Raw genomic sequence first — 144,179 nt, forward strand, 5'->3', positions numbered from 1 at the left:
TGCGCATGTCGTCAGCACGGCCAAGAAGTGTCTGTCGGTGCCTTGGTGGGGGAGGGAAGGGGCGGTTGGGCCTGGGGCGTGCGGGCGGGGTGGGGGGCGGTGGGTCCGCCTGGCTTCTCACTTGCAGTGCTGTTCGACTAGTTAGTGCCCCGGGGGAGGGGGGATGCGCTCTTCTTGTTGGTGTCGCGCTGTTTGGGACGGAACTAGCGTGGCCTTGCAGCCGCCCTTCTGCCTACGGGACTCGGGGGGGGGGGTGTTGGGAGGTGTTGGCATTTCTTCGCCCTGCTTCCTGGTGCCTTCCGCTCTCCTTGTTTCACGGTTACATGTCCCCCTGCCCCGTCAGCCTCCTTCCTGCCGTGTGTGTCCCGTGGCTTGGCTACCCTACCGGGGGCCGGTGCTCTGGCTTTCTCGGGGGGAGGGTGTGGCGCGCTCGGGCGGTGTGGGCGCTTGGTGAGTTTGGGCAGGTGGGGGCCTGATTACTGTGGTTTGGGGCCACTCGATCTGTGTGGCTGCCCGACGCTGTTTTTCCCTCGAGGTGAGTGAATTTTCCTCTCGCTCCCCCCGCCCCCCTTTCCTTCTCCCTGCTCCGGGGTCCTCGGAGGTCGGGTGCTGCCTAGCGTGGGTGTGGGGTGGATTGAGGGGGCCGGGACCAAGCGGGGGCCTGCTCGTGGGAAGGATGTGGATGGTGGGCCTGGGCTTGTGGGGGGGGTGGCGGGGGGCGTCTTTTCTGGACCATGCATGTTCAGGTATCGATGAGCCGTGTCAACTAGGGTCTCTGCTTCTTTGTACCGCGGCTAGGGGCATTTTTTCCGCATCGCGGATTAGGAGCTGCACAATTGTCCGGGTGGGCACCCCGCAGAGCTGGTCAACAGGCATCGGTCGTAATGCATGGTCGGGCTCGCATGAGGAGGAGCTGGTGTTTCCTTCGGGGGTGCGGGGCAGGGATTCCGGCCGGACCCTCGGGCTATTGGTGGCCGTGGCTCCGGTGGATGGGGGTTGTGCCTGGCATGCCTGTGTCGCGCTGGCTGGGTGCGCCTTGGTTCGGTTCTACACGCTTTCTTTTAATACTTAACAGTTAGGGGCATGAATTTCATACGTTCACCGGTTTTTATTTATTTATTTATTTAATTTTCTCATGTTGTTAACCCTTCGAAAAATATAAGACAGCTTTGAAATTGCAGCTGATCACTGGGGTGTCTAAAATGACAATTTGTTATCTAAATGTATTGAGAGCTGTAAATCACCCCTACAACCAGCACAGTCCATTCTGCACTGGGATGTGTCGGTGTGCTAAGGAAGTCCTTTAGGCGCTAGAGTGTTTGAAAACAGATATGGTGTCATGCCTACAAATTATTTAATGTAAAGACACAACGAACTCGTATTTAAATCGGAGAGAAGTCTATCAACTTTGATTGAGTTTTCAGAAGGCCCGCAATTAATCCGGCACAACAGAAACGCGAGGCTACGTATGGCGCATGCGTGTCCACTTAATGGGCAGTGACTGTGTCTCTTTTAGCAGAGCGCTCGCCTTCGGCCTGGAAGACCCGGGTTCGAGTAAGCGGGAAATGCAAATCGTGTACTATGAAATTTTGTGTCCAGGACCACTCAGTGTGTCTCGGGACGTGTCAAGTTTCATATAGATCGATTGCTGATGTTCAGGCACAAAAATATGTTTAACATCCAATCGAAATGAAATGGGCTGTATATTGTTTGTTTTATAAGCCCATTGTATGGAGGATTAAATATGAGCTCTCCTTTTTAACCATGAAACATACATGAATGAAAGCAATGTTGTACACTCGAATGACCCTCTTCCAGAATTGAGTTTCACCCTAAGTGTAGTGTTGGACTTTACTATTACCGCACAGCAGCGGGAGTCACTGCAGTCTGAGTTAGTGCAATCTGCCTGCACAACGCTGTCCTTCCCGAGGGTGACACTGGATCTCACCACAGCTTGTTTGTGAGCTGTTTGCACCTTAAAATCCAAGAATTGTACCTTTATGACCATGGGCGGAGGCTGTAGGCACACATTGAAAAGAATCGCGATCGTACCAATGAAAGCGAGCAGAAATTTGTGGCCATGCCTACTTTATAGGCCCCCACCCCGTGTTTTCAACCCTATTAAGCTTGGGTTGTACACAGGACATCAAAGCCATTTAGATAGGGTTTCCCAGAGCACTGAGGAACCTGATCCCCCTCCGAGGAACCTACAGTTCAGGGACACAGTTCAGTTTGGAAGAAAGGGTCCAAGAGTCTTTGTCTTTAGCCACAATCATCCCTGGCGGTAATCCACTATAGGTGAAATGATCCGGTGGCGCAGCAGACCACTCGGAGACGCCGGTGAGGGGAGGCTACCACCTGGAATACAAAGCATCACATGCTTTATATGGCTGCATGCCTCAGCCATGTTTGTGTACATTTATTACAGGGAAGAAGAGGGTGAATTTCCAGACAGGAAGGGCAGCAGCCTACGTGTGTATGGTGTGTAGACTGAGTCTTAGTATTGGGGCTAGGGCGACATGGGTCTAGGGCCCGCAGCCGTGTTGTGATATTGCTAGGCTGCTGGATGCTATAGGCGTTCATCCTATCCGGTGCTGATCAGGCACCTCTCCTGTGGCAGCCTCGGGCTGCACTGGCGGGCCAATGTTCTGTGGCATGGCAACACCGGTGTCAGGTGGGCCACTGCTGCGCATACAGGGGTTGCTGATGATCATTGGGGTGTGAAGAGACTTCAAAGTACAATTAGAGGTAAAGTACTGCAAGACATGGCAGACACTCAAACACAAGAACTAACGTTACGTAGGCATTGGTGGCACTTGTGCAAGTACCGGAAGCAAACACAAGGCAAGAGTTAGCAAACAAGGTCTTACAAGAGGAATGTGTGCTTGTTACAGGAGGAGGTGTTTATGAGGAGAATAGTAAGGAGACGGGTTATGTGACTCCACACACCCCTAAGTGCAAGGGTCATTAGCAGACTTAGCTTGTGGATAGTTGACTTAGTTTCAAGACACTACACTTCTGCAGCAGGCGCTGGAGGTACGCAAGTATGTCCCCCAACAAACTCCTTATGGGTATGTATTGTGGGCTAAATAGTTCTCGTAACGGACAAACAGGCTTGGCCTCGATGGCGTGGGAGGGCTTTGATGGCCCTGTCTTATTGTAGAGAATGCATACTGCTATATGGAGGGGGGGCAGGGCCGCTAATGGATGTTTTATGTCTCAAATGCAGGAAGCACGCTGGAGAACCGCCCTACTCACATGTGGGTCCACCTTAACTGGTGTCGGGAATGTCCCGGTTGTGGGGCACACAGGTTACACCTCATGGAAGTGTTACATTCGTAATCAACAGGTGAATCTGAGCTTAGTAGGTAGCCCCTGTGCAATAAATGTTTGTTTTCTCTTGTATAACATTGGAGGAGCCTGGGCAATTGAAGAATCGTTATGTATGCAGTGGTGCAACTCGTGCAAGTACCGGAACCAAACAGAATGTGAGAGGTAGCAAACTGTGCATTGCCAGTGATTGGTGAAGGGTGCATGCTACAAAGGAGGACCAAACTCAGTTAGAGGGCTAATACTGCAATAATGGGCAGACTTTCAATCCACTTAAACACGTTGGGTAGACTTCCTGAGTCAAGGAGAATAGTATTTCTTTAATGAAAGGTCTTCCTTCAAGACAATAGAGAGGACCCCTATTCGTTTTCTAAGTGTGCAGGTAATGCGGGCAAATTACTTCGCGTAACTCATACCAGGCATGGCATGAGTAGCTTGTGGGGCATTGATGGCCCTGTCATATTGCAGGGAATGCAGATTGATAGATGGGGGGGGAGCTTTTAATGAATGTTTTCTGTATCATATGCAGTAACCGTGCTGGAGAACCGCCCTACCAACATGGGGGGCCACCCGAATTATCAACAGGTATAAGGATCATAGCACACTGGGGGCAGTGTGCTAGGGTCTGGGATTCCCATGTTCTCCCCAGTTGTCATTACTATCCGCGGTGTGGGCATCGCGCGGGTTTCACTCATGAGTAATACATTGGTAGTTAACAGGGAGCCGGGGCATATTAGGTGGCCCCTGTGCAGTATTGGGAGGTTCTCTCTTACTGTTGAGTCTGGACAATTTGTTATTTTACGGTGCAATAATTGGGGCGTTCTCTCTGGATGCAGTGGCAGAGCAAGGGCAAATCATGCATTTCCAGCGATAATTAATTGGAAATGTGTTTTCACTTATACAACTGGTTGATTTGGGCATAGCATGCATCCCTAGTGCAATAAGGAATTGTGTTCATTAGTCCAGCAACGGGTGCGCAACTAAGGGGCGCTGATCCTGGCGATCGAGAAGCAATGATTCACTGGTCGTCGCTGGTTGGGGGGTTTTCATGGATGTGTTCTTTCTTCCAGAAACGCACAGGTTTCACGCTAGAAGGGTCAGACCACGCCTAGCGGGCTGGCATGCCAGGACTTTGAGATGATACTGGGGAAGAATACACTGGGGCCAGTGTGTGGGGGCCTGGGTCAGAACGTCCAGGATTGGAGTGTAACAATTTTCTAATTCAGGACTATCGGAACAAATACACAGGCACCACCTTGAGAAGGACAACAATGTCCTGACTTCTGGTAGGGGAGAATTGAAGCAGTGTTAAGTGCAGGGGTTTGCGCAAATTACCAGGACATCCATACAAGTCAGCCCCAGTTGTGCTCAATTACCTTATGCAACTACTGGCCTCCGCGCATGGGGATCCTCAAGGGTAAACGGACAGAAGACTGGTTTGGTAATCATTAGGGGGGCCACGGGTCATTGGGTAAGCACAACTAGGGCCCGCCCAAAGTCTAGATGAGGGCGGACAACGGCCTTCTGCCCAGGGCATCATTTTAGCCTTATGGGGACCGGGTTAGCTTCTTCTGACACACTGCGAGTTATATTCAGATAGGTCATTTCTGTTGGGTAATGATCCGGATTTAGAGAGCTCTTTAGGGTAAGGCGGGCGCAGCAGGGACCTGGGATCACCAGATCAGGCTTGCTCCTGGGTTTGGCAAGTTCTGTATGGGTCAATGGGCGCTGCACCATGAGTAAAGGCATAGTACAGCATCTATTTCACTGGTTCAGTAGGGAACCATCATTAGCTGCAGCGGCTGCGCAAAGGGGTAACAGTGTTGTTCTGTTTAGTTCGCCTAGGGATAGGGCGGGCAAGGTCAGAAGCTTGGCGGCCGGAAACTGGAAGAAATTGACGGCCGCGTAGGTGCAATGCAACCTCAGCAGTCAAGCATGCAAATCTTCTGCAGAACCCTGGTTAATGAAATATATGTCGGTTATGGGCTAAACATAATATCTGCCTTCCTGGAAAAAGGGGTGTGACTTAGTTATTTTCAGGATTGGGCGATTTTGTCTTTAAGGGCAGAAATGGAGGGGACAGGGTTCCATTTCAGACAACCCCAGAATGCAGTTTGCAGGCATAGTTGAGAGGTTCAGGGACTTTACTCATAGGTTTACTCCTTTTCCCTGATCGAAATGGATTGAATGTGACCTGTCGCTTCAGTTAGGCAAAGCATTACGATGAGAGGTCAGCTAACAGTAGGGTCGGCTTTGTAGGAGTGAGCCCGCTGGCTGGCCCTTTATAGGTGGGATATTAACCCCGGTATGTCTAAGTTAAGGTTTGAGAGGCCAGAAGCCAGACAGGGGACACAATTTCACAGGCAGTAGAACGGCTGACCAGATAGGGGCTTTTGGTTGCTGATGAGCACAGCTGTCCAGAGTGGAAAGGACTGGGGGGGATGGAGCACGAAGAAGGCCATCTCCAGAGCACAGTTTGCAGTTGGTTGAGAAGTTCAGGGACATTACTGTTACAGTTCTCAGCCCGGAGGAGCGGCAGAACTGATAGGGAGTTTGTTTGCTGGATAGCCTTGCTGTCCAGAGGATTAGTGGACATGTCCTTGCTTGAGCCAAGGGAGGCCTGGGAATGCACAGTCTGTAGGTCACTAGATCTATGGGCGACGAGGATATGGTGGATAGTGTCGCCCGACATACATTGGAGTACCTTGTAGCAAAGGGGATTTGGTTTCATAAGACATGGTTCGCTACATACTAAATGCACTGGGTGCTTTTATGAAGGTGGTGTGCATTTATCCAAAGTAGGGATGGCGAACTTTCTGCCTGATATAGCGGAAGCACTGGTAGCAGCGGGTTGTAACTAAGAGGTAGCTAGTATGTGGGGGGACTCTGGGACGGCGGCTGCCTTACCCAGAGCCATGGCGGAGTTACAGGGTGATCCAATGCAGGAAGGTACAGAAGGGTACCCTCTACAGGAGCACCGGAAGGGTGCGAGAGCAAATTATCCCCAGGGAGATCCACGCTGGGGTGGATCCTGGAGGAGGGACGGGGCCCCGTTAGTCCTTTGGGCGGTTGTAGACTTGAGCAACCGGGGGTTGCCAACACCGCTTAGCCCCCCGGAGAGAGGGGAGAGGTTAGACCTTCCCCCAAAACTGACAACGCCCCGCGGTTAACACCACGGGGGGTTATGGCTCATCAGGTGGGCGGGTCGCGAGAGGCGGCCTGAACCTGGACCGCCTGTAAGATAACCCAACATGTGGGCATAATGTACATGCTAATAAAGCTGCAACAACTTTCTCCAACAAATCATAGTGTGGTGTCTGTTATTTGGGAAAGTTGGAGGAGGAGCGGTCCTGGGTATGGGCCGATATTGGCACTATGACTGGCTGCCCCGGGACACCAAAGGTGGCCACCTACGAGGGCGGCCACCCTTAGTGCCAGAGGATGGCACAGACCCATGAGCGGTCTAGTGTTGGGGGGACCACATGGTCCCCCCTGTGATGTCACTTCCTTCGGCCGGGGGGAGGGGCAAGATAAGCTATATGTTCCGGGGGAGAGGGTCAAGCGCCCTCTTTGTTCCTGAACGCGGTGGCGAGCTGACCCTCTCTCCCCCTTCCTCGTGGACTTCGGGCGGTCGCTGCCCGTGCGCTTTTGCCGCCCTTCCGCTTACCCTGCTTTCGGGCAGTCAGGGGGGCTTGTTACTACTAATATTACTGTCTTTTGGGTTGCAGGCAGAGTTACAGGGCGATCCAATGCAGGAAGGTACAGAAGGGTACCCTCTACAGGAGCACCGGAAGGGTGCAACAGCAAATTATCGACAGGGAGATCCACGCTGGGGTGGATCCTGGAGGAGTGACGGCGCCCCGTTAGTCCTTCGGGTGGTTGTAGACCTGAGCAACCGGGGGTTGCCAACAATGCTCAGCCCCCCGAAGAGCGAGGGGCGTGAGTAAGGGGCGGAATAGAGGTCCGCCGAGGGGAGGCGATAGACCTTCCCCCAAAACTGACAACGCCCCGCGGTTAACACCACGGGGGTTATGGCTCATCAGGTGGGCGGGTCGCGAGAGGCGGCCTGACCCTGGACCGCCTGTAAGATAACCCAACATGTTGGCATAATGTACATGCTAATAAAGCTGCAACAACTTTCTCCAACAAATCATAGTGTGGTGTCTGTTATTTGGGAAAGTTGGAGGAGGAGCGGTCCGGGGTATGGGCCGATATTGGCACTATAACATGGGGGATTATGGGCTTTAAATGACAGTTAAATACATTTGCACTCTGTTCTAATGTTTCCTGTTGAGCAAAAGGGAAACTACTAGTTTTTAAATGGGGGATTATGAGTTGTAAATGGATGTTACATATTCCAAGTACAGTATTTCACTGATTTCTCTTGGCATTATGGGCACAGCAATTTTCTACATGGTGGATGATGGGTGTTAAATGGCTGTTGCATGTACCTGCCACTGGATTTTCATGATTCGTCTAAGGAAACAGTAGTTGGCTATGCTGAGCATGGTGGATTATCAGCTTGAACAGACTGTTAAATCATTTTGTGAATATGGTCAAATGATTCCTTTTCGCAAAATGGCAATAACTTTTTTAAATACATGTGAGTTTATGGGTGCCAAATGGCTAATACATAGCCAGGGCGTGGTGTTTTAATAATTCCTTTGTGGATAATGGGCATAACAATTTTCTACATGGGGAATGATGGGTGGGAACTAGCTGTTACAGGTGCCTGACACTATTTTGTCATGATTCCTATATGATAATAGTATAATAGTAATAGAAAACCTCTGTTTAAGAGAATGTGGGTGTTAAAGAGGAGCAGTTAAATGCAATTACGGCTGTACTCGAATGGTTCCGTTTAGGAAAGTGGGAATAGATATAGTGTGTGCTGCTGCTCCTTTTATTATGACCAGAGGAGACTTTTTCCAATCCCTGCTGCTTGGTAGTTACATAGGTGCGTTCAGATTGCCCTTGTGCAAGTTCTCGGCCCGCAGAGTGACAAAGAAACATCAAAGTAGCTTTGAATAGTTTCCACGTGGGTCCTAATAAACTAATAGAGGCATTGTCCTCTGCTAAGTGTATGAAAGGAAGATCCTGAGAGGAATACAGCACCCCCCAATCACCCCCCTCCACCTCCAGCTGGCTCCATACACAATAATAAATTCAAAATGTATAATGGACTCGAGCAATTAGGGCGAAGTAAGCAGACAGACAAGGCATTAGTTATCTCTTGAGGAGTAATGTCTTTTTCCAACACACTAAATTCTTCAGGTAGAGATGGAGGAGAGGGTAGGCCTGAAAAGAAAGTTTTTAAGTTCAAATCAGTGGGAAAGGTGTCATCGGGATAAAGATTATAGTAGTCATGGAAAACCTCAGCAATGTCCTTATCCGATGATACTAGTTTATTCGTGGATTCATTAAGAATAGGGCCAATAGTCTTACATTCAGATTTAATCTTTAAATAGTTAGCTCACATTTTCCCCGCTTTGTTTTGCCCACCATGATATTTAGATTTAATTTTAAGTAAAATATGACATGCATCAGTTGTTGCTAATTTGTTAAGCTCAGATTTAGCCTTAATTAAATCATGAAAGGCAACAGAGGAACGGGAGGTAAAATATGTATGTTCTAGGCTTTTGAGTTGTCGTAGTTGATCTTCATATTTCTTTCTGTTGGACTTCTTCTTCTTCGATACAAAGGAGATGGTAAAGGCACAAAAAGCAGCCTTAAAAGCATCCCAATTATTAGGAATAGAGGTATCTGATGGATCATTAAGACTAAAAAATTCATTAATATAAGAGGAAGCCTCTTTGAGAAAGACTGTGTCATTCAACAAAAAGGTATTAAGTTTCCACCGGCTAAATTGAGGGGAAATATGTGTAAGATCTAAAACAGCATAAACAGGTGCATGATCCGATATGAAAATAGCACCAATTTCGGATTGTTGGACAGGGGGAGCAAAGATTTACTGGCCAGAATATAATCAATTCTTGAGCGAATATGATGTACATTAGAAAAAAAAGTGAATTCAGTTAAGTCAGGATTACAAGTCTTCCAGACATCATATAATGGACGAGAGGCAATGGTCGACTGAAAAGCTTTGCGAGATTTGTCAGGTTGAAATTTACATTTGGATAATCTGTCAGAAAAGGGATCTAACTATTGGTTGAAGTCACCAGCTACAATGATATTGGGACAATCAATGGAAGAAAGGAGGACTTTAATATCATTCCAGAATTTAGGACCATAAATATTCAATAGAACCAACGTTTTATTTTGTATCACAATCTTTGCCATTTCCCATCATCCATCAGAATCACATTGTGAGGATAACATTTGTACTGCTAAAGCTTTATGGAACAGTAATAATAATAATAATAATAATAATAATAATAATAATAATCCACATTTGTAAAGCGCACAATCACCCGTAAGGGTCTCTAGGCGCTGGGGGTCGTCGGGAAGATTAAGCGAGCTATTGCCCAGAGTCACATGGTGCTGGGCTAACCTGCCGCCGGAGCCGGGGATCGAACCCTGACCCCCAGATTCCAGCGTCAGTCGCCCTGGCCGCGCCGCCACACCTCTCCCTGTATAACAACACCTCCTTTTTTGTGGACAGCAGGAGAAAAAACAACTTGGCCCACCCATTGCCTTTTTAGTTTAAAAGATTCATCATCAGTACAATGAGTTTCTTGAAGAAAATAAATTTGAGAATTAAGTTTTGATAAATGAGACAGTACCTTTTGTCGCTTGATAGGATTCCCAAGACCACGTACATTCCACGTAACAACTTTACACATAATGAAGGTAGGGGAAGGTAGAACATAGTTGGAGATGACACATCTCAAGGGTACAACTGTAAGAGAAAACACACCACAGACAAAAATTACATATGAGACATACAACAAAAAATGAAACTACAAAAAGACCTATATTACCAAGATGTAATAACACAAGAATGGAAAAAGATGATATGGTGTAGTAAGAAATAAATAGAAAATGAAAGAGTAGAGATACAAAAAGAAGAGAGAAAAGAGAGAGAATAAGGAAGGAAAGATAAGCACAAAAATCAAAGCAAAGCAGCCAAATCTGTAAGAAAAGAAGAAAACAATGACAAGGAAGCATAGTGACGCGAGGCAAGGCGGGTCACATACAGATAACCAGAATACAAAGAAAGATAAAGCTATAATAGAAAGGACAGCATAGAAAAAAGAAAAGATAAACAAATAAAATCAGAGGATGTAAATATTAATAACAGTGTAAAAAGTAAGAAAGAAAGCAAGTAATTTAGAAAGACATGGAATCATTTAGAAATGGACAAAGAAGCAAAAGTAATACAAAAAGAAAAGATGATCAAGCTCTAGTATCCATCCCGGTTGAAGAAAATGGCTGAAGAAAAAGTTTAAGTTTTCCAGGGTCGTCAAATGATCCGGAACGTCCATTATGAGTAATCTTAGAGAGGCAAGGATGCAGGATGCCATATTTGATGTTTAAATGTCTCATTTGAGGACGTAGAGCAAGGAATTCTTTCCGGCGAGCATTAGTCGCATTGGAGATGTCCTGAGAAATGAAGATGTTATTTCCATACCAGATAAGACGACGTTTGAGTTTAACGGCCTTTAAAACAGTCATAAGTTCAGTAAATTCCCAAAAAAGCATAATGATGCCACGAGGTTTAGCAGGATTGGAATTAGGGCGACCCAGACGATGAGCTCTTTGTATGTTGAGGGGTGAACCAGAAGTTGGAAGATTGAGAAGATCTGGGAGAAATTTTTGAAGGAACAGAACCATATCAGGGCCTTCAACATTATCCGGCAGTCCGTATAAGCGTAAGTTGTTGCGACTATTACGATTTTCCAAATCCTCAGTGTGGAGTTTCAATTTATGAAGTTCCAGTTCGAGTGAATGAATTTTGGTAGACAAATCTTATAGGTCACTGACACGTTGCTCCAGGTCGAATACCTTACTTTCCATGACAATCCATCTGTCCTCTATTTGTTTCAATTTTTCATTTGTGGCAGTCATGAATGGCTGAAGGCCCTGCACCTCCTCTAAAATAGAGTCTAACACAGGATTCTGGGAGGAGAGAATAGGTGACGGGGCACATTTTTCTGCCATTTAGATTTAATGCCTGTAAGAGAGGACTTAGTAGAATGAGAGTCACTCGCCATTGCAGCAAATACAAGGATAACTGTAGAGTAGTGACAGTTTGCGCGCCAAATATGTGCTTCAGGAAAAATACTAGTGAAGAAAGGACTGTACTTTGACCTCCGTTGGTGATAATAACTGACAGCCTGTTGCAAAAATATATGAGTGGAAGTATGAGCTCAGCGGCCAAAAATGGCAGCCGCCCACCTCCCTCGAAACATAACAGAAAGCCAGGCTATTAGAAGACAAAAGCAGGTCCAAAATAAATTATAAATAGTGAAAAACGTGTTTCACCAGGAACACCAAGTGAAAATTGGTAAAAATACGTGACCTGAAGCACTTCACAGGAAAGAGTAAATCACAGGAATGAGCGCACAGTCACTGTAAGGACTTACTACAGCAAATGCTGGTAAATTGCAATTAAATTAAGTGGTAGGAAAAAAAGAAACCACTATGAGGCACATATCTGAGGGGTTTGTAAGAGAAAGATATGTAAAAAATGGCATCCAGGCATATGAAGGGATGTATGCGGTCAAACATCCATTTCCCCGCTGAAAATTGAAAGGTAACATCCATTAAATAGTAAAAACGCCCAGAAAAGCATTAGTTAATAATAAACTGCCAGCAGAAGGGGCCTCATTGTAACAGTAGGTGAAAGACAATTACCGGCTGGAAAAACGCAAGTATGACGGCCCAAAATGGCGGCCGCTCGCGTCGTGAGGGGAAATCAGCGGAGCTGGATACGCGATGTTTAGGGCATGAAAGCGTGTAAAAGGGCTGCCCAAATGCTCACATCATGGTCCGGAAAGGATGCCCATTGTTGTACGAAGGTCAGGAAGCAAAAAGACGGCTTTACAGATAAAAGAGTCCCGCCATCGAGCGGAGCTCAAACAGGAGCCGCCATCTTGCATCGGCGCCGAAGCCACGGCCCCCAATTTGTAATGTTTTAAGTAAAAACACACTCCTAAAAGGTCAAAGCGCCAACTACAGATATGTAGTCGTGCAGGACAGGGTCTAAGTCAAAAAATTTGACAGACGACAATGGAGCCTAGTTTGGATACGATATGTAGATTCAGTCCAGTCAGTTTTTACCTTCAGACTTTAGGAATTTCTCCGAAAAATTTTCTGAGAAGGTAAAGTTCAGTGGGGCAAGGCTGCAGGAGGTGACCGCAGAGGAAGCAATATCATTGGCTAGCCTTTGGTCGAAGTCGGAGTGAGGATTTCTACATTAGGACTTCTTGTCAAAAATAGAAGTCAACAATCTCTAGGGGGACGAGTCAAAGGGCTCTAGCAAAAGACAGTGACAGGAGGATGGAAGCCTCTTTGGCTCGGGACCTCTGAAAAGGATTTTCTGCTGTGGAGAGGAACGTAGCAGGAGAACCGGCAATTCACCTCGGCCGGATAGGTGAGCAAATTGGTCCTGGCCTTCTCCTGGTCTCAGAGCAGTTTTTGGCCAAACATGTTTTAAGTCCTCAGTTTTGGGAATTAGACATCTGGGCAACTTTAGCACCACAACCAAGGATCCAAGATAGGCGGTACACTTCTTGGCTCATTCAGGCTGTGTCCAGGTGCAGGTTGGAGTTGGGGGCCACCGTTTGTGTTCCTGTAGCCTCTGAATAGGAAGCCAGCAGACTAGTCCTTAAGGTCACTCTGGTAGCCCTTGGTTCAAGTAAAGATGCAGGGCTCAACAGCAGGGTTGGCCTTTAAGTCTTCAAGACAGGCTCTAGGCAGCAGAGCAGTCATTTCAGGTACAGCAAAACTGTCTTTCAGAGTGCACAGCAGCAGGCAGTCCTCTGAGAGTCCAGCAGGTCAAGGAGTCAAATGAATAGTGGGTCTGAAGGTCCTATTTGTATGCCCTGCTGCCATTCCTCTGGAAGGTGAAAGAAGCTTCAAAAAGGGATTTTTGAAGTGCATGGAATTTCCTGACTCTTCTGCCCGGGCTCCAAGCTTGGTGTAGTGACAAGGTGGAGGCATTAGGCCCTTTGTGTGAAGGCAAAGCGCACCCTATTCAGTTCGAAGTACGGCTATGCTTCGCTCTGCCCCCATCCTGCCACCAGATAGCCGATTGAGAAACAACTAATCCATCTATTATGTGACTGTTTGGGAGGAATTCACAGAGTCTAACTGTCAGTTACATTCAGTCATTTGACCTAAGATAGGCCGCAGGCTCAAAATAGCTAAGGGGAGGAAAATTCCAACTTTCCAAAGACAACGGAAGATTTCATATCAAGACCTTTTTTCATCTAATAAGCCTTGATTACGTAGGAACGCTATATGTCGTACAACACGAGATTGCTGTATTTCAAATGCTATATTATGGACTCAGTTACATCATTTTGAGTTTCGTTTAAATGTTCATATTTTCATCATTTGTTTATGTTAAGTAGTTTTTCTCAAAATTATTGGTGAAATTACACAACGTGGCGGTGTCGGCATCTTGGTGTGAGAGTACTGTTTGTGGCGGTGAATGTGAAGTTAGTTGGGTTTAGTGGGGGTGAGGGATGTAATGGTTGATAGATGAGAAGATGAGGCCGGTACATGGGGGTTCTGGTTTAGATGGAGGTGCGGATCGTGTTGTGAATGAGATTCGGGAGGGTGTGGTTGTTTCGGTTTAGTCAAGGGCATTATGGGTGTTGTAGTATCTAGAAAGGATTTTTGAATGGATGAGGCGGTTGGATGGGAATTGAAGACACGTGGGTGTGAGCGCTGGCTTTTTAACCGTATGTGTGTGAGAGTGACTGTTTGAGCAGATTGAGTAAACGGGTGAAGAGGTTATCGGCTGAATGCAGAGCACAGGCTTGTGTGTATAAGGAGAGAAGGGAGTATTGATTAGTAGCATTGATTATTGTTTTAAGTTGCAGTGGGTGGGCATTTGAAGTTTAAGAGGGGAGAGCACACATTTCGTGAGAAATTCACATTGAGACTGGTAGGAGTGTATATTTTTTAGCAGTTTTATGGGGATTTTGTTTTTGATTAAATGGTATATTTAATTTGCGCAATTGGTATATCTACTCTCGTATTTTTTCCGAAACCCCTGACGAAGAGCCTTCGGCTCGAAATGCATTGGGTAGCATTGATATGGCCTACGTGATGTTTATTAACTGACGTGCCATTGTTTAAAAGCCTGTATTAGTAATCAGCTGCATTTGCAAATGTGCAATAAACATCTATTTGCAATCTCGCTGTCTCCGCGGCATTGCTATGAAAATATGGATTAAAACAAGGAATAAAAAGTCAAGTTTTGGTGAACTAAGGTTTACAACGATGTATTGAAAGCGAAATGGTCCCATTCAAAGCAGTGCGCTAACATGGTGCGTTCGTAACGTGCCTTTCGAGTTTTTCAAGTTGAAACAGTGACCGGAGATGGGTCACTGTGTGATGCGCATGCAAGTCAAGATATGTCTGAAGAAGTGGTTGACATTCAAGGGAAGGAGTGCAATCCAATTTAACTCTATTGTTGCTCACAATTTTTTCGTCCCAACGAAGGGTGCACACCAAGGTACATGATCATAATTGAGATTCGAACACTTGAGACAAGGGAAGATTTCATATCAAGACCGTTTTTCATCTAATGAGCCTTGATTACGTATGAATGCTATATTGCTGTATTTTAATTGCTGTATTATAGACTCAGTTACATCATTTTGAGTTTTGTTTCAATGTTCATATTTTCATCATTTGTTTATGTTAAGCAGTTTTTCTCAAAATTATTGGTGAAATTACATGACGTGGCGGTGTGGGCATCTTGGTGTGAGAGTACTGTTTGTAGGGGTGAATGTGAAGTTAGTTGGGCTTAGTGGGGGTGAGGGATGTAATGGTTGATAGATGAGAAGATGAGGCCATACTTGGGGGTTCAGGTTTAGATGGAGGTGCGGATCGTGTTGTTAATGAGATTCGGGAGGGTGTGGTTGTTTCGGTTTAGGAAAGGGCATTATGGGTGTTGTAGTATCTAGAAAGGATTTTTGAATGGATCAGGTGGTTGGATGATAATTGAAGACACATGGGTGTGAGCGCTGGCTTTTTAACGGTGTGTGTGTGAGAGTGACTGTTTGAGCAGATTGAATGAACGGGTAAAGAGGTTATCGGCTGAATGCAGAGCACGGCTTGTGTGTATAAGGTGAGAAGGGAGCATTGATTAGAAGCGTTGATTATTGTTTTAAGTTGCAGTAGGTGGGCATTTGAAGTTTAAGAGGGGAGAGCACACATTTCATGAGAAATTCACATTGAGACTGGTAGGATTGTATATTTTTTAGCAGTTGTATGGGGATTTTGTTTTTGATTAAATGGTATATTTAATTTGTGCAATTGGTATATCTACTCTTGTTATATTTATTCAGAAACACCTGACGAAGTGCCTTCAGCTCGAAATGCATTGGGTAGCATTGATATGGCCTACGCTGATGTTTATTACCTGACGTGGCGTTGTTTAAAAGCCTGGATTGGTATACAGCTGCATTTGAAAATGTGCAATAAACATCTATTTGGAATCTCGCAGTCTCCGCGGCATTGCTATGAAAATATGGATTAAAACAAGGAATAAAAAGTCAAGTTTTGATGAACTAAGGTTTACAACAATGTATTGAAAGGGAAAAGGTCCCATTCAAAGCAGTGCGCTAACATGGTGCATTCGTAACGTGCCTTTCAAGTTTTTCAATTTTCCAAAGATGGCATTTTCAAAAATCTAATAACAAATATGACTTTACCATTAAAGAGGCCTTTTCATTACAATTTCATAAATAATAAATTAGCACTTCTTAAATGCAATAAGGCAACCCAGTGTTATCCTATAAGACAGGTAGGCCTTACAGCAGTGAAAAACAAATTTAGGAGTTTTTCACTGCCAGGACATGTAAAACCTAAAAGTATATGTCCAAACTTTTAGTTTCACAGCACCCTGCCCTACGGGCTCCATATGGCCTACCTTCAGGATAGCTTATATGTAACATAAGGGGAGTCTAAAACTTAACACGAGGGTTTTAATGGCAAGTGTACATGGCAGATTAAAACTGCATTCAGGTTGCAGTGGCAGGACTGGAACATGTTTTAGGGTGCTACTTCAGTGGGTGGCATGTTAAGTGCTGCAAACCCACTGGTAACATTTAATTAACAGACCCTGTGCTTATGATATACCACTCTATAAGGGACCTATAGGTAAATTAAATATGTTAATTGGGTATAAACCAATTTAACCATACTTTAGGGGAGTGAGCTCAAGAACTTCAGCGCTGGTTATCTGTGGTAAAGTGCACAGACAACTAAGTCCTACAAACACGCAAAAAGTGGAGGGAAAAAGGCAAAACGTTTGGGGGTGAGCCTGCAAAGAGGGCCAGGTACATCAAATGGAAATTATCTTACTCATTTGTTGGTGTGGTTTTGTTTTAACATGTCCCTCCCTAACCTAATTCTTTTAGAGTAAGAGGTGTGGTGCCGTGTCTAGGGCAACTGACTCCGGAATCTGGGGATCACGGTTCGATCCCCGACACCGGTGGCAGAGTAGCCCAGCACCATGTGACTCTGGGCAATAGCTTGCTTAATCTTCCCAACGGCCCCCAGTGCCTAGAGACCCTTACGGGTGATTGTTCACTTTGCAAATGTGGATTATTATTATTATTAATATTATTTCCCTAAACTACATTCATGTTGTAGTAATTTCCCCATTTTTTAATCACTCTACTTTGTCACTCCCACATTTAGTATTAAAACCTTCCTACCACTGGGTCAGAGATCTCAATATAGAAAACATGCCAGAGGTGGTTACGAAGCTCCCCAGTCAGAGCTTTGTGACTTTGGAGTATGTTGAGAAATAAAAATTAGGTACTCCAGAATTACTGAATATGAGTATTTGCTTGTTTTAAGAAAATAGGTATCTGCATCTTGTCAAAATAGATTGTGTGTATTTTATTAGCCACTAAATTGTACAGTGGGAGGCATGCTCCCTCTGGTATAGCTGTGTGATTTGCAGGATCCTGTCAGACCCCTGCAACAGGTGTTTACTTAACTGACCTTTCTTAACAGCTTTTTGAATAATATAGTGCACCAATTGCAATTGTCGTAGACACCCACAGTTAAACCTTGAGTACTCTGTGTACATAACACAGAGTAACCACTGTAACATTTCCACTTATAGCTATAGTTGTGAGATTGTGTGTAAGAGAGGTGCAGACATTTATTGCACCAAATGAGGTAGAAGAGGGGAGTAACTTGTACCAATTTATTAAACATGTAGATGATGGTTTATAGAAATAGACTCTATAGTAAAATTGGACCCTCTAGATGTCTAAGCAAACCAAACAATTATGCAGAATTGCTTGGGCAACAGTCCATTTCTACTAGAGAAAGAGCTGTGATGATAGCATGAGGAGGAAGTCCAGATATAATTTGCATCCGAGTGACCAGTCAAACTAACATAGAAAGTATGTGTATTGATAAAACCAAAGCTCTCCCTGTTGTTTAAAGGAACTAGTAGACAAACAATCAATAGTTTAAATGGTCAGTGGAAAATAAAAGATACTTAGGTATCAACTTTTACCCAGAACGACATAGGCACCAGAGGAGATATCTTAAAAAAATGTTACACCACTTTAAAAATGAGCCAAATAAAGTTAGTAATGACAAGGAAAAATACATACATGTTTTTGGAACATTCTGGAGTTGAAGGTAAAATATCAAATTTTTAACATTCTAGACACCCTTTCCTTTTAAATCATCTAACCGATAGTTTAATAGATTACTATTCTGATAGGCCGGTCTTGTGTTAAGAATGAAGGTGCTAAGAATTTTAATGTCAACACATGTGGGTTACATGTTGTTAGAAATGGGGGTCTCTAGTTGGGCTAGGCAGGCACCTTTGTCCAAGTAGGGACCCTTCTTCCTAGTCAGGGCAAGGGAGTTACTTCCCTAAAATAACCGCTTCTCAACACTTTAGTAGCTTGGCACAAGCAGTCAGGCTTATCTCAGAGGCAGTGTGTAAGGCATTTGTGAACACATATAGTAATCCAATGAAAACACTACAAATTGACAACACACCAGTTTAGGGGAATAAGTAATCTTTATCTAAACCAAAAAGACAAAAATCCACAAAACACTTTAATAGCCTTAAAAATAGGTTATTCACATAAAGTAAGTTTGTTGCAACAAATAACTCCACCTGGCTGGGGTGGGTTTCTTCCACATACAGTCCTCCTCCTTGGGACTCTGCACACTCCCACCTGGTGTGGTACCCCCTTACAGAATTGTCAGGGCACCTGTGGCAGGTATCCTGCACAATTCGCCCAGTAGTTCAGGGGTTCTCTCCTGCAAATGGGATCCCAGCCTAGGGGCTCTACCTTAGACTGGGCAGGGGTGAGGCTGCCCTCTCTATACACCCCTACTGGGGTCCTGCACCCTCCCACCTGGAGCAGTGCCCCCCAAAAGACAAACAAATAGGGACACTGTTAGCAGTCGGCCCTTCCTCCAGATCAGGGGGGACACCCTGAAACTGGCCCTCCAATCCTGGGTCTGTACCTTTAGGCTGGACCTGTTCCTGGCACCCCAGGACTTCTGAGGCAGTACACCAAACTCACCCCACCAAGGGAAACACACTCCTGTGTTGTTGTGAAAAAGTCTGCCTGGTGCAGGTCTCCAGCCTCCTGTCCACCTAACAGAGCATTTAGACCACCCAACCAGGGTCAATCATGGAGTTCTCTGACCTCAGAGCTGGCAACCCTTGATCCACTGGTCATTCCACTGGGGACCCCCTTCAACTCTCTCTCTGGACTCATGCCCTCTCCCAACTGGAGAGGTGCTGCCAGACACCAGAGCTGGTAGAATGCTAGTCACAGCAGTCTCCCCCTCTCCACTGACACCCTGGGGTACCCCTCAGGGGATTGCCTCTTGGTACAGGCCAGGCCCCTCTCCTGGTGTTCCCTCATGGAACCAACCAGGCCATGAGACTGGGTTTCAGGCACCACAAGACACAGCTGACTTCTACCGCTTCTCCTCTGAGACAGGACATGGGATCCTATACCCCTCCCATTACTCTGGGACCTACCAGGGCCCCCAAACCTTCCCATACCTCTCTTGGTTGGAGAATGCCTGAGCCACCTCCTTCAGGATCAACCCCAGATTCTTCTTCAGACCCTCTAGAATCCACCAAAAGGTCTGCCTCCAGTGCAAGTTCCCTGGGATCAGAGAACTCACACTCTACCAGGTGTTGGCATAGTTCTGGAAAACAGGGACTTAAAATATGCTCTCCATCAATTGAACACACAGGCTCACACAGGTGTTAACCAAGCTACATTTGCCTCACCAGCCAGTACCTTGCAAAAGTACCCCACATCACTCTCCTGAGACTGGCAAGACAGTGTCCGACTGTCTCTTTCACTCAACCCAGACTCTTCTGGGTGGTCTCTAAACTCACTTACCAGGGCTTCTTCCATGAGGGAACCCCTCTCCCTGCACCTCTCTTCTAGAGTCAGTAGAGTGCCTCTCCCACCACTAGATATATGATCCCCTGTGCCAGTTCCCCAATCCACTTCAAGGACACTGCGCACCACTGGAGCTACCTCATATACCTGAACCCCCTGGTGTATGTTAACCCCCTCCTTCAGGTCAGGCGCCACATCTCTGGGTGTGTGTACATCTTCCTCAGCACTAGAGAACACGTTCTTGCTGTCACTATCTGAGCTGAACTCCACCTCTAGCCCAGCCAAGCTCACTTCCTGAGCTTCACACATTTCTTTTCCAGCTAAGGCTCACTCTATCTCTTCGCACTCCCTGTCTAGCTGCCTCAGCTTCCGGTCATGAGCACAAATCTGATTCCTTTACTCACGAGCCAATCTTTACCAAAATGTTTCCTCCTCAGGGTCACTGTCCTCTTAGTATTCTGGGTGGGGATCCTCCCCCTCAGATCCCTCCTCAGAGTCATCTGATAGTGTTGCCTCCCAGCGTAGCACCTCATAGCTACACAGGGCTGCCTTAAGATCCTGCCCTGTTGATCTCCTCTTCACAGGTAGTCCCCTCTCCTTTTAAAAGACTTTTGGTTCTGTAGTGTAGTTCCTATCTTCCCAATAGGCTCTGCGCATTGGAATAATACCTACAGCAGTAAAGGCCTAGGCCAGACGTTAACTAGGTCTACTACTGTCGATACTAGACTTAAGTTTTGGGTTTGCCAGCGTAGCTCAGAGTTCGCTAGAAACTTTCTCGAATGTTCAGGAAAGAATTAACTCCCCTGATTAGACAAGAAGGGATTTAGTTTCTGACAACCATAGAACATGACAACTTTGCTCTCCCCTAATCAAGAGTGTATCTCCAGAGTCGTGTGAGCACAAGGCAATTATTTTACTCAGTCAGTACGTGCATTCTTAGTCTCATCAGATTGTAGAGAAAAGGAAGAGACGGGCGTGTTCAATAAAAAGGTGTTATTTATTGATCAGTCTCTTTTCTCGTACAAGAGAAATGGATCGATATTATTGCAATACTTATAGTTAAGTAAAGTGCATACATTAAAAGCAATAGTATAAAATAATACTGTAAAAACATTGATATGGTTTCTGAGCCATATGATGTTTAAAATGATTAAAATATATTTACATACACATATACATTTGACTAAACGTACTCAACTGGTGTTTCTAAATACGCCTACCCCGTGTACCTGACCTAAGTCTAATGCGTGGGCGGGAATAGAAAGTTACAGTTTAAGTTAAGTTTGTTTTTGCCAAGTGAATAACTAAATAATTCTCTGTGAGGGGTTATTCAGTTCTGTACCTGGAAGTTAGGATGAATGAGGAATGGTATCTCTTTCTCTGGTCTCGATATTCCAGGCTGCCTGCGAGGGCTGCCCGAAAGCGCCGGTGCTGGGTCTCTCGGTAGGAGATAGCAGCGCGTCTCTCAGCGCGTCAGGAAGGCGGGGCTGCTGCCAGCGGGGTCTGCTCTGCTTCTGGGCTTCGGCAAGTATGGCTGCTCCGTCTCGTCACCACGCGTGTGTTTGCATAGGGCAAGATCGGCAATATTTATACCTTAAAGGTGCCGAGATTGACGTAAGGATGGACATAGATACGTCAATAAAGATGTCATACGACTTGCTCGTTAGCACATTCTTTTACTGAAGTTCTCTGTGAAATCAAAACAATGGCCGCACGGACATAGATACGTCAATAAAGATGTCATACGACTTGCTCGTTAGCACATTCTTTTACTGAAGTTCTCTGTGAAATCAAAACAATGGCCGCACGAATTTTCCAGGTTGTCATAGGTTTGATTTGTTATGAGAACGTCGTATGCCTTATCAGGGGCTGGAGGAATGTCGCTTGTCTAATTTGATCTCAAGCGTTATGACCTAATCAGATAACACGTTCCTGTGCCGTATTGTGACTGCGTCAGATAACGGTATCTGCATCATGGGGGTTTTCTGCCTCATGGGCTGACTGTTAGTTAACTTGATAGTTAGTTTAACCAGAATAGGGTCAGGAATAGGGGGATCGATTCAGAACCTATAGGAATACATGACACCCACTCCACGCTAACTATGGTCATATTTACTAATCTATGCATAGTATAACATAGTACAACATACTATAGAGTATAGTGTATACCTCACCACCCCAAAATACATAAATGCATTTTGAAATTTTCAAATATACTGAAAAATTGCAGTCATATATATTGTATGCACTTAAGCTATGAATTAAACGCTAAAGTAAACACGCATTTGTAGACACTATTGCTTATTTGGTATATGAGAAATACACATGAAATGGCTCTTAATATGGCTATACAGAAAGAAAGTTCGAGACCATTTCATCACATAATAAAATATTTGTGAACATACCAGCGGGCAACTAAAGTTTATAAAGTATCTAAAAATAGAAATCTTAGTTCTCTAGGAATAGTTTCTTACTTTAAGCAGAAGATAAGTGTCCCGAAAATTTTGTAAAAAATAATTTGGGGCTGCTAAAAAATTGCTGTCCGTGAACTGGTGGGAAAAATTGTTCATGTGACTTTATTTTTAAAGTTGAAGGCCGAATTCAGGGAACGCCGTGTGCGAGCTTGCTCAAAAGTCTCTATTTCTGTTCTGGAGAGAACATCATATCATTAAGGCTTTCGAAAAAACTGTCAACAGCTTCATGGGAAAGTTCCACTAAGTCGGAAATAGGTGTAACCATGCATTCGTGCGCATGATTGTCTCCATTGACATTCTGATTCGCATTGCTGACAGAAGGTCGTACCTGATTAATGCTGCTTTCATCTTGAACTTCACTACTCTTCAATCGTAGTGGTGAAGATTCCACGAATGCCGTCATCAGGATTGGCAGCCTTTGAGGGCAGCACAAAGCGTGAACCTTGGTAGGAACCAACAATGTATCTGCATCCACTGGCGCATCCGATTGTAGCGTCAGACAGGTGTCTAACACGCATTCTTCTCCGCATAGCAGACATCTCAATACAGGTAAAACACATCTTTGCCACATTGGTCGAAATGATAGAAACCAAGTCATGTTCAGGTCTCTAAGCCGGGAGAGTCCCAGGATTTTTGATATCCGGTCCCGGTATCCAATGGCTAGGATTGTATCTTCCATTGTCGCGAGAGTTTGATCTGTGACATGGGTTGCCATAACGAAAAATAAGGACTAAGAATAGGATTCCTGCAATTAGTCCCAGGATCAAGGGAAGTCTGCCAAAAATCGAATGGACGAAATCTGGAAAAATACCCAGTATGGCTTTGAATGGTGTTAATGCCATCGAAAATACTGTCTTAAATACTTTTGAGACTCCACTGGTATCAGAAATATTTAAGATTTCGCTCAGGATTTCCGCGAAATGTACGGGGGAATTAGTCGATAATAATGTATGTATCTCTGCAGTCGTCCTTGCGACTTGAAGATCATACGTTTCTTTTGTTGACGTGAGCCTTGTAGGCGTCTGAAGAAGCACTGTTTTCATTCTGCTTAAAGTATCTATTCGAATAGAAGTAATTTTCAGACTGGGCCATGCCCTTGCCTCCCTGTCTGGAAAGGAGCTGGGGAACAAAGAACGTCCACAGCACTTGACCTTCGCAGTCGTAGTGACTAGATAAGGAGTCCCGGGCATAAGACTACAACATTTGCGGTCTACAATAAGAATGTAACTCCCATTATAGAGTCTTTGAAAGAATGGTTCTATTTCAGTTGCAGGTGCGCCTTGCTGGTGACATGAAAGGTTGTATGAATTCCCTTCACAGGCTCCATGCAAACTAATTCCGTTACACAGAAGCGTGCCGCTTAGTGACATAGCACAATTGTTGCCACTAAGAAACACTTTCTGTCCTTTATTACTGACACATGCATGTGAATAGGGCAGGTTCCAAGTTGTTTTAAGGTACCCCTTTCCCAATTTCTCGTACATGCCAGCCTGTATATATTTTTGGCAGTATTGAAACCTGAAGGTTGAGATTGGAATATTTATGATTCCGTGGATTATCCATTCACTGACAGGTCGTTCTGACATTGTCATTGGTAATCTTTCTAGTTTTTCAATGCTCAAGATTGTATAATCAGCACCCTTTTGCGCCATACCGATTTGTCTATCAGTAAGGTTAAAGATTTGGAATAGTGACGTTGTGTTGATTAAACGCCAAGGCACGTAGCCTGAACGCAGATTTTGTAACGTCCAGCCTAGCTGTACAATAGAACGCAATTGTGACTGACCATGTTGTAATAACAGTAAGTCTTGCGATAATATATCGATTGCTGAAGACACAATGCTGTCCAATGAAAAAATTCTGGCGGACAGAGTCATTAACCCATTGTCCACTACAGAAAGTGATTTTTCCAAATTAATACGGTCAATTTCCCGTATTCTTTCTGCTGTTTCAATTTGATTAACCTTCCAGGCCTCATTGTATGCTGCATATACAGAGGCTGCTATGAAACGCTTTTGACGCTGTTTGCGTGGTCCCATTATGAAATCACGCAAGTCAGCACCATCAGTAAGTAAAGTTAGGTGTTGCTTAATTTCAGGCAGTGTGGAAGTTTGTAGCCACTGAAGGCATAATTTGCCCACACTGTAGGTTGTTATTATCCCTGGGTGATGTCTTTGAGGATATCTAGGGTCTGGCCTGGTCATTTTGAACCCCTGTGTTTTATTCAGGAATCTGTCTTGACAGTTATTTGTATCTGTGGGCCAGATTAACCATTGTTTCCAATCAGGACGTGTTCTGTTTTGGTTTAATATATGGTTTACGTCTATCTCTTCATCCGTATCAGAGCTATTGCTAAACATTGTTGGCTTTGGAATAGACGGTTTATTTAAATCTTTGATTTTGGCTAGGCCAAGACAGGTGGTTTGTTGAACAGTGTCATTTAAAAATATCATTTGTTCTGGGATCATGCAAGCTCTAAACAAAGCATCTAAACCCTGTACTTGCCATTCTTTTGTACCCCAAACACTTTTCAAATCAACATTTTTGTCCCAATAATCAAATCCAAAAGTATTCATTTCTTCGAAGAACGAATCTGAATATATCAACTTTGTGTTGGTTATCATGGTTTTCATCCCTGTCTTGTTTGACAATTTAAAATAAAATGTTTCAGCATTACTTGTGTTAAAACCTGAAAAATATGAATATTTGTCGTAAACGGTTCTTGAGCTCCCTTTTGGAGGTGTTGCACAATGTTCCCATTGATTATAATTTAAAACATTTCTAGGTTGTGCAGATTTATGTAAAAAATGGTTACCATAGTGGTTATAGCAATACATACTATCATAATTTGTAGAACCCTGCAAATAATCATGTTTGGTAAATTTAGCAGACATTACTAAGTCAGACATCATGTTATTAATGCTTTCGAAGTCCCAATCATCAGCAAATGAGTTTGGTTTTGCAAAGTCACTCAAGGAGATCTTGATTTGGTGTGGATATTTCAGGATCTCGACCGGACCATAAAATCATAGTCAGTGTTGTCCCAGGCTACCCCACCAGGTATAGGATTGGCTGTGAAGTTGGCTGAAGAAAGTTCTCTTTTCTCGACGTGTGAAGATGTGTGTGGTTTGAGGACCAAGTTGATGTTCTGACTTGCTGTGTCCATTTTAGCATATTTTCCCTCAATGAAGCGTCCCAAAGTTAATACCATGATGAGCCAAAGTATGAGGATAAATGCACCAAAACCCACCCAAAATTCAATCCATGGAGAAATCAGATATGTTTCTTTCAGTTGGTTCAAAAGTTCCTTAGCTTTGTCTTTAAAGGATTTTGATGATGGCTGTGTCTTTGATTCACTGAGGCTTTCAGAGGAATCATCGAAGTTGATGAAGTAGCCGGATGCAGTTCTGTCAATTGTTCCAATTGGTTCAGGATTTTTGTTTCTTGAATTGTCACTTGGTACTTCATTATAGATTGGTGTGTCTCTGCTAAATGTTTTTATTTGGGTTTTCAGAGGTCTGAGTTCTATTGCATTGTTGCATAGTCCTTGTTGTTCTTCTGTAGGCGTTTCGAATGTGATGAGCCTCTTTGTTAGGACCTCTGTACTGGTAGCAAACCTTGGTGTTCTGCTACTTATTGGGAGTCCACTTGGCCTACTGTTTGTTATCGGCCACATGTTGTGGTTTTACCAGGTCGATGGATACAACTCGGTTCTCCTTTTTACCAGCAAGTGGCGGTAGTACAACTGATCTTGTCTCGTTGACAGACAAGACAGGAACTGCTTTTCTGTAAGAAGGCCCAAATTCCTTCTTTACCGCGATCTTCTCCCTGACTAGATCCCCGACTTTTGGAATCCAGACAGGTCTTGCTGGGACAGGTGGTGATTCTTCAGTGGTTGTTGGCTGTTGTTTCAACTGTATGTTGCTCAGGTCTTTTCTTGTTTTGTTTAAGTCCTGCAAAATAGCCAAACGGTCTTTGACATCAAAGCTTTTTTCTTTAACCACTGAAGTCTGACTGTCGAGGTCAGAGATAATCATTCTAGTTCCAAATAATAATTCGTACGGACTGAATCCCTTCAGAGAATTTCTTGGCAAGTTATTTAGACTACGTTGGACACTTATTAGATGTTTGACCCACCCAGCTCCCGAACCTAATACCTTTGCCGTTATCGATTGCTTTATGTCACGGTTTTTTCTTTCAACAATTCCGTTCCCCTCAGGGTGAAATGGACAAGAGTACCGCAATTGCACGCCCATGCTGACCATGGCCTCCTTATAAGCCCGAGAGCTAAAAGCAGGACCATTGTCCGAATGCAGCATGCCAATTGCGTATGTGCCGATAAAGACTCGCAAATCTTTTATAACAGTTCTGGCGTCAGCCGTTTGCTGGGGCCACATCCATATAAATCTCGTGCATGAGTCCACTGCAACCAAGATATATTTATAGTTACCATCCCTTTGCAAGGGACCGCAGTGGTCTAGATAAACACAGGCTAATGGTTTATCCGAGATTAGAAGGGGCGTCTGCGCTGGACGTCTCACCGTTGATACTTTCATTTTTTGACATATTTCACATGCTAGAACATAGTTCCTTGTTTGTCTTCTCATTTGTGGCCACCAGTATCTCTGTTTTAATAATGATATTGTGGCTGAGACGCCAGCATGAATAGAAGCAAGCCCTTCGTGTGCCGCTATTATTAGTCCTAACCTATGTTCCATGTTTGGAATTGCCCTGTCCCCCACTCCAGGGATTCGAGCAAAAGGAACATTGTTTGCATCAGTTATGTATGAGTATTTTACTGGAAAGCCTTTAGGGAGTGGTTCTATCGAATCCTTTTCTGAAGCGCTGACAGCTTGTAATATTTCGCTGTCTATTTTTGTTTTTGACCGGGTGACGGCAGCTACGGAAGCCGTTTGCACAGCTGCCTTCGCGGCCTCATCAGCCAATGAATTCCCTGCAACGTGAACGCCATCACGTTGATGACTCAGTGTATGTATCACGTGAGTCTTTGGTAGTTCTTTTTGTAAAAGAGCTACTTGTTCCCAGAGCATTTTATGCTTGATTGTTCCACCTATCGCATCCTTGAAACCGTTCTGAAGCCAGATCTGCAAGTATTCATTATAAGACTGAACGCAATAATACGAATCGCACACTATGAGTGTGGGGAATTCTCGATCGGTATTTTCAAGCGCCATCTTGAATGCTAGTAGTTCAGCTCGCTGAGCTGTACAATCTCCTAGGGATTGTGTTTTAGTGAGGGTTGGTTTAAATTTCCCTTCGTGACAACGACCTTTAACAATCGCGCACGCAGCACTGTAAGCTTGTTTACCCCCTACTGCGGGTTGTGCTGATCCGTCTGTATATATTATACAGCCGTAGTGATCTAGAGGCAGAATTTCGGTTGGCGGAGGACATTCAAATTCATATTGGAGAAATTCTTGTGTTTTTAAGTAAGGATCAAATTCGTACACCACGTCTGTTGCAGCAAGAGAGTTAGCCCATTGTATCCATCTTGGATGGAGTGCTTTAGCATTTGGAATGCTTGCCTTTGTTACCGCCTCTAAGGCTGGTATTGGTGTCACGATTACTATTCGTTTACCTTGTGCCAGGGCTCGTTCTTTTGCTATAGCTGTCTGTGTTGCTGTAAGAATTTTTTCCGTTGGGCTAAATTTCATTTCAGCCTTAGTGTACAAGTGTGATTTGAATGCAATTGGTACCTTTTCTCCCTCATTAGAGGTCAGGTATGTGAATCCGCATCTCCCTGGGATGACTCGAATCACAAGATTGCGTGTGTTATCACGTGTTTCTAATTTTGTTTTAATTAGCATGTCTGTTTGTAAGGATCTCAAAATTTCTGTGTGTGTTTGAGTCCAATTGGATCTTTTAAAGTCTGGTTTAATTAGATCATAAAGGGGTTTGACCCTTTCTGCTTAATTTGCAATGTATGTTCTTCCGAAATTTAAGAAGCCTAGAATTGACTGTAGGTTTTTTAGTGTTTTAGGAGCTTGGATTACGGCACATTTCTCTAGGAAATTGTCAGCCAGGCTTTTGCCTTCACTTGATAACTCATATCCTAAGAATAGGACTGTCAGATGGGCAATTCTGGATTTTTTAAAGTTGAATTTGTAACCCTCTGCTGCGAACCCAAGTATTATGGTGTTCACTCTTTTTAAGTGAGTATCCAAGTCATCGTCTGTTAAGTAAATGTCATCGACATAAGATAATGCTTCATCATCATATAGTTGTAGTAATTCTGTTACTCTCGCTGAGAATACCCCCGGGCTGTTCTTGTACCCCTGGGCTAACCGACAGAATTGTTTTTGAGTGCCATTTACTGAGAATGCAGTTAAATATCTGCTCTCTGGTGCTATGTTTTGACAAAAGAATCCATTGGAGATGTCCAAGGTTGTTTTGTATTTTTTGCGCACTATGTTATTCATTAGTGCAGCACTGTGTGAGTTTTGCACTGCAAAGGTTTTGCAACATGTGTTAAGGTGTCGGTAATCCAAAACTAGACAATATGAATTGTCTGGTTTGGAGACCGGAAACAAAGGATTGTTCATTTGTGAGGTGCAAGTTTCAATCACCCCCTGGTATTCTAGCTGATCTAGTATTTCATTTACCTGTTTTTTAGCTTCTTGCTTAATTGGGTACTGCCTTTGTGCAGTAGGTTGTGATTTTAACTGGATTTTGTGAGGAGGAGAATCCTCATCCCATCCTACATGATTTTTATATAAAGAAGGTGCTAAGGCCACTGCCCACTTTCTAGCAAGTGTGTATTTTTTATGAATCTGGATTTGATTCGAGAAGGCAGGCATAATTACTTCTTCGCCATGAGGGCACTCCCTGACAAACTCTGGTGGCCAGTCTTTTTCAGCTAGAAGGATGTCATAACCCTTGGAGAGGTTATCCCAAAATAGTCCCCTTATTTTCCTAGTCTTATCTCCCTCTATACGTAATGTTATCTCGTATATCTTGTGGGGTTTGCTAACTCTGGTGTCTGCAGTTTCCACTTGAAGATATTCATTCGTGTCCACTGTCTCCAGATGATTCATAAGGACTTTGCGAGCTATGCTCACTTCTGCTGCGCTGTCTAGCATTGTCTGAGCCCACTCTCCGTTTTTCAGTTGTGTCCTCAGTATTCTCGGCATTGTTAACTACCTTGATACTGGCTACCTTCTTTTTTGGAAATTGTAATTTCTTTTTTTGTTGAGCAGGTTCCTTGTCTTTGGACTTGGCGTGCTCTTCTCTTTGTTCTGATCGTCCTCTTCTTTCCGATTTCTGCGAGGAAGTCTGAAAAGATTGAGAGGGACGCGTATCAATGTCTTGATATCTATCAGGTTTTTTAATATTATCCCTATTTCTAAGGTTATATCTTTTCCCAGAGGGGTCACTCTGGGGTGACCTGTGTCTCTGGTTCGGAGATTTCTCCCTTCGCCTAGGAGACCTTCCTCGGGACTGGAATTTCTTTTCTTTTGGATTGGATTGTTTGTTTCCATCCCAGTTCTTTTTTGGTGAATTATTATTAAAAAATATTTTTTCTGGACTTTCAGTCAGTTGCGGTTTTACTGGTATTCCACCTAAACTATCTCTACCTAGTTCTTCATAAGATTTTTCTATGATTCTGGCAATTTCAGCTGGTTGGTCTGCTATATCTGTCTCTTTTAACCTCTGGCGGATCGCCACGTTTGCTGCTTCACCTTTTATATTGGCTAATAATATAGCCGAGACCTGCTTGAAGTCTTTCAGTAATTTCATACCAAGAGTTAAAGCTGGTTCTGGACCGTATTCATCTTGAATTTGTTTTAGCACATCTGGTATTACCGAAATGGATGGAACACCGTGCGTTTTTGTGTAGATTGAAGCAAAGACTGTACCCCAAGTGTCACAGTCCTCTATGTGTGGTGCGATTCCCATTGGGAGACATATAGTCAGAATCCTGTGTTTTTCTAGCGGGGTGGTGTCAGGAAACACCGCCTCTATTTGGGTGATTTTCTGTGCCAACCAGAATGGTATCTGTTCCCGTTTAGCCGGAACTTTACCTAGGCAGGATTGGATGTTCTGTGGTGTGATTTTATTTGTGTTCCCCTGGTGAGGGGTCAGCTGTGGAAGTTTAATCGCTGGCTGAATTGTTGAAGTCCGCATTACATACTGGACTAATTGTCTATGAATTTTTAGTAATTGTTTTAGCTGTATTAACAGCTCTCCTGTAGACATTCCTTCGATGTCTGGGTGTGGTGTGTATCCGGCTAAGACCGGCCACGTTGCTCCTGGTCTACCTAAAGGACCGAGCCTGGTGATGTGATTATTATGTATTAGGGCGCCATCAAATAAGAGCAAATGCTCTTGGAATTTGAGTGGTACTTCCACCTCCTCGAAAGGAGTGTAAATGTCGGGTGGAACCTCTATTTTGTAATAGTGGAAGTACTTTGTTACAGCATTTGCTGCTGGAAAATGTATCCATGTATAGTATACCTCTGTCTGCCGATATTCGTGTGCCTCAATTAAGAATATGACTGTGCCACCTCTAGGTGTCAGTCCATTTTCTATAAGTTTTAAGGTTATAGATTTCCTTTTGGTGACCGGGATGAGTATTATATCCCCGTCCGCATCTAGTGCTGCAGTATCAGCTGCTACTATTTCAGCTGCTAATCTAACTGCCTCTCTTTCGTCATCACTTTCTGACATTTTACTGTTAGAAAGGTTATTCTTTTTGTTTGCAGATCAGGTTTCTTATGGAAACAGAGATTAGATGCACAATATTTTGGAACAGTGTATCCTTCAACGTTGACTAAACCAAGAACCTTACATAGGAGTTCCCTCCTGCGAGGTTTTGGAGGATATCACCTTTCACCCACTCCAGACGTCTTTGGAGTATTTGGGAAAAGGGGTCTGAGTGAGAAAGCACGACTGAGTTACTCTAAATGTCTTACGTTAGTTTTATCGCCCTTTCCAAACACGTTGGGCGCCATGTAGTGTAGTTCCTATCTTCCCAATAGGCTCTGCGCATTGGAATAATACCTACAGCAGTAAAGGCCTAGGCCAGACGTTAACTAGGTCTACTACTGTCGATACTAGACTTAAGTTTTGGGTTTGCCAGCGTAGCTCAGAGTTCGCTAGAAACTTTCTCGAATGTTCAGGAAAGAATTAACTCCCCTGATTAGACGAGAAGGGATTTAGTTTTTGACAACCATAGAACATGACAACTTTGCTCTCCCCTAATCAAGAGTGTATCTCCAGAGTCGTGTGAGCACAAGGCAATTATTTTACTCAGTCAGTACGTGCATTCTTAGTCTCATCAGATTGTAGAGAAAAGGAAGAGACGGGCGTGTTCAATAAAAAGGTGTTATTTATTGATCAGTCTCTTTTCTCGTACAAGAGAAATGGATCGATATTATTGCAATACTTATAGTTAAGTAAAGTGCATACATTAAAAGCAATAGTATAAAATAATACTGTAAAAACATTGATATGGTTTCTGAGCCATATGATGTTTAAAATGATTAAAATATATTTACATACACATATACATTTGACTAAACGTACTCAACTGGTCTTTCTAAATACGCCTACCCCGTGTACCTGACCTAAGTCTAATGCGTGGGTGGGAATAGAAAGTTACAGTTTAAGTTAAGTTTGTTTTTGCCAAGTGAATAACTAAAGAATTCTCTGTGAGGGGTTATTCAGTTCTGTACCTGGAAGTTAGGATGAATGAGGAATGGTATCTCTTTCTCTGGTCTCGATATTCCAGGCTGCCTGCGAGGGCTGCCCGAAAGCGCCGGTGCTGGGTCTCTCGGTAGGAGATAGCAGCGCGTCTCTCAGCGCGTCAGGAAGGCGGGGCTGCTGCCAGCGGGGTCTGCTCTGCTTCTGGGCTTCGGCAAGTATGGCTGCTCCGTCTCGTCACCACGCGTGTGTTTGCATAGGGCAAGATCGGCAATATTTATACCTTAAAGGTGCCGAGATTGACGTAAGGATGGACATAGATACGTCAATAAAGATGTCATACGACTTGCTCGTTAGCACATACTTTTACTGAAGTTCTCTGTGAAATCAAAACAATGGCCGCACGGATTTTCCAGGTTGTCATAGGTTTGATTTGTTATGAGAACGTCGTATGCCTTATCAGGGGCTGGAGGAATGTCGCTTGTCTAATTAGATCTCAAGCGTTATGACCTAATCAGATAACACGTTCCTGTGCCGTAGTGTGACTGCGTCAGATAACGGTATCTGCATCATGGGGGTTTTCTGCCTCATGGGCTGACTGTTAGTTAACTTGATAGTTAGTTTAACCAGAATAGGGGGATCGATTCAGAACCTATAGGAATACATGACAGTTCCCTCATCCTGTTGATGCACAGGTGGCAAAAGTTGATTTCCATTTTCACAAGGCCACACAGGTGCAACAACTAACCAGAGCTCCAACAACCAAATTCTGAAAGGAAACAGGGAAAACAAATAGTATGTGGTTGCGTAATGGCCTGCACTATACTTTTAGTGCACACAAATCACTGTATGTTGGGCGCAAATGCAAATCCAGATCCTCACCGCTGACCACAAATGTTAGAAATGGAGTCTCTAGTTGGGGGAGGTAGGTATCTTTGTCCAAGTAGGGACCCTTCATCCTAGTCAAGGCAAGGGAGTTACACTCCTAAAATAACCCCTGCTCACCCCCTTGGTTGCTTGGCACGAGCAGTCAGGCTTATCTCAGAGGCAGTGTGTTAAGCTCTACTTCATGGCGCTCGGAGATCTTACTCAAGCAGGGGACAGAGCACACAGCAAAGTCCTTTGTTTTTACAACATTTTAAATTTAGCAAGTGGTCATTTGTGCAGATCCTTCAAGGGTTTCTTACAGTAACTAAGAGTTGGAGCGCACAAATATTGAAATTGAGTTGAAAAAAACATCCACTTGTGCCAACATTTTCACCTGTAACTTGGCTTGTCTAGCTATGGCAGATCTTTGAAAGCAATATACTGTTATGTCCATTGTACCCTTTTGGTTGTGGTGATATATAGGAGTTGTAGGTTCACCAAGATCCTGAGGTACCCAGAGCCAATAACTGAGCTGTGCTTTGCAATTGGTTTTCATTGTGTACCGGGTATATAGCAATTAATTTGGTAAAATATAAAGAGTGAAAAATAGGTATCAAGGACACTTATGGGAAAGAAAAATAGATTTTAGAAGCAGTAGTTATTTGCGGATCTCCAAAAGTGTGGGTACGGATACTACCATGTGAATTAGAGGACATTTTCCAAAATGACGTTGTCTTACATCTAGAGGGCAGAAATGCCTAGAAAGTCAATTGATAATAACACGTATTCTACAATTCCGTGTTCCCTGAAGTTTCTTGATAAAAATGGTACCTCACTTTTGTGGGTAGGCCTATTGTCTGTGACAAAAAATGACCCAGAATGCAACGTGGACACATCACATTTTATCACAGAAAACGGACCCTTTTTTCGCAATGTGCCTAGCTGAGGGTCATGGACACAAGCTCATCCAGAATCTATAGAAACCTAGCAAACCTGTACATTTTTGAAAACTATACACCCAGGGAATCCAGAATGTGGTGACTTGTGTGGCTCTCACCAGGTTCTGTTACCCACAATTCCTTGCAAACGTCCCAAAACATAACGTAGACACATCACATTTTTCCACGGAAAACTGACCCTTTTTTCACAATATGCCTAGCTGTAGATTATGGACCTAGCTCAGCCAGAATCCAGGGAAACCTTGCAAACCTGTACATGTTTGAAAACTAGACATCCAGGTGAATCTAGGATGAGGGGATTTGTGTGGCTCGCACCCGGGTCTGTGACCCAGAATCCTTTGCAAACCTCAAACTGTGTAAAAAAATATTTTCCTCACATTTCTGTGAAGGAAAGTTCTGGAGTCTGCAGGGAGCCACAAACATCCACCCATACAACATTCCTCCACATCTCCCAATAAAAAGGGAACCTCATTTGTGTGGGCAGGCCTAGTGCCTGTGACAGGATGAGGCCCAAAACACAACGTGGGCACATCACATTTTCCCACTCAAAACTGGCCCTTATTTCGCAATGTGCATAGCTGTGGATTTAGGACCCTTGCTCATCCGCACCTGATGAAACTTAGCAAAGTTGTGCATCTTTGAAAACTATACATCCGGGTTGAATATAGGGTATGGAGACCTATGTGGCTTTCACCAAGTTCTGTTACCCAGAATCCCTCGAAAACCTTAAACCTTGTCAAACATAACACATTTCCCTCCCAGTTTTGTGATGGAAAATTCTGGAATCTGCAGGGAGCCACAAACTACCACCCACCCAGCTTTCCCTCAAGTCTCCTGATAAAAATTGTACCTCCCCAGTACTGGTGGTAGGGAAGGGTCCAAAACGTATTGTGGAAATATCAAACTTATCTATCACCAAACAACCTGGTTTTTTAATGGGGGTCACCCGCGTTTGGTCGACATCTAAGGAAACCTACCTAACCCAGACGTTTGTGAAAACTAGACACCAGAGGGAGTCTAGGGAGGTATGGTTTGCATGGATCCCCCAACGGTTTCCTACTCAGAATCCCCAGCAAACCTCAAATTTTGCTGATAATGTCTAATTTTTCTCACATTTCTGTGTGGGAAAGTTATGGGATCATCAGGCTGACACAAAGTTCCTACCACCCAGCGTTCCTCCAGGTCTAACAATAAAAATGGTAACTCAATTGTTTGGGTGGGCCAAGTACCCGTGGCAGTAAAGGGCCCAAAACATATTGTGGAGACATCAAAATTACCTAGCACAGAGTGACATGGTTTTGCAAGTGGGGGCACCTGCGATTTTGGTCCCAGGCTCTGCGGCCATTAGGGAAACCTAACTAACACAGACATGTCTGAAAACTAGACACCAGGGGGAGTCCAGGGAGGTATGGATTGCATGGTTCCCCCAGAATTTTCCTACCAAAATCCCCTGTAAACCTCAAAATTAGCTAAAGAAATCTAATTTTCCTCATATTTTTGTGTGAGAAAGTTGTGGCTTCACTGGGCTGACACAAATTTCCTACCACCTGGGGTTCCTCCAGGTCTCCCAAAAAAATGGTGCCCAACTTGTGTTGGTAAGCCAAGTGCCCGCTGCAGGTTAGGGCCCAAAACGTATTATGGAGACATCAAAATTACCCATTTGTTTATTTTTATTTATTAATTTATTTATTTAAAAAGTTTTATATAGCGCTGGCTAGACCCGAACGTATCAGAGCGCTTTACGTAAGGTTCCACATATTAGCAAAATTACATCAGTTACATATTACCAATGATACCAATAAAAACATTTAGGGAGCATACAGGAAAAGGAAAATGGAGTGGGAAGGGTAAGGGGGTAGGAGAACAACGGAGAGAAGAAGGCAAGGTCTGCCTAAGGTCTGGCTGGAGTGAGAAGGGTAAGGGGTAGGGTATAGATACAACGGAGAGACGAAGGGGAAAGTCTGCCCAAGGTCCGGCTGGGTAGGTGACGGCTGAGGGGGAATCCGCAGCTCATCTCCTCTAAACCTATCAGGTAGCTCCACCGGACATCGGTCAAATAGTCGAGGGAAAGTTCAAAAAGTACATGTCCCGTGATCACCAGCTCACTGAAATCCATGTCATCCTCATCTGTGGAATACTCTTCAGTGCTTTTTATTTTTCCTCTAGAAGATGGGGGCTCCCCCAACTGCAGTGACCGCCTCACTGGCACAAACTCTTCACTTCACTGTTAAACATCACTGCCTTCTTTGGTGAATTTAAAGTAGAGGACAAGGGAACTATCACAGAGTCTGTGCTTGAACAAACAGGATTGATTATTTTGGGTTTATCCCTTGCCAACGCCTTGTTTCTAGGTCTTACGGCATGTACTTTTCATCAACCCACTTGGTAGTTTGAGCTGCTCCGCCCTCGAGATCCGACGTGCGGCCTTTCACAGTGTCCAGTCTGGTGTCATGACTATCAATTCTCGCTTCCAATCCATTGAGGCGCTGGTCGAGCAAATCGAGTCTGGTATCCAATGTCTTAAACCCAAATCGTGGCTCCAATAATAAGGCAGAGTTGTCTGGGGGTGCAGTGCCACTGGTAGCTCCAGCGGTAGCCTCTGCAGCCATCGCTGCGGTTTTTCGGCTGTCTGTTTTCGTAAGGACTTCGAAAGGGCAATTGTTTCGGCTTAGCATTTTTTCGCACCATTCCCAACAATCGCCAGGGTCTTCAATCAGCCCAGTTGCGCTATGGGGATCCTCTTCCCAGACATGCTCCCACACCATCCGTCTCCCACAGGAGGCAGTCCCAGAATGGCCGACTGAGCTTCTCAATGTTTGTGATCGTGGACTAGGGAGATGGCCGCTGTGTTGGCTGCATGTGCCACATCAAGCGCTATCCAACCCTACTGGACTCCAACTTGCACTATGCCATGCTTCTCCCCTCCTATGGTAATGCTCTATACATTTATCTGCTACACCAGTGGAATATGGGGGCACTCACCAGGTAACTGTAGCTGTGCACGGTAGTTCTTAGAGTGTTTGGTGTTGCTCTGAAATAGAAGCTCCTCAGGCTCAGTGCTCCGGTTAGCCACGCATGAGGAACGACACTGCGAGGGACCAATTGGCATCATCCTTGGGGACCTGAACTTCCACCTCGAGAACAACAAAGCCAACTCCGCCACCCTGATCGATAACTTTGCCAATCTCGGCCTCAGACAACTTGTCACCACATCCACCCACGCAGCCGGACACACGCTGGACCCCATCTTTTCCACCAGCGCCCATGTAGCCTTCAACCACACCACCGAACTCCACTGGACCGACTACCGCTGCATCCACTTCACTTTCAAGAAAACAACAACACACCACCACACCCAACAGCTGCCCCACCGCTGCTGGAGCAAAATCACCAAGGACCAGCTGACCACCACCCTCACCCAGAACCCACCCACTGACACCACCGAACCAGAAACCGTCACCGACAACCTGCGACATTGATTAATGACTGCGCCAACAGCCTCGCCCTGCTCAAGAAACCCTCCAACAGCCACGCCAGCAAGAGAGCCACCTGGTTCACCAATGAGCTCCTTACCTCCAAACGCACATGTCGGAAACTGGAAAATAATTGGCTCCACAAACGTACACCAGACAGCCACACAGCCCACAAAGACGCCACCCGCCGACACCACCACCTCATCAGGCTACCCAAGAGATCCTCCTTCAAAGACCGCCTGGACAACAACGCACACAACAGCAAAGAGCTCTTCAGCATCGGGAAAGAACTCTCCAACCCAAGCGTCAACACCAACGACATCCCGCCCTCACAAGAACTGTGAGACTCTCTGGTAACCTTCTTCCACCGCAAGATCGCTGACATCCACAACAGCTTCAATACCACGACCGGCCAGACACTCCAGACCCCACCATCCCTACGAACATCCCCCGCACCAAACGCCTGCTGGCCGCCTGGACCAACGTCACCGACGAGGAGACCCGCAAAGTAATGAATTCTCAGGATCACCCTCAGACCCTGCCCACACCACGTGTTCAACAAAGCAGACGCAGCCATCGCACCCCAGCTACGGAGGGCCATCAACACCTCTTTCGAGACAACGATATTCCCGGACAGCTGGAAACACGCCAAAATCAACGCCATCTCAAGAAGCCCAAAGCGGACCTCAAAGACCTCAAGAACTTCCGGCCCATCTCCCTGCTCCCGTTCCCGGCGAAGGTCATCGAGAAAGTCATCAACATATAACTGGCCCACCACCTTGAGGACAACAACATCCTAGAGCCATCCCAGTCCGTATTCAGGTGGAACAACAGCACCGAGACAGCCCTCATCGCCGCCACAGATGACATCAGACACCAACTGGACGACGGCGAAACAGCTGCCCTCATCCTCCTGGACCTGTCAGCCGCCTTCGACACGGTCTGCCACCGCACACTAAAGACCCACCTTCAAGAAGCAGGAATCCAAGAAAAGGCCCTCGACTGGACCACATCCTTCCTCGCCGGCAGGACCCAGAGCGTCCACCTCCCACCCTTCCGATCCGAAACCACCGAAATCATCTGCGGCGTACCCCAGGGCTCATCCCTCAGCCCAACGCTGTTCAACATCTACATGGCCCCTCTCGCACAACTGGCCCACCAGCATGACCTCAACATCATCTCCTACGCTGACTACACCCAGCTCATCCTCTCCCTCACCAAGGACCCGCACGCCTCCAAAACCAACCTTCATGAAGGAATGAAAGCCGTCGCTGACTGGATGAGGAGCAGCTGCCTGAAGCTGAACTCGGACAAAACGGAGGTCCTCATCCTCTGACCCACCCCCTCAGCATGGGACGACTCGTGGTTGCCGAACACGCTGGGAACAACAGACACCCACCGACCACGCATGCAACCTAGGGTTCATCCTCGACTCCTCCCTCTCCATGGTGAAGCAGGTCAGCGCCGTCATCTCCTCCTGCTACAACACCCTCCGCATGCTCCGCTGGGTCTACAAGTGGATCCCAACCAAAACCAGAAGGACGGTAACACAGGCCCTCGTCAGCAGTAGGCTGGACTACGGCAACGCACTCTACACAGGAATCCCAGCCAAACACCTGCGCCGACTACAACGCATACAAAACGCCTTCGCACGACTGATCCTCAATGTCCCCCACCACAGCCATATCACCCCCCACCTGAGAGACCTACACTGGCTCCCCGTCGACAAGAGGATTATATTCAAGTTCCTCACCCATGCACACAAAGCACTCCACAAAGCAGGACCAGCCTACCTGAACAGCAGACTCAGCTTCTATGCCCCCACCCGCCAACTCCGCTCCGCCAGCCTCGCCCTCGCCGCCGTCCCCCACATCCAACGATCGACCTCCTGTCAGCAGATCCTTCTCCTACCTCGCCGCCAAGACCTGGAACACCCTCCCCACTCACCTTCGGCTGACCCAAGACCTACTCACCTTCAGAAGACTCCTCAAGACCTGGCTCTTCGAGCAGTAGTGGCCCCCTCCCCCAGTGCCTTGAAACCCTCACGGGTAAGTAGTGCGCTTTACGAATGCATTGATTGATTGATTGAACCTTCTCCTACCCAAAATCACCTGCAAACCTTAAGATTAGCTAAAAAAAATAACATTTTCCTCACATCTCTGTGGGAAAGTAGTGGGATCACCGGGCTGACACAAATTTCCTCCAGGCCTCACAATAAAATTGGTACCTAACTTGTGTGGGTGGGCCAGGTACCCGCAGCAGGAAAGGGCCCAAAACATTTGTACCACCAAGGGGAACACTGGGTGGTAGGAAATTTATACCAGGGTAGTGAGCTTTCACAAAAATGAAATGCACTGTCACTAATTGAAAGAACAAAAATCTGAACCAGTGACTAACAGCTCGTGACTTGTAAAGAAGCATCAAGGCCCCAACTGCTTTACAGGTCATTCACACATCTTTCGCATGTGATACACACAAGACGATTCACACTTCCAGCCATGGAACCAACACATTACAACATTCACAAAAAGAGACAATGTAAACCCTGCCAGAGAAAGACAGAAAAGACAAATATTACTGCACAACCATCTGTTCCTCAATTAGACACACTTACTGGTTGGATTTGGCATGAGGGTGAGTGTTGGTTCAATACATAAAATGTTATCAACAAGAGATTTTACAATCATGAAATGCACTGTTAATAATTGACTGACAATTGAACCAGTGACTCACAGCTTGTGAGCTGTAAAGCCATGACAAGGCACCAACCTCTTTACAGGCTATTCATACACCTTTCACATGTGTGACACACACAAAACCATTCACACTGTTAGCCGTGGGCCTAGAACATTACAACACTCACATCAACAGGCAGCCCCATTCAAGGGCACATCACTTTCATATGCCCACATACCTGACACAGCAAGCCACAACAGCTGACAGATTGACTGGACTGGCGTTTGGCTACCAGTGTGTGTAGTAGCTAGCAGCCACCAAGCCCCAGTCCACACTCACCACCTGCCAAGCGCCAGTCTACACACACTGCCAGCCGAGTGCCAGTTCACACACACTGCCAGCCAAGCACCAGTCCACACACATCAGCAGCTAACTGCCAGTCTTCACACACCACCAGCAAAGCGCTAGTCCACGCACACCACCATCACATTTTGGCTTTTTTAAACAAAAAAGAAAACATAAACAAATTGTAAGTAGATACAAAACTGCAAACACAAAAGCTTAAATTGAATACATCGCACTAATGCCAATCTTGAAACTGAAGAAAAAATTTAAAACAATACAGACCAGGCAGTTCACTTTAACACTCATGGATGTTCCCAACAATTCTTTTGCATGTGGTATATTCTAAAACAAGCAAGCCCACACAGCACAGGTTTAAAAAGACATTTAAGTTTCCTTCCGCATACCTCTTCACCAACAGAATCTCCTACTGGGAAAGTCTTTTGTGGGGGTGGGAGGAATGTGATCAGCAAAGTGGTGATCTTTCAATCTAGCCACATCCTCCACCACTCCAACTCTAGGAACTGTTTGTTCCACTACAGCAAGGCTGCCTACCACAGACTTCTGAAACTTAACAAAAGTAAGCCTTGAATCAGGAGAGCAATTCTTGAACAAAATAAAAGCATTAAAGGTTGCTAAGTGGAAAAGATAGATAACCAACTTCTTATACCAAATGTAAGCCTAATGAAGAGCAGTGTAAGATTCCAACCTCTGAGTTATGCTATCAGCACCACCGATGTGCCTATTATAGTGTAAAATGCACACAGGTTTGTGCACTTCAGCAACTTGACCCCAGACAGTTACAGGTGAAGTACTTTCATCATGGATGGTTGTCAGCATGTAGACATCTCTTTTGTTTAAAAACTTCACAGCGAGAAGTTCCTCACTACGCAACGCACTGCACTGTCCCCGTTCAAGCTTTTGACAAACAACCTCTTTTGGTAAACCTTTATGGTTAGAGCGGATTGTGCCGCAAGCAACAGTGTCCACTTTGACCAATTCCCTGAGGAACTGCCCACCAGTGTAAAAGTTATCTACATATAAATAGTGACCTTCATTAAAAAGTCCTCTACCGAGGCCCCGATGTAGGTAAAATAGATTTACCGATTTTTAATTACCGAATTGCACCGATTGGGTAATTAAAAATCGGTAAATCTAAGGGGTGGATATGTAGGAACATCCAGATGTTCCTTTTACCGATTCGGTAAATATCTGTATTTACCGAATCGGTAAATACCGACCGGTAATGCCCCATTCATTCCTATGGGCTTTGAAGCCCATAGGAATGAATGGGGCATTACCGGTCGGTATTTACCGAATCGGTAAATACCGATTTTGACAAGGGTGCAGGGGGTGTCACTTTGACACCCTCTAGCACCCCCAAAAAAGATTCGGGTGCCATGTGGCAGGCATACCTGCCCTAAGGGCAGGTCTGCCTGTCATATGGCACAGGTGTGCATGCACACATGTGCATGCACACCGGAATCGGTATTTTACCATCAAATATATTTGATGGTAAAATACAGATTCGGTAAGGGTTGTGGGACTCAGAAGAGTCCCACCTACATATCGAAATTAACGAATAGGTAAAAATACCGAATCGGTATTTTACAGATTCGGTAAATTTACTGATCGGTAAATTTACCGAATCTGTAAAATATTTGGCCCTACATACCATTTTGTAAATACCGATTTTCGGCCGTTACCGACCGACCTACATCCGGCCCCAAGTTCCCACCCAATTTTCCCCCTCACTCCGAAAGTGGACGGACAACCAGGGGGTCAATCCAGCAATCTCTACCAGTGTACACCTAAATTAGAGACATATCCAGTCCTACTGTCACACAGCACATACATCTTAATTCCATATCATGCCCTCTTGCTGGGAATGTAGTGCCTTAAAATCAAGCAGCCTTTGAACAAGACCAAAGACTCATCCACAAATATTTCATTCCCGGGAGCATACATCACAGAAAATCGATCTACACTGTGATCAAGGACAGGCCCAATCTTAAAACGATGGACACAATCAAGTTGATCTTGTGGCAACGCTAAACCATTATTGACAAAATGCTGCATCTGAAACTGAAGCAAATACCGATCATGACTCCTGATTGCGGGATTTATAGCTGTTGCCATCATGGGACTAGTAGACCAAATTGAAGACATAGATGGCTTCCCGTATCAAGCCCATCAAAAAATGAAACCCAAGAGCTTCTTCAACTCTTCCAGATTCATGGGAGCCCACCGGGTAGGTCTAGAGTGTGGCAAAAGTCTTGCACTGATGTACACCAAATACTGTTCAGCATTCAAATTAGTCTGCTAAACAATCTCCTCCAAAAATACATTGTACATAAACAACTAAAACAATGTATAGCCAAAAAGTTTTCAGTATCCACTCTACACCCTGAGACACCAGTAAAGTCAGGCAACGCCGGCTGCACCATGTCTGGGATAACCCAGAGGTCAGCTCTTCCAATGTGAGGTCTTGCAGCTCCAGGCTGCAGTTCAGATGACTTTTGCTGTACTATCGGTGTTAGACCTGGCATCCTTGGCGTGGTTTCCCCCTGTCTTTTTGCCTCTGTCCCCTGTATTTTTGATGCTGTGCTGGATTTCGTTTTTGCTGGTTAAATGCTTTGAACACTTTGCCACTGCTGATAAGTGCTCCCTGTGTAATTGGATATACCTGATTGCCATATTTGTATCAGCTAGAAGTCTCTAGTAAAGTGCACTGAGTGTGCCAGGGCTGGTGATGTCAAATGCTACTAGTGGGCCTGCTGCACTGATTCTACCACCCACATGAGTAGCCCTAAAATGGTGTCTCGGGCCTGCCACCGCAGTGCCTGTGTGCAGTCTTTGAACTGCCATGTCCTCCTGGTCAGTGTCCCCACTGATCGGGCCCAACACTTCGCTTTCTGTGCACATTGGTCACCCCTATGGAAGGCCCAAGGTACCCCCTTGGGCAGGGTGCAGTGTATGTGAAAGATAGGGCATGCACTTGTGCAGGTGACATGTTCTGCTAGTGAATTACAGCCATTTTCGTTTTTCACTGCTGTAAGGCTATCTTGCTCCGTAGGCTATCATGGGGATGATGGCTACAGTGGCTACCAGCATATCTTCCCATAGGAACAAGATAGGACATAAAAGTCTGGTATCCCTGAACTCAGATATTAATAACCCCCCCCCCTGGGAGGCTGGCTGGGTCAGCCCTAGGCTCAATGACTGCATTTGCAACTTGAGTGGTGGAAGGAGATAGCACTTGGGCCTGAATAGGGCTGTACCTGCCTTCCACAATACTGGCTCCACCTCCTGCTGGGTGGCTGACGACCCTGCCCCTCACTCTGAAAGGAAAGGAGAAGCCAGGAAAACAAAGTGCTCAAGGAACACCCAGAACTGGTTCAGACCGGGCTCAGGGCCCACTTACACAAAATACTTTTAGGGGTATAAGTACAGGACCCCTGACAACAGAAGATTAGATCATCCTGGAACCAAGAAGGAACCTCTGCCAAGGAGAAAGCTGAAACTGAAGAAGGAAGACTGTCCTGCTGTTGCTCTGCTGGACTGACCTGCTGTTGCTTTGCTGCCAAGGAGAGGGGAAGCACTTTGCTTTGTGCTGTGTCCCCTTCCTTGAAGGAATCTCCAAGGGCCTGAGAGAGAGCTGGCTCCCTGTTATGAAGTCCAAGGAACAAAAGGACTTCACCCCCAGCTTCCCTGAACTCTACTGAGAGAGTTCTGTCCTTCCTGGAGTGCTAGGCCCCTGGGTGGTGCCTCTGGAAGTTGTACCTGTGTTGGGGGCTGGAAACCAAGCTTTTTAAGACTTTGCTTGAGAAAATTTAGCGCAATCCGGTCGAGCGAGAAAATTCCCGCCGCTACGAAGACTGAGATCGTCGCAGCGCCTGTCGCCGCTGCCTGAAGACGTCGCACCCTTCGTTAGCGGGAAGATTTCCGCCGCTGCGAACATCGTCGCAGAGCCTGTCATTGCTGGGTGAGATCTCCGTATCATGTCGCTGCGAGAATAGTCGAAGAGCCCCGAGAATCTTCGCATCATGTCTTTGTGGGAGAAAACTTTCTACGGAACCTACGCACCGCAATCTATACATGTCATCGCCTTCCTCCCCATACAGATCGGATTCATTGCTATACGCCACTACATCCAGCGGAATTGTCGCTAACGCCTCCCCTGGGTCTCAGGAGTAACGCATCGCTTGTTTTCCACCGCAACAGCTTCTGTGCTTGGAACTTTTTATCGCTAACAAAGGTACTGTGGCTAAAACGTGACGCAACTGTGGATTATTTTATCGCTAAACCTAAGAACAGTTTTTCAACCATATTTTTGAACTGTGTATGTTGGATTTTTGTCGTTTTGGTCTTGTGTAGTTTAGATTAAATACCTTTATTTTTCTAAACTGTTGTGAAGTCAGTTTGTGGTGTTTTCACTGTGTTCCTGTGGGTTTTGGTATAGATACTTTACACATTGCCTTTTATAAGCCTTGACTGCTCGTGCCAAGCTACCAAGGGGGTGAGCAGGGGTTATCTCAGAGGGTTTCCTCTTTACACTGACTGGAAGCATGGGTCCCTATTTGAACAGTGGTACCTACCTCTGCCAACTAGAGACCCCCAGTTCTAACATTGTTGATCAGCAGTGGGATTTGAACTTGTATTTGTACTAGACCCACAGTGATTGCTGTACATCACTAGTGAGTGCAGACCACTATGCCACCGCATACTACTGTTTTTTTTGGTTGGTTCTATTTTTGAGTAACTCTTCAAAGCATCATGTCTGTGAATGGAAAGGCACCCAGTGAGGAGGCAGAATTGGAATTGGAATTTGTCATTGAGGATTTGTATTCCTACAAGGTTACACAGCTTAAGCAATTCTGCCAGGAGTTTGAGTGCCCCATAGAGAGCAACGCCAGGAAAGAGGAGTTGCAGAGAAGCTTGAAGACCCATTGGGAGGCACAAGAGGGAAATGATACAAGTACAGAGAATGGTTTTCAAACCACAGATCTGCCTGTGAGCAGAACAGGCTCAAGGCCTGGCAGCAACCATTCCAGTAGGGGTTTCACCCAAGAAGAGTTAGAGGAGAATCAAAGAGTGAGAGAATATGACTTGGAAGTCATGAAGTTAAAAATGGAGAGAGAAAGGGCGGCGGAGGAGAGCAAAAATGCCCGGGCCCTGGAGGAAAAGAAATTGCTTTTGGCTCATGAGTTGAGCATGAGAGAACTGGATCTTAAAGCCAAAGAGGAGGATGCCAGTTCAAATGGTGGCAGAGCAAAGCCAGCGCAGGGTGGTAAAGTATATATTCCCAATGATCTGGTACAGAATTACAATAGGAGTGAGGATATTAATGCCTGGTTTACTTCTTATGAAATTGCATTGAGAATGAATGGTGTGCCTGAACAGCATTGGGGGCAGGCCTATGGAAACATTTTGAGGCTTCTGGGAGGAGTCCTCTAGAGCCCTTAGAGTTAGCAGGTGCCATGACCTACTCCAATATGAAGGAGGCCCTTTGTCTCAGGCATGGACTTACTCCAGAGCAGTACAGACTGCAGTTTAGAAACTCTAAGAAGAAAGAGTCTGAGACTTGGATGGAGTGTGTGAATTTGTACTTGTGTGCACTGGAAGGTTGGATGAAGGGCAGCAAGGTAACTGATTATAAGGGGTTGTTGCGTTTAATTAGTTGGGAGCCCTTGAGTAGTCTTTGTGTTCCAGAGCTGCGCCAGCATCTTTTAGACAGCAAGCCGACAGACCACATTGAGCTTGCTAAGGAGGCGGACCGCTGGATTAGTACAAGGGTCCACAGAGGAATTGTGGGTACCAAAGGTGGGCAGGGTCCCCAGCAGAAGAGTGGGGGGACCATGGCAATCAAAAGTAGTTCTCTCAAGAGCACCAAAATAGTTCTCAGGGAAAGGAGTCCCAACCCCCCAGACCTTGACAGCCATGGCCCCCTAGGGGCAGATGTGAAAACAGAGGTCCCCCTACCTGCTTTCACTGCAATGAGGTGGGACATGTTATCAACAGGTGCCCCAAGAAACCCCCAGCACCCGCTGGTGCTCCAGCCCCAGGGTTAGCAAGTAAAGTTTAGGGAGGGGATTCAATTTCTAGTGGGCAAGGGGAGCTAGCAGTGATGACCCTTGTCTCTTTAGGAGACCAAGAGAGGGTCCAGGAAACCTTACTGCCCCCATAATACTAAGAAATACGGGCAGAAGGTGACCGTCAATGGGAGGGAGATAGAGGCTCTCAGAGACGCAGGAGCCAGCGTGACATCCATGAGACGTCAGTGGGTGTCTGAAGAGCAGTGTATCCCCAATGTACTCCACCCAGTAGTTGCAGATGATAGCTCAGTGCACCTCTGCAAAGTGGCAAGTTTTCCCTTTGAATGGGGGGAGTCTCTGGTCTTTTGGAAGTTGTTGTAAGTGATGCCTTGCCTGTAGACTGTCTGCTAGGTAATGACCTGGAGAGTTCTCCATGGAAGGATGTAGATCACAGAACTCATTTGGAGATGTTGGGTTTGCCTGTGTGGATCTGTGTGACCACGCGTGCTATGGCAGTCAGTAGGGGTGATTCAGCAGAACTGGAGCCTGAAACAGTGGCCCAGAGACCTGCCAGGAGAGGAAAGGGCAGAGGGCGTGGGAAACCAACCCCAGCCGTTCCCACGGTCCATGAAGGAGCAGAACCTGAGGGGAATGCCCTGGAACCTACAGGGGAATAGGTGGCCGAACTGGGCGACCTGCCTTAGCTGACCCATTGGCAGCAAGAAGGTGGGCCCTCCAGGGAGGAATTCTGCAAGGAGCAGAAAGAGTGCCCTTCTCTCGTTGGTATGCGGCAACAAGCTGCAGACCAGTCAGCAGGTGGAGCGTCCAGAGATCACTTCATCTACTGGAAAGATGAGTTGTTATATAGTGAGCCTAAGTTTGCTGAGCCCGGTGCAGCCCGCGTGCTGGTGGTACCCGCGCACTTCAGGAACTTCCAAATGGGTCTGGCTCATGACGTGCCTCTCGCAGGACAACTGGGGCAAGACAAGACCTACCACAGGCTTGTCGCCCACTTCTACTGGCCCCAGATGAAGAAGCACTTTGGTACCTTTTGTAGATCTTGCCAAACTTGTCAGGCCAGTGGCAAGACTGGAATGAAGTATAAGGCACCCCTCCAACCCTTTCCTGAGGTGAGCACCCCTTTCGAGCGGGTGGGCATCGACATTGTGGGGCCCATGGACCCCAAGACAGCCTTAGGCAACAGGTTCATCCTGGTCTTGGTGGACCATGCCACCCGGTACCCAGAAGCAGTCCCTCTCAGGGCAATCACAGCACCCTTGGTGGGCCGTGCATTGATGGGGAACTTTTCCTGTGTGGGGTTCCCCAGAGAGGTGGTCTCTGACTGGGGTACCAACTTCATCTCTAGGTACATGAAGTCTCTGTGGGAGGAGTGTGGGGTAACTTATAAGTTCACCACTCCTTATCACCCTCAAGGAAATGGGTTGGTTGAAATGTTCAAACGCATCCTGAAAGTTAGGATTATGGGCCTAGCGGAGCCCATGGGACGGAAGTGGGACGTCTTCCTACCATGCCTGTTGTTTGCCTACAGGGAAGTGCCTCAGAAGTCCTGGGGGTTCAGTCCCTTTGAACTCCTGTATCGCCAACCTGTTAGAGGACCTCTCAAACTGGTGACGGATGGGTGGGAGAAATCCCGTGGGAAAACCCCCCAGGATGTGTTCAGCTGTGTGCTGGCCATCCGCAACCAGACACAACGCTTCAGGAAGCTCGCTCAGGAGAACCTGGAAGCTAGCCAGGAAGAAATGAAAAGATGGTACGAGCAGAATACCACTCTGGTCGAATTTAAACCTGGGCAGAAAGTGTGGGTGATGGCGCCAGTGGAGCCTTGTGTACTCCAAGACAAGTGGACTGGGCCAAATGAGGTGGTGGAGCACAAGGGCGAAGTAACTAGTGATGGTCGGATTCCACAGATCCACGATCCGCGGATTTTGCGGATTTGCGTATTGTTGATCCGCAAAATCCGCAGATCTGCGGATTTTTTTTTCGATTGTGCTCGTGAAAGTCAAGGATGCAAAGGCCTCTATCCAGCATCACAGCTGATTTTCGACGGTAGATTTGGGAAGAAAGCACACCTGCCCAGCCTCGACAATGCTCACGATTGTTTTTGGGCTGATGAATGCGTCACTGAATTTGAGCTTCAACTGTCCATCATAGTGGGTAAATGGCGGGAAGACGGTTCAAACCGCAAGTGTGTGGGCGGGGCCAAATGGGTGGGGATTCCATGCGAGCACACATGCCTCTGGTGTGTATAAAAGGTCAGAGACCGATCAGAGCAGCAAATGACGAGAAAGAAGCTGCTGGTCACAGGAACAGCCAGGGTATTGCGCTCGTGAAAGTCAAGGATGCAAAGGCCTCTATCCAGCATCACAGCTGATTTTCGATGGTAGATTTGGGAAGAAAGCACACCTGCCCAGCCTCGACAATGCTCACGGTTGTTTTTGGGCTGATGAATGCGTCACTGAATTTGAGCTTCAACTGTCCATCATAGTGGGTAAATGGCGGGAAGACGGTTCACACCGCAAGTGTGTGGGCGGGGCCAAACGGGTGGGGATTCCATGCGAGCACACATGCCTCTGGTGTGTATAAAAGGTCAGAGACCGATCAGAGCAGCAAATGAAGAGAAAGAAGCTCCTGGTCACAGGAACAGCCAGGGGATTGCGCTCGTGAAAGTCAAGGATGCAAAGGCCTCTATCCAGCATCACAGCTGATTTTCGACGGTAGATTTGGGAAGAAAGCACACCTGCCCAGCCTCGACAATGCTCACGATTGTTTTTGGGCTGATGAATGCGTCACTGAATTTGAGCTTCAACTAGGGCACATGCTTTATTGCTATCTGTAAGTGCTTCCTGTTGAGGTTTAATTTTTGTGACAGGACCATCGTGCCAGAATGAACCCTGCTCTATCCTGTAACTATTTTAGGATGGCGCCGGCAAGCTGCCAGCGCCATCCTGAAATAGTTACTAAGTTAGCTTCAACAGGAAGCACTAATAGATAAAATAAAGTAGATGCTTGAGCACCAGCTTTATTTTATCTATTTGTGCTTCCTGTTGAAGCTAACTTAGTAACTATTTTAGGATGGCGCTGGCAGTTTGCCGGCGCCATCCTAAAACAGTTACAACTTCTTCAAGCGTGAAGGCTTGAACTTTTGCCCCCCGGATCCGCCGCTCGCGGATTTGCAGATTTTTGGTAGTTCGCGGATTGCGAATTTACCGAAAATCCGCAAAATCCGCGAGCGGAACGGATTTTGCGCCCATGCCTAGAAGTAACCTACTTTCTGTGTGCCTCTGGAAGTTGTACCTGTGTTGGGGAGCTGGAAACTAAGTTTTTAAAGACTTTGCTAATGAAAATTTATCGTAATCCCGGCCGAGTGAGAAAAGTCCTGCCGCTAGGAAGACCGAGATCGTCGCAGTGCCTGTCGCCGCTGCCTGAAGATGTTGCACCCTTCGTTAGCGGGAAGATTTCCGCTGCTGCAAACATCATCGCAGAGCCTGTCATCGCTGGGTGAGATCACCGCATCACGCCGCTGGGAGAATTGTCACAGAGCTCCAAGAATCATCGCATCGTGCCTTTGCGGTAGAAAACTTTCTACGGAATTTACGCATCGGAATCCATACAATTCATCGCCTCCTCCCCATATAGATCGGATTCGTCGCTACTCGTCGCTGCATCCAGCGGTCTCAGGAGTAACGCATCGCTTGTTTTCCACAGCTACAGCTTCTCTGCTTGGAACTTTTTATCGCTAACAAAGGTACTGTGGCTAAAACGTGACGCAACTGTGGATTATTTTATCGCTAAACCTAAGAACTCTTCAGCAACCATATTCTTGAACTGTGTATGTTGGATTTTTGTCGTTCTGGTCTTGTGTACTTTAGATTAAATACCTTTAATTTCCTAAACTGTTGTGGAGTCAGTTTGTGGTGTTTTCACTGTGTTACTGTGAGTTTTGGTACAAATACTTTACACATTGCCTTTGATAAGCCTTGACTGCTCGTGCCAAGCTACCAAAGGGGAGAGCAGGGGTTATCTCAGAGTATTACCGCCTTACCCTGACTAGAAGCAAGGGTCCCTATTTGGACAGTGGTACCTACCTCTGCCAACTAGAGAACACCAGTTCTAACAATCGGCATATCAAAAACAGGCACTTCATCTGCCCTGATAGTGGCTTCATCATCCAATAATTCCTCTCTGACATAAAGTTCACTGCCAGAATCCTCAACCCCTTCTTCGCCTCAGATGTCGAGTCAGTCTCATAATCATGGTCAAAGCAAGACTCAAAAAATCATACCAACAACCTGCTGAGTAGTCATCCTGCGGTTAGACATAATCCTTACTAAGAAAGGAAGCTTTACAAACAAGTCAACAACTAACACTGTTCAAAATCAGTAATAAACAAAGCGTGGCTTTAACACAAAGATCTTTATACTCAAAAAATATACGACTCACTTGCCAGAGACAGATAAACTCACCAGCACCTACTCTACAGAGACACTTGCAAAAACAAGTAATATCCCACTAGAAAGAAAAAACTAAACAAATTACTCACAAGACAACAAAATACACATCGAGCACAAATGTCAAATGATTCTCGCACACAATAAAACTGAAGCAAAATATACTACTTTTATTACACCATTTACAAAAACACATTCAAACAGGAAAATGACACTCATTTATAGTAAATAGTACAAAAAACATTTTCTTACCTAACACATGCAATTACACAAACTGCAGAGCTACCAGTGATGAAACCACAACCTGGAAAATCAGTCAAAAGAGCAAAAGCCTTGAACTAGAATAGAAAGGAGAAATAAAACATTACAATTGCATATTACAAAAAAAAAACAATTAACATTATAACACTCTATGTCACTATCCAAATAGCCAATCTGCCAAAAAGGAGGACAGAAAAAAGTCAAAAGCTAAAATACCCGATGCCCTCTCCCATTGGGGCAACCCTTACCCAAGGGGCCACCCCAAACATAAAAATATACATATCCCTGTTGGGCCTCAAAATAGGGGCAGAAAGCAGAAACAAGAAGCAAAAAAAATTGGGGGGTGATCTTTACCCAAAGGACCACCCCCATGTGCAAAGATTGCAATTCTGTGGTGCTAGTGATGTTTTCTGCCCCCTACCCTGGGGTAGATGGGCCTTAAAATTGGCCCAATCTGTCCCCGGAGAGGCAGAAAACGGGCAACACAAAAAGCCCCCCTTTGCAAGCAACCCTTGCCCAAGGGTTCACTTCCATTTACTAGTGGGTTTTCTTTCCCTCAGGGGGCAGATGTCCCTTCAAATATGACCGATCCACCCCAAGGGCTGCAAAAAATGGCCTCAAGTATCCCCCATAAATTGGGAGAGGTGATCCTTGCCAAACAGATCGCCCCCAGGCACAAACATGCACAAACAATAGAAATCACTGGTGGTAGTGGGATTTCTACACCCCGCGGGGCAGATGGCACTTTAAATAAGGCTGATCCACCCCTAGGGCAGCAGAAAATGGCCTCAAGTATCCCCCAAAAATTGAGGGAGGCGATCCTTGCCCAACAGTTCACCCCACGCACAACCATGCACAAAGATCTAGATTCCCTGGTGCTAGTGGGGTTTTCTACGGCCTCAAAATCGACCCAATTTGTTCCCCGGGGGTGGTGGGGCAGAAAATAGCTGGCAGAAAAGGCTTCCATTCTGTAAAAAAAATCCCTGGTGCTAGTGAGGGTATTCTTGCTGCACAATCGCGAACCCATGCATGATCGTGCAGCAGGAATGCCCTGCAAAGAGACATCGGGGAGAGGAAAAACTTGAAAGAATAATCTAAATCAGAGGGTAGAGCATCAAGTATTTGAAATCCAGCTCGTAATTCATTAGTATTAGCCCTCTTCTACTCAGCTTGTTACTTCACTTGCTGAGGGAACAGTTGGCTTATTGATTTCTATCACCTAGGAGTCCAAGAAGATAAAAATATTAACATGCCCCTATTGGCCAACATAAAAGTCTGCCTAGTTCTAAAACTTACACCCTCAGTAATTCTATCTAGAAAGTCTGAGTGTGATAATTAGATGAGTCAGGGTGCTGTGTGGAGTATTTTACTCGCTCCTCAAGGGCTAAGGTGGATTAAGGGCTTAAGCTGGATTTCAAATACTTGATGCTCTACCCACTGATTTAGATTATTCTTTCATTCTTTTTGACAATGTCTTTCTGTTATTTTTTGGATTTACTGTGAGTTGATTTTAGAAGGAAGGAAAAAAGAGTTATGTTATTTATGGTATATTCAAATAATTCCATAAATCTAGATTTCCTATTTTTCCTTCTTCAGAGCGGTGCCTCACGCTCTGAGCTGTTGCCAGGAGTGGTGAGGACTTCACCCGCACTAGCACGGGTAAGATAATGAAATTATGTAAACAAATTGGAACATTTAATACAAGAAATGTACATAATTCAGCAGTTTCTTGAGTGAGATGATTTAATTTCATAAGCACATACGGGTATTAACAAGGAATAAAATGTCATTGTATCTACATATCTATTTTTTCCAGGTGACATGAAAAATCCTGTAGATCATTAGTTTGAAGACGACAGGTGACTGTAGGTTTTATCGTTCTACCTACCTATCATCACAGTTTTTTTGCACACACTAACTTTGCAGTAGCATTACTATCCGAAACATTTAGACCCTTGCCCTAGACCTACGCGATCGAAAATCTATTTAGATCGCATTTACACTGTTATTATTGATTGACACCCAGCGATAACCAATAAATATATTTATTCGCTTGGTAGCCAATTTTAAATTACTTTATAAATTCATTTCTCCTGACACTACAATTGTTTCACCCATATAATTTCATACATGCTTCATAGATCTTAGGAGATCAGACTCACTTTCCCTTTTGTTTAAAACATCTGCGAGCTCCACCCTCATAGTGAGAGGGTTGCAGCCCTTGTTTGCACCAGGATTTGCAACTAAGAGGAGATCCCAGATGATGAAGCATGCCACCTCGGTGGGTGATGGGATTCCGTACTCTTAAATAGGACTTTTTTCTCTGAATTTTGGTTAGTATTTGTTGTGCTTTTTGACTTTTTCCTGTCTGGAACCACACAGACCCACAGACTTTATATGTTTATAGAATTCTTTGAGGCCTCCATTTGTTAGTGCAATTGGCCAATGGTCGTATTCCATCTTTTACACTTGAATGAGGGTTTTTTGTTGGGACATAGCAACACGAGAATTGCAAACCCAGGTTATGCAGGAAAAGTGATCTATCAAAGAATATATTCAAATTACTATATTGTTGTGTATAATATGATGTGATAAATGTGAGTCTGTGAAAGACAAATATGACCTTTATTAAGAAAATTTGTGTCCGTCAAATTGAAATAAAACTGCTTGCCTTTGAACAGTTAATGTTTAATTGAATATATGAGGAAAGGTATCTCATCATTAAATGTATTGAAATATATGTATAATCTGTACATTTGTTTGTTTTTAAGTTGGGCTTTGTGTGCACTTACGTTCCAGATTTTTTCCTTTTTTATTACTTTTGAGTTTTCAACTTTTTACAATATAAACTAACTAATTAATTCTCTACATTTAGGGGCAATGTTAAATGAAACTCATGTGTTTTAATTGTACTACTGTAATATGAGGATGTCACAGGTGACATATTGTTTGTTTTTCATGGTGCAGTATTAACTGTACTTTTAAAGCACAAAACGTTAGATGTAGGACTACAATTTATTTAAGTACTCCCAATATGTAGCAAAATATCAAACAACTGAGAAAACTGAATATTGTCATAGTGAGAAAGTGCCCCTCCTTGTTTGGCCCAGTCCCCAGTATATGTGGTCTGACACCTTAAACATGCTACATGTCTGAAATCCTACTTGTATATTTTATTGTCCAGTAAGACCATGCATAGTATATGGTGCCGTAAATACCCTGGTGGCAGGGAAGTTAAATACCATTAGCAAGTACGATGGGACCCCCTCAACAAACTAAATATGGCCAAGGAACAGAGGGGAAGAAAAAAACATTACTAAGGAAAATTGTTCCAACACCGGCCATTAATCTTCAGATACTGGTGTACATCCCACATTTAATCAAACACAAGGTGACAGATACATAACAATCTTTTTTATTTTCTTCAAAGATATGAAGTTTTCTTTATTTTCAATTTCTCAATCTTTTTATATTCTTCATTATATTTTAGTTTATAAGGAACATTTAATCACAAATACAATTTATAAGTATATACATAATTTATATAGGGAAAAGGAGAATATGATACAACAATAAATAAATAAAAAATTTATCACAAAATACCTAAAGTAAATAAGCCCCTGGTACCATTCACTCAATCAAAAAATACTACCACAATCACACCCATTCTTCATTCACAACCACAACAAGAAGAAGAGAACTGAATTTTAATTGGCAGAAAAGTTACGCCAATTAATAGGCCTCAAGGCACAGTATGAGACCCAGCACTAGGGAAGTTAAATACCACCTGTGGACCAAAGCACATATTGAACTATCCACCAGGCTGACTACGAAAACATGGCTACAGGCCTGTATCTGTAGCTTTATTACTGCAGATTAAAGCTTACAGGGAGGTAAGTCAAAACAAATTTTCTAAATGCAAAACATTTCACTGCTAATTAGGCTCGCAGTTCACAAGGCAAGGCATCTAGTGTTTAAAAGTGGAACATTTATAAATAAACGTTGGTATGTTCCTACCGCACATAGCCTCCAAAAGCACTTTTTTCTGTATAGGTACTGTGGGGTTTATATGAGAAAAGTTAAAGTACAATTAGAATGCTCTGCACCTAGTTCCAGAAAATTAGGTTCAGCAGACTCTTGTTGCTCTTGAGTTAAACGTCTGAATATTTGGTTTGCTAATGGCACAATTTGATTCCAAACTCACTGCTCTCAGCCTTGAATGCAGTCACTGCAGTACTGAGGTTTGTTTTGGTTTTGATGGTGGAGGTAGCATTGTGGATACAGGGTTGATACTCCTTTCAGCATATTCCTCACCAGAAGAGGTTGAATCAGTACCCTGTTTTACGCACATTGCCATGAAAAGGATGATGCTTTATGCTAGTGGTGGTAACAGACTTCAATCTTCTTCTCCTAACTGGCCAAGTGTTTAAAAGGATAATGCTTCTTTGGTCCATATTCTTTAATATAGTCCAACATGTAAATTAACTACATAACATTGGGTATCGTTCCAGGGACCATGAGAGTTTGGAGGGACAGACAAAAGTGTTTTAAGTTCATAAAAAAATACTTAGTGTCTCTAGAGGGCCTGTGGGAATCAGGTGCACAGACAATCATTGATATAAATTATTAAAAGCAACTACCATGGATTACAAATAATTACAACCAACCATGAGTACACAAATATATGAATATGTGTGCACTGTACACTAGGGATCTGACAGAAATTTACAATGTTTGAGGAAGTTTGATAATTTCAATAGGAGGCAATACACACATAGACTTGACAGTGGAGTTGTCAGAAAAAAACACAGGTTGGGAACGTCCAGGGACAAGTGTATTTACGCCATCCAATGGGGATAATGATAAAGAAATGCAAGTTTCCCAAAGCAACATTCCAGTGTCCTAAAGAAAATGGAATGGAAAGTCTAATGTAAAGTTGAAGTCTATCCATTGACACAAATGGTGCATCTGAAAAGCTAGTTTGAGTTGAATACAAAAGTCTTTGCCCATCGCTTGAGTCTGATATGAAGACCAACTGTAACTCCTTCTTGGCAGCAGGCATTTTGGGTTGTAGTGCAAGACTGGACACCTCCTGAGATTCAGGACACACTGGTGTAGGGTTAAGAGCATGGCAGAATGTTACAAATTGGGTTTCTGGTTGGCAGAGATTTGCACCCTGTTCAAGCAGGAACCACAGTCCTAGTAAGTAAGGTACCCACCTTAAATTAACCTGTGCTCTCCCTCTGGTAGCTTGGCCCAGAGCAGTCAAGTTTGACTTAAGGGGCAATGTATAAAGCACTTGTGCAACACTTGAAACAGTAACACAGTGAAAATACCACAAGAAGACTCCACAGCAGCTTACAAAACTAACTTATATTTTTATGAGTAAAACAAGACAAAACAACAAAACTACAATAAGCAGAACCAAGTAAGTAGAACCTAGTTATGAATTTTCAAAAATAGAAGCTCTGCAATTGCAGGCCTGGGACATGTTTAAGGGGCTACTTAAGAGGGTGGCACAAACAGTGCTTTAGTCCCACTAGTAGCATTTAATTTACCAGACCAGGGAACTTGTAGTCCACTTTACCAGGGACTTTATAAGTAAATTACATGTGCCAATTTTACAATTTCAATGTCATTTTCAGTGTCTTCCTATGTGTGAATAGCCAAAACGTATGTTTGACACTGTCTTTGGTCTCTGTTTTACATGCTAAAATTAAACATAACTGCAAGTGTTATATATGAATTTATCAATGTTACATCACTAATTATTCAAATTAGAAAATATATCTACATTGTCCTCAACATTATTCAAAAGCAAACACAATTTAGTTCCTGAGTGCCAATTTATTCTACAGCTTTAAATTCTTGAATTAAACACAAAATATTAGGATCTAAATTATATACACATTGACTGCATTTGTTCCACTACACATGTATGGGATAATAAATGTGAGACATGACACTATACAACTTTCAATCCATAGATAAAGTATTACATCCTCTATATGATAAGCCATGCTGGTACTTGTGTGCCTCCAGATAATCATAGAGGGTTCACACAGATGCTTTCTAGGAGTTGGGATAGACTGTGACACCACAAATGGAATTGGGTTGATACCCCGAGCACCTTCTGCCTCTGATTAACCCACCAACGAAGGTCATGTCCTTGCTTGTAGCACTCCCTGGCTCTATAAGTTTACCCTCGGTACTGTAGTGCCTTGTGATGCCCTGCCAAAAGGGACTGACTGGGCACCACAGCCAGCCCTGGCAAAGTGCTAGGCCGCCCCCCCCCCCTCTCCACTGGGGAGGCGGTTTGTTGGTGCTGCCGAGCTCTATGCCTGTGCCGATTTTCGGCCAATTTTGGTAGAGGGACGATTTTGCAGCTTAGCTGCAAAAACGGCCCTGTAACAAAAACGGCACGCAGGGGCCCAAATCAGGCCCCCACCCGTGCGGCGTACCAGGGGATTGCCCGGTGTCCGCTATGGGCAGCCCGGCCTGCGAAATTTATTTGTGTGCTGCAATACATAGCTAGTTGTCTTGCCCCCGTACATCGAAGGGTATTTTTGGTGCGATCCCACTTCCGATCACCTCAAATCCATTATGGGAGGAAATAGGGAGTCTCTATTCCTTATCCTCAGCCATTTTGGGGGGTTTCTAGGCAAAAGAAACAGCAGGATTGAGGAAGATCTGTGATGGTCTTTGGGTCAGGAATGGTCTACTCCCTGTTCCTAAAACTAACTTCATATTTATAATTGATGAAGGAAACCTCTGCCTCCACTAGACAGTTCTCTGACTCTGCTCTGAGGTTTTATGCTTAGTAAGCTAAGGCAGAAAAATCCTGCAGGTATGTTTAATAAGTATCAAAATGAAGAAAGTCAATGGTACAACTGCCAGAAAACACAAACCTTATTCCCTGCATCAAACAAGATTGATGTACCCTTACACACTTCACTGCCTCCAACACTGACCGCACAATAAGAATAGGTTGACAAATAGTAGAAATGGGTAAAGGAGTATAAGATGAGAGAGAAAACAGAGACATTGGACATCACTTTACTGACTTGTCACTCTGCTGTGCACTTACATCTGCAGGAAGAAAGGTATATCTATAGATAATAGAACATTTATTAGTAAACTGTCATAAAATGTCTGCATCAAACTACAGCAGTGAAAATTATATACCTTAAAAGTACTTTTTTTACCAACTCCCTTTGTTCCATTAGAACATTGGAATGTTGAGGGCTCGATTGAAGACAATGTAGTAGCTCCGGACCTACAATGGCTGGTAAAAGCCTGGAGCTCCAACATTACAATGTTTGTCTTCATATTGCTTTCTTTTCAATTTAGAACATTCTACCCTCAGTGAGTTGAATGTTCTAAAAGCTTTTTAGACCTTGTGCCTCAGGTTATGTCAGCTGTTAAAGTTCTTCTCCCTCGTTAAAGGCCCTTACCTGGGTCTTGGGCTAATAACTCGGGTTTAGGGCCTTTAACAAACAGTATCACCCTCGACAGAAGGCTATAAGGCTATAGTAAGACACTGTTCTTCCTGGTGCTGACAAGGATTAAGTAAAGATGTTTATGTGATTCCTCCTCTTAGTTTGGCAAGCTCTGTGAAAAAAGAATAGATACAAAATACAATTAGAATTGCAATTTGGTTGTGGCATCATGGTAGTGCAACAGTGGTGTCTCAAGGTGGCAAATGTGAATGGTGTCATAGTCCACCATTCATAATTGACTCACCACTGTCTGTCCACTGTGAAGCAGCCACCACACTAGCAGCACATGTGAAATGTGAGGGCACTAGTTGCTCAGCCTCCTGCAGATCTTCATGAGGGTGGTAAACCACTCGCAGATAGGAAGGGATCCCCAGGGGACACCTTCCCCTTTGTGAATGGGTGCAAAAAAAAATTCTAAGAGCAGGCAGTGGTCCCAGGGCCCACTACCTGCCCTTAAAAAATGAAGCAAAAAACGTTACATATTTTTTTTAATGCATGCTGTTTTTTATTAAGGAAAACGGGAGGCATTTAAAAAAATGACTTTATTGACAGAGCAGTCCAAGACATGGTGGTCTGCTAAACAATTTATATCTTAAAAGAAGTTTATGTTTTTGTTTAAGGTAAGTGAAAAGGCAAACATTACTCATTTAGAAATGTTTTGCCTACTTTAAACTACATTTCTCATTATCTTTTCGGAGGAAGCGGTGATGAATCCCATCAATATGTCCTTGACTTTGCCCACATTTCTCGGGGAGAAGAGCTGAATAAGTATTATAAAGTTAAAGAGCTGTTTTGTGTCTTGGGCTGTTTTTCCTCAGGATGCTAATAATTGGAATTCTTAAGAACAGATAATGGAAAGTCCTTTTATTTGCCTTACAAACAGATGAGTGTTTAACAAAGCTGCATTCCATCAGCTGACTAAAGGAGTAGCGGAATAACAATAACTGACCTTGACAAAGATAAATCTGCATTCATCAAATGTTACAGATAGTGCCCTTTGGTTACAGGTGGGTGACTCATGAAATTCCCCAAATTCCCTTGTGTCAGCAATATGAATTGCTGCTATTGGGCCCATATCTGTGGGAGAAGAGAGAGGGGGGAAATCACATTTTGTGAGCGTGCACATTAGAAAAAAGAATTTAATCAACACATGATTTCATTTCAACCCGAACTAATTTGCACATGTTCACCTCTGGCCCATGTTCGAAATGTGGTGTGTCGCATACTCACATCCGAGAGATCTGTAATTAGTGGACAACTCCTTTAACTATATGAGCCTTGACTTGGAAACTATACACATGCATGCAAAGAATCAATGAAAGCATGTATGAAAAACACCTCTACCTACATTGGAGGCGCTGGTACACTAATGCTGATAAAAAGGGGTGATCATTTCATGTTGAATTTCATTTTAGGTGTAGCACTTAAGGGTAAATATCAATTATAGATTCAGCAAATCAGCGGAGCTCCAACCCCATGAAATGTGCCGTCCACCTGACGGTTTTAGACATGGGCAAAGTGCATGTGGCCTCATTTATCAGGTTTTGCCATAGGGCAGCGCCGCAGGCCTTCCTGCTGTGCTGCCCTACAGCAAAAGAAAAGGGCAGGAATGCGCTGTATCTATCAGATAGGGTGCATGTCTGTCCTTTTCCCCTTGCAACACGCACAATGGGCTGCTGTGTGCTAATTCAGTACAACAGGGGGGGGGGGTAATGGACGGAGCATCTGAACCAATCAACCACTCACACCCAGTCAAAAGATCTGGGTTTAATCCATCACCGTTCTTTAGCCCACTCTGCCACCCCAGTTCAGACATAGCTATATGCAAATCAGTCTGTCCCTGTGCCTCATTGGAACAGTTCAGCCCGAACTGCCAAGCCATGCCTTCCCTGGACAGGAAACAGGCTTCCGAGGACCGGTTTCTGGCATTACAGGCGTCTTCAGCCCGGCTTGCTTGAATCCAGTGGCAAAGTGAGCATTACCACCCCCTTTGGTGTGCTAATTCGACACCTTTGCATCATCATTCTCTGGAGGCGAGCCACGGAGGACATTTCCTGTATTATTGTACTAACTTTTACACATATCCGTGTCTCCGTTGTATACCTTACCTCTCTCACGTGGATTTGACGTGAATGCCTGGGAATACAGCTCACCATTATACCCAAATGTATCCATATAAATCCTCCAACTGTTGATTCAGATAACCCCACAGATTGGGCAATTTCTCACACACCCAACATTATAGACCTGCCGGGTTGGAATTATCACCGGCATCTCAATTACACTGCCTTGCTTACACCAGCACAGCCCTGAAGAGTTAGGGGTCCGCCTTACCCTAACGAAACACGTGTCGGCTGGTTGTTCTATGCTGATTGATTGACAACGCAAAGAAAATTAAAAGCCAAAAAAGTGGCTTAGTTCTGTCCTATAAATATGGAGCAGGCTCCTGCGCCTTGGTACATTACAAAAAGATTTGTTCCGGTGGTGCACGAGGCCTCATAAAGGAGGCCCAGGGTTTCCACTACCTAAGCATCAGCTGACTTCACATGGTGTGCCCCCCTGTTTGCATGCACCAAAGTTCCTGCAGGGCATGGATTTGATCATCCATGTTTAATAACAAAAGAGAGAGTGAGGGAAAATTTACACTTATTTATGTGAGTTGGGAACTCCTGGTCCCCGAAGTTAGTTACAAAAACAATGGAGGAGTATCCACTCAGAAACAGAGAAAAAGGTTCTCTGGACATGGGCTTATGTGCTCGATTCAGCACAGTGTGCCCCAACCTGTTTAAGGATAATGCAAATCCTTATAGAAGACCCCTCACTCACCAACCTGGTTGGTGACATGCTTCATCATCGGGGTCCCACCCCATAAGCCGAGTGCCTATAGGGTGTGCTGCGACACCTGACTACAGTGGAGCTGGTTAGTTTTTCTTTTATGTGTTCAGGGCGATCAAACAAGTGAGTTTAAAAAGGGCCCAAACTACTCACTGCAAGTATTTATTCTTGAGTGCTTGAACCCTAGTTAAAAAATGTGTAACACCTATGCCTAATTAGGTAGACTTTGGTGTTAGAAGTAGTGTTTGATAAAAATAGCCAAGTGTGCTATGTGAAGTGTGATAAATGCTATTGATTAAAAAGGTCTACATGTTTCAACCATTGTATATATTCATTGGTTTTCGTCAGGACCGTGATGTTGAACTGGGTGGTCCACACGCGCTAAGGTGCGTCCTGCCCTAGTCCAAGTTGGAGTGCACAAATTGTGAACTCGTGTAAAAATTAGTGCATTTTCTTTATTCAAAGAAAAACCTGTAAAGAAACAGGAAAACAAAAAACAGGGAGGGGTCACATACAGGGGTTGACGAAACACATGTACTACATTTAACATATATAGCCATTCTTATCCCCTTTTGAGTCAATAGATGGGGTCATGCCCATGTTTAAAACAGTGGAATCCATCTATTGCGCAACAGTACTACAGTGCTTTTACCGGACTGTGACTGATAGTTACTCGAACAGTGCCAAAGAAGTGGTGTCGACCTAGTTTTGGCATCTGGAAATAGCTAGTGAAAAGTAAGGGCAGCGTACTATGAGTGAGTGATCATACTGGTGTTGCGAAGTGGACGGCTGCCGAGAGTTGTGAGCAGTCGTGACGTCGCTATTGTGAATTGCGACTGATATATTGCTTTTTGCTTACGCTTCCTTGCGGTGTTGCCGCTTCATGGGCACCAGCGCTTCCAAGACGGCAAGAGTCCGTCTCCTGAAAGTCGATAGACAACAAAAAGAGAGAGATGCCCAGTTTTAGTTTCCTGGCTGTATTTAGCATTTGGTATCGCCAGCGGGCTCATGTGCGAAAAAACGGGAGGAAAAATTGTTTCCTCATTCAGATCGGCCACAGGTTACTTACTTGCAGCTTCTGATCATCAGACGGTAAACCTACTTGGTTCCGGCTGCCGGTGCCCCAAGGAGTGACCGGGATGTCTGTGAATGCCGGTAAAGTAAAACTCGAAGCGTTTCCTGGTTGGGCGTGGCCTCATCACGTGGTGTGGTCACGTGGGTCGCAATAGACCAATCGGGTTCTCGAAGGAGGTGGAGCCCCCGGATGATGTCATAGTTATAGGAAACGAAGGAAAATGTTTTGTTTACGTTCCCATGGAGAGTATGGATGTAGTATATCCATTAGGTTCACAAAGGATATAAACATTGAGGCATTATAAAGAGAATTGGGAATTTAAAAGAATTGGGAATTTTAAAAGAACAGAGGGCAGAATCAAGATTTATAATCAACCGGATTGGTTGCGCAATTCCTTGCTGATTTATACAGTGTTTAAGGATACACCTTGGTACTACTTGTAATTGAAGATAGGTTTTCATGTCATTACACTGTTCCATGGGATATTATCGTTCAAGCCTGACTTGTGGGAGGACAATCTATAGACCCATCTTTGTTCTTTTTCAAATAGTCGTTGGGTGGTTGGTTCCGCGCACGTTTTTGACTTTTTTGGAGAATCTTGTTCGGATATCCCCGATTACGCAATTTTTGGGTGAGGTCCTGGGCTTGATTTTTATAATCTGCCAGCTCACTGCAGTTCCTACGGATCCTCAGGTATTGCCCATAAGGTAAGTTCTCACGTAGTGGTCTTGGGTGGAAGCTTTCGAATCGTAGTAGATTATTTTTGGCAGTTGGCTTGTGGTGGGTGACAGTTGTCAGTTTTCCTTCTTTTTTCGTGATTGTTACATCAAGGAAAACTAGTGTCTCTGGGTTTTTTTCATAGGTAAACCGTAGATGCTCATCACAGGTGTTGATCCAGTTAAAGAAGGAGGTTAGAGAATCCTCCGTACCTTTCCATATGGCCAGCACATCATCAATATATCTGCGCCATATTAGAATGTTAGGGCTATAGGGGTTTGTTTGACTGAGGATGTATTTTTCTTCAAAGTCATATACATACAATCCCGCTATGCTCGGCGCAAAAGAACTGCCCATAGATGTCCCACCTGTCTACAGACAGGTGGGACATCTATGGGCAGTTCTTTTGCCAGGAGCGAACCTGACCCAACGACTATTTGAAAAAGAACAAAGATGGGTCTATAGATTGTCCTCCCACAAGTCAGGCTTGAACGATAATATCCCATGGAACAGTGTAATAACATGAAAACCTATCTTCAATTACAAGTAGTACCAAGGTGTATCCTTAAACACTGTATAAATCAGCAAGGAATTGCGCAACCAATCCGGTTGATTATAAATCTTGATTCTGCCCTCTGTTCTTTTAAAATTCCCAATTCTTTTAAATTCCCAATTCTCTTTATAAAGCCTCAATGTTTATATCCTTTGTGAACCTAATGGATATACTACATCCATACTCTCCATGGGAACGTAAACAAAACATTTTCCTTCGTTTCCTATAACTATGACATCATCCGGGGGCTCCACCTCCTTCGAGAACCCGATTGGTCTATTGCGACCCACGTGACCACACCACGTGATGAGGCCACGCCCAACCAGGAAACGCTTCGAGTTTTACTTTACCGGCATTCACAGACATCCCGGTCACTCCTCGGGGCACCGCCAGCCGGAACCAAGTAGGTTTACCGTCTGATGATCAGAAGCTGCAAGTAAGTAACGTGTGGCCGATCTGAATGAGGAAACAATTTTTCCTCCCGTTTTTTCGCACATGAGCCCGCTGGCGATACCAAATGCTAAATACAGCCAGGAAACTAAAACCGGGCATCTCTCTCTTTTTGTTGTCTATCGACTTTCAGGAGACGGACTCTTGCCGTCTTGGAAGCGCTGGTGCCCATGAAGCGGCAACACCGCAAGGAAGCGTAAGCAAAAAGCAATATATCAGTCGCAATTCACAATAGCGACGTCACGACTGCTCACAACTCTCGGCAGCCGTCCACTTCGCAACACCAGTATGATCACTCACTCATAGTACGCCGCCCTTACTTTTCACTAGCATTTCCAGATGCCAAAACTAGGTCGACACCACTTCTTTGGCACTGTTCGAGTAACTATCAGTCACAGTCCGGTAAAAGCACTGTAGTACTGTTGCGCAATAGATGGATTCCACTGTTTTAAACATGGGCATGATCCCATCTATTGACTCAAAAGGGGATAAGAATGGCTATATATGTTAAATGTAGTACATGTATTTCGTCAACCCCTGTATGTGACCCCTCCCTGTTTTTTGTTTTCCTGTTTCTTTACAGGTTTTTCTTTGAATAAAGAAAATGCACTAATTTTTACACGAGTTCACAATTTGTGCACTCCAACTTGGACTAGGGCAGGACGCACCTTAGCGCGTGTGGACCACCCAGTTCAACATCACGGTCCTGACGAAAACCAATGAATATATACAATGGTTGAAACATGTAGACCTTTTTAATCAATAGCATTTATCACACTTCACATAGCACACTTGGCTATTTTTATCAAACACTACTTCTAACACCAAAGTCTACCTAATTAGGCATAGGTGTTACACATTTTTTAACTAGGGTTCAAGCACTCAAGAATAAATACTTGCAGTGAGTAGTTTTGGCCCTTTTTAAACTCACTTGTTTGATCGCCCTGAACACATAAAAGAAAAACTAACCAGCTCCACTGTAGTCAGGTGTCGCAGCACACCCTATAGGCACTCGGCTTATGGGGTGGGACCCCGATGATGAAGCATGTCACCAACCAGGTTGGTGAGTGAGGGGTCTTCTATAAGGATATGCATTATCCTTAAACAGGTTGGGGCACACTGTGCTGAATCGAGCACATAAACCCATGTCCAGAGAACCTTTTTCTCTGTTTCTGAGTGGATACTCCTCCATTGTTTTTGATCATCCATGCCCTACAGGAACTGCCTTTAATTCTCTCATTGTGGTGCCTATTTCAAAGGCACCGCTGCAGGACTGCCAAAGAACTGCCTCCAGATTTTAAAAGTCATACTCTGGTGGACAGTCTCTTTTGGCTTTGGCAGTCTTGCATGGGAACACTGTATGGCGGCCATGCTACGAGCCCGCTAAAGTCAGAATAAGGCCCTAAGTCTACTATACCAGATGTAATTTTACATTTTTTTTGGTAACCTAGATTCCCAGGTTTTATTATTTTTCTGTTTTTTTGGGTGGAACAGTGGGTCAGTCTAGGATTCGGGTGACTAGAGTTAGACAAGTCTTCTATTCCCACTGGGATCAGGCTGTAGCGTTCCACCTGTCTCTACTTTATCGATGGTATTAAACATATTGTCATGGAATGACAAAGACCATTACTGTCTGGCTAAGAGTCACAAACTTTGGAAATACATTCTTGACCGGAGACTCCATATATTCAATTCAAATCAATTCAAGAAAGCTTTATTCGATTTTAGTTTAAAATCATAAAAGCATACAGATGAAAAAAAAAATACATTGCATTATAAAAGGAAACGTGCATACATGAACCACAAATTGATTTTAAATTACACAGTTAAAAGGTTAAAAGGACTTTAGCCCTCCCTTTGAGCATAACAATCTTTGGTAATAACGTACTTTAGACATCATTAGTGGTAACAGTGTTCTAAAAAGTTTGATAGTTACGGTACATAAAACTGTTGTACGACGGTTTAAGGCGGTTAAAAGCCACAGGAAAACTACCGCCGTTAATTAAATGACTTCCTCTACCCACTAAGTTTTTGTCCATAGCCTGGGGTCTGGGGGAAAGCATGTAGGACGTATTTGGGTAGAAGTCATGTAGGTTCCAGGTGCAAATAAGTCTATCACCTTTTTGAGGTAACCAAGTTTGCATATATGGCACGATGTGTTTGCTCCTAAATCGTATCAGGATCAGATCGCCCAAGATGTCTTTTTTGACGGGACCAAACCAGCCCACCCTCCGGACGCTTATTATTCTACCATCAAAGTGATGGGGCAGAGGTCTGTTTTTAGCTAACCAGAACTTGACCTTATTCATCAGCTCATATTGTCTCTCAGGTTTACCTTGTGTTAGTTCAGGGACTCCCGAGAGAACAGTTACAAAAGGGGCTGCCTCTGGTGGTAAATGTATGTGAGTGGTGCACTCAGGTTTGGGAGGAATGTGACGCGCTGTTGTTGGGTTGGGGGGGACTTTGGGAATGATTGGAGGCATGGAGGTGGGGACTGATAATTGGGTAAGCACCGCTTCATGAGATGTAATCAGTTTAGGCGGATTTAAAGAAGCAGTTGTCGGAGGGCAGTGAGGTATTACAGCATGTGTGGAAGATTTCAGGTGAGATTTGATTGAATTCTCCAACCCCGTCAGCCTATCCCCCAACATGGTAATTTTGTCAATCAAAGGATGTAGTAGAGATCTGATCAGATCTTCGATCATGAGCAGTAGGGCCTGCCGGGATGATGGTAATAAGTCATCCAAGTTTTCGGCAATTGCCGGGGTAAAAGGAGACTTGCTTACAGGTGGTGTGGGACTTAAAGATGGTTTATCTAATTTTTGAGTTTTGACTAAGCTCCCATTTTGATCGTCCCCATCATGTTTCCTTTTGACAGGGGTAGCCCTGTGAGGTGTAGCGCTATGGGTGTTAACTTTATGTGGTTCAGGGAAGGGTTCCAGCTCCCTTGGACAAAGTGGTAGGTTGCTGCTTTTTAAAGTGGGGGAAGACTCTGCTGGAGCATAGTTTACCTTACACAGGCTATTTAATTCTTCCAACCATGAGAAACTAGATGGTAGATGTTGGATTGGATCTTCACAGGGTGAACTAATCGTAGAATGGCAAGGTACATTTTTACCCACATCTCTAAAGAAGGGAAACAGTTGGCTAGTTGTATACACAGGGGTTATATTAAGCGTAACCTCTGTTTGGGGCTTAGACATGACTTGGTTGGGGAATTTCCAAACAAGGGGTTTTCCTTCGATTTTTGAGCCAAGGGGGGGTGGCCCGTCCCGTCCTCTGAGGGCCGTAGAGGGCCCGCCCTTTGCCCGGGCTTCGCCCGGCGTCCCGCGAAGCGGAGCAGAGCGCTGCTTTATGTCGCCTCCTGGCGCTCTCGTGATGTCCCGATGCAGCGCCGCCGCTGAGGCTGCAGGGAGATGTAGTCCCAGGGCGGCGGCGCTGTGGGCAACAAAGATTGACTCCTGGCGGTGGCGGCTGCAGTGGGGGCCTCCTCGCTTCCTCCCTCCAAGTAAGTAAATGTCCCCCGCGCTCCGCTGAGCAGAGCGCTGCTTTATGTTGCCTCCTGGCGCTCTCGTGATGTCCCGATGCAGCGCCGCCGCTGAGGCTGCCGGGAGATGTAGTCCCAGGGCGGCGGCGCTGTGGGCAACAAAGATTGACTCCTGGCGGTGGCGGCTGCAGTGGGGGCCTCCTTGCTTCCCCCCTCCAAGTAATTAAATGTCCCCCCATATAAAAAGTGCTACAGGAAACACACCTCAAGCATAGTGAGGACCACAGGCTAAGACATAAAGCATACCCCCTGACATACAAATTGTCTGCCAGCACTAAACATAATTGAGTAGCCCTCTTCTTTCATTCTTCCTACAAGCAGGACGCAAGACTGACAAAGAGGGGAGAATAGTATTGGTCAAGGGGAACATTAAATGATGCATGTGCACGATGGCCTCAATTTATGTACCCAATTTGAGACAATCCAACGTTATTCACTTCCTACTTTCCCTGTTGGGTGGATTTGTGGTGGATGAAAGTATTTTATGGGAAACTTTAACCTGACCTGGGATCCCACTGTAGATAGTACACACCCCTATTGAACACAAACAGACACATACTCTAAGGCTGTGAAGCAAGCTTTACTACACCTAGGATTTTCAGAAACATGGAGAGTGGCTCATACCACACCCCAAAACAATACCTTTTTCCAACACTCACACTGCACGCACTCACAACTTGAATATATTTTGATTAGCTAATCCTTACAACTCACTATTATGGGAGCAGCTTCCATCCTAATGCGCTCTCAGGTCATGCTGCGGTGGAGATCATGCTGGAGTGGCATGTCCAAAAGCTAGATTTCGGCTATGGTTCTTTCCTTCCGCTCTCATGTGGGATTGTCTTTTTCAAGATCAACTCTGTAAGGCCATCAGGGACTTCTTTGAATTGAACAATCCCCAGGACACTAACCACTCCAGAACATGGTATGCCTTTAAAGTAGTTACCAGAGGGAAATGAATTTCATTTATGTCTATCATGACTCAACAAAAGGCTCTAGAATGACTGGCATTTGAGAATGAACTCCAACTAGCTGAGCAATCTCACAAAGAGCCCCCTAGTCTAGTCCTACAAAGTAAAATGTTAGCCTTATAAGGGAAGCTTGACGTCTTGCTGCCATTTAAAAAAAAAAAACATGTATAGGGTTAGGTTGCATCTGGCTCAACAGCTGCAGATCAAACATGGAAAGGAGTACATTAGACAGTAACACAGGCACTCAGGGCAAGTTATATCTATGGAAGAGGGCAAAGCCCGAGCTTTTCAAGACCTTTATTTTTGTGCATCTTACTGACCTATTGATTGGCCTAATTTTGTCACCAGACTATATACAAAGATAGTAGCCAACAGGCTAGAAGACATCATGCTGTACCTGATCCACCCAGATCAGTTCGGATTTATTAAGGCGCGACAGACCCACAATAATTTGTGACGGGTGGCCTACCTGGTCGAGTAGGCTACTTAAAAGCGCACCCCAGTTGTCTTTCTGACACTAGAGGCTGAGAAAGCTTTAGAGCGTGTGGACTGTCCCTTCCTTTTCCATACATTGTGTCGATTTTCCTTTGGTGGCCGGTTTACAGCTATGGTTCTGACCAACTATGCCCATCCACGGTCATGTGTGTTGTTGAATGGGACTGCCTCAGACATTTTCAGCCTGGAGCATGGCACACGACACGGATGTCCCTTATCCCCTTTTTTATTTGCCATTTTATTTGTTCACAGATGATGTTTTATTGTCCCTTACGTTACCTCAAAACATCTCTGACAGCTTTGCAAACTGTTCAAGCTTATGAGACTGTAGCGTTTTTTTGTAATAACTTCCACAAATCGTTTGTCCTCAACCTGATCCTACCTATGAGTGGAAGCGATAGTAGAATCCACTGCCTTCCACTTGTTTAAACAATAAATAACCTACTTGCGGTTAAAGATCACTCTAAAAGTGGCTGACCTGTTTAGAGTGGACTATCCCCCCTCTCCAGCACCAGCTTAAGGCCAATCTCAAAGGTTGGACCCCGCTATATTTATTCTGACATGTTCGAGTTAATGCGGTACAGATGTTAGTTTTTACCTTTTGCAAGCACTCCTCATTGGAATCAATCAGGATTTTTTATCTTACTTCTGGGACTTGAGCACTCACTGTATTTGGCAGGATCGTAGAGCTTAACTCCAATACAAGAGGTTGACATTACCTAGAGACGCATGGTTCTGGCCTTACCCAACTTCTCCCCTTACTACAAAGTGCGCAATTGAGAGTGATCTCTGAGTGGTCTGTGAGGGAATCAGACAAACACTGACACACATTGACAGAGTTGTAGTTGGCAGATCCATCTGGATTGTACTGTGGAAACCAAAGCAGGACAGGTCACTGAAAGCTATGTAAGCACCCTGACCAAAACCACCCTTCAGGTCTGGAAAGTCAATTGTCAACATGACTTTAATCTGCCAATCATAGAATGATACCATTACACCCAACTCAAACACTGGGTAGGCAGAGATCATGTTTGCAGCCACCAGGGTACTCTCCTCAATAGAAACATTTGTATGGAGGGTTGGTAGGCCTCAGGCTGTTTATCCTTTCTCTACTCGCTTCTGATTTTCACTGCTCGCACACCCACCCTTCAGCATATTGTTTTCTGGGAGCAAACTTTGGGAACGACGATCACTATAGAGAAGTGGTGTAAGGTCTGGAGGGATATTCTTATATTCAATCACTCACTAAGACTGAGAGATGCACACTACAAGGTTATTTAAGATTAGTATTTATATCCAAAAAATCTTCAAAAGATTCACGTCTGAGCTATGCTGGAGGGGCTGTGTGCTACTTGGAGATTTGATGGGATTGCCTTGTTAAACCCTACTGGTCTGAGATACTGGCCCAAATGAAAAATATCTTGTGGTACCCTCTGCTAAGCAATCCGGAGTTCATTCTCCTGGGGCTGAGAGATGAGTAACTCAATTATCAAACCTCTGGTGACTGCTCCATCCTATGGTTAGGTTTGGGAGGAAATAAGATGACTCTAGCCGCAGCCTGGTAGAAACCGGATGCCCCCTGAATGTTGCAGTGGCATGTCCACCTATGGCAGGGCCTAACTATGGAACGTATGACCAATGCCCTTTTAGAGAACCACAACATTTTGAATATCTATGGGGCCCTTTGGTGCGATTTCTCCCAACACACCTAGTGCTCTTCTCTTGTCCTACATGTACTAGAGCACTCCACCTTTTTCAAATCTGATATCAAAAGAGATTTATGTTAGCCCTATGAACCTGTTGGGCCAGCCCTGCTGCACTTCTCAACCTTGATGGTTATGGTTCTTCACACGTCCTTAGCTACATCAGATTCTCCACTCATGCTAATTAGTTTTTTGGGGTATTTGGAGGAAGGGGGTAAAATTGAGCAATTGACTCGATAAGACTCCAGTGTTGAATTGATGGAGATAATAGACTCAATTGTTTGTTTTTCACTGAGAGGCCCATCTATAGTGAAAATTGTGTATGGCACTCACACCTGTGCTGTATAAACATGGTCTCCTGCATCAGCATTGCTGTCAATGTATGATTTGTCCCTTACTAAACTTAATAAAGAGTTTGAGGAAAAATATAATTTTCCTTTAGGTGGGAATTACTTTTTTTAATTTCCACTTACAAAAATAATTTAAGTTTGATATATTTTCATTTATTACATTTTACAAGTAATATTCATTTAATTGCACTGTAGCTTTTTACATTTTTTTCTAAATTTAAAATAAATATATTAAATAAAACTTCCATTAATATTTAATATACAGGTATATTTAATATTTTTGGGGGAATTAAAATACACCTTCTTTTTATTTTTCCTTGTACATTGCCATGGGGAGATTCCGCATTCTGGATTGAAATGTCAAGAATTTCTGCTAGATGTGCCTCAGTATGAAACCTAGTAGAGTCAATTCGGAAGGAACCATTGAGTGTTTCAGCATCTGCTTTTCCAGTATAAGCAGGATAATAAGCATATCCAAATTCGCCGGCTTTATTCACAGACAAATTAAAAGGATTGCTGACAGAATTAGTGTTAGTACAGGTGACCTAAACTGTATGCAACACTACATCACTACCATAGCTACAACTGGAATTTAACTTGATCCGAGACCAACTGATGTTCACATTCTAGGCTTACTGAGTGAAGCTCAAAGAGAGTCCCCCTGATACAATATAGAGTCATGTCTGGACAACAATAATGTAGGGAGATCGCTATGGAAATCCTGTCTGTCATCATCCATGCATGATCTAGAAGCTGAAGAGATCTGGTACAATGCACTTCTAAGCAAGATAACAGCTAAAGTTTCAAACAAACAAGTAAAACTTTTGTCAGGTTTGCCTGATATGGAGGAGCCCAGTGAAAAGACTCATGCCAAATTTGCCTTGGTACTACATAACCGCCTAACACATCAACATATCTTAAGCTACACCAGTCGCTTGAGCAAAAAGTGGGCTGATGCTGTTTAGACTTGGTCTGATTGTACTTCAGGTCTACTGGGAAAATAAGGAAAAAGCAGGTTAGGGCATGTAGATTATATAGACTGGTAAGGGAATCATTAATTTATATCCTATGTGCATGTTTTATGTCATGAAACTCATGAAGTTGAAAAACTGATAAGAGCTGCTCCAGAGGACCAACAAGGAGATCCTGCTCCTACCGATGAGTGCAAAAAAAAGGAGATTATTATGATGACGGATGGTCAGACCGCCGACAAGCATTTCGATCCGACTGCTGGGCTGGTTGACGGAAAGTGGTCATGTATGTGGCCACAGCACAAGCCGCAGTGTAAATGAGCACTTTGTGCACATCCATCCATGCACTGTTTGCCATGCACCACGTGGTACATGACACATGGTGCATGGAGGTGCGTAGGAGCACTACATTTGATCCCTGGGTCATTTTACAGTGGACCACGAAGAACGGAGGCAGTGTTTGAGGTAACCCGAAAGTCCCCTTCTGGCACAGTTTCATGGTGATCTATCCGACATGAAAGGGCTGTCGGAAAGAGCTATGGTAATCCCGATGGCGGTTCATGCCTCAGCACTGCTGCTATTCAGGGGATCCAATTCAGGCTGCCACCCAGATGACATCTCAGATCCTGTCAGATACGGCGGTCTTCCCCCCGAACGCTAAGGGTCTGACTGCCAGCATCATAATGCGGCAGTCTGACTGAAGGGCTGTCAGTCGGTCAGACCGCTACTGACAGCCTGTCGGTGCTAGTCCGACTGACATCATAATCAGGCCCAATGAGTCTCTGGGATTTTTCATAGACTCTATGCAATCCTAGAAAGCTGTAGCCATAACCACCTTGATGAAGATGTAGGGGCAAACCGACATTTAAAGGGTAGTATGCAGACTTAAAAATAAAAGTGAACATCAAAATATGCAATGGCACATTTCATATATCAATTTATAATGAAGGAGTAATAGACTAGTACTTGAATGGCATTTGGACATAATATTTAATCCTCAATATCGAGCTACACAAATGTTGAGTTTTTAATATGAGGAGCAGGGTCAAGACTAATTTGCATATGGCTGGGTCCAAACTGGGGTGCCGTGGTGAGCAAAAGAAGGATGGATTAAACCCGGGAAACAACCATCACAACGCAACTTTTATGACGCAGTACCATCACAACGCAACTTTTACAACGCAGGTGCCATTACAACGCATGGCACTACAACGCATGGCATTACAATGCAGGTGCTATTACAACGCATGCCATTACAACGTAAGTATTGGTAAGTATTTAATTTTGTTAAAATTAATTTATTTAAAATTCTTTTAATTTCATATATATTATTTATATTTTTAAATATTTTTTAAATGTATTATTAATTAATTTGTTTAAAATAATTATAACATTTTAATTACAAAGTTATATTTTTGTACGAATATTATAATTAATACAAATATTTTTTAATTCCTACACTATCCAACACTTACCCTAATATTACACCCCCCCGGAGTTAGAATAGTAATTTTTACCCCTACACTATCCAACACTTACCCTACTATTACACCCCCCCGGAGTTAGAATAGTAATTTTTACCCCTACACTATCCAACACTTACCCTACTATTACACACCCCCGGAGTTAGAATAGTAATTTTTACCCCTACACTATCCAACACTTACCCTACTATTACACCCCCCCGGAGTTAGAATAGTAATTTTTACCCCTACACTATCCAACACTTACCCTACTATTACACCCCCCTGGAGTTAGAATAGTAATTTTTACCCCTACACTATCCAATACTTACCCTACTATTACACCCCCCGGTGTTAGAATAGTAATTTTTACCCCTACACTATCCAACACTTACCCTACTATTACACCCCCCCCGGAGTTAGAATAGTAATTTTTACCCCTACACTGTCCAACACTTACCCTACTAATACACCCCCCCCCGGTGTTAGAATAGTAATTTTTACCCCTACACTGTCCAACACTTACCCTACTATTACACCTCCCCCGGAGTTAGAATAATAATTTTTACCCCTACACTATCCAACACTTACCCTACTATTACACCACCCCCGGAGTTAGAATAGTAATTTTTACCCCTTCATTATACTACACTTACCCTACTATTATACACACTGGGAGTTAACATTATTAATATTAAAAAATTAAAATTAATTACAATTATTTATGGAATAATTTTTGTAATTTAAATAAAATGTAATTAATTTTATAAAATATAAATACTTACCTATACTTACGTTGTAATGGCATGCGTTGTAATAGCACCTGCGTTGTAATGCCATGCGTTGTAATGCCATGCGTTGTAATGGCACCTGCGTTGAAAAAGTTGCGTTGTGATGGCATGCGTTGTGAATGCATGCGTTATAACGTCATACATCCATTAAACCCAGATCTTTGTGACTGGGGCTGAATGTTTGCATTGTTCAGCATTACATCCATAACTTGTTCTTTTTGCTTTTGTGAATTAAATGTAGCACAAGTTCCCAAAAATATACACATTTTCCATTCTGGATATAGTAAATATGTATGATCAAATTCTCAAATTAAGCCCAAGGCTGAGGGAGAGGCACATTGAGAACAAAAGCTGCAGGGCGCGTGGCTTCGGAGCCAAGGAAAATGGCTGCTCTGGCATGGAACTCCAGAACGAAGTGACGAGTCCAGTCTCCTCCAGGTGTGTTTTCTCCTTTTCTGGACCTCACAATCACTGGCAAGACTTTATGAAGCCCAGCGCTACAGTTTGAGCCCCATTTCAACGTCCAGGAGGAACGCTTTCCTCATTACGTCCCGCATTTTCAGGTACACTCGCATTCATGCGCCCGCCATTCTGTTTATCTCCGCAGTGCCGCCAGAGCTTTTCTCCTCACATTTTTCGTACCTCAGTGTACCCCTCATGCTGCCTACATCATTTATAATGCCTCTGCTGATTTTTCAACTATTGTCATGCTATTTCTGAAATCTTTTTTTTAAATTATTTTTCAATTAAGTAATTCTTCCTCATTCTTGCTTCAGTATACGCTTTTGAAGGAAATTAAGGGCAACACAATTTTTCTTCCCCCTTTTACTTTTCCTTCTGACCTTTTGGCACAAAGGTGCATTACTCTACTCACTTCACTGATTTCCCATATGAGCTGCTGATATCAGTGTGTTATGGCAAAGGCACGCTCTACACGCAACTGTGCTAATCCTATGGAAAGTAATTCAGTGGCTGATTATCACCCTTTCAGTGTCTTACAAGAAAACATGGAAGATATCAAACCTAGTCTTCCTTACACAGGTAATGGGATACCAACTATGCCTCATAACAATTCCAAACAACCATCCGAAATTACCTCTACTTCAACCGCTGTTTCATCTAAATGTGTCAAGAAGGATCCACCGTCACATAATAACTCTACAGCGTCATTATCTATGGAATTACTTCTGCAAGAAATTCAAGATCTCAAGCCCTACATGGAGGAAACAAATATCCATCTCCAAAAACTTGAAGACAAATGGTCCCAAATGGAGCAACAAACTTTACACCTGGCACAACGTGTTGACTCTGTCCAAGCTATTACCAGTCAGATTCCTCCTCTGCAGTTGGAGATTTCTCCCCTTAAGCAACAGGTGGAAAATTTAGAAAACCGCAATAGGCGTAATAATTTACGCATTTTTGGTCTTGTGGAAGGATTTGAAGGTTCAGATCCTCTTTCCTTTTTTCAAACCTTTCTCCCAACTCTTCTGGATCTTCCTGATTCTCCGAAATTGAACATCCAAAGAGCTCACCGCTTTGGCCAAATCCCAAAATCGGCATCCTCCACCACTAAACCAAGAGGCGGCATTCGATATTTTTTAAAATATACAGACTTACTTAAAGTCCTGCATGTTGCCAGATGTAAAGGGAAAATCTCCTGGCAAGGTGCCAATCTCTTTTTTGCTCTGGACTATGCCAAAGCAACGGCAGATCGACTTAAAAAGTTCTTAGACATGAGACCATCTCTTCATAATCTGAATGCTCGATATGAGTTGTTTCATCCTTGTCTTATGAAGGTGACTTTTAACAACAAAACCACTACCTTTGAAGATCCGACTCATTTACAACATTTCTTGGATGCCTACAAAGAAGAAAGCATAGAAGTTCCTCTTTCATAGTTGTTTTGAGGCTATTGTCGTTGTTCTGTTATGAGTTTGTATTTTATGTTTCTTGATATATGTTACTGTTATTTATTGTATTTCCTGTAATCACTTCTCTTTTCTTTTATTAGATGCAGTTCAATGTAGTCCTTGGTTATGTGATACCACTTTTTCACCTGGATAATAACTCCGTTTTCCTTATGTGGTTCCGCCATCCCCATGTTTCCGTGTATTTTGGTGGTATGAACTTTTACTATTTTTTCATCTCTTTTCGTTCTGTATCTATTTAACTCATATTTCCTTTATCTCCTTGTCTATTTGCTTCATCTTTTCCTTTTTCTTTATCTCCCTATCTTCCCATCTTCTTCCATTTGCCAGTCTCTTCTATCTCTTTAAATCATCTCATTTTGTATTTCACCTTAACTTTTCTTTGTTCTTTATAATCTTCTTTTTCTATACTTATCATTTCTCTACAATTCCTTCTAATTGATAATCTGACATATGATGTATCATTATATTTACATACTTGTAACTGATTATATCAAAGTTTACAATTTAATCTATATATTTAGATGTCATAAAAATCATATCTTGGAACCTTAAAGGTTTGGGTTCTCTCATGAAACGTCAATGTGTTTTATCACATATTGTAGGTTTAAAAGGTGATGTTGTTCTATTGCAAGAAATTCATGTGACAAACACTGAAATAACCAAACTACGCCGCCAATGGGGAGGCCATGTTTTTGCATCCCCTGGTTCAAGGAAACGTAATGGAGTTGCTATTCTTTGCCATAAACGTTTAGGTGTTCAACTTGTACAGCAAGATAATGACTCTGAAGGTAGATGGGTTTCAGTGTCTTTATTATTAAAGATTCCTTTAACCATTTTAATGTACATGCTCCCACTAACCAATATAAGCTGTTCTGGCCTCAAATCCTTTCCACTTTGATGACTTATACTGATGAATATTTAATCTTTGGTGGTGATTTTTACATGGTTATGGATCCTTTTATGGATAGACGGTCCACTTCTAGATTCTCACCTTCTTCCACACACACTCAAATTTCCTTCTAGAATATCTTAAAAGTCTCTTGTTGATTCTTTGAGACTATGTCACCATACTCTACCAGAATACACTTATTACTCACCAGTACACTCATCTCAATCCCAGATAGATTATGTTTTTATCTCCAAAGCCCTAACCCAACACATTTCCCAATCAGATATAGGATCTAATGTAATTTCTGATCACACCCCGGATTCTTTAGGTTTGGATTTGTTCCCCCCCCATCAAGGGAACTAAGAGATGGAGATTCAATAATTCCCTCCTATTAGATTCTAAATTTACATCCGCCTTTCTTGATTTTGCAACCATTTTTTTACAGAAAATGAATCCCCACAGATATGTCCTCAACTTATTTGCGATACTTTTAAAGCTGCCTCTAGAGACTTCATTATTTCTTTTGTAGCTCAAAAACGATGAGCATCCTCGCAATCAATGCAATTACTTAATACACAAATTAAAAAATTGGAACATTCCTACTGTTTAACAAACTATCAGTCTGACTTGAACGAACTTATCAAAACCAAACTCTCTTTTAAAAAAATCTCCACAGAATCTGCAAACTTATACTTACTTAAATCTAGTGCCATGTACTGTAGGGCGGAAAATAAGTCTGGTGATCTTCTTGCTAATTATCTCAAGATTAGAGAATAGCGAACTAAAATTGAGTCTATTTTAACCTCATCTAACACTACAGTCCATAAAAATGAAGATATTCAGTTGGAATCCACTAACTTCTATCAAAAACGTTATACCCCTGAATCCCTTTCTCAACCGACTGCTATTTCACAATATTTATCTTCCATTCCTCCACCCTCTTCCCATGTTGTGGATTTTCTTTCCTGGGCAGATGATATACAAATTAAAGATATTCTTAAAGCCATTCAATCTCTTAAAAAAGGGAAAGCTCCTGAGCCGGATGGCTATACAATAGAATTTTACACACATTTTTCTCTTTTTCTTCTTCCCAAATTACATCAGTTATTTTTATTCTTAATAGCATCCCAGAAATCTGAAAGTTTTTTTTAGGAAGAATTGATCTGTCTTCTTCCTAAAGAAAACAAAGATCACACATTATGTAAGAACTATAGACCCATTTCTTTAATTTATTTAGATTATAAGATATTTGTGAAAATGTGCACCCTTCGTTTAGATAATATTCAACCTAAATTAATTGGAAAAGAGCAATGTGGTTTCATTAATGGCCGTCATCTATTTGACAATACTCGCCTCTTTTTTAATGTCCTTAGCAAATCTCAATCTCATAAACAATCTGTAGGGAAGTCAATCCGTTAAATAAAAACACAATATCAAGATGTGTTTGTAATGAGAAGAGTTTAATACAACCTCTCAAGTAACAGGCTTAACAGTTAATGAATCAACATTCCCCTTAGTAATTCCACTCCCATGCAAAACATAACAATTCTAAAGAGAACGCTTTCTTCCACGTGCACAATATGCTCGTGGAAGATAGAAAGCATATGCAACACAATCATTGGCGGCTGTTGCGTTAGATGCTGAAAAAGCGTTCTATAAGGTTCATTGGCGATTTATTTTTTCAACACTTGTTTGGTTTGGTTTTTGCCCCAGGTTCCTTGCTTATGTCGCTTTAATTTATTATTTTGCCAGGTTCTTTATTCTAGCCATGGCCTTGTATATTCCTATTTTCCTCTTCACAGAGGAGTTCAACAAGGCTGTCCGCTTTCTCCACTCTTATTTATTCTAGCATTGGAACCCTTTTTAACCAAAATCTGTTTGAATAATGCTATCACAGGTTTCCCATATGGTGATAAACATCTAAAACTCTCTGCATATGTGGATGCCATTCTTTTATTTATTTCCAATCCGCAAACCTCAATACCGACTTTCTTATCAGAAGTATCAGATTTTGCTTTAGTTTCAGGGTGCAAACTCAATGTTGATAAATGTGAAATCCTTCCTTGAAACAAACATTGCTTTCACGCTGATTTCTTGGCTTCTTCTTTTCATTGGAGCCCAACTAAGATCAAATACCTAGGTTTGTGGTTCACACCTTCTATAAAGGATACTGTTGGGTTAAATTTGAATAATTTACAATTAATTTTAACTACTTCCACAACACACTGGCATCCCCTGTCTGGTTTTATCCTGGTGGGGTAGATTAGACTCTATAAAAATGATGCTAGTTCCCATAATTTTATTTTACTTATCTAATCTTCCAACCAATATTCCCAAAACCAGTATTCTCACAATTTTTATGGCAGAACAAAACAGAAAACCCAGAGTGCATTGCTTCAACAAGCAAGGAAGAACAGAAGCAGCCAGACACCAGAAGCAACCAAGCATAAAGAAGGCCCCGGGACAACACCCGAAGCCCCAGGCCGGAGCAAAGGAGAACAGAACAGCCGCAACCAAGGCAGCACAAATAACCGAGGAGCTGGCAGAGTGCCCCAGAGATCACCAGGAACGACACCAGGAAGCCGAAGAAGGACCAGGCACCGCCCAAGGGACGGGAGAAACAAAGCCAGGAACCAGGAGCACCCGTGCCTCATACCCCAACCAACCACGCCGAAGCCTGGAAGCGGAGGTGCACTACCAGCAATGCAAGCGGAGCACAGGCCACAACCCAACAGCCAGCCTGCAGCGGAGACAAGGCCACCTGAAAAAAAGAAAAGCGGGAAAAAACCCCGCGGCAGGCATACAGGAACCCAGGGGAGCCAACAGGACCCACCCCTAAGCAGCCCTCCAAGGAGCCGGAACACCGACCTACCACCAGCCGGGGGCAGGGAGCTGCAGAGGAACCTGAAGAACGGGGAACAGAAGCGTAACCCCAACCGGCTGCCGCCGAGGAACCGAAAGGTGACCCAGACACAAGAGCAGCAGAGGGCAAGGCGGAAGCAAGCAGGCTGGAGATACCCAAACAACACCGGGAACCCCAGGAGCAAGCACAGACAGAGCCAGGAAAAAAAGGGAACCAGCCACCACACAGGTGACCGGAACCCACGCCAAACTGAGGCAGGCCACCAAATGGAAAGAGCTAAGGCCAACAACACAGAGAAGCAGCCAACGAATGGCAGGGAGAGGAGAACCACCCCCCCAGGCGAAGGAAGCCAGCGCCAAAGCCAAAAGGCAACCGAGGGCCAGCACAGACAAAAGAGCACCAAACCCGGAAACAGGCCAGCACCCCGAACCAGAGGCCAGCCGTGCGAAGTAAGTAGCAGGGGTGAGCAGCAGCAGAGCTCAGAGAAGAGGAGCCCGAGAAGAGGAAGAGGCAGCAGCGGGAAAACCCCATGCAAGCCACCCAACACAGCGCCGCCAACAACCAGCATCCCCACAAGACAGAGGAACGGGGAGAAAAAGAGCCCCGAAGCACACCAAGAGCAGAACCAGGCACCTCCAAGCGACCCAGCAGCAGGCACAGCCACCAACGCACCCCCACCCCTGGAGAGCGACGTAGCAAACCAGCCCTGAGGAGGAGGAAAGCAGCCCAGACAGGAACACACAGAGGAAACACAGCCCCCCAAACCAAGGTGAACCAGGGCAGCAGATGCCGAAAGCAACCAGCACAGCGGGGAAGGAGACCAGGAGGACCCACAGGCACAGCAGGCCACCAGCGAGGAACACCACATGGAACAAATTATCGCCGTGAGGCAGACCAGCCCCCAGGCAACAGGGCACAGCCATAGCATGGAGAGCAACAGCGACCCGCCGAGTAGCCAGGGCAAAAGGCAGGAAGACGCCCAGAACACGCAAAACGCGAACCAAGCGTGCCGGCGAAAACAAACGGAGTGGTTGGCCAACAGGAACAACCAGGCCCCCACCGCCACCGGGCACAGAGGAACACGCAGCCACCCGCCAACAACAACAAACCAACCCCGAAAAGGACCGCGACAGAGGAAGAGAGGGAGAGCGAATGCCATGCAAGAACAAGGCCCCGGGGCAAACCTGCAGCACAGTACAGCAATCCCGAGAAGGACAGCCAGCCAACACATCGCCAAGCCGAGGCACATGGGGAGAGGCAGGAGACAGAATGCAGAGCCACAGCCCTGAAGGCGAGGAAGAAATGAACGTGCCATACCAGCGCTCGGTACCGCACAACAGCAAGTACGTTGTTGAAACAAAGAACAAATAAATCCAGCAAGCTGGACTTACCCGGAGGAGAGGGGCCATCTCCAGGAACAAGACCCCCACCCCAATGGCCAGGACACCAGGCGGAACGAAGAAAATCACCCAGAGAGCAGAGGAGCTTTCGGGACACAACCCAGCCCCTAGCACCAACAGCGGCAGCCTGCAGACATACACTTTAAGGGAAAAAAGCAAAGAAGGGGAAAAAGAGACCGCTATGCGGAACTCACCTGGGAGGGAGGCCGCAACACGAACAAGGCCCCCCCCCACAAGCCCAAGGCGCACCACAGGGACCACAGAAACCACGCCAGGGCCAGGCAGGCAGCCAAAGGCAAACACAGCGCATCTTCCCTGTAGCCACGATCCAGGAAGACGCGCCCCCTGACCCGGTAGAGGCCCGGAGGCCGGCGCACCAGTCGCAAAGGGCCGCATCCAGTCCAGGCCCACGAAGAAACCAGCATCCCAGCAGGCCATAGTATATAGTTGTAGGAAGATGGTTCCTTATATAGTGGACCAAAAATAGGTACGCTGTGTAAAGAGTCCAGACAAACCTCAAAGGAATCCCAGAAGCACATATGACATACCAAATGCTCTTTTTATGGTAGCGCGGGTGAGCAGTTAGGCATATCAGAGGGTAGTGCAATGCATTTCATGAGATGCACACTCAATAAAGTAATCCAACATCAATTTATAAAAATAGCATGTATTTTTATATAAATGTTGATAACATGATCATCAGAATCGGGTAATTACTTTTTGAGAATTTTTTTTTTATAGTTTTGAGAAATGAACAGAGTGCCTTTTCTGGATCAGTAATGTTATATAATGGAGGAAAAACATGTATTGCATTGTTCTTCTGGCCTTGAAGTGAGTATGGGGCAAGGTTCAATTCTACATTAATTGGTCACCTTAGGAGGTTCTGGGGCATCGGGATGCAGAGGCATGTCATGTCATCGGGTATTCAATTCACTTCAATGAGAGAACGGTCCGGTCAGAAAGAGGCTGCAAGGGATAGGGGACCAGTCCGGAGGAACCCACAAGAGGGCTCGACCCTTGAGATCCTAGGGCATGTGGGGACACCTTTGGTCCCCTTCTCCTCAGCTGTGGGGCTCGGGTGCAATGGTGCCTTTTGACGTCAGGTTCGGTGCTGGAGTCACTCGCGGTTAGAGGGGGCCTCCAGAAAGAGGCTGCAGGTGGCGACTGGAAGTCCGGTCTGGGTAAACCTAAGCATGGGCTTAAATCTCGTTGGTTTGAGGACCCTGTTGGTACCATGACCTCCCTTGCCCTTGGGCTCTGGAGCACAGGTGCATAGGTGCTTTGAGGCTTTGGGTGCCAGCAGTCACAGACTTACTCTTTGCTTTTGGTTTCTGCAAAATGGGACAAACAGGATAGCTGGGCCAATCTAGATGTGGGTCTCATTGCCCTGAAGTCCCTCGACATGCAGGTTGGTCTTCCTTGGCATTGGTGTCCGGTCTGGGCACAAAAAGCCTTGGATGCTGAAGATGGTCCAGTACCCTAGGGATTGGTACTGTGTTGCTCCAGTCAGTCCTGGGGTCCCCACACTCGGAGGGAGGATGGATATGACATTTGGGAGCACTGCTACCTCTTCCTGGGGTGCTGCTGCATCGTAGGCAGCAGATCAGTGTTCCATGTCTTGCTTCTTTGGTGCCTGCGGCTGCAGGGGAGTATCTCCTCTACTCCAAGTGAGTTCTTTTAGCAATTTGTGAAGCACTGGCAGCCCTCTGGGATTCCTTGGGGTCTGCACAGCATAGGACAAATCAGTTGCTCCATGAAGGTCGGTTGCAACAGACCGGCTGGTGGGGTTGGCACCAAGTCAGTCATGCTCCTCAGTTCCCACATCAGCAGTCTTCTTCTTCCACTTCTTCTTTTGTGTCCAACGAAATCTCAAGTCCTGGTATAAGAGGGTCCCCTAAATACTCAAGTTAGGGGTGTTTAGGGGAAAGTGAGGGGTAGTAGCCAATGGGTTACTTAGCCCTGTGGGCTCTACACCATCTAGATGACTACATCCTTTGGGGCGTGCCCCAGAATTCCTAATTTCACCACACACAATATGGTGGAATCTCTCAAAAAAAACCACCTTTTTGACCTCAGTATCTAGTTGCTTTTTTTCTCCATCTGGTTAGGCTCTTTCTAAGGTTACATATCGCGCCAGGATACTCTGTAGTAGCAGAGCGCGTAATAAAATATTTTATACATACATACAAGTCACATTCATTTCCAGCTGGTCACCCTAGAGGTGTGTCCAACCTGGCAGGGCACACTCCTCCTACATAGCTACTTTTCCTGTCTGTCCTGGTGCCAGATGGCCCAGGGGAGGAGGGTCGGCATTCTCTGCTATAAGCAAAGCCAGACATGCATATCAATCAATCAAACAGGGATTTGTAATGCGCACTATTCAGCTGTGAGAGGCTCAAGACGCTGGGGGGAGAGGGGTTTTCGGTCAGCTCTGGCTCATCCAAAGAGCCTGGTCTTGGGGATGTTCATGATCGTAGGGGTACGATTCGTACACCTACGATCATGGGGTGAACGAACCGTACCCCTACGGTCATGGGGTGTACGAACCGTACTCCATGATCGTAGGTGTACGAACCGTACCCCTACGATCATGGGGTATTAGAACCGTACCGGGGGCCCGTTTTGCACGCACTTCGAGTCGAATTCTGCTTTTCCGGACATTTTGAGCTCTCGTAAAAAAAGAGTTGTACGGAGTGTTGATGGACGAATCGTACTTGCTAGGTCAGAAAATGACGCTTCGATCCATACGGACATCGCGTTCTGCGTGCTCTGAATGCGATTCGTACGGATTATTGAGTCGTACGGGTTTTGGTACGATTCAGATGGAGAACTGCTTTGGGTACGCTTCATACTACTTCGTACGTACGGGGACGTTTAAGGATATGATTTGTACGGGAAAAATGCTACGTACGGCTATTCGGATGGGATTTTACCAAATCGGAATCGGCCCCCTAGTGTACTTTTTGCATTTAGTTTAAAACTCTATTAAACATGTAAACAAATGAATACCAATTAAAGTATGTATTTAATTAACATATTTTAATAAATCAAGACACTACCCACCCAAACCCCAAATAAACCCCTTAAGAGAAAATTAAAATATAATTAGCTAACAGGTAAACAAATAAATGGCAAATACAATATCAAATAAATCAATTGAAACTATTTTGATATATAATTGAACATAACTTCCCACACAATCTTGAAACATCCCCCAAAAATATTGATTATGACAGTATAATTTGGGAATAATTCAAAATAAATTTGTCAGTAACATATATCATGAAATAAAGACATAATACAGTACAAGAATTATAAAGGTTATTAAAGGAATCTGTATTTCAAGGTGGTCGGTCAAAATATTGATTTTTAAATGTCGACCTACATTAATATTGAGTTTTTAATATCATAGGGACAGATTATCGAAGTCTAGAATATCGTTGACCAGAATATTGAACCCAAGGTAAGTAATATTTTTTTTTATATCGAAGTAATGTCGTAAACAAAAATATTGTTGTCAACAATATCAATTTTTTTGTGTTATGTATTTTAGTATGTATTTGGTATGTATGTTAAACATTTTTTTAATGTATTTTCAAACATTTAAAAATAAATCTTTGGAAATTAGTAATTTTGTTAAAGTAAATTTGCGTTTCAGTATCAGAGCGGGTTGTGGGTTAATAGGGTGGGAAGTAATTTAATCATAATTAATTAATAAATATGTTTATATTAATTCATATTGATTATTAAGTAATTGTTATTAATGAGTTAATTATATTAATTATAATCCATGTATTCATAATTTTTATTTTTTTTTATTAACTAATTTATTGCTAATTAATAATTAATTGGTAATTAATTTTTATTAGGTGATTAATTGATAATTATATTAATGATGTGATTTGTTATGTGTAGCAGGTTGTGGGTTTATAGGGGAATAGGTTGGGAAGTAATTAAATTAAATTAAATTAATTAATGAGATTGTTTTTATTTATTGGTATTTATTATTGATTAATTGTTAATTCATTATTAATTGGTAATGAATTGTTATGAATTAGTTAATTATATTAATTATAATTAATGTAGTATTACTTTTTCATTTATTGTTATTGTTAATTGATTTATTTTTAATGAATAATTAATTGTGAATGATTTTTATTAAGTGATTAATAGATAATTAAATTAATTAAGTGATTATTTTATGTGTAGTGGGTTGTGGGTTTATAGGGGAGTAGGGTGGAAAGTAATTAAATTAAATTAATTACTGACATTGTTTTCATTTATCGGTATTGATTATTAATTATTTGTTAATTCATTAATACTTGGTCATTAATATTTAGGAATTAGTTAATTTATAGTTATATTAATTATAATTAATTTATTATTAATTGTTATTAATTGATTGGTTGATAGTTACATTAATTGTTTTCTTTTGTCTGTGTAGTGTGTTAAAAGGGGAGTACTGTGGGATGAGATTTACTGTTATTTATATAAATATTAATTTTAATTTATTGGTATTCATTAATCATTTTTTAGTAAATTAATTAATAATATGTGATTTTTTCATAATTATTTCGTTGATAAGTATGTTAATTTAACCCCTACGCTATCCAACGTTTTCCTTACTGTTGCAGTCTCTGGAATGTGAATAGTAATTTTTACCCCTACACTATCCAGCACTTTCCCTACTGTTGCACTCACTGGAGTTGGAATAGTAATTTTTACCCCTACGCTATCCAGCGCTGTCCCTACTGTTGCACTCACTGGAGTGGCAATAGTAATTTTTATCCCTACGCTATCCAGCGCTTTCCCTACTATTGCACTCACTGGAGTGGGAATAGTAATTTTTACCCCTCCGCTATCGACCGCTTTCACTTATGTTGCAATATGTGGAGTAAGTGTATATGAAAAGTATTAAGGAGCAGAAAAAAGTCATCAGGGGTTGCTGAAATGGTGCGTCTTCACAACTCCTGATGACTTTTTTCTGCTCCTTATTACGTTTTGCTCTCTACTGATGACGGGCTAAACTCAGAAACACGTGTCTAGAGATAACAGCACTACCTGCACCAACTTTGGTGAAAGACTACAGCAACTTTGAAAGTAAGCGTACTGCATTTACCAAGTTGCAATTGGGTGAACTGTGCTGGGATGAGAGGCAGTGTGCTCCCTCTCCCCCTGTGTTCAAAAGGCTCCCTTGAGCCAACGAGCTAACAAGCTCTCCTGGGATGCACCTGTGTGCCTCTGGAGAGGTACTGTGACCAGTGAAGACTTGGGCACCATTTCAACAACCCCTGATGACTTTTTTCTGCTGCTTAATACTTTTTGCTCTCTACTGATGATGGGATAAATCCAGAAATACATGTCTTTGAAAGTAAGCGTACTGCATTTACCAGAATGCAATGGGGTGAACTGTGCTGGGATAAGAGGCAGTGTGCTCCCTAGCCCCGTGATCATTTTACTGGATGCAGGGAGTAAAAGTTGATGTGTAATTGAAAAGAAAGTGTCCACAGTGAGCAGGACAGCAAGCGGTCCAAGCACACTGGAAGCTGGGGCATCGATGGGGGCAGGCAAGTATTGTGGGAGATCGGCAGCTGACTAGATGAATTAAGGTAGAGTGTTCACAAGGGTGGGGTGGGGTCAACGGAGGCACAGGGTAACAGAGGGTGGGAGACAGAGAAGATTTAGGGAGAGGGGCCCACTTTGGAGGAGGGCTAGCGAAGGCACAGTGATATGGTGGAACGTTAGTGTGGTGACATGGTGCAATGCTGGTGGCAAGGGGAGAAGTGCAGGGGTGCAGCTGTGTCTAACTAGAAGAAGGCTTATCTGGGAACAGGTGGGCACATAAGAACAAATAAATCCAGAATGTTTCATGCACATCACTGGAACTCAGAGGCTCATTATGATGGCAGGTGGACATTAGTCCGCCCGCCATCATAATGGTGATGGGTCCACCCACCTGACGTGCAGTGGTCCCACCAGCCCAACTATTATGCGCCCTCCACACTGGCTGCAGCACCGTCCGCAATGTGACAATGTCATGATCTGTATTTCCATACACAAGGTGGCAGGCACCATATGGTGCCTGCCACCTTGTGCATGGAAATTTAGGGGTGTACCATGGGTACCCCCAGTGCACCCCCTAGCCCCTCCTAGAGAGGGGGCCCACAACGGGCCACCAAAGCCAGTCTACACCTGTCTTTTTGTGGTGGGATTTCCGCTGCAAAAAGACAGGCGGATGGGCTCATGCTAATCACTATGGCGGTGCCTGCATAGCACTGTCGCAATGATGCCCTGGTTCTGGGTTCCACAAGGCGGGTGGAAAAGGACCGCCTTGCGGGACCATGGTGAATAGTCTCTTTGTCCGCCGCGTAACCTATGTGATTCCTAGCGCCATCCTAATTTGGCAGTGGGTAAATCACATTATGATAAAGGGAGGGTCGCCGATCCTCCCGCATCATAATGAGCCCCTCAGTCTGTGTTTTTATGGGAGGAGAGGGCTCTGCCTTTGCCAGTGGTGCTCTCAGGAAAGAGACTTACGGAGTTAACACCCCTGTTGCCAGTGGCTCGACCATCCTCTTATTGGCCTACAGGCAACCCAGAGCTATTTAAAGATAGGCCAGTGCAATTTTTTCAAATTATAGTTTTTGCTGGTCTTTCGTCAAAACTGTGAGATTTTTACAATAGTGACACTTTGGTAGTTTTTTCGTACATCTTAAAATGGCAATGTCCTTGGGGGTCAATCTGTCATTCACAGAAATTAGTAAACCTATGTGGTACATTAGTCCATTAGATTGATAGAAAGCCAATACATTTGTGCAGATTGCCAGTACCTTTTTTATATACGATTTGTTCGACCACTTATATGAACCAAACTAGACACCTGTGGCATAGAAATGATGCCATATGACCCAATGCAAGCCAGATAAATGCTCTCCCTCATATGATTTGGTAGAGAAAACTGCAGTAAGTAGGCGGTAATTCGTTGCACCTACAGCCCTAGAATACATATGCCCCAAGAGACACAATATTCACTATAACGGAACATACTTTCAAGAAACCAAATTGAAATTCACGAATTCTTCTACCTATTATTACATTTGTATGGGTGCACTTATTATTGTGATGGAGTCTATGTTAGTCTCAGTTTGGTAATTTCCTGTTAGAGTGCCAGTTTGCTTTGTACCTTCTCCGGGCCAAAACCGTCAAACTGTAGTTCAGGACTACCACATAAGATGATTACACAATAAGGGACCTCATAATGTAGAGTATCCATTACTCCGTACAGTCAGTGAAAACTCAGTACTTGGGTGGGAGTCAGTGGCACAGGAAGGCATGGGGTTTTCAACACTTACCAATAGTGACCATGGGAAATAGAAGACTCGAGATTTATGTTTACATATTGAATCAACATCAGATGTCTGTGTACTTTCCTTTTGATCTTTCAATCAATTTTTTTTGCAGCTGGGCTGAGCTCTAGTTTTGTTGTTTTTGCTCTCATTATGTGTTTTGGATTAGCACCATTGTAAGTATTTTAATGGCATCAGTTTGGATGTGTTGCTGCCTTTCAAGCCTTTGATCTCTGCAGTACTCAGGCGAGTTACATGTGATGTGGTATAGGAGACAAACAGCCCCATGTCAAAGTGAATCAAAATAAAGATGCTAAGCAGTATGACTATCATTAAAATGAAATATGAAATTCGGGCCCACTGCCCTTCAGGATGTTGGTTCCTGGGTGATTTTGGGTATCTTAATGAGATCTGGTACCATGCATCTGGTGTGATTTTTTGGGGCAGATTAATCAAGGCTTCGCGCTGCTACGGAGTCACAATAAAGTGATGCAAACCAATACATGCATAAAGTGCATGCTCCTCAACTGCAGATCACACTCAGCAGGTTATACAGCCTCATTCTCTCACATTAGTTCGATGTAGTTATTCCCATGGAAACGTGGTTATACAGCTCATCTCATTCCATCATAGATCTACTAGTTCCACCTAGTCACAAGATCATTCGATTAGATAGATCCAAGAAAACGGGTGGTGGAATAGCATGCATCTACCACAATACTCTTTCATTGCACCAATTGGAAACAATAGCTGTAACAGCATGTGAATATCTTAGCATCAATATCTCTTGCAACAACAGATCCATTTATAATATACATGTTCCTATCACCCTCTGAGTGATAACTCTTAGTTCATCGAACAAATCATGGAAATCTTCACAGTGAATGATAATCTTTAAGGGCCCCAGATCTTCCTGGGTGATTTTAATCTAGATTGGAATGACCTGAATAATCCTAAAATCCTTCCTATTAAACCATGAGTTGTCCCAAATTTGCGACAGACCAACTCACAACATGGGTGAGACTTTGGACCTTATCCTCTTTAAGTCAGACACTATCTCCTTAGAGTCTATTACCCCATGTGACTGGACAGACCATTATCGCATCATCTTCCTCAACAACTTAAAGGCAATCCCAAAGAATGGCCAACCAAAGAAAATAAAACATTGGAAAAGGAATCTTCTTAATATAAATCACGATGATCTAACCACCCTATGCAATAACACCTTGATCCGACAGACCAAGTTGAAGGATGTCAATGACCTCACAGACTAATACAATACTTCTATATGGGAAGATATTTCCAATAAAAACGCAAAGCCATGGTTCAATGACAACTTCAAAACAGAAAGACGCAATCTAAGAACAGCAGAAATAGCTTGGAGCTACTCCCCATCCGTCAAATCGCTAAAACACTTAAGATTAATGAGGCACGCATACAATAGAAGACTAAGACAAGTGAAAGCTAATTTTATAAGAACGCAGCTTGAATTACCCATACATAGGCCCAAAAAACCTCAAAATAGTCAAACGGCAATCAGGAAACACATCCAAACCTGTTAGACTCCGAATCCAGCACCCTTCCTAATTGCGAAGAACTGGCCACCTTCTTCAAGGAAAAAAACAACAAAGATGGAAAACGAACTTCAACTAGCGAAGGAACTTATACCTGCTACCCCAGTCAGTTTTTCATACACCTCCCAATTTCCGGAAGGGAAGAAACCACCCTAGCCCCCTCCAAAAACAATGCCACTTGGAACACCTTCTCCCCAATCAGCGAACATGAAATGTACAACATTCTTTCTTCTTTAAATCCATCAAACCACTTCAAGGACCTTCTACCTCCCAGGATATTCAAAGAAATCAAAGCCTGTATTCTCCCACTATGGTCTAAGATTGTAAATGCCTCACTACATCAAGACACTATCCCTGTCTAAAAGTAGGACAAGTAACATCCATCTTAAAAGTACCTATGGCAGACTGCTCTGATCCTAACAACTTTCGGCCCATCCCCAACATCCCCATGCTGGCAAAGCTCTTATAAAAATGTGTACAGAACCAAATCTACAATCACATAGAAAACCTTCAACTCCTCAATCAACACCAATCAGGCTTCTGTCAAGATCACAGCGCAGAATCTGCCCATATTCATATAGTAGATGACATACTAAAAATGCTAGATCATATTGAATCATGCCTTCTAATATTGCTTGATTTATCTGCTGTCTTTGACACTGTCAAACACGATAACCTACTGAAACTACTAGAACAAAGGATGGGCTTATCTGGGATCTTATTGCAATGGTTCTCTTTATTCCTCCAAAACAGATCTTTAAGAGTCAAAATGAATCAATCTCTCTCCAAGTCCCACAAGATCACTCTTGGTATTCTTAAAAGATCTTCTCTCTCACCCATTCTCTTTAACCTATTCCTGGAACCACTAGCAAACCTCCTAAAGTATTGTAACATCCACTACCATATGTACGCCGAAGACACTCAGCTGTATCTCAAAATCGCCTCCCCAGAGGACATTATATCTCTCAATTCCATCCTACAAAATACACACCTCTGGCTCACAGATAACCATCTCAAACTCAACACTGCTAAAACTGAATTTCTTCTCATCTCTCCGCTGAATAACAACCCCAAGATTGATCTTTGGTTGAAAGATCTTACAGCTCTCAAATGCTCGCCCCACATCATAGACTCTGCCAGATCCATAGGTATTACATTAGACAAACACCTAAATATGCAGGATCACATTAGTGCAACCACCAAAGGAGCAAACTACCAACTGAGCATTCTACTGAAGCTTAAACCCTACCTACCACACGAAGACCTAATGCAAGCGGCCCAAGCTCTAGTATTACCCAGACTGGATTATAGTAGTGCCACACTTTGTGGCATACCTAGATACAAACTGGCCCCTATAAGAGTCTCCCTCAATGCAGCAGCAAGACTTGTCCTCGGAACTTAAAGAAACATACACATCTCACCACCCAAAAATCCTTAAACTGGTTACCATATGAAGCAAGAATCCAACTGAAAATTGCTTGCATGTTACGCTTCAATACCCCCAGTTACCTGGCCCAAAATCTAGTCAGTCAGTCAAAAGGCTTTATTTCGATAAATCAAATCATAAAAGCATCACAGTAATACAAACAAGAGATATTTTGTACAAATGTAAAATTGACTGTTAAATTTAGCATTGTTTCTACAAAAACTTTTAACATACATGAGTGTCTAAAAAGAGTAGAAAAGGATAAAACAGTTAAAATTTAGAGGTAATCCTTCAATTAAAAAAGAATTAAACGTTAGATGCTAGCCTTTTGGCTCTAATGGACCATGTCCAGGATAAAAATTTCGAGACACCACAGACATACAATGGTTGGGTGTCCAATGTTAAAATACGGAGTGCCGTGCTAGAATGAATGGTTCCCATAGTCCGACATATAGGTTTAAGCCATACTTGCCTTGGTCGGACATAGGCCGGGCAGACACACATGGTTGTGGGGTACAGACTCCTCTCTTGTTTGACAGAAGGGGCAGAAAGAAATGGTCTGGGCGGGGGGCTTCCAGTGGGCAGTTAGGGCGCGAACTGGAAGGGACCCAACTATGAACCGAAAGTATAGAGCCCTATCATAAGGTTTCCGGACCAGGTCTAAGTAAAGTTCCCGGGATGGAAGCTCCTTACGTTCAAGGAACTCTTTCATTAACCTGCCAAGAGATGGGTCTGTACTAACTCTGTTGGTAACCCAGTTCCAATACAGGGTCTTTAGGGTGGCTTTCGGTGGGGAGGACCGGCTGTCCCAGGCTTCACCAAGACCTAGCTTACTGAGGAGGTGTTTAACATCTTTAAGCCATTTAATTTTATGCCAACCCACCTTTGACATCACCTCTGCTAACCCCTTAGCGTACTTAGCGAGTTCAGTTGCTCGCCACAGTCTAGCCCATAATAGCAAGGGTCGAAGTTTTGCCAAATCGTTGATGGGTTTACAACCTAGGTCAAGAAGGAGAGGTATCATTGGGGTACTCTGTGGAAGTGACATTATACCCCGCAAAAATTTATTCTTGGACCTTGTCAGCAAGTCTGTGTTGGATGTGCCCCAAAGCTCTGCACCATAAAGGGCAAAACTAACACCCTTAGCCTTATAGATGTCAAGGACGGGTGCAATGGGACGAGTCGTGGCCGAACGCTGTTCCTTGTAAAGAGCCCCGACAACCCTCTTATGGCTAAGCAGCATTTTATGGAGATGGGGGGTCCACTGCATGGTATCCGAAATACGGATACCAAGATAATCAAATACAGTGACCCTCTCCAAGGATACATTATTAAGAAAGGGGAGCCGACCAAGTTTTTTCGGAGGATTTAAAACTAAAAACTTGGTTTTGTCTGTATTTATGATTAGGCCACGTTGGTCACAAAAGGCCTGAAAGTTATCTAGAAGGCTTTGAAGGCCTACCGGGGTCTTTGATATTAGGAGCGTATCATCGGCGAATAGGAGGGTGGGGATTTGCTCCCCCACCAGGGATGGAGCATCTGATGGTATTTTAAGTAGATGCTCAACAACCCCGTTCACATATAGTGAGAAAAGGGTTGGAGCAAGAACACATCCCTGGCGGACCCCTCTACCCACCGGTATCTTGTTTGTTTTCTGCCCCTCTGGACCCCACCTCACTTGTGCGAAGGTACCTTCATGTAGTCTCACTAGAATAGACAAGATGTTAGATGGAATCCCCATATCTGCCAACACTCTCCATAGCTGCCCTCTGGGTACAAGGTCAAAGGCAGTCTTTAAGTCGATGAATGCGAGGTAAAGACTGCCTTTGCCTATAACGACCACCTTCCAGTAGATCTTCAAGAGCCTAAAGGCCTGCTCTATAGTACCGGTACCCGCCCTAAAACCCGCATGATAATCTGAGAGAATCTCATTGTCGCTAGCCCATTGGTGGATTCTCTCAAGTAATACCTTTCCCACTGCCTTCTGGGTCGAATCTAGAAAGCTGATAGGGCGGTAATTGGCTGGGTCCTCCCTCTGGCCCTTTTTAAAGATAGGGACAACCTCAGCCCCCTTCCAGGATTCTGGGATGGCCGCACCTTTATCAATTGCGATGAGGAGTGTATAAAAAAACTCCCCCCATTGCGTGGTATTAGATCTAAGAAGATCCCCGGGGATGCCATCTGGGCCCGCTGCTTTTTGGGGCACAATACAGCCAATCTCATAATCCACTTCCTTAGCTGTAAATGGAAATAAGATGTTATCTCGAGGTTTTGTCGAAGAGCTGGGAGGGGCAAAAGTGGAAAGAGTTCCTGATTGACATGAATAAAGGCTAGAAAAATGGTCAAACCAAGTCTGACCGGTTATATTACAGGTGATGAGGTCACTGTCAGGCCTATTCCTCGCCCTAATAGTGCTCCAAAAGCGACCAGCATCCCGCCCTGTAGAAGCCTCTCTAAGTGTGTGCCAATAAGCATCCTCCCATTCTTTTTTGGCTTGTGTAACCACCCAATTATAATTTTTCCTGGCTTGGTGAATCAGGGGTTGTACCTTGGTCCTCACAGCCTCAATCAGGGCGGATTTCATCTGCCTACACTTGGGAGCATACCAACCCTGCTTCACTTTTGACCTTGGGTGTCCTTTAGCCCTACCCCCATGAATATCTGGCATAAGTGAGTTACTTAATGAAATTATGGTCTCTTGGAACAGTGCCGTAACTGTAGAAGGATCAGAGTGTTCTAAGAGGTGGATATCCATCTTGCTTAGGGAAACATCCACAAGTTGGCCAATAGCCTCGATTTTCCCATCATCTAAGGCAAGTTTGCGCCAATTAAGGCGCCTTCCACAGTTAGATGGAGTAGTCAAAGATGCAGGCCAAGATTACGGGGTGTAGCTAAACTTCTGCATTCTTCCCAGGGGTGATTTAAGGTTAGAGACAGCAAACTGTGGTCGCTGTCAAAATTCAAAATATGCTCGATGGAAGTAATCAGGGGAATATCCCCCTCAAGGCTGGCGGGACACGGTAAAATGGTATCACCACTAGCAGGGTCTTTGAGCTCCTGGCTATAGCATGGTTTGTCCCTGGGAGACTCAAGTTTGTCCTGTAGGTATACGTCATGAGACAGACCTTGGACCTCAGTAGTAACCACAACATCCCTATCTGCATTAGTTACAGTGTTCTTACCCCTCGTAGCCCAATATCTTACATAATTTCTTGCGGGAGCTTTCTTTTTCCTACTACCCTCCGCTATCCCTTTACTGCTTATTACCGTTTGACATTCCATTGCAGTATGTTTACGCCTCGCCAGCGGCACTCTAGTTCTTACGATAGGGCTGTCGCTGCTTAAACTTGACTGCATGTCAGAGCTTGAGTTGATGTTAACAGGGGTATTGCAGTTCTCATTGACGTTAAGGGCCCCACCCTGAGATAAAGAGTCGACAGTAGCATGGTTATGAAAAAGGGGAGGAGTCAGTGATAGTCTAGAAAAGGAAGGGATACCATCTGGGAATACGTTTTCCCCCATGGGGGTTGGGTTCTGTAGTGACACGGGATTGCCACCGCCTGGAAGAGCAACAAAGGATGGCGCCAGCATCGAATCCTGAGAATAAGTAGAAAACATTGATGCATTTACAGGCAGTAGCAGAGGTACAGAACCAACAGGAAGCGAGAGGCGACGCTCGGTACTCTCAATAGCGTTAGACACCACCACTATAGTTTTTTGGAGCATACGGTCTATGGCGGTTAAACAATGTGGAATTTGGACCGTTGATGTTACACAAACATAGACCTAGGACATAACTATCAGTTAACAAGTAGTCAATACAGTAACACGTATCGCCAAGAGGGATGGCCCAGCCCGGCCTCACACGGCCACTAACGGGCAAAAACGGTCCCGCCCTTGTCCTGGGCGAGCCCGGGCGAGCCCGCACGCGTCCCGCTGCGCGTTGGGCCAGTGAGCAGTTTAAAGGTCCAGGGGGCGTGCCCTCCGGCCGGCACCTCACGCGAGACCGCGCTGCCTGCTGGATGTTGTATGCAAGCAGCGCGCGGTCCGCGGGTGACTCGAGGCACGAATGGGCAGTGACTTCAACAATCCCTCAGCTCTCCCACAACAGAAGGCAATGGGCACAGTTTCTCCCGCTCCAACTCCAACTCAGCAGCAATGAGCGTCCGGATCCAAAAGGAAGGTTCCTCCTACTACGGCAAATAGATTGATCTAGTAATTTCAGGGGACAGCAGATCCTCACAAAGTGCACCTTGATTCTGAAACCCCAACGAACACACAAAAGTAAAACTGGGGCGAGAGCATTCTTGGCTTTCGCACCCAATATATGGAACTCTTTACTACCCAACCTTCACCTAATTCCCTCTACCTCCTCCTTCAAAAAAGAAGCCAGATCTTAACTACTGACTAAGGGGCATATTACCAACCAATAGAGATAATTTTTGTCTCTAACTTGTTTAGAGACAAAAATTATCGCCGCAAATTGGCGATTTTTATCGCAGATAAACCTTGCAATTAGCAAGGTTTATCGCAAATGCGATAAAAAACGGCTGCAATGCATGAATATCGCTGAAAAGTCAGCGATATTCATGCATTATCGAGCAAATGCTCTTAGCCATGTTATCCACCTCCCATTGGATAACATGGCTAAGAACTGCTCCTGGGCAGGTGTTAGCTTTTGGAGATATTCACGCTTAGCGCGAATATCTCCAAAAGTTGGTAATAGGAGATAGCGATGTTAGCGACTGTTTCCAGTCGCTAACATCTTGGCACGCCCACTTTGCATGTCATTAGTGATAAATATCACTGACCTGCAAAGCGGGGCCCAAGATGGTCACTATCTCCTATTAGCTGTCGCTAACTGGTGTTAGCGACAGCTTGGTAATAGGGAGATAATTTTATCTCCGCTTTCTTGGCTTTTAAAGCCAAAAAAGCGGAGATAAAGCCCTTGATAATATGCCCCTAAGTTCTTACCCTAAGCCAATATATTGGTGACAAACACTTATGTTGATTGTCCTGCCTAGTACTGACTTTAATCCAGTCCAATCCCTGTTATCCCATTTTACTTTATGATATTTTTATCTCTGATGCACATGTTTGCTTGTTTACCAGACTAATTGTTACTCTTCCCGACATATAAAGCGCTCTGATACCCACTAGGGTCACGTTCACGCTATTCCAAACGTTATAAATAAATAAATAAATAAATGCAAAATCTTGATATACTATTCTCTTGCACTGTATATTATTTAGTATATATTAGTAATCATGATACAGTTAATACAACCGTCACATGATAAGAGAGCACACTATAAGTAGAAAAACGAATAAAACATACAAAAGCATACAGAAGTTAGAAGATGTCTTCGTTGATGGTCCCTAAAAATGTAAAGAATGCATGAATAAAAATACCAGGGGCCGTATTTCTGAAGTGCCCCCGGGGGCCAAATGGGCGTTAGCGCCTACTTTGTGCACCCACGGGTCACTTTGGTATTACAAAAGGGGCAGCATACGCTTGAGTGGCAACTTCTGTAATACAGATAGCACTGGTGCACATATAGTACCAGCGCTATCACCAGAGGGCATTCCCTCATTTGCATGGTGGCGTGCTCGCGATGTATTATTGATGTGGGTGCAGAGGCAAAGAAGATGTCAGCAGCGCACTGACAGTGCAGCACTTAAAGGGTGGTGCACTGTCATTAGGAGGTGCACTGCCAGTGTGCCCCTGATGGCAGTCCTCTGGAGGTGGAGAACGGTGGGCCTATGGACCCCCTAGACATCCCCTTGCAGGAGGGTGCAGTCATTCACTGTACCTGCCTAGAAGGGGATCTCTAGTCCCCTTTAAAACTGCAGGCGGGTTGCCGTCTGAACAGTGAAACATGGAGCCGCTGCATCAATGCCTTTCCGCATTTCACTTGAATACGCAGCCCCAAGGGCAGCACAAGTTTGTGGCTGCCCTGGGGACAGTGCATTCAATGTAATACAGTGCACTATTCTTGTTAGTACTGGGCGCACCGATTGAAGGGTGTGACCAACGCTAACAAGGAAAATGTACTGTCTCCCCTAATATGGCCCCTTAATATGAAAAAATGCAAATGGAGGAGGGAAAGCATTTACGAGTGAGAAAAGAAGACATTACTAGTGTAAAAAGATACAGAACACACAAGAGTCAGGAGACCTCGTCAGTAATTGTCCTTGGCAAACTATCACTAGGGCACTCAGACCTTGCAAGCAGAAAAGCAGAGCTTAACGGCATGTTCTTACTCTGTTAGAATTACAAAGATTACTTAGCAGCTTTCAGCATGTACATTCAGATTGAAGAGTGAGACATATGCACAGAATACGCAGAAAAGATTCTTCTGGCCCCTGCAACACCCTGCATGACAGCGAACTAAGGCCAGATGTATCAAAGGATTTTACCTATTCTGTGTCTATGGAAAAATGTGTTCATACATAAGGCCCTGGGTTCTGGAGACCATGGTGGCAGTCCATCCTTCGTTGGTGAGAGGACAAATGTTAGTGATAAAAATCTTGGGGCATATTATCAAGGGGGTTTATCTCCGCTTTTTTGGCTTTAAAAGCCAAGAAAGCGGAGATACAATTATCTCCCTATTACCTAGCTGTCACTAACACCAGTTAGCGACAGCTAGTCGGAGATAGCGACCATCTTGGGCCCCATTTTGCATGTCTGTGATATTTATCACTAATGACATGCAAAGTGGGCGTGCCAAGATGTTAGCGACTGGAAACAGTCGCTAACATCGCTATCTCCTATTACCAACTTATGGAGATATTCGCGCTAAGCGCGAATATCTCCAAAAGCTAACACCTGCCCTGAGCAGTTCTTAGCATGTTATCCAATGGGAGGTGGATAACATGGCTAAGAGCATTAGCTCGATAATGCATGAATAGCGCTGACTTTTCAGCGATATTCATGCATTGCGGCTGATTTTTATCGCATTTGCGATAAACCTTGGTAATACCAAGGTTTATTTTCGATAAAAATCGCTCCAGCTCAGCGGTAAATTTTTGTCTCTATTGCTTGGTAATATGCCCCCTTGATTTGTAGAAACCTTTGATAGACCCAAAAACATAGGTCTGTGGAGTTAGTGCTTTATATATAATGATGGATAGCCTCAAATGTTGACGCTTTTGAAAATATTCCTTGTCTTGCGCCCACGACAAAAGTTTTGCTTGTTTGTTCATTGCGAGTTTAAAAGCATTATGAGCAAAGGGTGCTTCCTAGAGATTTTGGTAGTTACTTGCTCTGGAACATCGTCTAAAACTAAAGTAAATAGCACTTTGTGATATCTTTTGGTGCTTTTCATCAAACGAGCGTTCCATTGGTGGTACATGGGCGATTCCCCGCTACCACCCATGGTTTTTGATGCAAAGCAATATTTAGTAACGGTAATAGACAGGGTTTTGCAACCAAAAATATGCAGCCTTGAGGCAGGTGCAAAGTGAGAGAAATGTATTTGTATCTTCACACTTCAAACTTTGAATGTGTGCTGCACTGTACAGCACATATTCAAGAGGAACAAGTTCTAAAGAGTGTCTCAGCAGAGTATTTTGCACTTGAAGGTACCTTTCCTGTCGAAAACCTATGCTAGACATCACGCACACACCTTTGTACAATGGTGCAAAGGTTTGTGCTTGGCTCTAGGCAACCTGAAAGTGGGCCAACACTTGGAAAGAGAGCAGCAGTGCTATTTCCTACTAGATATGTTATTTCCTGCTTTCTAACCTCACACCACAGAATGCTGTGTTGGAGTTTCACCTGTCCAGCCTCTCATGTACCTGCTGGGCCACCTGCCATGGACACTGCCCTTCCTGTTTGGAGTCTGTCTGTGCAGATTATCTTGCATAATGTGTTAGTAAGTCTGCCCTAGAGTTTCTTTTCAATATAGTCCTGCATATAGTTTAGCAGAAGCTTGAAATTGTGCCTCCTCACTGTATGAAAAAATGTCACGTGCTTTGCTTGCTGGCGGGGATTGCATTTGCCACAGGAGCAGAAGTGCAACTTGCGCAACCATGAATTGAAATGCTTCAAGGGAGACGAAATGTTGTTATGCTTTTATGGCAGGACATGGTTGACTATTTTTTCCATGAAAAGTTCACTGTGTTCTTTGAATATTTATTCCCATGATTCGTGGTAATATGTGCTCGCCAAGTACATGACATTTCTCTTTGCCTGGCTTATTTTCCAGTACTGCTCTACAATCCATAAACTGTGTGTCTCTGTCAAATTTTACAAAAGCAGCCATATTTAAATCAAGTTGTCTCAAAACTCTTTTTATTCTTCCTACTAATCCCTTGTGTGTGGTTGGTTTTTCTGACTAATATTTACATTTATTGTTGTGGCTATTTTGTTCTGAACGCAAAGGTTTCCATAGCAATACATACACCTACACACACGTGAGTATATAATTCACATACACATCTTTAAGCACTGCAAGCAACGTAGATTGCTATTGTTCTTAATCTACAGTTTATATTTGCTGTGCTTGCTCCCACTGCTCTCTTAGTGACGAGTTCCACATCTAAATGAACTCTGTACATCTACCTCACCTGGCTCCTTCGTGCATCAATTCATGTTCCATCAGGGTAATGGCACTTTTGAGAAAAGCACTTCTCTTTGAACTGTCAAAAGGCTTTTGCTCACTGGGACCAGGTTGTCACTTTGGCATGCCACAGACGGAGAGTAAATTGCTTCTGTGGCAGGCCTCGTAGTCTCTTGAGCACTGATATTAAATGAATAACTGACTACTTTGAAACCACAAGCGTGCTTCTTTTAGATGAGCGAGGCAAGTCTGCATAATGGGGAAGAAAATGTAGCACATGGGTTTTAGATGTCTAAGTATTGCTTTTCTTCGTGAGCGCCAAAGAAACACGTTTTCTTGGCGAATATGGAAATGTGAACTATTTTTACTCTTTGTACTAAAGTATGATCCTACATTAGCAGTCCGAAACACGTTGGATGGTGTAATTAACTGGTCACAGTGGCCTGCTGCTAGCTTGTCCCAACTCATGTTAATTTCTTTAGGTAAATATACCGATGCACGTGGAAACAAATCAGGCGGGGCAGAAGTTCACCCAGATTACAAAATATATTCATTTGTGTTTTTTGCTGACTACGCTCAGCCTATAGCCCTACTTAATTTAGATGCACCTGTACACCAAGATCCATTGGATCTAAGCCTTTATATACGAGAACAAAGTACTAATTGATGGATACAGTTGCTAATGACATGGCTTAGTAAACATTTCAGACAAAGGCTAATATAACGGTGTCAGCTGGTCAAGTGAATAAAGCAATTCCAGGGCCCACAACCCCCCCAAATGAACAATAATCTTCGCGAGAGGACAGAGTGAAAAAGGGTTCATATAGTATGCCAGGAAGAAGGGCATTGGCTGGGTTAGAAACATAGGGTCGTGACCAATGAGCTGTCAAAGCGATCTCCAGCCTTTCGGGGAAGGTCAAAATTGAATGAGATTTAAGGCTTTCATGTGGTTTGGAAAGGCAGTGAGCGGCAGGCATTCTGAGAGAAAAGTGAGCAGCGGCCCCCCATTTATATTCAAAATTCTTATATGTATCTTGCAATGTATCTACCATCCATTCCAAAATTAATGCTTGCCACAGCCTGGCGTGCCATTGTGGAATGGAGGGCGGCGTGTTTTTTTTCTTTGAAAGCCACTTTCAGGGTCATCTTGGCTGCTCCCAAACAAAGCCATAGAATAGAGAAATCACTCGAGGTTTGGCTTTTTAAGGAGTTGTCGCGTAACCCCAATAGTGCAAACCAAGGGGAGCGGTATGGGGATGGAATGGGGTAACCCAGTATAGTTTTAATGTATTCTAAAAGTTTTGCCCAGAATGGTTGTATGATCAGGCAGTCGCCCTATGTGCCAAAAGTCACAAAGTAGGCCACAACTCCTCAAGCAGAGATCTGTTGTGTTCAGGAATATGGTTTTCAGTTTAGTGGGATATAGATATCAGTCGAACAAGCTCTTGTAGTGAGCCTTGCTAAGTTCAAGGGAGTGATTGTGTTAGGTAATATCTTTACACCCTGCCATTGATTTTTAGTTATGGTGTCTCCTAGGAAAGTTGTTCAGAGTTGGATGTGTCGTGGTGTCCCTGAGGGGAAAGTATTAAGTTAGTTTGAGTAGAGGGAAGAAATTACACCCCTGGGTCCCCCTGCCTGCCGTACAAATTTCTCAGAAAAAGATAGCTCCCTGGTGACTGCCTGACATACTTTCGGTTGTTTGGCCTAGTGTTTCAATTGAGTGTAGTAATAGCTTTTGGAAGTAGGTAATCCAAAATCCCTTTGCCAGTTTTCAAATGAGAGTGTCCCACCCATGATGGAGGTCCGAGGTGACGACACAGCCTCCTTCCATCTAAGGACCAATGGGTCCAGACGTGAAGGTTTGGGAAAAGCAGGGTTGAAGTGAACTTGCGTGTATGGTGAGGGGAAGGCAGTCCAGCTGGGCTTTCAAGTGACAGTGCCCCACACATTAAGGGTAGTCTGTGTAGGTGTGCTCAGATAGGCATTAAGTGGATGATCAGGCCGTGCCTTCCATAGACAATCCCAGAGATAACGACCCACCATTCCCCATCCATATGGAGCTACTGTTTGTCTGAGTCTCTCTGAGAACATTCTACTATAACCCTCAGCTGTGCTGCTTTGTAATACAAGTAAAGGTCTGTCAGGGAAGGGACTCCTGCCTCCTTCTGGAGTTGCAGTTGTTTATAGGAGAGCCGTGCTCTGCGATCTTGCCAGACGAAGTGTTGGACCAGGGATAGGAGCTCCGAGAAGAATTTTCAGGGAACCTTGATGAGCAGGCCTATGAAGAGGTACAAAATAAGTGGCAGTTCTGTCATTTTTAAACTATTGATATGCCCAAGTTGTGAAACGTACATAGGGGCCCAGCGTTTCAGATCCTGTTTAGGCTGACAAAGTAACAGGAGAAGATTGACTTGGTAAAGGTCTGAAGTCTTGGGGTGAGTTTGATTCCTAGATCGGGTGTATCCTTTTCCATCTATTGAAAGGGGGTTGTATACACCAGCTGCTCTATATCTTGTGCGGGGAGGATTAGATTTAGGGGACAGGATTTATGTAAGTTTATGTGGTATCCCACCACTCTTTCATAGAGAGCCAACTCTTGTTGCAGAGCCTTTAATGAGGTAGAGGGTGCAGTAAGGGAGAGCAGCACAACATCTGAAAATAGCGAGATCTTTTGATCCACAGACCCAAAAGGAATGCCCTGGATCTGCAGTGTAGCTCTAATGATCACAGCAAAGGGTTCTATGCTGAGTGCAAATAAAAGTGGTGAAAGTGGGCAACCCCATCGGTTGCCACAACTTTAATTGAAGAATTTTGAGCCTACTCCGTTAACTACTATTTGTGAAAGAAAATTTGCATAACACTCCTGGACCATGTCGATGAACCAATGATGGAAGGTTTTCTGGAGGTTTTCAAAAAGGAAGGACCTAGCCACCCGGTCGTAAGCTTTCTCTGCATCAAGCACTGATAAAATAGCTGGAATTTTCTTTTTGGTAATGATGGAGCGAGGTGCAGAACAGAATTTTGTTCAAACTCGCAAAGTTAAACTTCCATAATAAATAATTGTACTAATGAGTTTGTGAGTGAAAAATACTAATCAACCTAGATTAAAATGCATTACACGACATATGGGACTAACTAAATGTGCTCTTTGTTGCATTTGCAAGTTCGTTGAAAAATAATAAACTAACCTTGTCTATTGTCTTTGTCAGTATTAAATGTGGCTGTTTAAATAATGGCATGTGCTTATTTTGTGTGCTAATGTTATGTCTTTTTGTCTTTATGTGGTATAAGTTTGTGGAGAAACCTGAATGTGAAAAGCTGCTTTATGTGCTTACAGCTAGTTAACATAAATTAATGGTATACTAATTAGCAAAGGGGGTGGGTAACTGAAGGGTTTCCAATACTCTAATTAATTGATGTCTTGTGTTTCTTTGAATACTAGTTCTCCATGAGAGAGGCCTAAGGCCTGAGGCCTAGCGTATTAAAGATGGTGTTGTCGAGCCCTGTCCAGAGAAAGCAAGAGCCTTGTGTGGAAAGTTTTATCACGTTGAAAATATTTGCAAGCTCAATTGAGAATTGTATTATACGTGCTCATTGAAGGACTAAATCCAAGGACAGGAACTGGCAAAGTCTGCCAAGTTAAGCAAGTCACAGCCTGTGAATGTAAAATGTTTCGATCTGAGGAAGCTGCGTGACTTGAAAATAAGGGACAATGGACTCTAAGAAAAAGTTTGATTTAAGCTTCAGGAAAGAGGATGACACCATATGAGCTGACGTTTCTCAGCCAATCCGAACTCTGGATGGTCAAGAAAAGTATACTTTTCAGTGAGATTAGCTAGTTAGAAAGGTATAAAAACTTAGACCTAAAACGGGAGGGGGCTGCTTGTTTCCCGAATCCTGAAAGGCGTGTCGTGCTGACGGACATTTGGCGCACGTAAGGATAATAGGCCTTAATGACTTTAACTTTTAGATGAAGTGAGTTTTAGACAGGGTAATTAGAACACTCTTGAGTGTTGGTGATCGAGGCCCTCCTCCACCCGCAGGTTTCCCTGCGCCTCATCCCTGGTGGTCCAGTGGACCTCTGTCTCCTTTCTCTCACTCTGCTACTTCACTCGTTTTTCTACCCTTTCTATCTTTCACCTGTCTGCACCTTTCTGCATCTCTGCTCTTTTGTGCCTTATTTCTGCCCATTTTCCCTTTCTCCCCCTCTGCTCCTTCACTCGTTTTCACTAGTTTTTCTACCCTTTCTATCTTTCACCTTTCTATACCTCTGCTCTTTTGTGCCTTATTTCTGCCCATTTTCCCTTTCTCTCCCTCTGCTCCTTCACTCGTTTTCACTAATTTTCCTACCCTTTCTATCTTTCACCTTTCTGCTCTTTTCTGCATCTCTGCTCTTTTGTGCCTTATTTCTGCTTATTTTCCCTTTTTTCTTTATCCCTTCTTTCCTCCCTTTACCTTCCCCCGCCGCTGCTGCCCCTGTGGCCACTCCCCCCACAGCGCGACCGGCCCAATCCAGCTCCCCTCCCCGCTCCTGCCTCCCAGCTGTCCAGCCCTCCCCGAGCCCTACTTAATGGAGGCCACTGCGGGGACAGGCGAGCAAGACCACTGACTCATTGTCAGTGAAATTGCTCTCCCACCCTCGCAGCTCCACCATTAAGTGAGGTGCCCCTGCCCCTGCACTCTTGTGTGTTGGTGATCGAGGCCCTCCTCCACCCACAGGTTTCCCTGCGCCTCATCCCTGGTGGTCCAGTGGACCTCTGTCTCCTTTCTCTCACTCTGCTCCTTCACTCGTTTTTCTACCCTTTCTATCTTTCACCTTTCTGCACCTTTCTGCATCTCTGCTCTTTTGTGCCTTATTTCTGCCCATTTCCCCATTCTCTCCCTCTGCTCCTTCACTCGTTTTCACTCGTTTTTCTTCCCTTTCTAACTTTCACCTTTCTACACCTCTGCTCTTTTGTGCCTTATTTCTGCCCATTTGCCCTTTCTCTCCCTCTGCTCCTCCACTCGTTTTCACTCAATTTTCTACCCTTTCTATCTTTCACCTTTCTGCTCTTTTCTGCATCTCTGCTGTTTTGTGCCTTATTTCTGCTTATTTTTCCTTTTTTCTTTATCCCTTCTTTCCTCCCTTTACCTTTCCCCGCTGCTGCTGCCCCCGCGGCCCCTCCCCCCCAGCGCGACCGGCCCAATCCAGCTCCACTCCCCGCTCCCGCCTCCCAGCTGTCCAGCCCTCCCCGACCCCTACTTAATGGCGGCCACTGCGCGGCCTCGCCGCTGGTGCACCGAAGGCACGTGAAAGGCAAGTACGTCTGTGCCCGTCTGCGACCCATCCGTGACCAGCACCAGAAACCCTGGACCTCCGCCCGCCAACGCTACGACCCAGCAGCACTCCACGCACTGAACCAAGGCTGCAACAACAACTGCAAGCTAGCATCACCAGCCGACACCCATGGACCCTTCAGCTGTCACCGCTGCCGGCACACCTGCAGCACCGCCAAGAACACGGATCCAGCACAACCCGCCCACAAGAACACAACCCAACCGAAGACCCTGCAATGCATCCTCCTCAACGTCCGATCCCTCCACAAACACGCCACAGAAATCTGGGACCTCCTCGACAGCACCACCCCGGACGTAGCATTCTTCACGGAAACCTAGACCAACACCACCTCGGGACCGGACATCGCCATCGCTATCCCCCAAAGATACAAGATCTCCAGGAAGGACCGCCCCACCCACCCAGGAGGAGGAATTGCCATCGTCCACAAATCCAGCCTCCGCCTGAGCACACTCCCTGACGAGTCCACAGAACTGATGGAACACCTTCACTTCAAGATACTGGCCAGCCCCACCGCCGCCCTCCGAGGAACCCTCATCTACCGACCCCCTGGACCCCGCGGACCCTTCGCCAACTCCATCACGGACATTATCTCCCCGCAGTCCATCGCATCCACCAACTACACCCTGCTGGGAGACCTCAACTTCCACCTCGACAATCAACTGGACCCCAACACCACATGCCTCCTGGACAACCTCCACAACATTGGACTCCACCAGATCGTGACCGAGCCCACGCTCTCAGCAGGACACACCCTCGACCCCCTCTTCACTACAGGAAACTCCATCACCTTCAGCCACACCACCGAACTCCCATGGACCGACCATCGTTGCGTCCACTTCACCTTCAGAACACCCACCATCCACAGACACCAGCACCTGCTTCCACAAAGAAACTGGACCAAAATCACCGACGACCAGCTCACCTCCTCACTCAACAACACCACCCCAACCATCGTGGAAAACGACGACCCCAACACCGCAGCCCGAACCCTGCATAGATGGATCTCGAACAGCACCAACACCATAGCCCCCTCAAGAAAAACAACAATACCCGTGCCAAGAAAGCCAGATGGTTTACCACCGAACTTCGAGAATCCAGGCGTACATGCCGCCGCCTCGAAAAGGCCTGGAGAAACACCAAATCCACAGAAGCCCACAACAACTTCAGAGCCAGCACTAACGCCCACCATCGACTCATCAGAGAAACGAGGAAAAAAGTGATTGAAGACAGAATCTCCACCCACGCACACAACAGCAAGGAACTCCTCAGCATCATCAAGGAGTTCGCCCAACCCACCAGCGAGTCTACCGACATCCCTCCCTCACAAGACCTCTGCGACAAACTCAGCACCTTTTTCCACCACAAAATCAAGAGCATCTACGACAACTTCGACGAAGACAACCAACACACTGAACCCTCACCAACCACCCCCGACACCCGGAAACCAGCGATTGATGACTGGACAGCCCTCACCACCGAAGACACACTGATGACAATGAAGTCAATCCACTCAGGGGCCCCCACGGACCCCTGCCCCCACCACATCTTCAACAGAGCCGCCGACACCATCGCACCCATGCTCCACCACACCATCAACCGCTCCCTGGCGACCGCCTCATTCCCCGACGACTGGAAACACGCCGAGGTGAACCCCCTCCTAAAGAAACCCTCAGCGGACCCCACCGACCTCAAAAACCTACAGACCCATCTCCCTGCTCCCGTTCCCAGCGAAAGTCATCGAGAAAGCCATCAACAGCCAACTCGCCACATTCATTGAAGAACACAACATCCTCGACTCCTCCCAATCCGGTTCCAGAAAAAAACACAGTACGGAAACCGCCCTCCTCGCCGCAACAGACGACATCCGCACCCTACTGGACAAAGGAGAAACAGTAACCCTCATCCTCCTCGACCTATCAGCGGCGTTCGACACAGTCTCCCACCGCACCCTAATAAGCAGACTCTACGATGCAGGAATCCAGGACAAGGCCCTCGACTGGATCTGCTCCTTCCTCTCTGGCAGGACGCAGCGGGTCAGACTCCCCCCTTTCTTCTCGGACCCCACACCTACCACCTGCGGAGTCCCCCAGGGCTCCTCCCTCAGCCTGACGCTCTTCAACGTCTACATGGCTCCACTTGCCCCCATTGTCAGAACCTATGGACTCAACATTGTGTCATACGCAGACGACACCCAGCTCATCCTCTCCCTATCCAACGAGCCCAACACCGCCAGACGCAACTTTCGAGAAGGCATGGAAGCCGTCGCCAAATGGATGATAAACAGCTGCCTACAACTAAACACCAACAAAACAGAAGTACTCATCATGGGCCCAAACCCCGACCCCTGGAGCGACACCTGTTGGCCCACCGCCCTCGGAAACCCGCCAACCCCCACAGACCACGCACGCAACCTGGGAATCATCCTGGACTCCGAGCTCAAAATGGACCGCCAGATCAACTCTGTCTCATCTTCCTGCTTCCACACCCTCCGCCTCCTTCGTAAGACCTTCAAATGGATCCCCCTCGAACACCGAAAGACAGTCACTCACGCCCTGGTCACCAGCAGATTCGACTACGGCAACGCACTCTACGCCGGAATAAACAAAAACCTCATCTGCAAGCTACAGAACATCCAGAACGCCGCCGCAAGACTGGTCCTCAACCTGCCAAAACACTGCCACATCTCCCAGCACCTGTACACACTCCTCTGGCTCCCTGTTGAGGCGAGAATCACCTTTAAGATGCTCACCCTTGCACACAAGGCCCTCCACGGCACCGGACCAGCATACCTGAACAGCCGACTCAAATTCCACGCACCCCAAAGGACCCTACGATCAGCCCAGCTCTCCTACACCATGGTCCCCCGCACCAGAAAGACCAGATCGGGAGGCCGCTCCTTCTCCTTCCTCTCGGCCAAAGCATTGAACGTCCTTCCGCTCCACCTCAGACAGACAACATCGCTCCCCATCTTCGCAAGAAACCTCAAAACCTGGCTCTTCGACAGACCCCCTTCTTGATGGAATGGAGCCGGCACCCCCCCACCCCTAGCGCCTTGAGACCCTTAAGGGTGAGTAGTCGCGCTTTAACAAACCCCTGATTGATTGATTGAACATAGGGGTTAGGAAACTTGTTTATTTTCCTTAATTCATGCTGAATGGTGATGCTTTGAAATGCCAATCTAATATGTCTTTCCTCAATAAAACGCTGCTAAATTGCTAAAAAATAAAGATTCATATTTTAAGATGCTCTCTCTTGGAATAATAAAGCTAATATTAGATTTTGAAATTACAAGCTGGTCTTGTTTATTCATGGTCTAGTTGCCATCAGTTGATCCATTTACCTTAGTGACTTAATTAAAATGTATTATGCTAGAAATCCATGGTAAAATTGATAAACTGCAGTTGTATATAAATGTGTAAATAGTTTTTAAATAGTTCTGATTAATTAGGTCGCATGATTCAGCTGCCCAAAATTTGTCTCGGTAGTTTATGGGCCTTGTGAGAGATTTATGATTAATGGTGAGTATCATGGTGTTGGGTAGTGTTGTTGAGACAGATTTTCTATAGGGGCGCTGCATCAGTAGCTTTATTGATCAGGTGGTCTATCCGTCTCAATTTGTCGTGCACTTGTCGCCCTGCAATAAAGCCCGATTGATTGTGGTGAAGCAGTTTGGGAAAAATCGTTTCTAATCGTGTGGCCAGAATCTTGGTGTACAGGTGCATCTAAATTAAGTAGGGCTATAGGCCTGTAGGATGCATAATACTATGGGTCCTTCACCGATTTAGGAATAACAGTTATGAGTGCTTCAGTCATTGAGGGAGTTACCATTTTGTTAGTCACTATTTGGTTAAATAGGAGTGTAAGGTATGGTATGAGCGTTTCACTGAAAGTCTTATGAAATAGTGCAGTAAATCAATCGGGTCTACAGGATTTGTTTGTGATTTGAGGGTGGCTATCACTAACCGGACCTCCTCCTCATCTATCCAGTGGCTCAACTCCTTGTTCTGGGTTGTTGACACTGGAGGCAGCTCTACCTCTGCCAAGTCTTCTTCTTGTGCCTTGTCACAGAGTGGGCCAGAGGTATGAAGAGTTTTGTATAGATCATGAAAGGCCTTGACTTTATCATGTTCAGAGAGTGTGGATTCACCTGTCTTTTTATAAATTCAGCTAATACAGTCTTTTTTCATGTTTTGCATTATCTGTTTTTTTTAAAAAATGGTTTTAAATGGTTGTCAATATATTTGTAAAATATTTTTGTTTTATGTATTTTTATAGCCCTGAAGAAGTCCGGTAATGGACGAAACGCTTTGGCTAATTCATTGAAAATCAAGAATTGAATACAGATCAAGTTTTAAACTTCCAGAACTTGTGACTGACTTCACTTTGGGAAAATGAATTTGTATTTTCAGATTTTTATTTAGCATTGCACAAGGATTTCTATCCAAAAATACATGTAAATCTGATACATTAGCAGGGTGCGGAGCCACAATTTTGGAGATTGTAAAAGCCTCCCTATATTTTTGTTTGCTAGATGCTGCATAGTCCCTCCTCAATTCCCTTTCTAACCTCTTACAGGTTTGTTTAAGTTCATGGAGTTTATGGGTGTACCAAGGAGAGAGCTTAGAACTGTTTTTTCCAGAAATGTTTTTTGGGGGAGGACTTGGTCTAGAGAGTGCTAGAGTATATGTTTCTTAGTCATAAACCACACGAAACCTGTCTATGAAAGTAGCTAAAGAGTAAGGTAACAAGTACAAAAGTAGGAGCAGGGAACATTAGTTAGCTATTTAAGGCATAGTAAGCATCTCTTGTAACCCCCTGGGGAGTCCAAGACAGTGTATCATAGGAAGGAATTTCCCCCACAATGGGGCCTACCGTACAAACTGGCTGCATACATCTTCAGTGACTAATAAATACAGCAAGTAAGGAAATCTAAAGGCCTTAAGTGTTTCTCCCAGGGTGGATCACAGACGACTGGTTTAGCTGAGAGCACCCCTCTTCCTTTTCTCCAGGAGCAGCATTGTGGGAATCTGTAGTCAGTACCAACTGGGGTCCCCATGGGTGGGTTTTCCATTTGATCTGTTGAGTGCTCCGGATCTGGAATCCTCACTCCAAGCATGGCCGCCGCCTGTGGCAGATCAGTGAAGTGATGAGATGTATTGTGACAGGAAAAAGCCAGGCTAAATGGATACATCCCTCCATGTTTATTGTTGTTGTGAAGAAGTTTCTCAGTAATTGGCCTGAACTGTGTCACTGATCCAGGGTCCATGGGGCAACATCTTAAAACATAAGGCAGGGTACTCCTTGAAGGATGTATGACGTTAAAACGCATACTTTTACAACGCATACCGTTACAACGGGACTTTTACAACGCAAATACTATTACAACGCATGTATTTACAACGCATTTTTTTACAACGCAGGTACCTTTACAACGCATACCATTACAACGTAAGTATTGGTAAGTATATATAATTTTTTTAATTGTATATTATTTAAAATTATTTTTATTTAATGTAATTGTATTTAATTTAATTTAATTTTATTTTATTTAATTAATGTAATTTATATTTATTTTTATTTTATTTTTTTCTTGTACCCCTTTATCTAAAATTCCCAAAACTGACCCTGAACCCTAAAAATACCCCTTTACCCAAAACTGACCCTGAACCCTAAAAATACCCTTTTACCCAAAAACCCAAAACTGACCCTGAACCCAAAAAATACCCCTTTACCCAAAAACTGAAAACTGACCCTAAACCCTAAAAATACCCCTTTACCCAAAAACTGAAAACTGACCCTGAACCCTAAAAATACCCCTTTACCCAAAAACTGAAAACTGACCCTGAACCCTAAAAATACCCCTTTACCCAAAAACTGAAAACTGACCCTAAACCCTAAAAATACCCCTTTACCCAAAAACTGAAAACTGACCCTGAACCCTAAAAATACCCCTTTACCCAAAAACTGAAAACTGACCCTAAACCCTAAAAATACCCCTTTACCCAAAAACTGAAAACTGACCCTGAACCCTAAAAATACCCCTTTACCCAAAAACCCAAAACTGACCCTGAACCCTAAAAATACCCCTTTACCCAAAAACCCAAAACTGACCCTGAACCCTAAAAATACCCCTTTACCCAAAAACCCAAAACTGACCCTGAACCCTAAAAATACCCTTTTACCCAAAAACCCAAAACTGACCCTGAACCCTAAAAATGCCCCTTTACCCAAAAACCCAAAACTGACCCTGAACCCTAAAAATACCCCTTTACCCAAAAACCCAAAACTGACCCTGAACCCTAAAAATACCCCTTTAAAAAAAACCTAACATATAACATTTTAAATATAATTATATACTTACCAATACTTACGTTGTAATGGTATGCGTTGTAAAAGTACCTGCGTTGTAAAAACATGCGTTGTAAAAAAATGCGTTGTAATAGTATTTGCGTTGTAAAAGTTCCGTTGTAATGGTAGTGCGTTGTAAAAAATGCGTTGTAATGGGTGTTTACCCTCCTTGAAACGTCATTTCATTCAACTTCGTTGCTTCATGGAGCATGACCTCCTTTGTTTTGAAAGAATGTAGTTATGCTAAGACATCTCTGGGTCATTTCCCCTCTCCCTGGATCAACGAGCACACCCTGTGGACTCACTCTAGCTTGACCTTAGGGCCCCCAGTGCCCAAGAGATCCGAAAACAGGCCCACCATGAATACATCTAGGTCTGGACACTCCGCTCCTTCCTCCAAGCCTCGCAGCCTGATGTTATTGCATGTAGAGTGATTTTCAAGGTCCTTGCCCTTGATAAGTGTGGCATGGAGATGCGTTTTAAGACGATTGGTGGAGCTCTTTAGATGTTCTACCTGCTGGGTGAGGATTTGGCAGGTATTTTCTAATTCAAGCACCCTTGTGCCGATAGAGTCAACGTCTTGTTGGAATCAGCGAATTTAGAGGTAATTTGTGCTCAGAGCGTGTTTATAGAGAGGTCAGTTCAACGTTTAAGTTCTGAAGTAGTCCTGTTTTGAAGTCCTGAAGAGAGGACAGGAGGTCTTCCTTAGGGTCATGTTGCTTTCTTTACGAGGGGGTTAGAGAGACATCCAGGAGTCAGTTGGTTGAAAATAACTCAAGCCCTGTTTGCCTCAGATTTTGTGGGAAGCATGTATAGTGATGTCTCCAATGGCTAAGTCTTGACAATACCATGTCACTGTCCTGATCATAGCTTTATTATATAGCAAAGGAATGAGGAGAGTATGGATCCTTCAGCCCACCCAAGGATATCAAGCTGGAGCATCAGAAACATGTATTCTGTAGTTCTCTATGCCACGCAGCCAGAAGTGGCGAGCGATGTAAGCCAGGAGCCAATAGTATCATGTAGGAGCTGCAAATATCAACCCTGGTCTAGGAGTTCTACAGGAAAGCTGTAGACTGTGCTGGATAATGGTCGATGATGGGGTCACATGCAGTATTCAGAAAAACTTGTCATCAGAAGATAATCATGAGCTCAGAAGCAATATGGTGCTGAGAGAGGTGGGAAGATCTTGCACCACAATGCTGTCAAAAGACAGCCACCATTTTGGCGAAGCAGAGTGAGGCCCAATTTGCAGCAATCTGAGAAGCCCCAAGCCAGTGTCCCTGAGCATGTCAGGCATCCCCTGTTCTCGCCAGAAGCAAAAGGAAGTCCACAAAAGAATCAGAAGGCCGATATGAGGCTATCAAGACATCAGGGGCCCCCTGTGGCAAAATCAAAGCCTCTGCATCCTTGTCATGCAAATATGTCTGCCTCCTAAATCAGTGAGGTGGGATTCCTCATTGTGGACTGGTGCTCACTAATAGATTCATGAGCATGAATCTAACTGAGCTGTGAAGCGAGCAGGGCTGAATAGTGGTGTAAGTAGCGGTAATGCAGGGAGGGCTGGTGGGGACAATTTTTACTCACCGCGGGCCAGGTTGGTTGATCGCTCCCACCCTGCTCAGCTCCACCGCCAGAAAGAGTCACTGTTTGCGGAAGACCCCGGGCTGGTAGTCCCTCCACAGGCCTTCCACTCACCCCCAAGCCCCATGGCAGACCCACAGAGGAAGTCGGACAGCCCGAGTACTGACATTGCAGTGGCACCTCTTACAGGGAAGGTGTAAGCTCACTTTGGGTGAGAGACCGTTATGATGACCGCAGCCTTGACTGTGTGCCATTAATTCTTTTGTTGCAGAGCCAGTGGGCACACATCTCCCCCACAGGCCTTGACTCGGCCCTCGGTGCACCCTCACGTGGTGGCCATCATATAGTTCTCAAGAGGGAACATCCGGCTTCATCCTTCATAGTTCCATCACCCTAGGTATCTCTGGTTAATAGGAGGTAATGGATCACCTGTAGAAGCCCATGACCATTGTTTTATGGGCTGAAGGTAGTGGAGCTCATACGGATCATGCCCATGTGACCATGATGGTTGGCCACACTCTGAAGTAATTCCTTTGGTCAAAATATGGTGGGAATGATCCATCATTTGAGCGAGTAGAAATTGGAGCTGGAAGGGGTCCTTATGTTGAATGAAAAGTTGCACCACAATTATATGGGCCCGATGCATGACAAGGATGCAGGGGCTTTGATATTGCCACAGGGGCCCCTGATGTCTTGATTGCCTCATATCAGCTCTTACATATACATTACATATTGCCGATATAGGATTCAAATAGTACTTAATTGAGAAAGAAAGAAAGGGGGGTGAGTCATTAACAATTTTAACCCTAAGTTGTGTGGCCCATTTTCTCAACCTCTCAAACCAGTTGCATGCTATTATGTATGATAACAACTTATCTGGGATCCATTCAAGGGCCTGAATGGTGCAGGGAGTTGTGCGCTGAGTGAGACAGAAGAGGCAGGGGTGTCTCCAGCATGTTCGCCCTTGTTGCTTTGGGGTCCAATGAGTGTTTCAGTGCATCATGTGTGGGCTAAGTAGCAGATTTAAAATGCTGAGGCATTTGCTGTCTTCCCTCTGCAGTTCTATGCTCTCTGCCTGCACCCATGTGATGGTGGATAGAACCCAGGCTGTGAGTGCAGGGGGTGTAGCCAATTTCTTATTTGTAGGTAATTAGGCACTTGGCCAGCAGTAACCACAGGTCTATGAAGAGGAGATAGCCCTATATTTTGACCCAGTGGGACATCCTGTGTAGACACATAGGTGTGTGGTGTCTCTTTTGCCAGTACTTTTGTAAGGTCCACAGCATGACAGGCCAATAGCATGAGGAGTAAGTATACGTCCACTAAGTTGCAGTGGGGACAGGCGGCATTCACACAGTGTAAATATCATTTAATCTTGTCAGGGGTAAGGTAGGCTCTGTGGATAATGTACAATTGATAATTTGGAAGCGGCATTCCATGGGACACCAACAGGGCTTTCCAGCATGGTGTACCATTCCCTGTAAGTGCAGGAGTGAGTCAAGTATGTGTCCCAATGTCTGTGCAGGGTTGTGAGTTGTGGTAGAACAAGTATGCTCAGTGACTCAGCAAGCCAGCGGGTTAGGTGTCTGCCTGTCCCCATCACATACAAGTGCTGTAGTGTTAGGTGTGGTGGTAGTTACAGTGTCAGGTCAACCCATTTGCTTCCCAGTGCACCAATTGATGAGTTTTATAAGAGGAAGTGACATGGGGGAAGCCCCTCATCTTCCACCAGAGAGTCAAATGGGATATAAGTTCAGTCTATGTACAATTCCTTCAGAGTTTGAAGACCAATTTGTGCCGGGGGCAATTCTGTAGCAAAGGTGACCCGATTACCCCTGGGACTGCCCATAGGGCCATCACTGAAGCATATGGAGTTGTCGACCTGGTGATAAAGAGGGTTTGGCGAAAACATTGATGCGCTCCCCATAGAAGCAGGGGTGTAGGTGCGCAAGGATGGAACAGATGATGGATAGTGGTTAGGGAACAGGCTGGGCTGGTCGCAGCAGTATCAGCCATCTGCTGGCCCACCAGCCACCCATTGGAGCTAGGTTGCCAGATTGCAATTCTAAAAGTTTGAAACTGCCAGGTTGTCCCTATCTGTGGGCAGGTAAAGCTGTGAGTGAAACGCTGCAATTTGAATTATGCCAAATGAACTCCCATGTCAATGATTTTAAGGAACGAAAAAAAAGGGATGTGAAATGTAGAAGGGTAGTATGGCAAACTAATATAAAAGGTGAGGGAGTATGACCATTTTGGTGAGATCTATATGACCAGACATTGATGATGGCAGTGTCTTCCAAATACTGATCTGAGATCTTAGAGCTGTCACTGCGCCACAGAGGTTAACATCAAACAGGTGCTCAGGTGAATGGTAAATGTGAATGCCTAGATATCAGAACGTGGTGGTTAGCCAGGTTATTCTAACTCTGCTAAGGGTGAGAGAGTGGGGTTCTGTGCTGTGGTGCGAACAGGAAAAGACAGGTTTTTGCCCAATTCCCACCAGTGGCCTGACAGATCAGCGAACCTCTTCAGCGTGAAGGCCAATGACATTGGTATTGTGCTTACATTCCTAAAATTAAATGTTTAGGGAGATTATTTGGAGCCCGACTCCTAGTGGTATCCCCCAGTCCCTTCTTGCGAGTGTAAGGTGTATGCGTGTGGTTCTATTTCCAGGGAGAAGAGAAATGGGGAAAGCGGGCAGCCCTTGCGGGTACCTCTGTTTATCTTATTAAGTTCTGAGATGAGGGCACCCATTCTAACCCTGGCAAGTGGCAGGGTTTATAGCAGTTTGACTGCATTGACAAAGCAACCCCCAGGCTGTATTGAAGCAGTGTCTCGATTAGAAAGGTCCACTCTAGTGAGTCGAAGGCTTTTTGCAGGTCTAACACCAGGCAGCCAGCTTGTGGCCACTGGCGAGGTGCATGTTCCAATGCTCAAAAGAAACACCACAGAATGAGGTAGGTACTGTGGGCTGGCACAACCCATTTTGATTGAGGTGGACCAGTCTGGCTACCATCTGCCCCAGTTGGTTGCCCAGTACCTTGGTCAGTACCATATGATCTGTGTGAAGGAGTGCCAGGGCCCTATACGAAATAAGCGAGGTAGGATCTTTTTCCGGTATAGAAAGGGAGATGAGTAGTGCTTCCCGAAGAGTGGTGGGGAGACACAACTCTGTTAGAACCTCATCATATAGTTTTTGTAAGTAAGGGTCTCACAGTGATGTATACATTTCATAGAATTCAGCTGGTAGGCCTTCAGGCTCAGGGATTTTACTTGTGGCAAGTACCTGCATGGCCTCCTGTATCTCAAAGGGTGTTATATGATCATTAAGGTCCCCTGTCTGTTTCGGAGGGACATGAAGTAGAGTCACAGTGAAGAGGAAGGAAGCTATGTCTCCCGCGGTTGCGGTGGGCACCGACCATTAGAGTGTTATGTGGTGGCGGGTCATTTTGGCATACATTTCACGATGGGTGTGGAGTAGGGTGTCTAACTTGGATAGCAGTTCTCGTATTGGGTGTCTTGGCCAATACTGGAACACAAACCATGCCAGTAGTGATCCTGCCTTGTGAGCCCCCCATGTGCTCTAACGGAGTGATCCTTGTAATTGAGGTATCACAGCCTCTCCATTAATTCAGCATATTTTCAATGTGCTGCCATGAGCCTGGGGCAGCAAGCTGGGATTCGCGCTGCTTGAGCCTCGTAGTGGAGAAGTTTCACCCGAGTCACGATATGTACCTGTCTTTTTGGTGGCACATGTTCCAGTTATAGCCCAAATAGTGGCCCTTAAACACCTTGAATACACCCCATTCAAGTAGTCCTGATACTGCCGTTTCCATGTTAATTTCACAATAGTCAGTAATGGCGGTGTCTACTGATGACTAGAATAGCGGGTCTTCCAGTGCTGCAGGTTGCAGCCTCCACGTGGGAATGGGGATGGGTGGGCACATGTCCCAGTTGAGCTGTAGGTATAAAAAAGGAATACACCCCCATAATGGTGTTGCATAGGCACCAGATTTCCGCCAGTTGCCAGTGTCACAGCCAGTCCACCAGTACCTGTGTGCTGGATGAGGCAGGTGTATGAGGGAATGGGGGAATGTTGTGTATAATGTTGTGCTCAGTGCCCTATTGTAGTGCCCTCTCAGGATCCATGGGATCCTGTTACATTCAGAGAGTACTCTGGACAGTTAGGGAGGAACAGTGTTTGTTCTGTGTTGGGAGCTTAAATGCTGCCTATTAGTATGTGTCTGCCATCCAGTTGACTCTTAACAATGACATAACAGCCTTCAGGGTCTGTCAGGAGATTATCTGCATTAAAGGGGGTGTCAGGTAGGTTTGATCCGTATTAGCGCCCTGTGTGCCCATGAGGAGTAATGGGTGGCATGTATCTGACCCCGCCAACTTCTCTGAAGTTTTTGTGTTTCGGTGTGGACTAAATGAGTCTCTTGTAATGGGGCTATGTGGGTGCATCTGCACTTTGGGTAAGAATAAATAGTGTAGCAGCAGGATGGAAATGCATGCCCTGAACAATGCAGGTGATAATGCTAGTGTGTGTCATGTTGTGTGACAATGTTGGCTATCATGTTAATAAAGTCATATGTGATAAAAAAAAAATCGGCATGCTGCAATTGTATGAAATAAGACAAACCTGTTCAGCTCAAGGAGTGGCGGTCCACTGGTAGATTTGGGAGCATAAACTGCTAATGTGGTAAAATAATGTCATTAAAAAAGAGCACATTCACCATTCACATTGCCTTCTTGTGTAACTAAATTGTGGAAGTAATCACTCACCTGTAAATACAATTTCAATTGGGAAAGGGTGAGGCCGTGATCGCTTTTAAAGATGCCACTGGCAAACTGTGTTATCTTTTAGCACAGATTGACACTGTGCTATGAGCCTTTCCATGTCAGGTAAAAAGGTTCAATCACAACCTTCAGCAGTGACTGGTCTGGCTACTACTTAATGTACCGTGACTCTTCGTTTATGAGTGCATCCTCCTTCAAACACCTCTTCACCTGTTTGGCACATTCAAAAGAGGATTGGATTATGATTTAGCCAAGTAGCTAGGGCTTACAGGGTAAAGGAAGGCCTACTTTCTTTCTAAGGAATTAGAATGCCTTCCATTCCATGGCCTCTTTAGTCATGTAAATGCATGAAAGAGATGTTAGGCCACTCTACTATTTTTATCACAATTGTGGGAATAGGATTTGCACAATCCTGCCGGTGGGAGTGTGATTCTCCCAGGCACTTTCATGTGGTTCAAAAAAGGCAAATCTGTTAACAACCTTAACAAATGAACAATTACTTCATAGCTTCAAAATTTTCTCTGGATACATTAGTCCTATACGGCTCGTGCAACCATTATTATCCAATTCCTATCATTTTGTGCCGATTTTGAGCCATTTTAGAAATTGCCACATTCTTAAAAATACACACAAGGCACAGGTAATGCCCATATTAAATTATGTTCCAGGAGAAGTAATGATCGTCATAAATACTGCTTCATTGTAAAGTAAAGAAACATGAAATCATCCGTCATCTCAAACAACTGCCACTAGCAGTACACAGTAGAAATAGTGTGCAAGGAATGTTACACTGTAGTGAATCCAATCATAAATACTGTTCCGCAGAGCTGGGCTTCTTGGGTTACAGGCCAAAACTAAGGACAATATGTTCTGAAGAATTTTGTGATAACAAATACGGCAACTCACAAAATCACTGGGGCTGCAATCGTAAAGTTCCCTTTTGTAATATACCAAAACCACTTTACAACTCGGAACCGTTTATCAGTCTCATAAAATTGATTTTGCAACCCATACAGAATCTCAATTTGGAAGGGATGTAAAAGAGGTGTAAGGCGATAAAACCCTACTCAAGTATCAACCGCAATCCTTGTCAGGGTGAAGTCACAAGCAAACCCGACATTAACCTCTGCTCTACCCTCTGGTAGCTTGGCAAAGAACAGTCATGCTTAACTTAGGAAGAAATGTATAAATCATTCATGCAGCAGTTCAAACAGTGATAAAGTGAAAACACAATACAAGACAATTTCCACACAAACTTAAAAAAGAAAGTACATTTTAAAAAGAAAATCAAGACTGAAACAACAAAAACAAAAATTAAATCAGTAGAATAGGAGATATGCACGTTTAAAGATGAAAATAGTGCCAAAATGCACAAGGGACCAACTGTGGTTATCTGCTCGTGCCAGACCAGGACAAAGTCACAAGTCCAGGCCACCAGGATGGAACATGGGCTGGCTACAGGGAACACTTAATTCCACTGAACACAGTACCTTAATCCTGGTTGCAAAGAGATGCAAAGTTCCGTGTTGAAGATGCATAATGCAGCAGAGGCAATGCGAGGTCCTGTCAAATAGATACGTTGCACAGAGAAGGCTCTGGGGAGCTGTGAAGTGCAATGCAATTTCCTTGCATGAAGATGCAACAAGTCACAGAGGCTCTGATGGGCTGCATTAGGTGTGGCAACATCCTTGCGTGGAGATGTGTCATGCAGCAGTGGTTGTGATGGGCTGCGATGGGCAATGCGAAGTTCTGGAACCAGTGGATTCTGCTCATCAGAGGCAATTTGTCAGTTCCAAGGGCAATGTGTCAAGCAGCAAAAGTGATGTGCCGGTTCTGCTCAATCCACTAATGGACTGGTATAGCATCCTCAGGCCCACTTTCAAGTGTCCAGGGCCGTGGTGGCACCACTTGGGAGTGTAAGCCTGTTTCTCCCTGGGGCTTCAGATCAGGAGGCCAGCCAACTAGCCCTTGGAGTTACTCTGGTTTTCTGGGTTTAGAATTACATTTACAGGTCCAGTACCTCTGCCCGAGGTAGGAGGGCAGCAGGTCAGCGCTGTAGGACAGCAGTCCAGCAGAGTGGCAGTTTCAGCAGCACAGCAGCACTTTATCTGGCATAGTCCACGGATCTGAAAGTGTACTGAAGAGTTGGGTCAAAGCGTCCAATATTTATACCTGGCGCCCACTTTGAAGTAGCAGAAGCTTCTAGAGGTTTCCACTCCCTTGAGGTGTCACATATCCCCTTCTTCCCTGTCCTGCTCCAGCTAGTCTAGGGTCACAAAAGACCAGTGTCAAACCCTTTGCAGGAGTGCTAAGGCAGGGTGTGGTGAATGAAGATGCAGGGTAGCCTGACGTATAGGCGAAACAGTATCAGGTTTATTCCCAAGGTAGTAGTCTCAGGTTACCGGTAGAAGCGGTATAGCGGTTCACACAGGAGCTGACAAAAATGAAATGTACTCACAGTTTTAGCGCTGTGCAAGCCAAAATGTATACTCATTTCTTCTCTTACACTACCAGAATGTTTTCAAATGCTACTCTATCTTCCAGATAAATGTTGCCAGTACACATAGCTTTAATGCTGCTGGAATCTGGTATGTTTGATGCATTTCTTGTCAGTAGGGGCTAGGAAAAACAGTCTCTTTAGCATCGGATCACCCAACAACTGTATAAGAATAAAGCAAGTCTTCTGTGAACAGCAGGCTGTAAGTTTCCTCAAGCATAAAAGTCACACAGAAGTAGCATAGCATAAATTAAAGCAGGTTAAATGTTGGCAAACACCCACAAACCTGAGCTTTGACAGCAACATTTTAGCATTGCATTGACACATGTCCCAGAAGGCAGTGTGCTATGCTTGCTGATGTAATTGATGAAAACAAGGATGAGAGCACCAAATTGCAGGCTGTCAGCTGTAGAGAGACATTGGTGGGGCCTTCAGGGCTTTTCAATACCTTCAGGTTACACAAGTATTAGTTCAGTTTTAATATTTATTCTCTTGTATAGTGTCAGGTAATCTTCAGTTGTAAACTCCTCTCATTTCCTGTTCCATTAGTAGCCTTTTAGTCTTCACACTAGGTCCTTTTTACTCTTCTCACCATTGTGATAAATGCATATGCAGGGTAGCCAATAGTATAGGTAAAACATAATCAGGTTTATTCACTAGGTAGTGGTCTCAGGTTAAAGTTAGAAGATGGTAGAAGGAAGCCCCACCTGGAGCAGTATCCTTGCTGCTCAGCCCACGCATTCTAACTGACACTCTCTCTCACCATCCATACGTCAGCATTCTATTACCTCAGACTCACACTGGCTGAGCAGCAGGGTACATATACAGAAGAGAGAATGCATGGCATAGGAATGAAGATACCACACAGGGCCTTAGTGATGCACAAAAGGGGGTAGGTGACAGCACATTCCCCTAGTTAACTCAGAGCAACCCATAGTGCCAATACCTATATTTCTTTTGTCTTAATGTCTGAAAGCAATACACAAAGACCAGTTGCCAGCTACACTTAGTCATGTGACCCAGGAACAAGACAAGAAAATGGCAACTTTGTCAAAGTGGCATTTTCAGAATTGTGATAAAATACCTGACTTTGGGCCATATGTATCAAGGAACCATTTTGCGATTCTGTAATAGCGATTTTTAAGAAATCGCTATTTCAGAATCGCAAAATGCTATGTATCAAGAAAAATGCATTTTTTTTAGCAATTTCCTGATATTCCTTAATTGCGAAATCACAAATTGCGAATTCACAATTAAGGGCATGTATGAGCGTCACATGGCACCTTTTGATTTTTAAAAAAAATGCTTTTTTAAAAGAATTCGCAACTTACCACCAACTAGAAGTTGGTGGTAATTTGCGATTCCTTAATGGCATTTTGGAATGTTTTTTTCCTTGATACATTGCATTTAAGGAATCGCAAAATTTGCAATTCCTTAAATGCAATCGCAAAATAAGGAATGGCAAATTTAGCGATTCCTTATTTTACACCGTAATTTGTTTCATACATACCATTTAGCAAAAATGGGTTCGCAAACGCCGGAATTCTGTGAATTTCGGCGTTTGCGAACCCATTTTTCCTTGATTCATATGGCCCTTTGTCATTAAAGAAAACCTGTCTACTAGCTCCCGATTGAAAGTTATCACAATATTAAATGTTATAAGTTTACCAAATGTTGTCCTACAGGAAAAACTAATTTAAATGTTTTTCGCTACCAAGACATGTAAAACTTAAAAGTACATTTCTAACTTTTTTAAAACACTGCACCCTGCCATCTGGGCTGTGTAGAGCCTACCCTAGGGGGTGACTTATATGTATTAAAAAGGAATGTTTGGGCCTGGCAAAAAGTCTACCATGCCAGGTTGAATTGGCAGTTTAAAATTGCACACACAGTCCCCAATGTCAATCAGTGCCGCAGGCCTGCTAGTAGCATTTAATATACAAGCCCTGAGCACATGCAGTACCTCTTAGCTAGGGACTTGCAAGCAAATTAAATAAGTCACTTGGGTGTAAGCCAAAGGACTAAAAGCCAACAGAAACGGGTTCAGAAAACAGGAGGGTGAAGGCAGAAAGTGTGGGGTTGACCCTGCAGAAAGGGCTAGGGCCATCATTTACGAATTGTGATTAGGCAGGCACTGTATCACTAGTATGTAGGTGCAATTCTGGTTGTAAATCATCGTACAGGTACTGTCGTCACACAAGAGAAGTTAAATGAGAGGGAGAATCATGGTGGTAGCTTTAGAACAGTAGCCAGTGGTCCACGAGACCACTGTCTGATCCTCTAAAGATTTTCCAACTGGAAAACATTTTTTTTAAAGAACCAGTTCCTTTAAGGAATATTTGCTACTTTAAAAGAAATAGTTTTTCATTTAGAAATGCAAACGCCTGGATGGTGAAGTGCTGTCCATTGCAGTCCACTATTCTTGAATTTATATACAATTGCAAGGGAAGCAAGTTGTGACCTGCTTCATTTATAGTCAATAGGCAGGTTATCTTTGCTCCCCCCAGTAAATTTTGATTTTGCAAATCAACCTATATTATGTACATCACACATTAGCTACACAAATATAAAAAAATAATGTATTTAATTCACAGCTGTGAATTAGATACTTGTGGGACTTATAGATATATATATCAACTAAGCAAAAAAAGTGATTTAAAGAAATGCTGAAAATGTAAGGGTATCCAGAGTGTCAGTGGTCATAATAAGAAAGGGGCATATGTACAATCCCCTATCGCCATGGGAACGTCACTTTTTGTGACGTTCCTGTGTTGATAGGAGGCCTTGCCTATGTACAAGGCAGCGTAAGCCCTTTTAAGTGGCTTAACGGTGCCTTGTACGTAAGGCCTCCTTTCACGCTATAGTTTGAGTGAAATGGGTGGGCAGTGGGTGTTGCGGTGTGTGATCCACCTCAACATCCATTCATTTTGATGCTGCCCCCTATGTACAAGGGTGGCGTGCATAGGAGGCAGCGCCAAAATTAGGACCAGGATAATACTGGTCTTAATATGGCGAAACGAGGAGAAATACTTTATATCTCCTCATTTTTGCTTTTTCCATGTGTGCTGCCTTGTGCAGTACACACGAAAAAAGCAAAATGCCATTGTTTGTTTATGTGTAGGAAGTTGTCTCTGTCTGCACATAAACAAACTTTTTCAAAAATGCCATTTTGTCACTTTCATGTGTGCTGCATGAAGCAGCATGCATTAAAGAGACAGGATGTCATTTTAGGATTATTTATGTGCAGGAAAGGACACCTTCCTACACATAAACAATACTCCCCTGCAAGCAGACACCCTTGCAATCTGGTGCAAGGGTGCCTGCATTGGCACTAAGTTGTTAAACGTAGCGCCATCGCAGGGGGAATTGCAAGGCTGCACCACATTCTGGTAAATATGGTGCAGCGTTGCGTTTCAGAAGTTGCGGAGCGTGTCATTAAGCCAAGGAGGTTAACGACACGCCCTGCCACTTCCTTGTACATATCCCTCTAAGTATGCATGAGTTAGCACATATTAAATAATAAAAAGCGCTCATTGTACAAATGCAAACAATGCACTCAAGTGCTCTCATATGGCTTCAGGACTATGACATTTTGACTTTGAAATTAGTGCATGATCTTGCACATAATGTTCCTAGATCCTGTCACACATTCCTGTACCATAGCACGTCACTTATTGTGCCTAGAAAATAGTAGTCAGACAAAGCTATCCAAACAGAAATATCCATGTTAAAAACATATTAATAGTTTTTCTGAATACCTTGCCAAGCATTGGGCAGTCTAAATTTTAGCAATCAATGATCTTAGAAAGAAACACATCATGGGCCTTTTTAGTGCCTAATCTCAAATAGGTTGCATCAGAGTTATCTGGGGTGCCGCAGCACCACTGCCCCTCCCCCCCCCCCCACTTCCTGCGACACTGCCTAATAAAGTAAATATTGGGATTTACGTATTAAGGCCAGGTCGTAGTGCAAAGACTGAACAACCTGATTCGCCCTCCATCGGCAGCAAGCTTCTGATTAAAAATACCTCCCAGCATTTTTACTTTCGTTTTGGCTTGAATATGAATGTTATGAACTTAAAAGTGGGGTTGGATGGTAAACTCCAGCCCACCGGCTTAATTTGCATAGAATTGCCTACTACACTTGGAGTGCGGAGTTTGGCAAAAACTCAGTCAACTGGCTTGTGGCAGTTTTTCATGCACCGCTCGACAAATTTAGGTTGGGGAGCTAAAGCAAGAAAAAACTATAGCTAGACCGCCTACAGGCAAGATTTCTCAATGCAGGTATTCACAGCAGGTAGCTAACTCACATTGAGAAAGTTGCCACTCACATTGTGAAAGCTGCTAGTATAAAATATACTCAAGCAGCGGAAAGAAGCATTACCCTCTGGCACTAAGCGTGGTGTAATTCACGCTATTTTACAGAACAGGATAAGCTCTCGGTGTAAAAAATCAGCGTGAGCAGCGCGATGGAACGGAATTCACTGAACTCCGTGGATTCTCGCTGAGTTTTTAGGAAACTCCCTGGAAATCAAAAGAGTAAAACTCCATGAATTCCGACCACTCCAACGCAAAAGATGTGCTATTACAAACTCTTATATTTTAATTAGTGGCCTTCTCCAACAACTCGAAATTTAACTTTTTTGGCTTCCAGCTCATGCAGCTCTGGTCATCCAGTTGTGTGTGATATAACAATTCTCAAACACACACATCCTACCAATCAATTGATTTAGAGATAACCAAAACACAATTTTCATACCAGATGTAGAATATTAAAAGCTATCACTCAAAGGAAAAGCTGTATTTAAATATTTAATATTTAATAGTATGAATGAAAGAGACAAACTCTCAGTAGTGATGGGCAGACTTTTTATTCCAATGGACATTTCGCATGTGGGCAAAGGCCCTAGGAGACTGGTTTTGAGAGTCCAAAGCTGTGACTGGTGCCTCTTTCACTTTCAGTAACTCCCTGAGGTTAGCTGCAGCAGGTGTGGGGATGCTTCAAGACAGAAAGAGAGAGAAGAGGGGAGGGTGGTGACAGAGCAAAAACTATCAGCAAGAGAAATAGTGAGGGGAGAAAAGGCAAAGAGAATAGAAAGAGAGGGTTAGAAGAGGAAGGTGCTGGGCTGGTTTAACTATTTTTGCCATGCTGTTTTTGGTTCCCAAGTCTGGGCCTGACCCATAGATACCCAATGGTATACTGTGGTGTGTTTTCTGATTTTTTGCCTACAGGCACTCTTGCTCTGTAGCCTGAAGGAAAAGACTTCAGTCATTTTAACGGTGCCTGGCATATCCACAGTCTTACAGTAACTTGATTAAGTAATGTAGGACTATTGAGGGTGTCAAAGATTGCCAAAATGTTGAGCAAAAGCAACAGAGCTGGGTCTCCTGCATCTATTATATGGAGAAAGGTAGTTTGGCCATATATCAAGGCCGGCTCTGTGGCCTTGTGTGGGATCAGTGACATAATATAGATCTCTACAATATCTAAACACAAAAATATCAGAAATTAAATATCAATCAAAAAAATATTGGCTTCCTAAACTTATCTAGTAAAACCACAAATATCGAGAACAAAAATATAATTGTATATATACTATTGCCATCAAAGTTGCATAAAACGATAAAAAAAGATATACAATACATTGTTTTAGCATAATACATTAAACATTCATTGAATTTCACAAATACACCTTGAAATCAATTTGCACAAAATTTAGCACAAATATACTTCCTAAGACAAAAACCTAAATTGGTCCGCCATGCCTGAGGGTGAGATTTATACATAGCATCTGGTAAAAAAAATATTAAAATATTACCCCAAGACATATAACAATTTAACATAATTACATACATATATTACATTAATTTAAACTTCACACCTACACCATAAAACTTGTGCATCAATTGTCCATATAAAACTGCATCATGAATTGTATATAATATATTTTAAAAAAACAGCAAGAATAAAAGCGTTGGTCCTTCTATCACACCATCTGGAGATGCCCCGTGATTGTGGATGGCGGTTATGCGGACACTCTCCCAGGTTACACAGCTCACTGTACTGCCCAGCCCACGATGCTGCCTCCTTAATATCTGGGACCCAACAGACTTAAACAGGATAACCCAGGACTGGGTGATTCTGGGAATGACGGTGGCAAAGAGGAACATAGCACAACTCTGGGGATCCAGAGACAGCCCCACTCTGGCCCAATGGTGTAGAGATATGGTCTTGGCCATGGTGGCAGAGAGATCAGTATATACCCATAGAGGCTGCCCCAAAAAATGGGAGAAGGTATGGGGAAAATGGAACACCTACAGGGGTGGCATTAGTGAGCCCCCACAGTCGGACTCTGACTCAGATGGAAGTCTGTGATAATAAAATAGCAGGTGGCTCCCGTAAGATGGTTGCTAGTGGACATGGAGGTATGAGAGGGAAGGATAGATTTATGGAATTCTATATGACTGTTGTAGATAAAGAGATCATAAGAATGATGTTTATGTTAATATCAACTTTAAAGCTGTCATTGAAATGCTTTGCAATATATCTTAATAAAACTGTTTTTAAAAAAAAGAAAGAATAAAAGCGTTAACAACCCTCTAGACAAGTAGGCACCCAGTAACAGCTTTACAATAAAAAAACACACTGCTTGTAAGAATTGTAGAGAAGTCTTATATACAATACACAATTCATATTGCACCAGTCGACAGCATTTCATGATTGCAGAGTTCGATTCTAGTAGTTGCAGCTGATACACCCTAGGGTTGGAACTTCTGTCTGCTAATCCAAAAAGAGAATAAAAAACGTCTAACTGCAAAAACAATTGGGCTGGAGGTGTCTGTTTTTAGGATCCTATAGGCAACCTGATGTTGCCTGGCTCCAATGTTTAGGCAGATCGGTCATATCCACCTCCTACAAATGTGTTGGTATTTTGTAGAGAAAAAGAGCATGTGTTCTTCTGTCTTTTGTGCTCTAGCACAGGCAGGGCATAGTTCGAATAATACCCCAATTACCTGATTGCTAAGGAAACTTAGTAAAATGTTGCCATGTCTAAATCTGACATATCATCTTTTGACAAGCGGAGGTGTGATTTGATCCATAAAAGGTTCAAAACTGGGGCATGACTTGGCCAAAAAATGGGTTGTTAGTTGTCTATTTGCTAGTCTAGTGGCATAGCGCTCTCTCACAACCACCCAATATCCAATCTTAAGTCTCAAAAGGCCTCCTCTTGTAGCCCTCTCTGGATGTTCCCACAGTTCTGCCATGCCAAGTGCTTTGTACCAACTTGCAAAATGCTTAAACCAGGGTAATCTTTTTGTGCCACTGATCGTCAAAATCTCCCTAAAGGGATTGCAATGATCAGAAAGCTGGGGTGTTGTCCACAAGAGTAGTAAATGCATTAGGAGTTTCAGTGAGGCCATATCACCTATTCGTTTTAACCCTAGGTAAAAAAACAAAGGGATCAGAGGGATCGTTATGGGAACAGAGATGAGGAACCTGAAGATGTTTTCGGATGTCATCAATTTAATTGTGCTGGTATGCCCCCATAACTCTGCTCCATATAACGCTCCACTCTGGGCTTTTGCTTGATATCCTTCTAGTGCTAGAGTCAGCGATCGGCTATAGGACTGCCTATGGTATCCTAATATTTATTTTGACCTGTGACAGAGGGTAAGATGACTCATGTTTAGTTGTTGTTCCCAACGGAGTGTGTCACTTAGTCTTATCTCAAGGTAGTCAAAGTTGTTCACCTTCTCCAGTGGTTCATATACAATCCTAACTTCACGTGATTTCCCCTTTGCTTTCTCAAACACCATACATTTGGTTTTGGCGATGTTGAGTTCCAAACTCCTGTCCAGAAATCTAAAATCGGGTCCAGTAACATTTGTAGACCCATTGGTGTACTGGAAATAAGTTAAGAATCTTCCGCAAAGAGTAGGATTGGGACTTTTGTGCCATTCATAACCAGGAATCATTCCTGTAATCTAAGAATCGATTAGCCACATCATTGATGAACAGAGAAAAAAGCATGGGAGCAAGTACGCACCCCTGCTGAACCCCATGCTGTATTCATATTCTAGTCTTGTTCCCAAGTACATGGAAAGGGGTTTTTACACCTCAACATGGAATCCCTACTTTTTAAATTAATGATAGGCAACCATCATACTTTCAATGGCTTGTTATGCTACCGACCCCCAGGCACCCGGGCCAATTTTCTGAAGGACATTGGCATTTCCCTGGAGGTTATATCACAGTCACCGGATTTTACACTCCTGGGTGATTTTAATGTTCATGTGGAGGACCCTTTAGATAATGACATGGTGCATTTTATCGATATGGCAAACAGCATGGGCCTTACTCAGCAGGTGACTGGTAGTACACACTGTAGGAGTCATTTACTGGATGGAGTATTTATCAGCAATGATTATTTACAATGCTTTTCATCACTGCCAATTGTTTGTTCAGACCATAAAGCTGTTATGTTTTCGTTTCTGTCACAAAACCCTAAGATAAAGTCATCGACAAACAGACAGCGGAAAACGGTCCGGCCCTGAAATAAGCTGTCACTAGATAGGTTAGAATCTGTATTAGCCCAAAACCCTCCACTATTCTTAGAAGACTCAAATGAAGCTGTTGCTGCTTTTGAGGACTGTTTGAGAAAATCTAAAGACCAAGTATTACCAGCTAAATGTTCTCTAGCCATAGACCCAGACGTCCTGAACCCTGGTATTCAGAACAGCTCAGGTTACAAATACAAAAATGTCTCCATATGGAAAGGAAGTGGAGATCCTCATTGAGTGGGAGGATAAAGATAGCTATAAATCAGCCTTGCTTGAGTATAAAAAACGTATCGTTAAGGAGAAAACTAGCTATTTCACCACAGCCATACTATCAGCAAAAAACTCTTCAAAGGAGTTTTTCTTAACGGTAAAGCGATTAGCCAAATGCTCTGGGGCGGTAGACTCACCTAAAACGCAAGCATTCTGTAACAGTGTGGCCACGTTTTTCCAAGACAAAGTTAAAGCGGTCTATAATGGATTTGTCAGGTCCACGGATCAAGGAATCGTCCACTCTCTAAAAGCTTTAGCCAGGTCTGAGATTACCGGGATCGCTCCCGGAACTACTACTGAATGCCGGGACCCACCTGAATTATCTGTCTTCCCAACACTGACAACTTAAGCAACAATTGACCTGCTGAGTTCCACCAAATCAGGTTCCCCACTGGACCTATGCCCCCCAAAAATCTTCCATCTTCTACCAGAGAGCTTTGCATCCCATTTGACTCCTATTTTTTATCAAATGTTTCCCTCTGGTATATTTCCCACTAGCTGGAAGTTGGCATTGGTGCTCCCCCTTTTGAAGAAGCCAGTTTTAGATGAGGCAGGCTTAACCCCAACAACTATCGCCCAATCTCCAGATTACCGCTGCCAGCAAAAATGGTGGAGAAAGCGATAAATAACACTATCAGAATATATTGAAAGTCATGGTTTTCTTGATGATACACAGTTCGGATTTCGAAAACACCATAGCACCTAACTGGCTTTGATCACATCATCTGAACTTATTAGGCAGACAGCTGACATGGGGGCAGTGCAGCACTTGTGCTGTTTGACCTCTCTGCCGCATTTGACACAATGAACCATTAGACACTCTTGGAGGTTCTGAGGGGGATTGGTGTCAAGAGGAATGCATTCACCCTACTTCAATCCTTCCTATCTGGTAGGGAAAAATTTGTGGCCTTAGATGACTTTAAATCACCTAATTTCACACTACCATGTGGTGTGCCACAGGGATCCTCTTTGAGCCTGACCCTTTTTAATATTTAAGTTGCACCATTGGCGAGACTGATTAGGTCGCTAGGTTTCTCGGCTATATCCTATGCCGATGATATGCAGATCATTGTCTCAGTGTCAGGATCCCCCACTGACACTATGACACAGTTTCATACCTGTCTTCGTCAGGTTGGGGACTGGATGTCCGCCGACTGCTTAAAATTCAATTCTAGTAAGACGGAGGTCTTACTTTTCAGTGCTCATACCAACTTCTGGTCCCCCGATCATTGGTCTGTGGCGCTTGGGCCATTATCAACACCAGCGGTTAAGATAAATAACTTGGGAGTCACCTTTGATTCCAAACTGTTGTTTGAAAATCATGTCAACCAGGTTACCTCGCTCTCTTTCCATACATTAAAGCTCTTGAGAAAGATGCTCCCATTTGACCCAGCTGAGCTACGTAAATTGGTGATTTCAGCACTCGTCCTATCAAGAGCCGACTACTGTAATGGGCTTTTTATCAACCTTCGAAAAAAGTGTTTGTCCAAATTGCAGGTAGTGCAGAATGCGGCGGTTCGGCTCCTGTTGAACATCCCAAGACACAAATCTGTGTCGAAATTGCTCAAGTACCTACACTGGTTGCCAATAAAAAAAACAAATTGAGTTTAAGGCTTTATGTATAGTTTTTAAGGCCACACATGACATTGGTCCCAGCTTTCTGAAGCGGAATGTGCTTCCCTATATCCCAGTCCGCTGTCTCCATTCATCCTCTGCCCATGATTTGATTATTCCAAGGGCCAAAAAATGTTCCTGGGGAAGAAGATTTCTGGTTGGCGCAACTAGGTTGTGGAATTCTCTCCCAATAACGCTGAAACAGGAATCTCATCTGTTAGCTTTCAGGAAAGTGCTAAAGACATTATCAGTCTTTAAGGTGCTTTTGAACCCCCTAGCTGTTCAGTCTTTACGGTGCTTTCGAACCCCATAGCTTAAACCCTGCGTCTGATGAGCAAGCGCCTTGACACCTTTGGGTGAATGTTTCGTGCTTTATAATTTTTCTTTTAATTTTATCAGTTAGTTCACCTTTGTTTCCCCATCTAACCTGGGCATATATATTTTCATGGAGTCTGGCTGACAGGATCACAAAATCTATTGGGGTCCCTGGATTTTATCATTATTCTCCATAGCTTTTCGCGCGGTACTAAATAAAATGCAGTTCTTAGGTCGAAAAATGCTACTGAAAGTGTCTGTTTTCTCAGTAGAATGTATTTCCATGTTACCAGAATAAATCTGAAAGCCCAGTCGCATGTACTAATTCTGGGGGCGAAAGCCTGCTTGGGAAGGGGACAATATTGCCTTCTCTTCGATCCATGATTGTAGTTTGTCTAGGACTTGTTGTGCGAAGATCTTATGTAGGTTATCTATCATGCTGATGGGTTTATAATTGGAGGGGACGGAGGTGTCTCCCTTTGTGTATATTGTGATTATCTTAGCTCCCCTCCAGGTGGACCTACAGATATGCTAATTGTCAAGAGATTTCTATACGGAGCCCATATCATGGGTTCTGATTTGTTTAAATCTCCCTGTATCTGATCAGGACCAGGAGCCTTACCTGCCTTAAGTTTATTTATTGCTGAGCGGGTATCCTTCAAGCTAAAGGCTAGTGCTGTGCCAGCCATAGGCATAGCAGGAAAGGTGTGGGAAATATTTTGGTCAGCTCTAGAGTTGTGAATACAGCTCACGTCCACGTCCTGGAGTATAGTGTAGAGAAGTGCTCAACCCAGCCCTCTGGCTGGATATGGTAGCTGAGAGTGTTTATAAATTCCGTGTTTCGTTTTGCGAAGATATGTTAGAATGAATGATTGTCCTTACTTCTGGCAGCTAGTACCAGGTCCTGCCAATTTTTATTTGCAAAGTCCTGCTTTGCTTTTGCAAGTGCTGCTTTGTATCCATTTTGGGCCATGTCTACACCAGGCTGGCTATGCTCCATAACCGCTAACTGCAAGGTCCCCTTTGTTAGTTTACATTCATGAGAAAACCATATATTATTTGTTGTGCCAGCGGGCCTACTGTCTGGACTATTTTTGATAAATACGGTTTGCAATGCTCAATAAAATTAATTGTATTTTAATAGTATAGAGGTTAGCCATGGAGAGTATGCACAGTCCAAACAGCTCCTCAGACCAGACAGAAAGGGGCAGATTTACAAGCCCCTTGCGCCACTTTTGCGTCACTTTTAACATGGGAAAAGTGACGCAAAAGTGGCGCAAGGGACTTGTAAGTCTGCCCCAAAGTTTATAAATAACTCCTAAATCTTTGTATGTAAATCCGCATCTGTGAGTTCTTTGGCCCAAGTAACTCTTTTGCGGTTGTTCGATATGCGTGGCTCTTGGACGTTAGAGAGACACAGCAGGCTAGATTCCTATCCACGGCAGTGTCTATCATTTTTAACAGCAATGGATTGTGATCGCTATCGGTCCTCAGGACGATAGACATATCCTGGACTAGTGACCAGATTCTAACGTCAACTTGAATATAATCTATGATGCTAGTACTGGCATCCTGTTAAAAAGTGGCCTGCCTATTTCTGTCTGGTATAGTCCTTCCATTGCAAGCTCTCAGGGCTCTGCCTGTAACTAGTGACACAATCTGCAGGGAAACAGCTGTAAAACAAACACAAAAGCAAACAGGGTGACGAACCCAAAGGATAGCACCTCACTTTCACACAGCCACTATATTTCTTGTTTATCGTGCACACTCTGACACCTGTCACCCTTTGGTATCACTGTTTTGCAGATTATAAAGCAATTTTGAACAAATTAAGGTGCACCGGACAGCAATTCAGTCTTTGTAGGTTTTCTTCAAAATCTGTCTTTATTCCATGTCTTTCTCATAAAAAACAGCCAACGCGTTTTGTTCCCAAATACAGGTTGGGGAACTTCATCAGGGCTGCAACAAATAACATCAAAAACATTTATAATTTACAACAAATAACTTGACGGACATGGCTAAATAACAGACTAATCACAAAGACGAAAACATTATCTAATTTTCTCCATAACTAATACCTTGCAAGGTGCCCATTACTCCTTACATATTATTATTATTATTTTTTAATATAGAAAAACATTTTAAAAGTGTAATGTGACCCTTATATTTATTTATCTATAGTAAAGTGCAATCTGCATAGAGGCATGCCGATAGAGGCTATGGTTCAAATTGTGAAAAGAGGAAGACACATATGAACAGAGAGTATTTGAGAATGTAATGCATTGATCTGATGATGTAATGACTCCTTTGTCTATCTTTAAATGGAGTTGCATTCAATGGATCTCCAATTACCACATATACTGATACAACACTTGAAAAGGATGGTGGGGCCCAGTGGGGGGGAGCGTGTGTTTGAAACAACTGTAAAACGATTGCAATTTTTGGTAGTTGCCAGGTTAGGTATACCCCATATCTTGTTCTCTTCCTCTGATAATGTACTTAGTAGGGGAGAGGGTTCAAAGCGGCATTAAAGTCACAAGCTGGACTTGCCGTGTTGGCTAAAGTTCACTTAAACGTTTTACTTTTTCCCTAGACTGTTTTCCTGACGGAGAGCTGCAAAGTTAAATGCTGTAGGTACTTGCCACTGCTTATCGGTGTGCAAGTACGAATGTTCCCTGTATAAAGTGTAGGGTTGGTTTGGTTGTCTCTGATTGATATGTTTGCCGTGCTAGCAAGATCCCTAAGTGATGTGCACTGTGTGTGCCCAAGCTAGTACTAAGGAAATGCGCAGAGAGGGAACACGGGTCTTCAGCTTAGGGCCTGCGTGCATTATGCTAAATTAGCATGTTGTCCTGACAAGTGCTACCACTTGTCAGGCCTTACTTCCCCTTTTGCATACACATGGGGCACCCCTGCAGGACGTCCTGGGTAACCCCTAGGCAGGGTGCAGTTTAGGTAAAAGGCAGGACCTGTGCCAGTGTGGGCACTATGCCCTGATGGTGAAAGGCCATCCTGCCCTTAGGACAGAATGGGGGAGGCTGGGTGTAGTGTTGCTAGCCTAGTTTCCTAAGATTTGCAGATGGAACAATGAAGTTTGGTATGTCTGAACTCACAGCGTCATAACGCATCTTTTGGGTAGATGGTTTTGTCGCTGTGTGCCCAGAATGCGCTGTTTGAGAAAATGGCAGAGTTTGTTCTTTAGACCTATTTGCGTGTCTCAGCAGAATGTGAAAAAGGCTGAGGGAGGTTGTGCCCTAGGGGAGGGGTGGAGACGGCACCAGGCTGCCCTGCATCTGGAGTAGGCGAAGGAGAGGCTTTGCGAGGTGAAGAGGCCAGGTTCAGAGTCATAAAACAGTAGAACCATCTCCCTCTGAATGATTAAAGATCCAGGCCCCCAGTATCAAAGAGAAGATGGTGACACGGGGGGGGGGAGATATGCAAGACTGATTTAGAAAACAGATCGGGATCCCTGAGTACAAGGAATCTTGAAAGGCACTGGGGGTATAACTAGAAGAACTGGAACCCCAAGACTTTGGTTATGTTTTGTCATGTGGACAATGTCATCCAGAATGCTCTCTGTATCTATCAGAGGAGGGCTGTGAGCGCTTTGAAGATGCCGTGGACTGGTCAGGCCTCTGGCGGCTTTGACCTGTCCGTGATCGGGACGAAAATCTCTGTCGCAGAAAGAGTTGCTGAATAGGCTGCTTGACCCTTGCTTCGTGATCTGGGGCTTGTGGGCAGTTTGTAACTCTTGACCCAGGAGAGACTGAAGGGGGACTGCAGTGGGTTGTGCCCCCCTTCTTCCTGATCTGGCTCCCTGTTTGGAAACACAGGAACATAAATGTTTCCTGGAAGACTCAAGTGGCGCAGTGGTGAAGCTGTATCGAAGCAGCCTGAGACTTCCAAAGGGGTGCCTAAAGTGATTGTGGGCACCCAGAACGAATCAAGACTCTGACGAGCAGGGTGCATGTCTTGGTGTGGCTACAGGTGTTGGAGCGCCTGTGGATTGTTGGCATCGTGGAAGAGAGCTAAGATTCATGACGTGCAAAGGGTGCGTGTCGCAGTGCAGTCTAGTCACTAGTGGAGAGTGCTGGGACATCGTGGGCACTAAGGAGGAGTGAGTCTCCGACACGCTGATCGGCGTGTGGTGGTGAAGTGAGACTCAGATGTGTAGTGTGTATGTCGTAGTGTGAGCCGGGCGTTAGTGGAGAGCGCCGGAAGGCCGGGTGCACCAGGAGACGGAGCGAGTCTCAGACACGCCGGGGGTGTGTCTTGAAGGTGCCACTGAAGGTGCTGGTGAGGAGTACCGGGGAGGGAGAGAAGAAATCCTAGCATCGCTGGAGAGGAGAGCCAGGTGATCGCGCCCTCAAAGGCAACGTGAAGGAGCACCAGCATCGGGCGGAAGCTTTGTGGAAGGAGTTGTGCTGAAGGTAGGTGGCCCGGACTGGCAGCCCCACAGGAGCTGAGCTACTGGCCCGAGCGCCCCTTGCCCGTGGTGACAAGGTTCAGGAATGAGGCCAAGCCGCTGCGGCAGGAGAGGAGAGTGGGGTCGCGCCCCCGCAGGTAAAGTGGATCATCACCTGGGGTGGGGTGTGAGCCCAGAGGGATACTCTCTCGACCTCTCGCTGCTGGCAGCTGTGTGCACCTGTTGCTCCGGCCCAGATTTGGTCCATGTTGGTCCTGGACTGGGCAGTACTTGGGCCAGGGCTCGGAGTGGAACTGGGGTGTCATTGTTGATCCATGTTGGGGGCAACTGTTCACACACTTCCAAAAACAGTTGTATAACACTTTGCATATTTGCTGCTAATGAACTATCGCACTATTGAGCAACGTCTGACACTAGAGGTGCTTAACAAAATCAGGGGGTTAGTGCGCTACACACTACTTTCTGTTGCTCTTGCAGGATACAGGACCATAGCGTAGCACACTGCATTGATTGTTTACTGCACTGTACTGAATTGCACTGTGACGCATGACTTTTTCCTTCCTTGCACAGGTCATGCTGGTGGTGATACACATTTCATTGTTTTCCTATCGCACTGTACATAATTGCAGCGTGATGCATTGCTGTATTCCTTCCTTGAACAGGGCATGCTGGTAGCGACCTGAGTTGCATTATTTTGTGTGAACTCAGTTCAGGATCTTGATGCTACGCATTGCATTGTTTCACTGTGGCACTGTACAGAAACCCATTGTTAAGTAGGGCACTATTACTTGTATTTTGCAACGTGTGAATCTAGTGATACGACATACCTAACCTGTTGAGAACGGTTAAAGTCAGCGTAACTGTTGGTTAGAAGCGGTGGTTGGGAATTAGAACCACCCAACCCACTGGAAACAATATTACCCATTGTATATGTGTCGAAGTTGTATCGTGTGGTCATTTGTTATATCTTTTTTATATAAAGTATACTCATTTTATACAAACTTGTGTGGGGTCCATTTGTGGTGACATCATTGGGGTTGCTGTGGGCGTGGTTGCACATACTGAACACTCGTGCCTTGGAGGTAAGCCTGGCTGCTCATGTCAAGCTACTAAGGGAGTGAGCAGGGCTGTCTCGGACGGTGTCCTATCTTGGCCTACCATGGGAGCAGGGGAGGTCCGGGTCGCGCACTTGACAACAACGGTGCGCACGGGAACTACAGCTTCTAACATACTTCCACTAACTTATTTAACAATGATAATATTGGGGATTCGCTACGATAGGGTTCGGACCTAGCATAGATATTAAACACAGTTAGCCTTAGGCCTGTTGCAAAAGTGAGCTGGATCCCCAGTTTGTCTTGTGACTTTATAGCCAGTCGTTTGTACTTTCATGCAAGAGTATTCCTCACTAAGATTATCTGCCCCCCACTGACTCTTCCAGTTTCTTTTGGTTCGTCAGCTTCCACACTATACGTTGTAAAGCCGTTGATTTGCACTCCCTCCACTGCCAACATCTCCTGGAAGACGCAGATGTCATTTATGCCCATAAAGGAATGCCATTCTGAGGAATGTTGTTTAAGGTAAATCCCTGCCAGATTCCAGGAGATTAGGGTTAGTCTATTATTAGCCTCAGTACTGGGTGTGGGCAAGCGTCTACTGGTCTTTACATCAGTAGACAACATGTCAGTGGATGGATCAGCAGATCGTATGTGTGAGGTGGTTGGGGATGGGAGCACAGCCTTTGCTGTGCCAATTATACTAATGATACTAATTGATAGTGGGTGGCTCAACAGTATGACTGTCTTCCAGGGATTTTGTGTGTGGCGATTGTTAACTGTATCGAAAACAAAAATATTGGATACAAAAACATTGGTATCTTTAAATGAAAATATAATGTCACAAATATCTATATACACAATATCAATAACAATAATATTGACAAAATAATTATATAACCACTAATAAATATATCAAAAACACTTTTAAAGTCAAACAATTACTTAGGGCCTTATTACAAGTTTGGCGGTCCTCCTGTCAGCCCGCCAAAGCTACGCCAGCAGGAGGACCACAAAGCCCATTGGGTGCCTGCCTGCCTGATTATGAGTACATTTCATGGGTGGGTAAGCGGTGCTGCAGTGGTCTCACGGCAGTGGTGTGTTATGCCCATAGGAGAGCCTTAACAGAAGCACCGGTGAGCATGCCATATTATACATGAAAGGGGGTATAATTCCAGGGAGGCACATCATGCCAGTGGAGAAGCGTGGCTCAGTGGTTAGAGGCGGCAGACCCGGAAGCTGAGATGGGCCGTGGACCAGGGTTCGATTCCCCGCCTCGGCGGGTCTCGGGCTCAAAAATTCCACGGACTTGACAATTCTCGCTCCGGTGCCTACTCGACTCACGGGGTCACACTCTGCGACTCTGGGCAATAGCTTGCTTAATCTCCACTACGGCCCCTCGTGGCGGGATGCCTGGCTTTCACCTTGTGGATACCCTGCCGGGGTATCTCACAGGGGAATACCAGGACGGGTTCCCTAAGCAAGCGCCTTGATACCTTCGGGTGATACGTGCGCTATATAAGTTGCAATACATACATACATACATGTGCCCCCCTGCATGGACCCCCAGGCCTAGAAGCATCAGGGGGGCCTGTTAGATCCCCCTTACTTCCATGCCTGCCACCCTTTTCATGGCGGGCTCACCACCATGAAGAGGGGTGAAGAAAGAAGGAAGAGAACTGCCGAAAGAAGCAACACCGGTGCTGAAAGAAGGTACCCAGGGTGCAGAAAGAGCCTAGAGAGGTGAAGAAAGAAGCAACAGAGGTACAGGGCAAGGGTGGTGCAGAAAAGGGAAAGAGAGGTGTAGAAAGAGGCAAGTGAATTGTACAAAGAGGCAAGAGAGTTGCAGAAAGAGGCAAGTGAGGTACAGAAGGAGGCAAGAGAACTACAGAAAGAGGGAAGAGTGTTGCAGAAACAAGAAAAAGGGGTGCCGAAACAGGGAACAGGTGGGCACACTGAGGCAAGAGTGGTGCAGAAAGAGGGTTGCATAAAGAGGCAAGAGGGGTGCAGAAAGAAGCAACAGAGCTATAGAATGAGGCAAGAGGTTTGCAGAAAGAGGCAAGAGAAGGGCATAACAAAACAACAGATGCGCAGAAAGAGACAAGAGCAGTGTAGAAAGAAGCAAGAGAGGTACAGAAACAGGCAGGAGAGGTGCAGAAAGAGGGAACAGAAGTGCAAAAAGAGGCAAGAGAGGTACAGAAAGTTGAGGAGATGAGCAGAGAGAGGCAAAATAAGTGCAGAAAGAAAGAAAGTTGCAGAAAAAAGCAACAGAAATGCCGAAAGTGACAAGAGAGGTGCAGAAAGAAGCAAGAGTGGTTTGCAAACCAATAGTACTAATTTAACCCCACATTTAGCAATAAGTAACAGGTGACTATCCTAGGTTTGCAAAGGGCCTTCCAAAACGCTGTAACACTTGTCGCTGCATTTTTGGTAATGTTTGAGCCGTTTGAGCTAGAAACAAGTCTTTTTTTGGTCAAAACTGCAGATTAGGCAGCAGTGATGGATTATGTGGCTAATGCAGAAAATGTATAATTGTGCGAAAGTCGGTGCAGCTGCCAAGCAGTCCCATAATTCCAGTGGCAATTTAGGGACATATTAGCAAGGGCATGCGAAAAATGTCCCTAAGTTGCCAAGCAGCTGCCAAGCAGTCCCATAATTCCAGTGGCCCTGTTCATACCTCTGACTAGGTCCAGAAGTGCTCCTTCCTGTGTTTTGTCTCATTGAGTTAATAATTTAGCTTCTATGGAAACAAGGAAGACTAAACCTGAGGTTACCACTCCACAACACAGACTACCATACCACATAATTACTCTCCATAACACATAATCCCACTCTACATAATTCCTACACACTAAATACCACATACTTTCTATCCCCTAATTTCACTGCACAACATACCACATAATTCCACATTCACACAAAGTTCATCCACTCCACTCCAAAAAACATTGGTAAAAAACGTTTAAATTTACAACGCCAATCGCTCTAACTCTTGTTTACTATCTATTACATTACAAATGCTTCTTTGACTGGCAGTCACGTTTGCAGAGTGGTGGAGAAAGGGGGCTGTGCCTCCAGCCAGAGTTCAGGAATTCCACTGCGTAGGACTTACAGGAGGTACCAGGAGGGCTACTTGGCCACCAAAGTCCCTTAGGAGTAATTTGGACTTCATCCCCCAACCAGTACTGTGACAGGTGTTGTATTTGCAGAGTGGCGGAGAAAGGTGAGCGTGGCCTCCGAAGACTTCTCAGCAATCCCACTGTGTGGGACTTACTGGAAGTAACAGGAGGAGTAGTTGGCCCCCAAGGTGTGCCTTGGGGGTCAACTATCCCTCCTGTTAACTCCAGTAAGTCCCACACAGCAGGATTACTCAGGGGCATATTAGCAAGGGCGTCTTTGCCGCTTTAGCGGCACTTTTTGTCACTACAGCAGTGCTATTTTAATCGCCCTATCAGCAAACTGTCGCTAACAGCTGTTAGCGACAGCTTTCTGGCGAAAGCTACCGTTTTGGGGGTGGCTTTGCATGTCAACGATATATATCGCTAATGACATGCAAAGTAGGCGTTCCCGACCAAAAGACCACGGAAACAGCCGCTAACAGACCTAACGCCTATCAGCAATGAGGCCCCAGCCCCTCGCTAACCGGGGTTATTGCAGGAATTTTTACACCTGCTAAAATCCTGACTTAGCCATTATCCTCAATAGGAGGTGGATTCTAAGGCCGAATCCTCCCCTGCCTATCAGCAAGCTTTATGTTAGCGATAACAGTTTTATTGCTGTTTTACTTGGTTGGTGGATTTCGCCGCTATTTGTGGATCTTTTATCTCATGGGAGATAAACGTTGGTAATTACGCGCTATCTCCGCGATAGGATCCAGCGATAAAAAAATATGCGCTAAGCGCGATTTGCGATATTTTTCGCACACCCTTGCTAATATGTCCCTAAGTTCTCTTAGCAGGCCACATCCCCTTTCCCCACCACTCTACAAATGCTCTTCCTGGTGCGCACTTGGGTGAGAATATAAGTTCCCTTTTCTACTGGGGGCCCCAGGGGCCAACTAGCCTACCTGCTACCTCCAGTATGCCCCAGATAGTGGGACACAGGCCACGGCCTCTTTCTCCAGCACTCTGCAAACACCCCTCTTGGCGCGTTCTGGGTTGGGGTATTGAGTTCCCTTGAATCCTGAGGGTCCCTATGGGCCAACTAGCCCACAAGGTACCTCCAGTAAGCCCCACAAAGCTTGATTGCTGAGAGTGGTCCAAGACCACGCCCCCTTTTTACACCACTCTGCAAATTCACCTCGTGGTGCACTGCTGGTGGGGAAGTGAGGTCAGTTCAGTTGAGTTAAAAAATAACTTTATTTAGACCTTAGGTTTTTAAACCACATAAACTCTTACAACAATAATGTGAAAAAAAGTCTAAAACATTAGAAAGTTTGTTTTCTTATGCATTAAAAATCAAGGTATCCATGTATTAACTTAATTCCTAATAGTTTTTCTAGCATAATTTTAAAACAGTAACATTTCATTTTAACCCCTCCCATGCTCATGACGAGCTGAGCTCGTCATGAGCCACGGTTCTCGTGTGCTCATGACGAGCTTGTCATGACCGTTAGAACGCTCAGGTGCGGGGCTAATTCCCCTCCTGTGCTGGGCGTTCTAACGAACGGGTGTGGTCATGACTAGCTCAGCTCGTCATGAGCACACGAGAAACGTGGCTCATGACGAGCTGAGCTCGTCATGAGCACCGGGGCGCTATGCGCGCCCCCCTCCCCCCAGCACAACGGGGGGAATCGGCCCCACAGCCAAGGGGTGAAATCACAATACTCATAGCTCCACTTAAACTTATAATCAAGCAGGGGTCCTATTTACACCCTGCATATCTTTTCCAATAGCTATTTCAGTATCTAAGATTTCCATATCAGCAAAAAGCTCCCATGCTTGTGTACGTGCCCTTACATCATATTTTAAAAAGATCAGACGTAAAACAGTTTATGAAGGTTTAAACATTTTTGGCAATCCAATAAAATGTGTAGAATATTACATTTCGTCCCTATCTTACACGTACATTTTCCATCAGCCTTTTGGCTCTGCCCTGTACACCTTAATAGTATGCAAAAGGAATACGAGGTAATCTCAACCAAACAAAACAGCACTTACTTCATATTGTGAAGAGGACACAGACTTTGGATGAAGACACGCAAGGAACAATCACATTGCCTCTGGAGACATTTCCTCATAGTCCATTATGCAGATGTAGTGTAGAACACACTGGACATATACTGAATGAGTTAGCACCTAGTATTAACCAGTAAAAAGTACTATAGTTGGGTAGATATTTTGTGCAAAACTGTGGACTCTTGTTGGCTTAAGTAGTAGGTGAGGTTCCACTGTGGCCCAGTTACTAATACAGCTCCTGACACATCCACAAAGACGCTTAGATATCCACTCACACACTTAGTCTGCCAGTCTTGCATCCAAAAAGCCACTTACACACCCTTACAGTCACTGATAGATGCACGAAATCGCTCATCCTTCTGATCACAGACCCATACAGTCACTCACACACCCATATATCCACTCACATACCTGCTCACAAACCAATACAGCCACTCACACACCCATAAAACCACACACACCCATACAGTCACTCACATACCCACTTACAGATCCATACAGCCACACACAGACTCATTCACAGAGCCATGCACCAACTCACACACCCACTCACAGACTCACACAGCCACTGACAAACCCACTCACACACTGACATTTCTACTCACACACTTACTTATGGACACATACAGCCACTCAGACACCCACTCACTGACTTACATACCCACTCACACAACCTCAAAACTAATCACACCCACTCACATACCCATTCACCAACCCGTAAAACCACTCACACACCTACTCTCCAACGCATACTGTCACACACACACAAATTCTCAAAGGCTACAGGTTTCAGATTTTAATAACATTTTTAAAAATCTTAGAAATTCACTGAAAAAAATCAAAGGTTACAGGGACGTTATACTTTGGCTCATATTTCAACAGTACAAAATCATAGAAATTCAGCAGCTATACTTACTTTAGCTAACTATAACCTACACCCATGCAGTGCACTACTTATGACCTCACATGGTCAGTGACATCACTGATGAGATTACTGATGACTTCTCAAATGATATCACTGATAATATCATCCACAGAATCACTCACATATCCACACAACCACTCATACATTCACTCACACACCCAAACCACCACTCATATACCCACTCACTCAAAAAATATACCAACTGTTTGTAGAGCAAAGACTCATGCAATGGTGCTGTTTACAAACACCATTTATACTTGTTGTATTTAAAATAACACGCTTGTCCCAAAACTAAGCAGCTACTGGATGGAGAGCCATGAGAACATCAGGCTCCTGCTTATGTGCCATAGTTAAAAGCTAAATCCGTTTATAGCCATTATTCTACCAACAGCTGATTTTTAATTTGCTTCTTTGGAGGCCATTCACATCTCTCATATTCATGGGGAGTTAATCATTATAGATTCATTCACTGCTACTATTTCAAAGTCTGTTGCCTGTATATAAATTGAGTGCAGAACTATATTTTATTGCATACAAAGGTCTTCTCCTGTGACCCCAAGGGAACTTTGGTACCTTATGAACTTGATAATTATTTCTTGAGTCTACATTCAGAACACAAGTGAGACTGGCACAGACAAGGAATGTGTACTTTACTATGGTTTAATGCAGTTTGAGGAGATTTTCCTTTGGACGGATTGTGATAAATTTACAGTTGTGGGTCTTTTTGCTTGATTACCTGGTGTCTCCC

General features: G+C 44.3%; 1 long non-coding RNA gene across 2 annotated transcripts; it reads left to right on the forward strand.

Annotated features, from left to right (window-relative positions):
* Positions 1-15,538: 15,538 nt before the first annotated feature.
* Positions 15,539-110,770, forward strand: LOC144827737 (uncharacterized). 2 transcript variants are annotated; one of them, XR_013610337.1, is made up of 5 exons: positions 15,539-15,598; positions 52,702-52,764; positions 76,537-76,645; positions 85,021-85,071; positions 110,132-110,770. It is a non-coding gene; the product is annotated as an uncharacterized LOC144827737 (long non-coding RNA). The 2 variants fall into 2 exon arrangements; XR_013610336.1 differs by lacking the exon at positions 85,021-85,071.
* Positions 110,771-144,179: the final 33,409 nt, after the last annotated feature.

This window comes from Lissotriton helveticus, chromosome 4_1, assembly GCF_964261635.1.
Source record: "Lissotriton helveticus chromosome 4_1, aLisHel1.1, whole genome shotgun sequence".
NCBI lineage: Eukaryota > Metazoa > Chordata > Amphibia > Caudata > Salamandridae > Lissotriton > Lissotriton helveticus.